At 44.2% G+C, this 137,947-nt stretch overlaps 2 protein-coding genes across 3 annotated transcripts in view; both read right to left on the reverse strand.

Annotated features, from left to right (window-relative positions):
* The window catches only part of si:ch211-45c16.2 (mitogen-activated protein kinase kinase kinase 13), a 161,908-nt gene extending 156,355 nt beyond the window's left edge, over positions 1-5,553 (reverse strand). Inside the window, 1 exon segment of the mRNA XM_065019779.1 lies at positions 5,495-5,553. The gene's annotated coding sequence lies outside the window, so the exon portion shown is untranslated.
* Positions 5,554-39,070: 33,517 nt separating this feature from the next.
* Positions 39,071-117,696, reverse strand: trpm2 (transient receptor potential cation channel, subfamily M, member 2). 2 transcript variants are annotated; one of them, XM_065019785.1, is made up of 33 exons: positions 117,272-117,696; positions 91,525-91,693; positions 90,158-90,338; positions 87,672-87,838; positions 82,159-82,339; positions 81,693-81,754; positions 80,311-80,511; positions 80,087-80,189; positions 79,377-79,498; positions 70,926-71,297; positions 65,937-66,104; positions 65,002-65,134; positions 63,890-64,035; positions 63,030-63,142; positions 62,400-62,504; positions 62,081-62,162; positions 61,813-61,962; positions 61,572-61,690; positions 59,624-59,756; positions 54,815-54,986; positions 48,198-48,378; positions 47,230-47,411; positions 45,908-46,040; positions 45,333-45,420; positions 45,152-45,239; positions 44,860-45,026; positions 43,430-43,491; positions 43,226-43,255; positions 43,048-43,134; positions 41,395-41,473; positions 41,096-41,197; positions 40,489-40,605; positions 39,071-39,753 (listed from the first exon to the last, which is right to left on the reverse strand). In XM_065019785.1, exons 1-33 carry the CDS (start codon positions 117,436-117,438, stop codon positions 39,628-39,630), a joined length of 4,488 nt encoding a protein of 1,495 aa, XP_064875857.1. In that variant the 5' UTR covers positions 117,439-117,696; the 3' UTR covers positions 39,071-39,627. The 2 variants fall into 2 exon arrangements, with proteins under 2 accessions (XP_064875857.1, XP_064875856.1); XM_065019784.1 differs by lacking the exons at positions 81,693-81,754; positions 82,159-82,339; positions 87,672-87,838; ... (1 more) ...; positions 91,525-91,693; positions 117,272-117,696 and having other exon boundaries at positions 41,105-41,197; positions 80,311-81,147.
* Positions 117,697-137,947: the final 20,251 nt, after the last annotated feature.

Consider the following 137,947-nt stretch of genomic DNA (forward strand, 5'->3'; position numbering starts at 1 on the left):
TTCAAAACAAAATGATTTATCACATAATATATAATATGAATTTGTCCATATTCATACTTTCTATACTTAGACTACTGTTCTGTGACCTACAGTATATATAGCCTACTCAGACTGCTGTTCTGGGACCTACAGTATATATAGCCTACTCAGACTGCTGTTCTGGGACCTACAGTATATATAGCCTACTCAGACTGCTGTTCTATGACCTACAGTATATATAGCCTACTCAGACTGCTGTTCTATGACCTACAGTATATATAGCCTACTCAGACTGCTGTTCTGGGACCATATAGTATATATAGCCTACTCAGACTGCTGTTCTATGACCTACAGTATATATAGCCTACTCAGACTGCTGTTCTGGGACCTACAGTATATATAGCCTACTCAGACTGCTGTTCTATGACCTACAGTATATATAGCCTACTCAGACTGCTGTTCTATGACATACAGTATATATAGCCTACTCAGACTGCTGTTCTATGACCTACAGTATATATAGCCTACTCAGACTGCTGTTCTATGACCTACAGTATATATAGCCTACTCAGACTGCTGTTCTATGACCTACAGTATATATAGCCTACTCAGACTGCTGTTCTGGGACCTACAGTATATATAGCCTACTCAGACTGCTGTTCTATGACCTACAGTATATATAGCCTACTCAGACTGCTGTTCTGGGACCTACAGTATATATAGCCTACTCAGACTGCTGTTCTATGACCTACAGTATATATAGCCTACTCAGACTGCTGTTCTATGACCGACAGTATATATAGCCTACTCAGACTGCTGTTCTGGGACCATATAGTATATATAGCCTACTCAGACTGCTGTTCTATGACCTACAGTATATATAGCCTACTCAGACTGCTGTTCTATGACCTACAGTATATATAGCCTACTCAGACTGCTGTTCTGGGACCATATAGTATATATAGCCTACTCAGACTGCTGTTCTATGACCTACAGTATATATAGCCTACTCAGACTGCTGTTCTATGACCTACAGTATATATAGCCTACTCAGACTACTGTTCTATGACCTACAGTATATATAGCCTACTCAGACTGCTGTTCTATGACCTACAGTATATATAGCCTACTCAGACTGCTGTTCTATGACCTACAGTATATATAGCCTACTCAGACTGCTGTTCTATGACCTACAGTATATATAGCCTACTCAGACTGCTGTTCTATGACCTACAGTATATATAGCCTACTCAGACTGCTGTTCTGGGACCATATAGTATATATAGCCTACTCAGACTGCTGTTCTATGACCTACAGTATATATAGCCTACTCAGACTGCTGTTCTATGACCTACAGTATATATAGCCTACTCAGACTGCTGTTCTGGGACCATATAGTATATATAGCCTACTCAGACTGCTGTTCTATGACCTACAGTATATATAGCCTACTCAGACTGCTGTTCTATGACCTACAGTATATATAGCCTACTCAGACTGCTGTTCTATGACCTACAGTATATATAGCCTACTCAGACTACTGTTCTATGACCTACAGTATATATAGCCTACTCAGACTGCTGTTCTATGACCTACAGTATATATAGCCTACTCAGACTGCTGTTCTATGACCTACAGTATATATAGCCTACTCAGACTGCTGTTCTATGACCTACAGTATATATAGCCTACTCAGACTGCTGTTCTATGACCTACAGTATATATAGCCTACTCAGACTACTGTTCTATGACCTACAGTATATATAGCCTACTCAGACTGCTGTTCTATGACCGACAGTATATATAGCCTACTCAGACTGCTGTTCTATGACCTACAGTATATATAGCCTACTCAGACTGCTGTTCTATGACCTACAGTATATATAGCCTACTCAGACTGCTGTTCTATGACCTACAGTATATATAGCCTACTCAGACTGCTGTTCTATGACCTACAGTATATATAGCCTACTCAGACTGCTGTTCTATGACCTACAGTATATATAGCCTACTCAGACTGCTGTTCTGGGACCTACAGTATATATAGCCTACTCAGACTGCTGTTCTGGGACCTACAGTATATATAGCCTACTCAGACTGCTGTTCTATGACCTACAGTATATATAGCCTACTCAGACTGCTGTTCTGGGACCTACAGTATATATAGCCTACTCAGACTGCTGTTCTATGACCTACAGTATGTATAGCCTACTCAGACTGCTGTTCTATGACCTACAGTATATATAGCCTACTCAGACCGCTGTTCTATGACCTACAGTATATATAGCCTACTCAGACTGCTGTTCTATGACCTACAGTATATATAGCCTACTCAGACTGCTGTTCTGGGACCTACAGTATATATAGCCTACTCAGACTGCTGTTCTGGGACCTACAGTATATATAGCCTACTCAGACTGCTGTTCTATGACCTACAGTATATATAGCCTACTCAGACTGCTGTTCTGGGACCTACAGTATATATAGCCTACTCAGACTGCTGTTCTATGACCTACAGTATGTATAGCCTACTCAGACTGCTGTTCTATGACCTACAGTATATATAGCCTACTCAGACCGCTGTTCTATGACCTACAGTATATATAGCCTACTCAGACTGCTGTTCTATGACCTACAGTATATATAGCCTACTCAGACTGCTGTTCTGGGACCTACAGTATATATAGCCTACTCAGACTGCTGTTCTATGACCTACAGTATATATAGCCTACTCAGACTGCTGTTCTATGACCTACAGTATATATAGCCTACTCAGACTGCTGTTCTGGGACCTACAGTATATATAGCCTACTCAGACTGCTGTTCTATGACCTACAGTATATATAGCCTACTCAGACTGCTGTTCTATGACCTACAGTATATATAGCCTACTCAGACTGCTGTTCTATGACCTACAGTATATATAGCCTACTCAGACTGCTGTTCTGGGACCAACAGTATATATAGCCTACTCAGACTGCTGTTCTATGACCTACAGTATATATAGCCTACTCAGACTGCTGTTCTATGACCTACAGTATATATAGCCTACTCAGACTGCTGTTCTGGGACCTACAGTATATATAGCCTACTCAGACTGCTGTTCTGGGACCTACAGTATATATAGCCTACTCAGACTGCTGTTCTATGACCAACAGTATATATAGCCTACTCAGACTGCTGTTCTGGGACCTACAGTATATATAGCCTACCCAGACTGCTGTTCTATGACCTACAGTATGTATAGCCTACTCAGACTGCTGTTCTATGACCTACAGTATATATAGCCTACTCAGACCGCTGTTCTATGACCTACAGTATATATAGCCTACTCAGACTGCTGTTCTATGACCTACAGTATATATAGCCTACTCAGACTGCTGTTCTGGGACCTACAGTATATATAGCCTACTCAGACTGCTGTTCTATGACCTACAGTATATATAGCCTACTCAGACTGCTGTTCTGGGACCTACAGTATATATAGCCTACTCAGACTGCTGTTCTATGACCTACAGTATATATAGCCTACTCAGACTGCTGTTCTATGACCTACAGTATATATAGCCTACTCAGACTGCTGTTCTGGGACCTACAGTATATATAGCCTACTCAGACTGCTGTTCTATGACCTACAGTATATATAGCCTACTCAGACTGCTGTTCTATGACCTACAGTATATATAGCCTACTCAGACTGCTGTTCTATGACCTACAGTATATATAGCCTACTCAGACTGCTGTTCTGGGACCTACAGTATATATAGCCTACTCAGACTGCTGTTCTATGACCTACAGTATATATAGCCTACTCAGACTGCTGTTCTATGACCTACAGTATATATAGCCTACTCAGACTGCTGTTCTGGGACCTACAGTATATATAGCCTACTCAGACTGCTGTTCTATGACCTACAGTATATATAGCCTACTCAGACTGCTGTTCTGGGACCTACAGTATATATAGCCTACTCAGACTGCTGTTCTGGGACCTACAGTATATATAGCCTACTCAGACTTCTGTTCTATGACCTACAGTATATATAGCCTACTCAGACTGCTGTTCTGGGACCTACAGTATATATAGCCTACTCAGACTGCTGTTCTATGACCTACAGTATGTATAGCCTACTCAGACTGCTGTTCTATGACCTACAGTATATATAGCCTACTCAGACCGCTGTTCTATGACCTACAGTATATATAGCCTACTCAGACTGCTGTTCTGGGACCATATAGTATATATAGCCTACTCAGACTGCTGTTCTATGACCTACAGTATATATAGCCTACTCAGACTGCTGTTCTGGGACCTACAGTATATATAGCCTACTCGGACTGCTGTTCTATGACCTACAGTATATATAGCCTACTCAGACTGCTGTTCTATGACCTACAGTATATATAGCCTACTCAGACTGCTGTTCTATGACCTACAGTATATATAGCCTACTCAGACTGCTGTTCTGGGACCTACAGTATATATAGCCTACTCAGACTGCTGTTCTGGGACCATATAGTATATATAGCCTACTCAGACTGCTGTTCTATGACCTACAGTATATATAGCCTACTCAGACTGCTGTTCTGGGACCTACAGTATATATAGCCTACTCGGACTGCTGTTCTATGACCTACAGTATATATAGCCTACTCAGACTGCTGTTCTATGACCTACAGTATATATAGCCTACTCAGACTGCTGTTCTATGACCTACAGTATATATAGCCTACTCAGACTGCTGTTCTGGGACCTACAGTATATATAGCCTACTCAGACTGCTGTTCTGGGACCATATAGTATATATAGCCTACTCAGACTGCTGTTCTATGACCTACAGTATATATAGCCTACTCAGACTGCTGTTCTGGGACCTACAGTATATATAGCCTACTCGGACTGCTGTTCTATGACCTACAGTATATATAGCCTACTCAGACTGCTGTTCTATGACCTACAGTATATATAGCCTACTCAGACTGCTGTTCTGGGACCATATAGTAAAACAAATGTACAGTGGATGTGTACCTATAACGAATAGGACACAGAATACATGTTTTCCCAGTAACGTGCATCGTAATGTCCAGTTCGTTACATAACAAGCCGTTGAGCAGCATAGCAGCCACCCCTCTCTCTGAGGATGACTGACCGGCGTCTACAGAGTGGGACGTAAAAACAAAGCCAGGACAGTACAGCTCCAGTGCGTATATGCGTAATAACAACGTTGTAACACAATGCAAATCAACGATTCATTATATTTTCTGAAATAATATGTCAAATAAAATGCTCAAATAAAATCTCGTCTATTTTGTTCCCATAACTCACAGCTCGCCTGCGGTTTGATGCCAGGCGTCAGCAGCACCGGATAGATAAGACTACACAGAAAGAAAGACACGTCTTGCCACTAATAACACCCGGACAAAATGTTGCCTCAAACAACATGCATAACTTTACAGGGTATACGTCTACATTCACATATTCAATTATTTTTGTAAAAACTGCAAGGAACCGTACCGTTTTTAATTCGATCTGACAGCCCTCCTGTTCTTCGCTCCGTCCGACTATTTACTGTAATCCAATGGTTTAATCCAAATCTGGTGAGCTGGAACGTCACATCCGTGTTTTCTGACTCGTAGAGACCCCCTCTCCGGGGTGGGCGGTAACTGCTGACGTGGAGTGTCTCAATGTGGGCGTGTCAACAGAAGTGGCCGTGTCAACAGAAGTGGGTGTATTTCAAGCGAATAAGCTTATTGGGCAGGTTTGTTGTCACTCAAGACCGTTTCGGGTGGCCGTTTGTTATGCTTTGTTCGAAATGTTCAGTGAGCCTTCTTCGTGGTCTTGTACAGCATGGTCTTGTATTTACATATATGAAAATGTATTTTTCCATTAGCACAATTAGATTTATCAGGTAAAATTATTTTTCTTTATCTTTAGTATGGTTAAGGAAACCGAGCAGCACATTCTCCCATAACAAACAAAAGTCATCAAGAATATTAACAATGATAAAACTGTGAATATCTTTCCATAATTGTTTAACATGTAGATAATGCCAAAATAAATGTGAAACTGTTTCTGGATGGTCAACACAAAAAGTACAATCAATGTTAATGTCTTTTTAAGTTTCTTCAGGTAATTTTTATTTTATTTATTAATTTCACCAGGTAGGCAAGTTGAGAACAAGTTCTCATTTACAATTGCGACCTGGCCAAGATGAAGCAAAGCAGTTCGACAGATACAACGACACAGAGTTACAATGATTCGCAGGGTAATGATTCGCAGGGTAATTTTTATTTTACCTTTATTTAACTAGGCAAGTCAGTTAAGAACAAATTATTATTTTCAATGACGGCCTAGGAACAGTGGGTTAACTGCCTGTTCAGGGGTAGAATGACAGATTTGTACCTTGTCAGCTCGGGGGTTTGAACTCGCAACCTTGCAACCCGTTACTAGTCCAACGCTCCAACCACTAGGCTACCCTGCCGCCCCTAATACTTATGAATCATTCTGAAAGAGACCTCTTGGACCTTGTTAACAAGCAAGTATTTGTGTGGTAATAACCAGACTTTTTTCCAACAGATATTAGTGACCAATGTATTCCAGTAAGTTGTGACATAAGGAATGAATACAATCTCCCTTTGAAATAAAACATGTAAGATCTGTTGTTCTGAGGGAGCAAGGAGAGAAACATATTTTCCCTATTGGAGAGTCAACTGGATTAAGGAGGGAAGGTCAACAAGGTGACGTCTGGCTACACCTCTAAATAACATGAGAGTTCCAGATGGAATAGCATCAAAGACTATGGAGAACTCTCTAGGTGTTACAGCATCAAAGACTATGGAGAACTCTCTAGGTGTTACAGCATCAAAGACTATGGAGAACTCTCTAGGTGTTACAGCATCAAAGACTATGGAGAACTCTCTGGGTGTTACAGCATCAAAGACTATGGAGAACTCTCTAGGTGTTACAGCATCAGACTATGGAGAACTCTCTAGGTGTTACAGCATCAAAGACTATGGAGAACTCTCTAGGTGTTACAGCATCAGACTATGGAGAACTCTCTAGGTGTTACAGCATCAAAGACAATGGAGAACTCTCTAGGTGTTACAGCATCAAAGACTATGGAGAACTCTCTAGGTGTTACAGCATCAAAGACAATGGAGAACTCTCTAGGTGTTACAGCATCAAAGACTATGGAGAACTCTCTAGGTGTTACAGCATCAGACTATGGAGAACTCTCTAGGTGTTACAGCATCAGACTATGGAGAACTCTCTAGGTGTTACAGCATCAAAGACTATGGAGAACTCTCTAGGTGTTACAGCATCAGACTATGGAGAACTCTCTGAGTGTTACAGCATCAGACTATGGAGAACTCTCTAGGTGTTACAGCATCAAAGACTATGGAGAACTCTCTAGGTGTTACAGCATCAAATACTATGGAGAACTCTCTAGGTGTTACAGCATCAAAGACTATGGAGAACTCTCTAGGTGTTACAGCATCAAAGACAATGGAGAACTCTCTGGGTGTTACAGCATCAGACTATGGAGAACTCTCTAGGTGTTACAGCATCAGACTATGGATAACTCTCTAGGTGTTACAGCATCAAAGACTATGGAGAACTCTCTAGGTGTTACAGCATCAGACTATGGAGAACTCTCTAGGTGTTACAGCATCAAAGACTATGGAGAACTCTCTAGGTGTTACAGCATCAGACTATGGAGAACTCTCTGGGTGTTACAGCATCAGACTATGGAGAACTCTCTAGGCGTTACAGCATCAAAGACTATGGAGAACTCTCTAGGTGTTACAGCATCAGACTATGGAGAACTCTCTAGGTGTTACAGCATCAGACTATGGAGAACTCTCTAGGTGTTACAGCATCAGACTATGGAGAACTATCTAGGTGTTACAGCATAAAAGACAATGGAGAACTCTCTAGGTGTTACAGCATCAGACTATGGAGAACCCTCTAGGTGTTACAGCATCAGACTATGGAGAACTCTCTAGGTGTTACAGCATCAGACTATGGAGAACTATCTAGGTGTTACAGCATCAGACTATGGAGAACCCTCTAGGTGTTACAGCATCAAAGACAATGGAGAACTCTCTAGGTGTTACAGCATCAGACTATGGAGAACCCTCTAGGTGTTACAGCATCAAAGACTATGGAGAACTCTCTAGGTGTTACAGCATCAGACTATGGAGAACCCTCTAGGTGTTACAGCATCAGACTATGGAGAACTCTCTAGGTGTTACAGCATCAGACTATGGAGAACTATCTAGGTGTTACAGCATCAAAGACTATGGAGAACTCTCTAGGTGTTACAGCATCAGACTATGGAGAACTCTCTAGGTGTTACAGCATCAGACTATGGAGAACTCTCTAGGTGTTACAGCATCAGACTATGGAGAACTCTCTGGGTGTAACAGCATCAGACTATGGAGAACTCTCTAGGTGTTACAGCTTCAGACTATGGAGAACTCTCTAGGTGTTACAGCATCAGACTATGGAGAACTATCTAGGTGTTACAGCATCAGACTATGGAGAACTCTCTAGGTGTTACAGCATCAGACTATGGAGAACTCTCTAGGTGATACAGCACCAGACTATGGAGAACTCTCTGGGTGTTACAGCATCAGACTATGGAGAACTCTCTGGGTGTTATGAATACTTGTCTATGAAAAGCAGATAACTTATCAATGTTATAGTTACAAAGTAACATAAAACTGAGGCCACCAAAATGGGAGAAGATATAATGAGGGATGAAAGTTGGATTCTTTAAAAAATGTGTAGCACAATTTATCTTAAAAGTATTATTCAAAGTAGAAAAATCTAAAATAAATTGAGACCACCATATTCATATGAGTTCATAACGACAGATTTCCTAATATAATGTGTACGATTTTTCCAGAAGAAGTTGAAAAGCATCTGGTCAACCACTTTACCTATTTTGTTGTCAAGATGGAGGGACTGGGCTGCGTAAGTAAGTCTGGAGACACCTTCAGCTTTGGAAAGCAATACTCAACCTTTCAAGGATAAATCCCTCTGCAACCAATGGTTCAACTTCTTTCTGTTTTTTTCAATAATAGGTGTAACATTTTATAAGCATCTTTCCGGTTGATCCTTAGATATGGTAATCCCAAGGTATGTTACTTTTTCCTTGACTGGAATATTGCATATAGAGGGTATCACACAGTCTTTAACAGCAAACAATTCACACCTATTAAGGTTTAGACAAAGACCAGATGCTTTGGAAAATATATTTATCACATCGCTCTAGGAATCTGGTCAGCAAGTTGTGTCATCTGCAAGTTGATTTATGATAATATCTCTGTCACGGCCGTTGTTAAAGGAAGACCAAGGTGCAGCGTGGTGAGTGTACATTTTGCTTTTATTTAGAACGTCGCCAACAAATCAACAAATGACCGTGAAGCTTACAGAGCTAAAGTGCCACTAACAAAAGTCAACTACTCACCCTGACAGGATGGAAAAGGGCTACCTAAGTATGATTCCCAATCAGAGACAACGATAGACAGCTGTCCTTGATTGAGAACCATACCCGGCCGCAACATAGAAATAAAGAAACATAGAAAACAAAACATAGAATTCCCACCCCACATCACACCCTGACCTAACCAAATAGAGACATAACATGGTTCTCTAAGGTCAGGGCGTGACAATCTCTGTCAGCAATAGAGATCCCTTTTATATTGCTGGATTTAACAGAACTTGTAAGAAGTTGGATTACATGCAGGAAGAGGTAAGGTGAAATTGGGCAACCTTGCCTAATTCCTCTTGTATTTACAATGTAATCAGACCTTGAGTCAAACTGGGAGGGAGAGCATTATTTACAATGCTTTCAGAAAAGACCTCCAACAGAAAAGGGGTGTCACGCCCTGGTCTAAGTATTTTGTGTTTTTCTTCATGTATTGGGTCAGGCCAGGGTGTGGCATGGAGTTTTTGTATTGTGGTGTGTTTTGTCTTGGGGTTTTGGTGTGTATGTATTTGGGATTGTAGCTAGTGGGGTTATCTAGCAAAGTCTATGGCTGTCTGGAGTGGTTCTCAATCAGAGGCAGGTGCTTATCGTTGTCTCTGATTGGGAACCATATTTAGGCAGCCATGTTCTTTGAGTTTGTCGTGGGTGATTGTCCTGAGTGTCTTGATGTCCTTGTTTGATGTTAATTGACACAAGTATAGGCTGTTTTCGGGTTTCGTTTATTGTTTTGTAGTGTTCGTGTTTAGTCGTGTTTACGTTTGTTTAATAAACATGGATCGAAATCTACATGCTGTGTTTTGGTCCGACTCTCCTTCACCACACCTAGAAAAACGTTACAGAATCACCCACCACACACGGACCGAGTGGCGTGGTAACAGGCAGCGACAGCAGGAGCAGCGAAAGGAGGATGAATTGTTCGGAGAAGGACCCTGGGATCAGCCGGGAGAATATCGGGACTATACGACGTGGGAAGAAGTAGACAGGTGGGCGGTCGACCCAGAGAGAGTACCGGAGCCCGCTGGAGCAGTGCGAAGAGGGTTATAGGAGAATGGAGTTGGAGAAACAATCACGACGGCGCAGAGGGAAGCCCGAAAAGCAGCCCCAAAAATGTATTGGGGGGAGGGCTCAGAGGTGGAGTGGCTGAGTCAGGAGTCAGACCTGAGCCAACTCTCCTTGTTAATCGTGAGGAGCCAAGGAGGAGACCAGAACCAGAGCCGGTGTTAGAGGTGAGCGAAGCAGAGACTGTGAAGGAGTTAATGGGGAAAGTGGAGTGGAGAGTAATGAGGGAGTTGCTAGCTTGGTGCTATAGGTACAAAATTCGTCCGACGGAGCGAGTCGGGGATTTGATGGCACCTGGGGCAGCGCTCCATACTCGTCCTGAGGTGCGTGTTAGTCGGCTGGTGAGAATTGTGCTAGCCTCACGCACTAGGCCTCCTGTGTACCTACCTAGCCTTGCACGTCCTGTGCCAGTCCTGCTCTCAGGCTCTCCAGTACACCTTCACGGTCCAGTCCATCCTGTGCCACCTTCACATACCAGTCCTCCGGTGGCAGCTCCCCACACCAGGCTTCCTGTGCGTGTCCTCGATCCAGTACCACCAGTTCCAGCACCACGCACCAGGCCTTCAGTGCGCCTCGCCTGTTCAGCGCAGCCAGCGCTTTCCTCCTCTCCTGCGCTGCTGGAGTCTCCCGCCTGTTTAGCGCAGCCAGAGAGCCTTTCTCCTCTACAGCGCTGCTGGAGCCTCCCGCCTGTTCAGCGCAGCCAGAGCCTTCCTCCTCTACAGCGCTGCCGGAGCCTCCCGCCTGTTTAGCGCAGCCAGAGCCTTTCTCCTCTCCTGCGCTGCCGGAGTCTCCCGCCTGTTCAGCGCAGCCAGAGCTGCCAGCCTGCATGGAGAAGCCAGAGCTGTCAGTCTGCATGGAGCAGCCAGAGTTGTCAGTCTGCATGGAGCAGCCAGAGCTGCCAGTCTGCATGAAGCAACCAGTCTGCATGGAGCAGCCAGAGATGTCAGTCTACATGGAGCAGCCAGAGCTGCCAGTCTGCAAGGAGCTGCCAGTCTGCAAGGAGCTGCCAGTCTGCATGGAGCTGCCAGTCTGCAAGGAGCTGTCAGTCTGCAAGGAGCTGTCAGTCTGCAAGGAGCTGCCAGTCTGCAAGGAGCTGCCAGTCTGCAAGGAGCTGCCAGTCTGCAAGGAGATGTCAGTCTGCAAGGAGCTGTCAGTCTGCAAGGAGCTGTCAGTCTGCAAGGAGCCGCCAGTCTGCCAAGCGCCGCCAGTGCCGCCAGTATTCCCAGCATCGCCGGTCTGCCCAGCGTCGCCGGTCTGCCCAGCGCCGCCAGTCTGCCCAGCGTCGCCAGTCTGCCCAGCATCGCCAGTCTGTCAGGATCAGTTAGATCCACCAGTCAGCCAGAATCCACCAGTCTGCCAGGATCCGCCAGAAGTGCCAGTCAGCCAGGATCCGCCAGAAGTGCCAGTCAGCCAGGATCCGCCAGAAGCGCCAGTCGGCCAGGATCTGCCAGTAGTGCCAGTCGGCCAGGATCTGCCAGTCGGCCAGGATCTGCCAGTCGGCCAGGATCCGCCAGTCAGCCAGGATCTGCCAGTCAGCCAGGATTCACCAGTCAGCCAGGATCCACCAGTCAGCCAGGATCCGCCAGTCAGCCAGGATCTGGTAGATCCATCAACCTGCCTGAGCTTCCTCTCACTCCTGAGCTTTCTCTCACTCCTGAGCTTTCTCTCACTCCCGAGCTTTCTCACTCCCGAGCTTTCTCTCACTCCCGAGCTTCCCCTCAGTCCCGAGCTGCCTCAGTCCCGAGTTGTCCTTCAGTCCTGATCTGCTCCTCAGTCCAGTGGGGTTCTGGGTGAGGACTACTAGGCCATGGTCGGCGGCGAGGGTGGTCTATCCAGGGACGCGAGGAGAGGGGACTAAGACATTGACTGAGTGGGTTCCACGTCCCGCGCCGGAGCCGCCACCATGGACAGACGCCCACCCGGACCCTCCCTATTGTTTTGAGGTGCGTTCGGGAGTCCGCACCTTAGGGGGGGGGGGGGTTCTGTCACGCCCTGGTCGAAGTATTTTGTGTTTTTCTTCATGTATTGGGTCAGGCCAGGGTATGGCATGGAGTTTTTGTATTGTGGTGTGTTTTGTCTTGGGGTTTTGGTGTGTATGTATTTGGGATTGTAGCTAGTGGGGTTATCTAGCAAAGTCTATGGCTGTCTGGAGTGGTTCTCAATCAGAGGCAGGTGCTTATCGTTGTCTCTGATTGGGAACCATATTTAGGCAGCCATGTTCTTTGAGTTTGTCGTGGGTGATTGTCCTGAGTGTCTTGATGTCCTTGTTTGATGTTAGTTGACACAAGTATAGGCTGTTTTCGGTTTTCGGTTTTCGTTTCGTTTATTGTTTTGTGGTGTTCGTGTTTAGTCGTGTTTACGTTTGTTTAATAAACATGGATCGAAATCTACACGCTGCGTTTTGGTCCGACTCTCCTTCACCACACCTAGAAAACCGTTACAAGGGGCCAACTGTTGAGAAACAGTTTTGTAAAACTCAGCAGATATACCATCAGTCCCAGGAGACGTATTCTTTTTAAGGTGTTCAATAGAATAAATGATCTCTTCAACTATAATAGTGTCATCACACTGTTCCCTCTCAGGCTCCTCAATTGATTTCACATCCCTCGGAGAGTTTAAAAACAAGAGTTGAGGAAACCGCACAATACTTAGAACTATATAAATTCCTGTAGAAGTCGCAACTAAAGTTAGACATTAATTCGGGATCATCTGTGATGAGACGATTAATACTTAATTGTTGAATTGTACTATGTTTGAAGGGGTATTTTTCTAACCTGAAGAAATCTGATGAATTTTGTTCACCCTCCTCTAGCCACTTCTTCCAAGATCTGACAAAGGCTCCCTCTGCTTTCTGTTTTTTTTTCAATAATAGGTGTAACATATCATCCAACTTCTTTTGTAGCTCAAACAGAACAGAGAGAGCAGAGTCCTTATTTGGGAACACACACACCAAAACACGCAACAGTCTGACCAATACAAGGGTTGACAAATTGGTGGCCATCCGGGCAAGTTTGAGGCTTTTTGAGCAAGACAACGAGCCCTCCTCAACAAGGTTGTAAAGTGAAAATGAAGATGAGGCTTCAGAGTCTGATGTTCAAGATGTGGACATTGAGGAAGTCCAGGGAGAAGACATGGACGCCTGAGAGGAAGACTAACAAAGCTTTAGTTTCTATACTATCATTTTACAGGAGATGTGATGAATGATTGGGGATCATTCAATTCCCTTTTTTTGTTGTTCAGGGAAATCATCCCATGTTTATATTTTTAACATGTGACCAGAACTGGGGCCCCACAGGACATTCCCAAAACATGATCAGAACTGGGACACCACAGGACATTCCCAAACCATGATCAGAACTGGGACACCACAGGACATTCCCAAACCATGTGACCATAACTGGGACACCACAGGACATTCCCAAACCATGTGACCATAACTGGGACATCACAGGACATTCCCAAACCATGTGACCATAACTGGGAACCCACAGGACATTCCCAAAACATGTGACCAGAACTGGGACACCACAGGACATTCACAAAACATGTTACCAGAACTGGGACACCACAGGACATTCCCAAACCATGTGACCAGAACTGGGACACCACAGGACATTCCCAAAATGTGACCAGAACTGGGACCCCACAGGACATTCCCAAACCATGTTACCAGAACTGGGACACCACAGGACATTCCCAAAACATGTGACCAGAACTGGGACACCACAGGACATTCCCAAAACATGTTACCAGAACTGGGACACCACAGGACATTCCCAAAACATGTGACCAGAACTGGGACACCACAGGACATTCCCAAAATGTGACCAGAACTGGGACACCACAGGACATTCCCAAAATGTTACCAGAACTGGGACCACACAGGACATTCCCAAAATGTGACCATAACTGGGACACCACAGGACATTCCCAAAATGTGACCATAACTGGGACACCACAGGACATTCCCAAAATGTGACCAGAACTGGGACACCACAGGACATTCCCAAAACATGTTACCAGAACTGGGACACCACAGGACATTCCCAAAATGTGACCAGAACTGGGACACCACAGGACATTCCCAAAACATGTTACTAGAAATGGGACACCACAGGACATTCCCAAAACATGTGACCAGAACTGGGACACCACAGGACATTCCCAAAATGTGACCAGAACTGGGACACCACAGGACATTCCCAAAACATGTTACCAGAACTGGGACACCACAGGACATTCCCAAAACATGTGACCAGAACTGGGACACCACAGGACATTCCCAAACCATGTGACCATAACTGGGAACCCACAGGACATTCCCAAAACATGTTACCAGAACTGGGAACCCACAGGACATTCCCAAAACATGTTACCAGAACTGGGAACCCACAGGACATTCCCAAACCATGTTACCATAACTGGGACACCACAGGACATTCCCAAAACATGTGACCATAACTGGGACACCACAGGACATTCCCAAAACATGTGACCAGAACTGGGACACCACAGGACATTCCCAAAATGTGACCATTAGTGTTCCAACTGCATATCACATATTGGAGTAGGAATCAGCTTCAGCTTAAAACATCTAAATGGAGTTGCATAACTTCTATGTATCAGCTTATAATGTATAAGCCACAGGACATATAATGTATAAGCTGACTTGCTGGGTTACTAGACGAAACAAATACATTTTCCCAGATGGTATCCCGGTTCAGCTCGTGCCCCAATCCCTGCATATCACGGTTCCATACTAGAGTGACACCCAATGTAGAGCATTTAACAGACAGCAGCCAATTATAAGCGGCAGAGAACATTTTAGAAGTTAATGAAGGGTCTATCCATGTAAGCATTATGTGGGATGTTAACGGGGCATCCCATGGTGCACCACAAGCTTTTAACAAAGACCTTACCTGTAGGTAAAGGAACCAGGAAGTGAATACATTTGTTTGAGGTCCTAGAAAGGTATTAGCCCCTTATCATTATACAGTTGAAGTCGGAAGTTTACATGCACTAAGGTTGGAGTCATTAAAACTACTTTTTCAACAACTCCACAAATGTTTGCAAGTCGGTTAGGACATCTACTTTGTGCATGACACAAGTTATTTTTTCAACAATTGTTTACAGACAGATTATTTCACTTGTAATTCACTGTATCACAATTCCAGTGGGTCAGAAGTTTACATACACTAAGTTGACTGTGCCTTTAAACAGCTTGGAAAATTCCAGAAAATGATGTCATGGCTTTAGAAGCTTCTGATAGGCTAATTGACATAATTTGAGTCAATTGGAGGTGTACCTGTGGATGTACTTCAAGGCCTACCTTCAAACTCAGTACCTCTTTGCTTGACATCATGGGAAAATCAAAATAAATCAGCCAAAAATGTAGACTTCCACAAGCTGGTTCTACCTTGGGAGCAATTTCGAAATGCCTGAAGGTACCATGTTCATCTGTACAAACAATAGTACACAAGTATAAACACCATGGGACCACGCAGCTGTCAAACCGCTCAGGAAGGAGACGCGTTCTGTCTCCTAGAGATGAATGTACTTTGGTGCGAAAGTGCAAATCAATCCCAGAACAACAAGAAAGGACCTTGTGAAGATGCTGGAGGAAACAGGTACAAAAGTATCTACATCCACAGTAAAACGAGTTCTATTTCGACATAACCTGAAAGGCCGCTCAGCAAGGAAGAAGCCACTGCTCCAAAACCGCCATAAAAAAGCCAGACTACGGTTTGCAACTGCACAAGGGGACAAAGATCGTACTTTTTGGAGCAATGTCCTCTGGTCTGATGAAACAAAAATAGAACTGTTTGGCCAAAGTGACCTTCGTTATGTTTGGAAGAAAAATGGGGAGGCTTGCAAGCTGAAGATCACCATCCCAACCGTGAAGCACGGGCAAGGCAGCATTATGTTGTGGGGGTGCATTGCTGCAGGAGGGACTGGTGCACTTCACAAAATAGATGGCGTCATGAGGTAGGAAAATTATTTGGATATATTGAAGCAACATCTCAAGACATCAGTCAGGAAGTTAAAGCTTGGTCGCAAATGGGTCTTCCAAATGGACAATGACCCCAAGCATACTTCCAAAGTTGTGGCAAAATGGCTTAAGGACAACAAAGTCAAGGTATTGGAGTGGCCATCACAAAGCCCTGACCTCAATCCCATAGAAAATGTGTAGACCGAACTGAAAAAGCGTCTGCTGGCAAGGAGGCCTACAAACCTGACTCAGTTACACCAGCTCTGTCAGGAGGAATGGGCCAAAATTCACCCAACTTATTGTGGGAAGCTTGTGGAAGGCTACCTGAAACGTTTGACCCAAGTTAAACAATTTAAAGGCAATGCTACCAAATACTAATTGAGTGCATGTAAACTTCTGACCCACTGGGAATGTGATGAAAGAAATAAAAGCTCAAATAAATAATTCTCTCTACTATTATTCTGACATTTCACATTCTTAAAATAAAGTGGTGATCCTAACTGACCTAAAACAGGGTATTTTTTCCTGGGATTAAATGTCAGGAATTGTGAAAAACTGAGTTTAAATGTATTTGGCTAAGGTGTATGTAAACTTCCGACTTCAACTGTACAGTACATATCTCGCAAGGTATGCACACCCTTATCCACCCACAGTGAGTACACAAAAGGATTCTTGTTTATCAGCACCGGTTATCCGCGTCCAGAATGAACTCAGCCCTGTGTGCTGTGCTATCTTTATTTATTATTATATATCTTTATTTATTATTATATATCTTTATTTATTATTATATATCTTTATTTTATATCTTTATTTAGTGAAAACCAGTTTGACTGGTAATGGCTCGCTTGACGAGTGTGCATGTAGCAGTGATGAACGCCACCTGATTTCCTTGGCGTTCACCATTTCCCATGTGCTATCATCTATACTGAACAAAAATATAAACGCAACATGTAAAGTGTTGTTCCATGGGCTGAAATAAAATATCCCAGAAATGTTCCAAATTTACAAATAGCCTATTTCTCTCAAATTTGTTTACATCCCTGTTAGTGAGCATTTCTCCTTTGCCAATATAATCCATCTACCTGACAGGTGTGGCATATCAAGAAGCTGATTAAACAGCATGATCATTACACAGGTGTACTTTGCGCCAGGGGACAATAAAAGGACATTCTAAAATGTGCAGTTTTGTCACACAACACAATGCCACAGATGTCTCAAGTTTTAAGGGACTGTGAAATTGGCATGCTGACTGCAGGAATGTCCACCAGAGCTGTTGCCAGAGAAGTTAATGTTCATTTCTCTTCCATAAATCGCCTCCAACTTCGATTTAGAGAATTTGGCAGTATTCCCAACTGCTGGACAAGCAGGGTCTTTTTGCAAAATGGTCTGCATGTCCACAACAATAGCACACCTCTTATTTGTCCTTCTCCACTCTGTCTCTTCCCCTTTTTGTAATGTTTCCCCTCTTTTTTGAAAACAGGAGGTCTCATTATCCTCAGTATCTGTACTCACTGCATGGTGGCCATTTGCACTTCAGTTCTTTCACATTGCACGGCTAGCTCGAGGGACCACGCTAATGTTAGCTAAGGGCCCTCCTCCAATAGTTTTCAGCGCACATATTCAGTATTACAGTTGCTAAGTATGGCATCTCTAATCTGATTGCCCTTATCTCCAGTATGGCATCTCTAATCTGATAGCCCTTATCTCCAGTATGGCATCTCTAATCTGATTGCCTTTATCTCCAGTATGGCATCTTTAATCTGATTGCCCTTATCTCCAGTATGGCATCTCTAATCTGATAGCCCTTATCTCCAGAATGGCATCTCTAATCTGATTGCCCTTATCTCCAGTATGGCATCTCTAATCTGATTGCCCTTATCTCCAGTATGGCATCTCTAATCTGATTGCCCTTATCTCCAGTATGGCATCTCTAATCTGATAGCCCTTATCTCCAGAATGGCATCTCTAATCTGATTGCCCTTATCTCCAGTATGGCATCTCTAATCTGATTGCCCTTATCTCCAGTATGGCATCTTTAATCTGATTGCCCTTATCTCCAGTATGGCATCTCTAATCTGATTGCCCTTATCTCCAGTATGGCATCTCTAATCTGATTGCCCTTATCTCCAGTATGGCATCTCTAATCTGATTGTTTTTATCTCCAGTATGGCATCTCTAATCTGATTGTTCTTATCTCCAGTATGGCATCTCTAATCTGATTGCCCTTATCTCCAGTATGGCATCTCTAATCTGATAGCCCTTATCTCCAGTATGGCATCTCTAATCTGATAGCCTTTATCTCCAGTATGGCATCTCTAATCTGATTGTTTTTATCTCCAGTATGGCATCTTTAATCTGATAGCCCTTATCTCCAGTATGGCATCTCTAATCTGATAGCCCTTATCTCCAGCAAAATCACAGTCTTTAGCTGCTTGTCTAAGATGAGCAACACATTTCTGTCTCAGCAGTTTTCTGTGTTGATAAAATGTCTGTCTGTGTTCACCTGTGGTACGACGCATTTAATGCAGCCACAGCCCCGACGTAGTCCGTTGGTTCTCCGGTGTCTGCGAGAAAATGTCCTGCACATCTGTCCCAGCACGATGTAGAAGCAAAGCTCTCTGTCGTGTAATCAAACTTGTCTGTACGTGAGTAAAATAACTACTAAAAGTGTATCTTTATGAAGGCACATGTACTGCTAACTTGATGTTGCTTCACATTACAAGACACCTGAGAGAGAGATGCTTTCCTCGTGAACTCCTACATTCCCACAGGCCCTCATTAGCATATGGCCAATCAGGATGCTATATGCAAATAACACCACACTCTCCTCAGTTGTTTTGTAACCCGCATCAACGTCACCGGATAGTATTAATCCATCAGTGAATAGCTCCAACGTCATCAACCACCTGTTCCAGCGTGGACCTATAGAGTAACAGGCTCACTGTAGCAGTCACACTTTGTCACAGTGTTTTCCATCTTGACGACACTCAATCAATCAATCAATCAATCAATCAATCGTATTTATGAAGCCCGTTTTTATATCAGCTGATGTCACAAAGTGCTGTACAGAAACCCAGCCTAAGACTCCAAACAGCAAGCAATGCAGGTGTAGAAGCACGACGGCTAGGAAAAACTCCCTAGAAAGGCCAAAACCTAGGAAGAAACCTAGAGAGGAACCAGGCTATGAGGGGTGGCTAGGAAAAACTCCCTAGAAAGGCCAGAACCTAGGAAGAAACCTAGAGAGGAACCAGGCTATGTGGGGTGGCCAGTCCTCTTCTGGCTGTGCCAGGTGGAGATTATAACAGAACATGGCCAAGATGTTCAAATGTTCATAAATGACCAGCAGGGTCAAATAATAATAATCACAATAATCAGTGGTTGTCGAGGGAACAACAGGTCATGACCTCAGGAATAAATGTCAGTTGGTTTTTCACGGCCGATCATTGAGAGTTAGAGACAGCAGGTGCGGTAGAGAGAGAGTCCAAAACAGCAGGTCTAGGACAGGTAGCATGTCCAGTGAACAGCTCAGGGTTCCATAGCCTCAGCAGACCACTTTTCAGATTTAACTATTGTTTTCTAACATTATCCTCATCAACATTGTTCAAACCTATACTTACAACTTGTGCTAAGTTAGGATATTATATTGAATTGAATCAACCAGACTCGGAGGTAAACGTCAACTTGTGCTAAGTTAGGATATTATATTGAATTGAATCAACCAGACTCGGAGGTAAACGTCAACTTGTGCTAAGTTAGGATATTATATTGAATTGAATCAACCAGACTCGGAGGTAAACGTCAACTTGTCTTTATTCCATCACTGTCCGTGTAATAAGCTCCACATTCCTTTACAGGCGTTGGGACGTCATTCGTCAGTACGTCACATCAATCCACGGCATCCCCCTTTCCTTGGATATAAACTTTAACATCAACCAGACATACACAACAACACTCATTCTTTACCTGTATAGCAACCTTTGTATTACCAATAAACAACTGAAATCTGTTCAATGCCGTGGAATTGTCGTGGGCACCGTAGAACAGGTGTGGCCAAACTAGGGCCTGTAGGCAGTGGTAGTTCTAGCTTGAAAGGATCCCTGGGCGAACCCCCCCTTTAGTGTTGAGCAGGTGATTTGTCCCAAAAATTATGCTTTTAGTTTATTTTTTTATATTTAGCATCAGTCTATTTCTAGTTACCCATTCTAAAACTGACTGGAGCTCTATGTTAAGGCTGATGGTTATTTTACTGTCGTAGAGGTGAATACTGTTCTAGTTACCCATTCTAAAACTGACTGAAGCTCTATGTTAAGGCTGATGGTTATTTTACTGTCGTAGAGGTGAATACTGTTCTAGTTACCCATTCTAAAACTGACTGGAGCTCTATGTTAAGGCTGATGGTTATTTTACTGTCGTAGAGGTGAATACTGTTCTAGTTACCCATTCTAAAACTGACTGAAGCTCTATGTTAAGGCTGATGGTTATTTTACTGTCGTAGAGGTGAATACTGTTCTAGTTACCCATTCTAAAACTGACTGGAGATCTATGTTAAGGCTGATGGTTATTTTACTGTCGTAGAGGTGAATACTGTTCTAGTTACCCATTCTAAAACTGACTGGAGATCTATGTTAAGGCTGATGGTTATTTTACTGTCGTAGTCGAGGTGAATACTGTTGAGTCATCTTGAATGAGATGTCCAAACCCTAACCAGGACAACGCTGGGCCAATTGTGAGCCGCCCTATTGGACTCCCAGCCGGTTGTGACACAGCCTGAACAGCCTGAAACTGTCCCGTGACAAACGTGATGGTCAACCTACTAGACTAGACTACAATGTGTTTTATAACATGATGGTCAACCTAACACACAGTCAACCTACTAGACTAGACTACAATGTGTTTTATAACATGAACTTCCTACAGGTCTACCGGTAGCCAGTGATGTAGGGGTAAAGAAAAGGAACAATCCCTTTACTTTCAATCTACTTTCAATTCATTTTTCTGAAAAAGGTGGGCCAACTGCGTTTAGTTGAGTTGACCCTCCACTATGCCTACACTCAGGGTTGGCTAGGTTACTTTATACATGTAATCAGTTACTAGTTACCAGTCCAAAATGTTAATCAGTAACTAAACCTTTGGATTACCCAAACTCAGTAACGCAATCTGATTACATTCAGTTACTTTTAGATTACTTTCCCCTTAAGAGGCGTTAGAAGAAAACAAAAGGTATGTTACCAATTGAACCACATCTATTGCAGGATAAATTAATGTTAAGGTTTACATAGCTGGTCATATATGGATGTAACATGGTACTTTATGTGTTGGTTATGTCGGCGTCTTCTAACACATCGCTTTCTACTACATTATTATAATAATACAATTCAATTATATCTTTACATTAAAAACCAAAGCCTATCAGAATTCCACTCATTCCAATAAATGTTATACTTCTTGATCTTCAAGAATAGGACTTGGAAATATGGAAGTATAGATTAGCCAAATTGTTTGACCTGAGCATGCCCCCAAAACTAAGGACGTATTAGCCAGCCCTACTCTGTTGTTTATGATTTTGTTGTCATGGAGGACTGATTGTGCTCATGGAACAACTATACAGCTGTTATTCTATAGGCTGGAATCCACAATATACAGCTGTTATTCCATAGGCTGGGATCCACACTATGCAGCTGTTATTCTATAGGCTGGAATCCACACTATACAGCTGTTATTCTATAGGCTGGGATCCACACTATACAGCTGTTATTCTATAGGCTGGGATCCACACTATACAGCTGTTATTCTATAGGCTGGGATCCACACCATGCAGCTGTTATTCCATAGGCTGGGATCCACACTATACAGCTGTTATTCTATAGGCTGGGATCCACACCATACAGCTGTTATTCTATAGGCTGGGATCCACACTATGCAGCTGTTATTCTATAGGCTGGGATCCTCACTATGCAGCTGTTATTCTATAGGCTGGGATCCACACTATGCAGCTGTTATTCTATAGGCTGGGATCCATACTGTTATTCTATAGGCTGGGATCTGCACTATACAGCTGTTATTCTATAGGCTGGGATCCACACTATGCAGCTGTTATTCTATAGGCTGGGATCTGCAACTGTTATTCTATAGGCTGGGATCCACACTATACAGCTGTTATTCTATAGGCTGGGATCTACAGCTGTTATTCTATAGGCTGGGATCCACACTATATAGCTGTTATTCCATAGGCTGGGATCCACACTGTGCAGCTGTTATTCTATAGGCTGGGATATGCAGCTGTTATTCTATAGGCTGGGATCCACACTATATAGCTGTTATTCTATAGGCTGGGATCCACACTATGCAGCTGTTATTCTATAGGCTGGAATCCTCACTATGCAGCTGTTATTCCATAGGCTGGAATCCACAATATACAGCTGTTATTCTATAGGCTGGGATCCACACTATGCAGCTGTTATTCTATAGGCTGGGATCTGCAACTGTTATTCTATAGGCTGGGATCCACACTATGCAGCTGTTATTCTATAGGCTGGGATCCACACTATACAGCTGTTATTCTATTGTCTAGGATCCACACTATACAGCTGTTATTCTATAGGCTGGAATCCACACTGTTATTCTATAGGCTGGGAACCACACTGTTATTCCATAGGCTGGGATCCATACTGTTATTCTATAGGCTGGGATCCACACTATACAGCTGTTATTCTATAGGCTGGGATCCACACTGTTATTCTATAGGCTGGGATCCATACTGTTATTCCATAGGCTGGGATCCACACTATGTAGCTGTTATTCTATAGGCTGGGATCCACACTATACAGCTGTTATTCTATAGGCTGGGATCCACACTATGCAGCTGTTATTCTATTGTCTAGGATCCACACTATGCAGCTGTTATTCTATAGGCTGGGATCCACACTATACAGCTGTTATTCTATAGGCTGGGATCCACACTGTTATTCTATAGGCTGGGATCCACACTGTTATTCTATAGGCTGGGATCCACACTATACAGCTGTTATTCTATAGGCTGGGATCCACACTGTTATTCTATATGCTGGGATCCACACTATGCAGCTGTTATTCTATAGGCTGGAATCCACACTATACAGCTGTTATTCTATAGGCTGGGATCCACACTGTTATTCTATAGGCTGGGAACCACACTGTTATTCCATAGGCTGGGATCCATACTGTTATTCTATAGGCTGGGATCCACACTATACAGCTGTTATTCTATAGGCTGGGATCCACACTGTTATTCTATAGGCTGGGATCCACACTATGCAGCTGTTATTCTATAGGCTGGGATCCACACTATGTAGCTGTTATTCTATAGGCTGGGATCCACACTATGTAGCTGTTATTCTATAGGCTGGGATCTGCACTATACAGCTGTTATTCCATAGGCTGGGATCCACACTATGTAGCTGTTATTCTATAGGCTGGGATCTGCACTATACAGCTTTTATTCTATAGGCTGGGATCCACACTATACAGCTGTTATTCTATAGGCTGGGATCCACACTATGCAGCTGTTATTCCATAGGCTGGGATCCACACCATGCAGCTGTTATTCCATAGGCTGGGATCCACAAAATACAGCTGTTATTCTATAGGCTGGGATCCACACTATACAGCTGTTATTCTATAGGCTGGGATCCACACTATGCAGCTGTTATTCTATTGTCTAGGATCCACACTATGCAGCTGTTATTCTATAGGCTGGGATCCACACTATACAGCTGTTATTCTATAGGCTGGGATCCACACTGTTATTCTATAGGCTGGGATCCACACTGTTATTCTATAGGCTGGGATCCACACTATACAGCTGTTATTCTATAGGCTGGGATCCACACTGTTATTCTATATGCTGGGATCCACACTATGCAGCTGTTATTCTATAGGCTGGAATCCACACTATACAGCTGTTATTCTATAGGCTGGGATCCACACTGTTATTCTATAGGCTGGGAACCACACTGTTATTCCATAGGCTGGGATCCATACTGTTATTCTATAGGCTGGGATCCACACTATACAGCTGTTATTCTATAGGCTGGGATCCACACTGTTATTCTATAGGCTGGGATCCATACTGTTATTCTATAGGCTGGGATCCACACTATGTAGCTGTTATTCTATAGGCTGGGATCTGCACTATACAGCTGTTATTCTATAGGCTGGGATCCACACTATACAGCTGTTATTCTATAGGCTGGGATCCACACTATGCAGCTGTTATTCCATAGGCTGGGATCCACACCATGCAGCTGTTATTCCATAGGCTGGGATCCACAAAATACAGCTGTTATTCTATAGGCTGGGATCCACACTGTTATTCTATAGGCTGGGATCCATACTGTTATTCTATAGGCTGGGATCCACACTATGTAGCTGTTATTCTATAGGCTGGGATCCACACTATACAGCTGTTATTCTATAGGCTGGGATCCACACTATACAGCTGTTATTCCATATGCTGGGATCCACACTATGCAGCTGTTATTCTATAGGCTGGAATCCACACTATACAGCTGTTATTCTATAGGCTGGGATCCACACTGTTATTCTATAGGCTGGGAACCACACTGTTATTCCATAGGCTGGGATCCATACTGTTATTCTATAGGCTGGGATCCACACTATACAGCTGTTATTCTATAGGCTGGGATCCACACTATGCAGCTGTTATTCTATAGGCTGGAATCCTCACTATGCAGCTGTTATTCCATAGGCTAGAATCCACAATATACAGCTGTTATTCTATAGGCTGGGATCCACACTATGCAGCTGTTATTCTATAGGCTGGGATCTGCAACTGTTATTCTATAGGCTGGGATCCACACTATGCAGCTGTTATTCTATAGGCTGGGATCCACACTATACAGCTGTTATTCTATTGTCTAGGATCCACACTATACAGCTGTTATTCTATAGGCTGGAATCCACACTGTTATTCTATAGGCTGGGAACCACACTGTTATTCCATAGGCTGGGATCCATACTGTTATTCTATAGGCTGGGATCCACACTATACAGCTGTTATTCTATAGGCTGGGATCCACACTGTTATTCTATAGGCTGGGATCCATACTGTTATTCTATAGGCTGGGATCCACACTATGTAGCTGTTATTCTATAGGCTGGGATCCACACTATACAGCTGTTATTCTATAGGCTGGGATCCACACTATGCAGCTGTTATTCTATTGTCTAGGATCCACACTATGCAGCTGTTATTCTATAGGCTGGGATCCACACTATACAGCTGTTATTCTATAGGCTGGGATCCAGACTGTTATTCTATAGGCTGGGATCCACACTGTTATTCTATAGGCTGGGATCCACACTATACAGCTGTTATTCTATAGGCTGGGATCCACACTGTTATTCTATATGCTGGGATCCACACTATGCAGCTGTTATTCTATAGGCTGGAATCCACACTATACAGCTGTTATTCTATAGGCTGGGATCCACACTGTTATTCTATAGGCTGGGAACCACACTGTTATTCCATAGGCTGGGATCCATACTGTTATTCTATAGGCTGGGATCCACACTATACAGCTGTTATTCTATAGGCTGGGATCCACACTGTTATTCTATAGGCTGGGATCCACACTATGCAGCTGTTATTCTATAGGCTGGGATCCACACTATGTAGCTGTTATTCTATAGGCTGGGATCCACACTATGTAGCTGTTATTCTATAGGCTGGGATCTGCACTATACAGCTGTTATTCCATAGGCTGGGATCCACACTATGTAGCTGTTATTCTATAGGCTGGGATCTGCACTATACAGCTTTTATTCTATAGGCTGGGATCCACACTATACAGCTGTTATTCTATAGGCTGGGATCCACACTATGCAGCTGTTATTCCATAGGCTGGGATCCACACCATGCAGCTGTTATTCCATAGGCTGGGATCCACAAAATACAGCTGTTATTCTATAGGCTGGGATCCACACTATACAGCTGTTATTCTATAGGCTGGGATCCACACTATGCAGCTGTTATTCTATTGTCTAGGATCCACACTATGCAGCTGTTATTCTATAGGCTGGGATCCACACTATACAGCTGTTATTCTATAGGCTGGGATCCACACTGTTATTCTATAGGCTGGGATCCACACTGTTATTCTATAGGCTGGGATCCACACTATACAGCTGTTATTCTATAGGCTGGGATCCACACTGTTATTCTATATGCTGGGATCCACACTATGCAGCTGTTATTCTATAGGCTGGAATCCACACTATACAGCTGTTATTCTATAGGCTGGGATCCACACTGTTATTCTATAGGCTGGGAACCACACTGTTATTCCATAGGCTGGGATCCATACTGTTATTCTATAGGCTGGGATCCACACTATACAGCTGTTATTCTATAGGCTGGGATCCACACTGTTATTCTATAGGCTGGGATCCATACTGTTATTCTATAAGCTGGGATCCACACTATGTAGCTGTTATTCTATAGGCTGGGATCTGCACTATACAGCTGTTATTCTATAGGCTGGGATCCACACTATACAGCTGTTATTCTATAGGCTGGGATCCACACTATGCAGCTGTTATTCCATAGGCTGGGATCCACACCATGCAGCTGTTATTCCATAGGCAGGGATCCACAAAATACAGCTGTTATTCTATAGGCTGGGATCCACACTGTTATTCTATAGGCTGGGATCCATACTGTTATTCTATAGGCTGGGATCCACACTATGTAGCTGTTATTCTATAGGCTGGGATCCACACTATACAGCTGTTATTCTATAGGCTGGGATCCACACTATACAGCTGTTATTCCATATGCTGGGATCCACACTATGCAGCTGTTATTCTATAGGCTGGAATCCACAATATACAGCTGTTATTCTATAGGCTGGGATCCACACTGTTATTCTATAGGCTGGGAACCACACTGTTATTCCATAGGCTGGGATCCATACTGTTATTCTATAGGCTGGGATCCACACTATACAGCTGTTATTCTATAGGCTGGGATCCAGACTGTTATTCTATAGGCTGGGATCCATACTGTTATTCTATAGGCTGGGATCCACACTATGTAGCTGTTATTCTATAGGCTGGGATCTGCACTATACAGCTGTTATTCTATAGGCTGGGATCCACACTATACAGCTGTTATTCTATAGGCTGGGATCCACACTATGCAGCTGTTATTCCATAGGCTGGGATCCACACCATGCAGCTGTTATTCCATAGGCTGGGATCCACAAAATACAGCTGTTATTCTATAGGCTGGGATCCACACTGTTATTCTATAGGCTGGGATCCATACTGTTATTCTATAGGCTGGGATCCACACTATGTAGCTGTTATTCTATAGGCTGGGATCCACACTATACAGCTGTTATTCTATAGGCTGGGATCCACACTATACAGCTGTTATTCCATAGGCTGGGATCCACACTATACAGCTGTTATTCTATAGGCTGGGATCCACACTATACAGCTGTTATTCTATAGGCTGGGATCCACACTATACAGCTGTTATTCCATAGGCTGGGATCCACACTATGCAGCTGTTATTCTATAGGCTGGGATCTGCACTATACAGCTGTTATTCTATAGGCTGGGATCCACACTATACAGCTGTTATTCTATAGGCTGGGATCCACACTATGCAGCTGTTATTCTACAGGCTGGGATCCACGCTATACAGCTGTTATTCTATAGGCTGGGAACCACACTGTTATTCTATAGGCTGGGATCCACACTATGCAGCTGTTATTCTATAGGCTGGGATCCACACCATGCAGCTGTTATTCTATAGGCTGGGATCCACACCATGCAGCTGTTATTCTATAGGCTGGGATCCACACCATGCAGCTGTTATTCTATAGGCTGGGATCCACACTATACAGCTGTTATTCTATAGGCTGGGATCCACACTATACAGCTGTTATTCTATAGGCTGGGATCCGCACTGTGCAGCTGTGGCTATCCACTGGTTTCAAAAACAATGATTTATAGGCAGCTAAAGCTTCTTAAATTCAACCATTATTGGGTTCAAATGCACATTTAGATTTGTGTTCAGCCATCCACAACAACCACAATCCGCAAGGCGCATAATGAGAAAGCAGCAGTGTGATTCACATCAATGTAGATATCAATAAGAAGTGATATCCGTATAACCGTAGACTACGGTCTACCACTGAGGAAGTACAGTTCCCGCTCAGCCCAGTCAAAACTGTTCGCTGCTCTGGCCCCCCAATGGTGGAACAAACTCCCTCACGACGCCAGGACAGCGGAGTCAATCACCACCCTCCGGAGACACCTGAAACCCCACCTCTTTAAGGAATACCTAGGATAGGATAAAGTAATCCTTCTCACCCCCCTTAAAAGACTTAGATGCACTATTGTAAAGTGGCTGTTCCACTGGATGTCATAAGGTGAAAGCACCAATTTGTAAGTCGCTCTGGATAAGAGCGTCTGCTAAATGACTTAAATGTAAATGTAAATGTAATGTAAATGTAAATGTAAATGTAATGTAAATGTACACCACCACTGGTTGGATAATCTTTGGATGCCGACTGCACCATTGAAAGAAATAGATTGGACTGTAACCTACAAAAGCCAATTCCTGCTCTTTTCCCACAAGCCATCATAGTGGTCAGTGGCACTCAGGTGGAACAAACTTAAACTTTGCACCTTTTTTTCATTCCTGATTTGAATGTCATTGAGAAAACAGAAATGTCAAAGATTTTTCTCGCAAACATCCTATCTGAATTTAAAAGTAATCCTCGAAAGTAGTCACCTAGTTTTTCAAAAGTATCAGTCATCTGATTACAATATTTTAGCTGGTAATGTAACTGATTACAGTTACCGTTTTATGTAATTCCTTATATGTAATCTATTACTCCCCAACCCTGCCTACAACACTGCTGGTAGTCTACCCTCCACTACAGTACTGCTGGTAGTCTACCCTCCACTACAGTACTGCTGGTAGTCTACCCTCCACTACAGTACTGCTGGTAGTCTACCCTCCACTACAGTACTGCTGGTAGTCTACCCTCCACTACAGTACTGCTGGTAGTCTACCCTCCACTACAGTACTGCTGGTCGTCTACCCTCCACTAGGACTACAGTACTGCTGGTAGTCTACCCTCCACTAGGACTACAACACTGCTGGTAGTCTACCCTCCACTAGGACTACAGTACTGCTGGTAGTCTACCCTCCACTAGGACTACAGTACTGCTGGTAGTCTACCCTCCACTACAGTACAGCTGGTAGTCTACCCTCCACTAGGACTACAGTACTGCTGGTAGTCTACCCTCCACTAGGACTACAGTACTGCTGGTAGTCTACCCTCCACTAGGACTACAGTACTGCTGGTAGTCTACCCTCCACTAGGACTACAACACTGCTGGTAGTCTACCCTCCACTAGGACTACAGTACTGCTGGTAGTCTACCCTCCACTAGGACTACAGTACTGCTGGTAGTCTACCCTCCACTACAGTACAGCTGGTAGTCTACCCTCCACTAGGACTACAGTACTGCTGGTAGTCTACCCTCCACTAGGACTACAGTACTGCTGGTAGTCTACCCTCCACTAGGACTACAGTACTGCTGGTAGTCTACCCTCCACTAGGACTACAACACTGCTGGTAGTCTACCCTCCACTAGGACTACAGTACTGCTGGTAGTCTACCCTGCACTAGGACTACAGTACTGCTGGTAGTCTACCCTCCACTAGGACTACAACACTGCTGGTAGTCTACCCTCCACTAGGACTACAACACTGCTGGTAGTCTACCCTCCACTAGGACTACAGTACTGCTGGTAGTCTACCCTCCACTAGGACTACAGTACTGCTGGTAGTCTACCCTCCACTACAGTACTGCTGGTAGTCTACCCTCCACTACAGTACTGCTGGTAGTGTACCCTCCACTAGGACTACAGTACTGCTGGTAGTCTACCCTCCACTAGGACTACAGTACTGCTGGTAGTCTACCCTCCACTACAGTACTGCTGGTAGTCTACCCTCCACTAGGACTACAGTACTGCTGGTAGTCTACCCTCCACTACAGTACTGCTGGTAGTCTACCCTCCACTACAGTACTGCTGGTAGTCTACCCTCCACTACAGTACTGCTAGTAGTCTACCCTCCACTAGGACTACAGTACTGCTGGTAGTCTACCCTCCACTACAGTACTGCTGGTAGTCTACCCTCCACTACAGTACTGCTGGTAGTCTACCCTCCACTACAGTACTGCTGGTAGTCTACCCTCCACTAGGACTACAGTACTGCTGGTAGTGTACCCTCCACTACAGTACTGCTGGTAGTCTACCCTTCACTAGGACTACAGTACTGCTGGTAGTCTACCCTCCACTAGGACTACAGTACTGCTGGTAGTCTACCCTCCACTAGGACTACAGTACTGCTGGTAGTCTACCCTCCACTAGGACTACACCACTGCTGGTAGTCTACCCTCCACTGGGACTACACCACTGCTGGTAGTCTACCCTCCACTAGGACTACAGTACTGCTGGTCGTCTACCCTTCACTATGACTACAGTACTGCTGGTGGTCTACCCTCCACTACAGTACTGCTGGTAGTCTACCCTCCACTACAGTACTGCTGGTAGTCTACCCTCCACTACAGTACAGCTGGTAGTCTACCCTCCACTAGGACTACAGTACTGCTGGTAGTCTACCCTCCACTAGGACTACAGTACTGCTGGTAGTCTACCCTCCACTAGGACTACAACACTGCTGGTAGTCTACCCTCCACTAGGACTACAGTACTGCTGGTAGTCTACCCTCCACTAGGACTACAGTACTGCTGGTAGTCTACCCTCCACTACAGTACTGCTGGTAGTCTACCCTCCACTACAGTACTGCTGGTAGTCTACTTTCCACTAGGACTACAGTACTGCTGGTAGTCTACCCTCCACTAGGACTACAGTACTGCTGGTAGTCTACCCTCCACTACAGTACTGCTGGTAGTCTACCCTCCACTAGGACTACAGTACTGCTGGTAGTCTACCCTCCACTACAGTACTGCTGGTAGTCTACCCTCCACTACAGTACTGCTGGTAGTCTACCCTCCACTACAGTACTGCTGGTAGTCTACCCTCCACTACAGTACTGCTAGTAGTCTACCCTCCACTAGGACTACAGTACTGCTGGTAGTCTACCCTCCACTACAGTACTGCTGGTAGTCTACCCTCCACTACAGTACTGCTGGTAGTCTACCCTCCACTAGGACTACAGTACTGCTGGTAGTGTACCCTCCACTACAGTACTGCTGGTAGTCTACCCTTCACTAGGACTACAGTACTGCTGGTAGTCTACCCTCCACTAGGACTACAGTACTGCTGGTAGTCTACCCTCCACTAGGACTACAGTACTGCTGGTAGTCTACCCTCCACTAGGACTACAGTACTGCTGGTAGTCTACCCTCCACTAGGACTACACCACTGCTGGTAGTCTACCCTCCACTGGGACTACACCACTGCTGGTAGTCTATCCTCCACTAGGACTACAGTACTGCTGGTAGTCTACCCTCCACTAGGACTACAGTACTGCTGGTAGTCTACCCTTCACTATGACTACAGTACTGCTGGTGGTCTACCCTCCACTACAGTACTGCTGGTAGTCTACCCTCCACTACAGTACTGCTGGTAGTCTACCCTCCACTACAGTACAGCTGGTAGTCTACCCTCCACTAGGACTACAGTACTGCTGGTAGTCTACCCTCCACTAGGACTACAGTACTGCTGGTAGTCTACCCTCCACTAGGACTACAGTACTGCTGGTAGTCTACCCTCCACTAGGACTACAGTACTGCTGGTAGTCTACCCTCCACTAGGACTACACCACTGCTGGTAGTAGTCTACCCTCCATTAGGACTACAGTACTGCTGGTAGTCTACCCTCCACTAGGACTACACCACTGCTGGTAGTCTACCCTCCATTAGGACTACAGTACAGCTGGTAGTCTACCCTCCACTACAGTACTGCTGGTAGTCTACCCTCCACTAGCACTACAGTACTGCTGGTAGTCTACCCTTGACTAGGACTACAGTACTGCTGGTAGTCTACCCTCCACTACAGTGCTGCTGGTGGTCTACCCTCCACTAGGACCACAGTGCTGCTGGTAGTCTACCCTCCACTGCAGTACTGCTGGTAGTCTACCCTCCACTAGGACTACAGTACTGCTGGTAGTCTACCCTCCACTACAGTACTGCTGGTAGTCTACCCTCCACTAGGACTAAAGTACTGCTGGTAGTCTACCCTCCACTAGGACTACAGTGCTGCTGGTAGTCTACCCTCCACTACGACTACAGTACTGCTGGTAGTCTACCCTCCACTACAGCACTGCTGGTAGTCTACCATCCACTACAGTACTGCTGGTAGTCTACCCTCCACTAGGACTACAGTACTGCTGGTAGTCTACCCTCCACTACGACTACAGTACTGCTGGTAGTCTACCCTCCACTAGTACTACAGTACTGCTGGTAGTCTACCATCCACTACAGTACTGCTGGTAGTCTACCCTCCACTAGGACTACAGTACTGCTGGTAGTCTACCCTCCACTAGGACTACAGTACTGCTGGTAGTCTACCCTCCACTAGGACTACACCACTGCTTTTAGTCTACCCTCCACTAGGACTACCCCACTGCTGGTAGTCTACCCTCCACTACAGTACTGCTGGTAGTCTACCCTCCACTAGCACTACAGTACTGCTGGTAGTCTACCCTCCACTAAGACTACAGTACTGCTGGTAGTCTACCCTCCACTAGGACTACAGTACTGCTGGTAGTCTACCCTCCACTAGGACTACAGTACTGCTGGTAGTCTACCATCCACGAGGACTACAGTACTGCTGGTAGTCTACCCTCCACTAAGACTACAGTACTGCTGGTATTCTACCCTCCACTAGGACTACACCACTGCTGGTAGTCTACCCTCCACTACAGTACTGCTGGTAGTCTACCCTCCACTAGCACTACAGTACTGCTGGTAGTCTACCCTCCACTAAGACTACAGTACTGCTGGTAGTCTACCCTCCACTAGGACTACAGTACCGCTGGTAGTCTACCCTCCACTACAGTGCTGCTGGTGGTCTACCCTCCACTAGGACTACAGTACTGCTGGTAGTCTACCCTCCACTAGCACTACAGTACTGCTGGTAGTCTACCCTCCACTAGGACTACAGTACTGCTGGTAGTCTACCCTCCACTAAGACTACAGTACTGCTGGTAGTCTACCCTCCACTAGGACTACAGTATTGCTGGTAGTCTACCCTCCACGAGGACTACAGTACTGCTGGTAGTCTACCCTCCACTACAGTACTGCTGGTAGTCTACCCTCCACTACAGTCCTGCTGGTAGTCTACCCTCCACTAGGCCTACAGTACTGCTGGTAGTCTACCCTCCACTACAGCACTGCTGGTAGTCTACCCTCCACTAGGACTACAGTCCTGCTGGTAGTCTACCCTTCACTATGACTACAGTACTGCTGGTAGTCTACCCTCCACTAGGACTACAGTACTGCTGGTAGTCTACCCTCCACTACATTACTGCTGGTAGTCTACCCTGCACTAGTACTACAGTACAGCTGGTAGTCTACCCTCCACTACAGTACTGCTGGTAGTCTACCCTCCACTAGTACTACAGTACTGCTGGTAGTCTACCCTCCACTAGGACTACAGTACTGCTGGTAGTCTCCACTTCACTAGGACTACAGTACTGCTGGTAGTCTACCCTCCACTAGGACTACCCTTCTGTAGACTAGCTAGTGATATTGGTGTCTAGTGAAATCGGTGTCTAGTGATATTGGTGTCTACTGATATTGGTGTCTAGCTGTCTAGTTATATTGCTGTCTAGCTGTAGGCTAGTGATATTGGTGTCTAGCTGTCGGCTAGTTGACTAGTGAGTATGGTGTCTAGCTGTAGGCTAGTTGTCTTGTAATATTGGTTTCTAACTGTAGGCTAGTTGTCTAGTGATGTTGATGTTTAGCTGTAGGCTAGTTGTCTAGTGATATTGGTGTCTAGCTGTCGGCTAGTTGCCAGGTGATTTTGGTGTCTAACTGTAGACTAGTTGTCTAGTGATGTTGGTGTCTAGCTGTAGACTAGTTGTCTAGTGATATTGGTGACTAGCTGTGGGCTAGTTGACTAGTGATATTGGTGTCTAGCTGTGGGCTAGTTGTCTAGTGATACTGGTGTCAAGTTGTGGGCTAGTTGTCTAGTGATATTGGTGTCTAGCTGTTGGCTAGTTGACTAGTGAGTACGGTGTCTAGCTGTAGGCTAGTTGTCTTGTAATATTGGTTTCTAACTGTAGGCTAGTTGTCTAGTGATATTGGTGTCTAGCTGTGGGTAGTTGTCTAGTGATATTGGTGTCTAGTTGTGGGCTAGTTGACTAGTGATATTGGTGTCTAGCTGTGGGCTAGTTGTCTAGTGATACTGGTGTCAAGTTGTGGGCTAGTTGTCTAGTGATATTGGTGTCTAGCTATAGGCTAGTTGACTAGTGATATTGGTGTCTAGTTGTCTAGCGATTTTGGTGTCTAGTGATATTGGTGTCTAGCTGCAGGCGAGTTGTCTAGTGATACTGGTGTCTAGCTGTCTAGTGATATTGGTGTCTAGCTGTAGGCTAGTGGGCTAGTGATTTTGGTTTCTAGCTGCAGGCTAGTTGTCTAGTGATTTTGGTGTCTAGTTGTCTAGTGATTTTGGTGTCTAGCTGTAGGCTAGATGTCTAGTGATTTTGGTGTCTAGCTGTAGGCTAGTCGTCTAGTGATATTGGTATCTAGCTGTTGGGTTGTTGTCTAGAGATATTGGTGTCTAGCTGTGGGCTAGTTGTCTAGAGATATTGGTGTCAAGCTGTAGGCTAGTTGTCTAGTGATATTGGTGTCTAGCTGTCGGCTAGATGTCTAGTGATATTGGTGTCTAGCTGTCGGCTAGATGTCTAGTGATATTGGTGTCTAGCTATAGGCTAGTTGACTAGTGATATTGGTGTCTAGCTGTCTGCTAGTTGTCTAGTGATATTGGTGTCTAGTGATGTTGGTGTCTATCTTTAGGCTAGTTGTCTAGTGATATTGGTGTCTAGTGATATTGGTGTCTAGCTGTCTGCTAGTTGTCTAGTGATATTGGTGTCTATCTGTATGCTAGTTGTCTAGTGATGTTGGTGTCTATCTTTAGGCTAGTTGTCTAGTGATGTTGGTGTCTAGCTGTGGGTAGTTGTCTAGTGATATTGGTGTCTAGTTGTGGGCTAGTTGACTAGTGATATTGGTGTCTAGCTGTGGGCTAGTTGTCTAGTGATACTGGTGTCAAGTTGTGGGCTAGTTGTCTAGTGATATTGGTGTCTAGTTGTCTAGCGATTTTGGTGTCTAGTGATATTGGTGTCTAGCTGCAGGCGAGTTGTCTAGTGATACTGGTGTCTAGCTGTCTAGTGATATTGGTGTCTAGCTGTAGGCTAATGGGCTAGTGATTTTGGTTTCTAGCTGCAGGCTAGTTGTCTAGTGATTTTGGTGTCTAGTTGTCTAGTGATTTTGGTGTCTAGCTGTAGGCTAGTTGTCTAGTGATTTTGGTGTCTAGCTGTAGGCTAGTCGTCTAGTGATATTGGTATCTAGCTGTTGGGTTGTTGTCTAGAGATATTGGTGTCTAGCTGTGGGCTAGTTGTCTAGAGATATTGGTATCAAGCTGTAGGCTAGTTGTCTAGTGATATTGGTGTCTAGCTGTCGGCTAGATGTCTAGTGATATTGGTGTCTAGCTGTCGGCTAGATGTCTAGTGATATTGGTGTCTAGCTATAGGCTAGTTGACTAGTGATATTGGTGTCTAGCTGTCTGCTAGTTGTCTAGTGATATTGGTGTCTAGTGATGTTGGTGTCTATCTTTAGGCTAGTGGTCTAGTGATATTGGTGTCTAGTGATATTGGTGTCTAGCTGTCTGCTAGTTGTCTAGTGATATTGGTGTCTATCTGTATGCTAGTTGTCTAGTGATGTTGGTGTCTATCTTTAGGCTAGTTGTCTAGTGATATTGGTGTCTAGTGATATTGGTGTCAAGCTGTCGGCTAGTTGTCTCGTGATATTGGTGTCTAGCTGTAGGCTAGTTGACTAGTGGTATTGGTGTCTAGCTGTATGCTAGTTGTCTCGTAATATTGGTTTCTAGCTGTAGGCTAGTTGTCTAGTTATATTGGTGTCTAGTTGTATAGTGATATTGGTGTCAAGCTGTAGGCTTGTTGTCTAGTGATATTGGTGTCTAGCTGTCGGCTAAATGTCTAGTGATATTGGTGTCTAGCTGTGGGCTAGTTGTCTAGTGATATTGGTGTCTAGCTGTCGGCTAGATGTCTAGTGATATTGGTGTCTAGCTGTAGGCTAGTTGGCTAGTGATTTTGGTTTCTAGCTGCAGGCTAGTTGTCTAGTGATTTTGGTGTCTAGTTGTCAAGTGATTTTGGTGTCTAGCTGTAGGCTAGTTGTCTAGTGATATTGGTGTCTAGCTGTTGGCTTGTTGTCTAGAGATATTGGTGTCTAGCTGTGGGCTAGTTGTCTAGAGATATTGGTGTCAAGCTGTAGACTAGTTGTCTAGTGATATTGGTGTCTAGCTGTCGGCTAGATGTCTAGTGATATTGGTGTCTAGCTGTGGGCTAGTTGTCTAGTGATATTGGTGTCAAGCTGTAGACTAGTTGTCTAGTGATATTGGTGTCTAGCTGTCGGCTAGATGTCTAGTGATATTGGTGTCTAGCTGTGGGCTAGTTGTCTAGTGATATTGGTGTCTAGTTGTGGGCTAGTTGTCTAGTGATATTGGTGTCGAGCTGTAAGCTAGTTGGCTAGTGATATTGGCGTCTAGCTGTAGGCTAGTTGGCTAGTGATTTTGGTTTCTAGCTGCAGGCTAGTTGTCTAGTGATTTTGGTGTCTAGTTGTCTAGTGATTTTTGGTGTCTAGCTGTAGGCTAGTTGTCTAGTGATTTTGGTGTCTAGCTGTAGGCTAGTCGTCTAGTGATATTGGTATCTAGCTGTTGGCTTGTTGTCTAGAGATATTGGTGTCTAGCTGTGGGCTAGTTGTCTAGAGATATTGGTGTCAAGCTGTAGGCTAGTGGTCTAGTGATATTGGTGTCTAGCTGTCGGCTAGTTGTCTAGTGATATTGTTGTCTAGTGATATTGGTGTCTAGCTGTCGGCTAGATGTCTAGTGATATTGGTGTCTAGCTGTTGGCTTGTTGTCTAGAGATATTGGTGTCTAGCTGTGGGCTAGTTGTCTAGAGATATTGGTGTCAAGCTGTAGGCTAGTTGTCTAGTGATATTGGTGTCTAGCTGTAGGCTAGTTTTATAGTGATATTGCTATCTAGCTGTAGTCTAGTTGACTAGTGATATTGGGGTCAAGCTTAAATGATTCAACACTACTGAGTGGATAGTGCTGCCACAGAAATAGGGGGTGTTTGTGTCGTTTGGAAGCTTTTATTTTCATATTTACCACTGTAAAACATATTTACCACTACATTTGAAAGAAATAGGAGAATATTGAATTAGCATTATTTAGAGACCCCCCCCAAAGTTTGACATTTGCTGAATTTAGGGGAGCTAACATCTCTGAGCTCCCCATAATTCCCACCTTGACTATGATCATGGTCTTATCCAGTTTGCTTGCTTATATCTGATACGTCAGTACATTGTGGTGGATGAATGAGAATTAGTTGGGTAACATAAATAACATGTTTTATTTACATAATATGCTTATTCGAGATACTTGTCATTAGAATGTTTCCCTTTGGACTATAGGGTTGGCAGTTGCACTTCTCAGCTAGGGCTCAGTCACTTGGGGCCCAGAGAGGTGAGAGATCAGGCTTGTCTTCATATGTGAATGTATCTGTTAAACCATCTGGTTCTATGCAGAATATCAGAAAGGGATGAGGACAGAATGGAACATTGTCTTCTTCTTCTTAAACCATGTGAAGGGATGGCGTGATTAATGGGGAACCAATTAATTGTCTCCACAATGTCTGTGCGCCAGTTGCTCCCTCCTTTTCCCATTGGGGGGAGGAGTAATGGCAGTGTCTGGATGTTGCCCTTATCTTGACCTAGTATATGACCTAGAGGCTCACTCCCCTCAGTGAGCTTGTCCAGGAGTGGGGGATTCTTGAGATGGGAGTATCTAGAGTTGACATTTGATATATGCCATTGGATGAGTTGGTGTTTTTGTACTATGAAGTAGCAGGAACGAGATTAGAACCTCGTCTTAGAGAACAAACTGAACAATAATTTATAGCTAATGCTATCTGGCTATGGGATACTCCTTTCTAAAGTAAAAAGCCCTTTGTGAAGAGTTCCTGAGATCTGTGGTTTGTCATGTAAGTTGAGAGGGGTGGATCTTTGCTATAAAAGATCTCAGTTGCCATTATGTTGACACTCTCAACTTTTCATTAGAGAATCGTTGAAAGTCAAATGCTATTGCAAAAGCTTAATAAGTATTATTAAAGATGTAGTTTAAGTATAACTCTGACTGGTGTGTGGTTTGTAACTCTCCTCATTTGGTAATACAGGAAATTAATCTACCACAACATTCTGTCCTCTTTTAATCTGAACTTCCATTAAACAGTATACACTACATTACGGTATATGTACTATTAAGGCCTATCAAATATATACATATAGTATCTCACAGTGAAGGAAGACATATTTACAAACAGTTCGCTACATCCGCAGTAACATCTGCTAAACACGTGTATGTGACCAATAAAATGTGATTTATATATAGTCCTCCTACATGTCTCATACATTATTATAACTCAACAGTACTCTAAACAGTACAGTATATCTCAACAGTGCTCTAACCAGTACAGTGCATCTCAACAGTGCTCTAACCAGTACAGTGCATCTCAACAGTACCCTAAGCAGTACATTGTGGGTCCTCTTTCTAGCTAAAAGGTCCTCTGGTGCAGCTAGAAGGTCCTCTGGTGCAGCTAGAAGGTCCTCTGGTGAAGCTAGAAGGAGGTCCTCTGGTGAAGCTAGAAGGTCCTCTGGTGCAGCTAGAAGGTCCTCTGGTGCAGCTAGAAGGTCCTCTGGTGCAGCTAGAAGGTCCTCTGGTGAAGCTAGAAGGAGGTCCTCTTGTGAAATTAGAAGGTCCTCTGGTGCAGCTCGGCCACCCGTCTCAGAGCATCTCTCTGGTAAGAACACATCCTGGTCCTGCTGCTCACCTCCGTCCACCGGACCAGCTCCACACAGCCCACGGTATTCTCAGCCTGGAGGGGAGAAAACATATAGTATTCATACTACTATAGTACTAACCCACTGGACCGGCTCCACAAAGCCCAGACTACTAACTCTAACCCACTGGACCAGCACCACAGCCCAGACTACTAACTCTAAACCACTGGACCAGCACCACAGCCCAGACTACTAACTCTAACCCACTGGACCAGCACCACAGCCCAGACTACTAACTCTCACCCACTGGACCAGCACCACAGCCCAGACTACAAACTCTAACCCACTGGACCAGCACCACAGCCCAGACTACTAACTCTAACACAACACCAGGGGAAGTAAGGATAGGATATAGCATGTTATAGGGTGAAGTGTTGTGGAGTATGGTGTTCTGGAAGGATAGGATATAGCATGTTATAGGGGAAGTGGTGCCGTGTGTGTGTTCTGTAAGGATAGGATATAGCATGTTATAGGGTAAGTGTTGTGGAGTATGGTGTTCTGGAAGGATAGGATATAGCATGTTATAGGGGAAGTGTTGTTGAATATGGTGTTCTATCAGGATAGGATATAGCATGTTATAGGGGAAGTGTTGTGGAGTATGGTGTTCTGTAAGGATAGGATATAGCATGTTATAGGGGAAGTGGTGCCGTGTGTGTGTTCTGTAAGGATAGGATATAGCATGTTATAGGGGAAGTGGTGCCGTGTGTGTGTTCTGTAAGGATAGGATATAGCATGTTATAGGGGAAGTGGTGCCGTGTGTGTGTTCTCACCATGCGGTTGATATCAGCCATCAGTAGACTTCTCCTGTCTAGATGGATGTTCAGGACTGTAGTTTCTACCCAGGCATCGTCTGTGTTCCTGACGTCGTCTACGTAGCCCTCATGGACCTGCAGGACACAGGTACAGCAACTGACCTCAGCTATCACCAGTATCCCTGCACTGGTATTGACCAGTATATAGTGTTTTCGCTGTTTTCTGACTTAGGCCAGGATTCAATCAGATCGCTGGTTATAGTCATCACAGCTTTTAAAGGCATTATTCCCACGTTAGCGGAGACTGCATTCACGGTGAACGCTGCATTTGTCAGCTCATTCTGAAATGACCTTTTCATTTCTAAGGCGGAATCTGTTACGCTTCAGCAATACAGATTGAATAGAGCCCTCAGTGTTAGTGCTGTAATAGATTGACTGAATAGAGCCCTCAGTGTTAGTGCTGTAATAGATTGACTGAATAGAGCCCTCAGTGTTAGTGCTGTAATAGATTGACTGAATAGAGCCCTCAGTGTTAGTGCTGTAATAGATTGACTGAATAGAGCCCTCAGTGTTAGTGCTGTAATAGATTGACTGAATAGAGCCCTCAGGAGCCAGTCAGGTGTACCTTGGTTACCTCTACCACCTTAGTTTTGATCCTGTCATAGATCTTCTGTCCCATAATCCTCAGTAATCTGTCTGGCAGGGGCTCGTCTGATTGGACAGGACCCTTGAAGGAAACAGAAGAGTTTGTCAGTAGGATTCAACACTCTCGGATTTAAGTTCATGTCATAGATCCTCGATCTCCAAGCTTCCTCAAATAGAGCATAAAGATGATTATTTCATTATTTGTCGACTATGTAAAAGGATATTTATCAATGCACACAAGAGTCCACAGACTGTACATTCTGTCCATTCTGTACTCACACCAGGTAGTGTCCAGAGCCCATCCTCCTGGTCCCAGACTGCCAGGAACTCCAGAGCAGATCTCTCACTGTCTCTCCACCTGTACATCATCAACAACAGGTTATTATAATATTATAAACTATTAGAGCAGAGCTCTCAGTAGATAAACAACAACAGGTAATTATAATATTATAAACTATTAAAGCAGAGCTCTCAGTAGATAAACAACAACAGGTTATTATAATATTATAAACTATTAGAGCAGAGCTCTCAGTAGATAAACAACAACAGGTTATTATAATATTATAAACTATTAGAGCAGAGCTCTCAGTAGATAAACAACAACAGGTTATTATAATATTATAAACTATTAGAGCAGAGCTCTCAGTAGATAAACAACAACAGGTTATTATAATATTATAAACTATTAGAGCAGAGCTCTCAGTAGATAAACAACAACAGGTTATTATAATATTATAAACTATTAGAGCAGAGCTCTCAGTAGATAAACAACAACAGGTTATTATAATATTATAAACTATTAAAGCAGAGCTCTCAGTAGATAAACAACAACAGGTTATTATAATATTATAAACTATTAAAGCAGAGCTCTCAGTAGATAAACAACAACAGGTTATTATAATATTATAAACTATTAGAGCAGAGCTCTCAGTAGATAAACAACAACAGGTTATTATAATATTATAAACTATTAGAGCAGAGCTCTCAATAGATAAACAACAACAGGTTATTATAATATTATAAACTATTAGAGCAGAGCTCTCAGTAGATAAACAACAACAGGTTATTATAATATTATTTACATTACATTTTACATTTAAGTAATTTAGCAGACGCTCTTATCCAGAGCGACTTACAAATTGGTGCTTTCACCTTATGACATCCAGTGGAACAGCCACTTTACAATAGTGCATCTAGGTCTTTTAAGGGGGGGGGGGGAGGGGGAGAAGGATTACTTTATCCTATCCTAGGTATTCCTTAAAGAGGAAAAACTATTAGAGCAGAGCTCTCAGTAGATAAACAACAACAGGTTATTATAATATTATAAACTATTAGAGCAGAGCTCTCAGTAGATAAACAACAACAGGTAATTATAATATTATAAACTATTAAAGCAGAGCTCTCAGTAGATAAACAACAACAGGTTATTATAATATTATAAACTATTAGAGCAGAGCTCTCAGTAGATAAACAACAACAGGTTATTATAATATTATAAACTATTAGAGCAGAGCTCTCAGTAGATAAACAACAACAGGTTATTATAATATTATAAACTATTAAAGCAGAGCTCTCAGTAGATAAACAACAACAGGTTATTATAATATTATAAACTATTAGAGCAGAGCTCTCAGTAGATCAACAACAACAGAGTACACTGAAACAACACACTATCCATCAACTACACATGGTTTATTCTCCTCAGAGAGTTTTATCCTCTAGCTAACTAAACTACGACTCTTTCCCAAATGGCACCCTATTCCCTATGCAGTGCACTACTATTGACCAGGGCCCATAGGGCTCTAGTTAAATGTAGTGCACTACTACTGACCAGGGCCCATAGGGCTCTAGTTAAATGTAGTGCACCATATAGGGAAAAGGGTGCCATTTGGAATGCATAATAAGCTGTTATCTATCTGTGGAGCCTCGTACCGTGTGAGGACAGGGTCCAGGATCAGGTTTGGACCCAGACAGGTCAGTGCTCCTCTTCCTTTCATGCCTGTCCTGCCTCCTGGGTTTCTACACACGTTAGAGATGACTGATATTAGGCAACAAAACACATTGATTAAAAGATGGTTATAAGCTGTTTCTATGTGTTATGTCTTCATACCTGTAACGCTTTACAGAATCAGGTTCTGATCTGAGGGCGGAAAGCAGAGATACAACAGACACAAATAATGTCATGTGGTCCCAGAGGAAGAATTACACTGTGGATTCCTCATCTATCTGCTCCTGACCCAAACAACTCACCCATCTGTCTGATCCTGGCCCAAACAACTCACCCATCTGTCTGATCCTGGCCCAAACAACTCACCCATCTGTCTGATCCTGGCTGTCTCCATTCAGAACAGGAGGATTGTAAAGGATGAAGTCAACCTGGAACAGAGGAGATGTATTTACTGAAACCAGTAACTCAGCTGTGTCTGAAATAGCTCATATTCCTGTAGAGTGCCATATGTGCTCTGGTCAAAAGAAGTGAACTATAGGAACAGGGTGCGATTTCAAACACAGCCTTAGTAACTCTACTGTGTGGTAAAATAATACGTATGGGGTAATATTAGTCAGGCACCTCCCAGGGCACCTTCGCCTCTAGGAGTTATAATATTAGTCAGGCACCTCCCAGGGCACCTTCGCCTCTAGGAGTTATAATATTAGTCAGGCACCTTCCAGAGCACCTTCTGCTCTAGGAGTTATAATATTAGTCAGGCACCTCCCAGGGCACCTTCTCCTCTAGGAGTTATAATATTAGTCAGGCACCTCCCAGGGCACCTTCTCTTCTAGGAGTTATAATATTAGTCAGGCACCTCCCAGGGCACCTTCTCCTCTAGGAGTTATAATATTAGTCAGGCACCTTCCAGGGCACCTTCTCCTCTAGGAGTTATAATATTAGTCAGGCACCTTCCAGGGCACCTTCTCCTCTAGGAGTTATAATATTAGTCAGGCACCTCCCAGGGCACCTTCTCCTCTAGGAGTTATAATATTAGTCAGGCACCTCCCAGGGCACCTTCTCCTCTAGGAGTAATAATATTAGTCAGGCACCTTCCAGGGCACCTTCTGCTCTAGGAGTTATAATATTAGTCAGGCACCTCCCAGGGCACCTTCTCCTCTAGGAGTAATAATATTAGTCAGGCACCTTCCAGGGCACCTTCTCCTCTAGGAGTTATAATATTAGTCAGGCACCTCCCAGGGCACCGTCTGCTCTAGGAGTTATAATATTAGTCAGGCACCTCCCAGGGCACCTTCTGCTCTAGGAGTTATAATATTAGTCAGGCACCTCCCAGGGCACCTTCTCCTCTAGGAGTTATAATATTAGTCAGGCACCTCCCAGGGCACCTTCTGCTCTAGGAGTTATAATATTAGTCAGGCACCTTCCAGGGCACCTTCTCCTCTAGGAGTTATAATATTAGTCAGGCACCTCCCAGGGCACCTTCTCCTCTAGGAGTAATAATATTAGTCAGGCACCTTCCAGGGCACCTTCTGCTCTAGGAGTTATAATATTAGTCAGGCACCTCACAGGGCACCTTCTGCTCTAGGAGTTATAATATTAGTCAGGCACCTCCCAGGGCACCTTCTCCTCTAGGAGTTATAATATTAGTCAGGCACCTTCCAGAGCACCTTCTGCTCTAGGAGTTATAATATTAGTCAGGCACCTCCCAGAGCACCTTCTGCTCTAGGAGTTATAATATTAGTCAGGCACCTCCCAGGGCACCTTCTCCTCTAGGAGTAATAATATTAGTCAGGCACCTCCCAGGGCACCTTCTCCTCAAGAACAGGGAAGCGAGGGATGGTACTGTCAGGGTAGTCCAGACGCCGGGCGTTGACATGGTAAAACGTCTTCTCTCTCTCTGTCTTCTCTTGTCTATGGGGTTCATTGGGTTCACTTTCAGACCTCTTCAGCTTACCAGGTGAGGCTAGATAGATTACACATAGGACAACATGTAAATACAGCTATCTATCTACAGTATTTACTGTATCTACGGAAACAGAGTCCAGTGAGAGGGGGAATAATGTTCTACTCCAGAAATCAGGACCTCACCCAGCTGTGGAGCCTCCTCTTTAGAGTGTAGACCCTGAGCTTTGAGGGTGTCCATGATCCACTGGAGAGCTCTGGCTGACTGAGAGACCTGGAGAAGTGATAACAATAGTCCTGAATGTGTTTAAAACGTTATAAACACAGTAAGTCAGAGTGATGGGTAAAGTGATGTGGGGGTCAATACCTGCTCCTCCAGTCTGGTCAATCTCTTCACTAAAGCAACCGACCCTGTGGCCTCCTCCCTCTGTAGCAGCTCTGTTATGGTGCAAACCCTGGGGACGAAGACACTGAATCACACAGATCCTAACCCTGGGGACGAAGACACTGAATCACACAGATCCTAACCCTGGGGGAGACACTGAATCACACAGATCCTAACCCTGGGGACGAAGACACTGAATCACACAGATCCTAACCCTGGGGGGTGGGGGACGACGACACTGAATCACATAGATCCTAACCCTGGGGGGGACACTGAATCACACAGATCCTAACCCTGGGGACGAAGACACTGATTCACACAGATCCTAACCCTGGGGGGTGGGGGACGACGACACTGAATCACATAGATCCTAACCCTGGGGGGGGGGGGGACACAGAATCACTGGAGAAGTCCTCATTTTCAACCCTATGTGTCAGGCTGTTTGCGCATTCAACAGGCCAGACAAGTCCAGTTGGGCTGCAGTTGGAACAGAGTAGTACCCAGGTTGGTCATGTATTGCAGAAAAGACACTTCATAAAAACAGAGCAATAAGTTACTTGTTAGCGGTGTCTGCGGTACGTTGCTCCATGCTCTGGCTCTGCTGCTGTCTGCAGGAGAGAAGGTAGTTATCCTTCATAAAGGATTCCCACGACAATAACTCTTCCTCCTCCACCTCAGGCAGCCTCTCCTCTGGAAAAGAGAGGAGGAGAGTGGAGAGGAGAGAAGAAAGGAAAGGAAGAGAGTGGAGAGGAGGAGAGTGGAGAAGGTTAGAGGAGAGGAAGAGTGTGGAGAGGAGGAGAGTGGAGAAGACAGGAGAAGAGTGGAGATGAGGAGAGAGGAGAGTCAAGAGGAGAGAAGGTGTGTGGAGAGGAGAGTCGCGAAGAGGAGAGTGGAGAGGAGTGAGGAGAGGAGGAGAGTGGAGAGAGGATAGGAGGAGAGTGGAGAGGAGTAGAAAAGAGAGGAGAGGAGGAGAGTGGAGAAGATAGTGGAGAGGAGTGAGAAGAGGAGGAGAGTGGATAGGAGAGGAAAGGAGAATGGTGGAGAGGATAGGAGGAGAGTGGAGAGGAGGTGTGTGGAGAGGAGAGACGAGAGGAGGAGAGTGATGATGAGAGTGGAGAGTAGGAGAGTGGAGAGGAGTGAGGAGAGGAGGAAAGTGGTGATGAGAGAGGAGAGTGGGAAGAACAGAGGAGAGGAGGAGAGAAGGAGAGTGGAGAGGAGAGAGTGGAGAGGAGAAGAGAGGAGAGGAGGAGAAAAGGAGAGAGGAGAGGAGAGATGAGAGGATGAGAGAAGGAGAGGAGAGAGTGGAGAGGAGGAGAGTGGAGAGGAGGAGAGTAGAGAGGAGAGTAGAGGGGAGATGAGAGTGGAGGAGAGGAGGAGATGAGAGAGGAGAGGAGGAGATGAGAGAGGAAAGGAGGAGAGTGGAGAGGGGGAGACAAGGAGAGTGGAGAGTGGAGAGGGGGAGAGTGAAGAGGAGAGTGGAAAGAACAGTGGAGAGGAGGAGAGACGAGAGGAGATGAGTATAGTGGAGAGGAGGTGAGTGAATAGGAGAGTGGAGAGGAGAGGGTGGAGAAGAGAGTGGAGAGGAGAGGGGGTGTGTGGAGAGGAGAGGAGAGAGGAGGAGAGTGATAATGAGAGGAGGAGAATGAAGAGGAGAGTGAAGTGGAGAGATGAGGGGAGTGAAAAGGAGAGAGGAGGATAGGAGAGAGGAGAACCCATATGAAATAGAATAGACTGTATAATATATTTAGGACAGAAGAAAGAGCTAACCAGGTTAACAGTTTGAAGGCAGGTTTCCTGGACACAGACGAAGCCTTGTCTTGAAAGTGACTTTTAGTCCAGGACTAGGCTTCATTTGGATTTTATATATTTCAGGACTCACTGAAGGCTCTGTAACTATTGGGGGGTCTCTGCAGCACTATGCGTCTGATGAAGAGGAAGATGTGGGATAGGAGGATGAGTGGAGGGGGGGCAGCGGGTCGGCTGTGGTACTCCTTGATCAGTTCATACCGCTGGAATTTCCAGATGGTGTCTGTGTTATCCTGAACCTCTTGGAAAGTATAGCTGGAGGGTGGAGAGGAAGGGGAAGAGGAAGAAGAGAAGAAGAGTGAAACACGGACAATATGATAGAAAGATGATAGAAAGTGCAGAGATTGATGAATGAAAGGATGGATGGATGGATGGATGGTGGATGGATGGATGGAGGAATGGATGGATGGAGAAATGGAGGAATGGATGGATGGAGAAATGGATGGGTGGGTGGCTGGGTGGATGGATGGATGGATGGATGGATGGATGGATGGATGGATGGATGGATGGATGGATGGATGGATGGATGGATGGATGGATGGATGGATGGTTGGATGGATGGATGGATGGATGGATGGATGGATACATGGACGGATGGATGGATTGATGGCTGGATGGATACATGGATGGATGGATGGTTGGATGGATGGATGGATGGATGGTTGGATGGATGGATGGATGGATACATGGATGGATGGTTGGATGGATGGATGGATGGATGGATGGATACATGGACGGATGGATGGATTGATGGCTGGATGGATACATGGATGGATGGATGGATGGATACATGGACGGATGGATGGATTGATGGCTGGATGGATACATGGATGGATACATGGATGGATGGATGGATTGATGGCTAGATGGATACATGGATGGATTGATGGCTGGATGGATACATGGATGGATGGATGGATGGATGGATAGATGGATGGATACATGGATGGATGGATGGCTGGCTGGCTGGGTGGGTGGATGAGTAGCTGGATGGATGGATTGATTGATCGTTTGATTGATTGATTGATGATTGGAACCTACTTGAAGATTGCTATGAGCAGGTTGAGCAGCAGTATGTTGGCAAACAGCAGGTAGACACACAGTAGGATTATAGTCAGCCACTCAGGGAAGGCAGGCATCTTGTCCTCGTTAAGAATAGGACATTTAGGCTTTTGAGACTCTGTACCATTTACACTGCAGGCCTTGATGTCAAACAGGGCATCTGAAGCAGATAGAGGACCCAACATGGATCAATTACATCGATCAACATCAAGTGTGCCAGTCTGTTTCACCTCTCCTCAAATCAAATCAACTTTTATTTGTCACCAGAAAGTTACAAGCGTACAAATATCAAACCCCGAAGGCATGCTAACCTCTCACCATTACAATAACAGGGGAGGTTAGCATTTTATATCATACCCCCAAGACATGCTAACCTCTCACCATTACAATAACAGGGGAGGTTAGCATTTTATATCATACCCCCAAGACATGCTAACCTCTCACCATTACAATAACAGGGAGGTTAGCATTTTATATCATACCCCAAGACATGCTAACCTCTCACCATTACAATAACAGGGGAGGTTAGCATTTTATATCATACCCCAAGACATGCTAACCTCTCACCATTACAATAACAGGGAGGTTAGCATTTTATATCATACCCCAAGACATGCTAACCTCTCACCATTACAATAACAGGGAGGTTAGCATTTTATATCATACCCCCAAGACATGCTAACCTCTCACCATTACAATAACAGGGGAGGTTAGCATTTTATATCATACCCCCAAGACATGCTAACCTCTCACCATTACAATAACAGGGGAGGTTAGCATTTTATATCATACCCCCAAGACATGCTAACCTCTCACCATTACAATAACAGGGGAGGTTAGCATTTTATATCATACCCCCAAGACATGCTAAACTCTCACCATTTCTGCCCATATCAGATATGTCTATGTCCTAGGAAATGTTCTGGTTACTTGAGTAGCCTGGTCCACATTAGCCTATATTAGCTCAACCGTCCCGCGGGGAGAAAACCTATCCCGTAAAGGATAATCATGGTAGCGTCCGCATTAATGTAGAAGTGTTATTTACCAGTGGTTTCTATTGGGCACAAAATAATCTGAGACCAAAACAAACAGCAAATGCATCCAACAAAGTTTTGAGATGGAGATCATTTTTAAATTTATTTAACCAGGCAAGTCAGTTAAGAACAAATTCTTATTTTCAATGACGGGCCTAGGAACAGTGGGTTAACTGCCTGTTCAGGGGCGGAACAACAGATTTGTACCTTGTCAGCTCGGAGGATATGAACTTGCAACCTTCCGGTTACTAGTCCAACGCTCTAACCACTAGGCTACCCTGCCGCACCATCATACAGCCCTATGGAAAAAACAGGGGCTTTCACACAAGGCACAGTGTTATATTCCATGAAGCGAGCATAAAAGGCACTTGGCTCGTTTGGGAGTTCTGCATCGCTGGGCAACTCACGGCTGCGTTTCCCTTCGTAATCCAATATCATCTACAAGCGTCGAAGCCGGTGTAATTGGATTCCACCTTCCTCCTGTATTATCCTTCTGCATGTTTGATGTCTCAGCTTTCTTGCATGTGTCCATGTCCATGTTTCCGTCCTTGTAAGCGGTAGCCTTTGGTCCAGTGTGATATTGCCTGTAATCTATGGTTTTTGGTATGGATACGTTGTTATAGTCACTGTGGGGACAACATCATCTATGCACTTATTGATGAAGCCTGTGACTGATGTTGTAAACACCTCAATGCTATCAGACCAATCCCAGAACATATTCCAGTCTGTACTAGCAAAACAGTCGTGTAGACTCGCGTCTGCTTCATCGGATTGAGCTGATTCCTCCTGTTTGAGCTTGGTAAACAGGAAGCAGGAGAATGGAATCATGGTCAGATTTGCCAAAGGGAGGAGGGAAGGCCTTGTATGCAATTCTGTGGGTAGAATAAAAGTGGTCTAGTGTTGCAGGAGACGTTAGTAAAAATGAGGTAGAATGGTTTTAAGTCTCCGCCCACCAGAAATGCTGCCTGTTGGGTGAGAGGTTTTTTGTTTGTTTATGGCCCCACACAGTTTGTTGAAGCCAAAGTGGTGTTGGCTTGTGGAGAGATGCAGACAGCCGTGATAATTACGGATGAGAACATTCTTGGTAGATAAAAGAGTCTACAGGCAAAAGCTCCAGATTTCTTTCACACTGGAAGCAGGGCACCAGATGTTGTTTATGAAGAGGCACACCCCTCCCCCTTTGGACTTGCCCGAGGCCTCCTTTGTCCAATCGCGCCGCTGCATGGAGAAACCACTGAGTTCTACGTCCATAGAGTCATCCAGTCACTCCACGCCTGCCAACTTCTTATGGAATTGTCATGTTTGGCAATGGAGTTGGCAAGAGCACAAACATCTGGACCAGGCTACTCAAACAGGAGCACACACACACCTGGACCAGGCTACTCAAACAGGAGCACAAACACACCTGGACCAGGCTACTCAAACAGGAGCAGAAACACACCTGGACCAGGCTACTCAAACAGGAGCACAAACACACCTGGACCAGGCTACTCAAACAAGAGCACAAATACACCTGGACCAGGCTACTCAAACAAGAGCACAAATACACCTGGACCAGGCTACTCAAACAGGAGCACAAACATCTGGACCAGGCTACTCAAACAGGAGCACACACCAACAGTCTGTGTGCTAGTGATTTCCGGCGCCGACAGAGATGGCCGCCTCGCTTCGCGTTCCTAGGAAACTATGCAGTTTTTTGTTTTTTTACGTGTTATTTCTTACATTAGTACCCCAGGTCATCTTAGGTTTCATTACATACAGTCGAGAAGAACTACTGAATATAAGATCAGCGTCAACTCACCATCAGTACGACCAAGAATATGTTTTCCGCGACGCGGATCCTGTGTTCTGCCTTACAAACAGGACAACGGAATGGATCGCATGCAGCGACCCAAGAAAACGACTCCGAAAAAGAGGGAAACGTAGCGGTCTTCTGGTCAGACTCCGGACAAGGGCACATCGCGCACCACTCCCCAGCATTCTTCTTGCCAATGTCCAGTCTCTTGACAACAAGGTTGATGAAATCCGAGCAAGGGTAGCATTCCAGAGGGACATCAGAGACTGCAATGTTCTCTGCTTCACGGAAACATGGCTTACTGGGAAGACGCTATCCGATGCGGTGCAGCCAACGGGTTTCTCCACGCATCGCGCCGACAGAAACAAACATCTTTCTGGTAAGAAGAGCGGCGGGGGCGTATGCCTCATGACTAACGAGACATGGTGTGATGAAGGAAACATACAGGAACTCAAATCCTTCTGTTCACCTGATTTAGAATTCCTCACAATCAAATGTAGACCGCATTATCTTCCAAGAGAATTCTCTTCGATTATAATCACAGCCGTATATATCCCCCCCAAGCAGACACATCGATGGCTCTGAACGAACTTTATTTAACTCTTTGCAAACTGGAAACCATTTATCCGGAGGCTGCATTCATTGTAGCTGGGGATTTTAACAAAGCTAATCTGAAAACAAGACTCCTAAATTTTATCAGCATATCGATTGCGCAACCAGGGGTGGTAAAACCTTGGATCATTGTTACTCTAACTTCCGCGACGCATATAAGGCCCTGCCCCCCCCCTTTCGGAAAAGCTGACCACGACTCCATTTTGTTGATCCCTGCCTACAGGCAGAAACTTAAACAAGAGGCTCCCACGCTGAGGTCTGTCCAACGCTGGTCAGACCAAGCTGACTCCACACTCCAAGACTGCTTCCATCACGTGGACTGGGACATGTTTCGTATTGCGTCAGATGAAAATATTGACGAATATGCTGATTCGGTGTGCGAGTTCATTAGAACGTGCGTCGAAGATGTCGTTCCCATAGCAACGATAAAAACATTCCCAAACCAGAAACCGTGGATTGATGGCAGCATTCGCGTGAAACTGAAAGCGCGAACCACTGCTTTTAATCAGGGCAAGGTGTCTGGTAACATGTCCGAATATAAACAATGCAGCTATTCCCTCCGCAAGGCTATTAAACAAGCTAAGCGTCAGTACAGAGACAAAGTGGAATCTCAATTCAATGGCTCAGACACAAGAGGCATGTGGCAGGGTCTACAGTCAATCACGGACTACAAGAAGAAACCCAGCCCAGTCACGGACCAGGATGTCTTGCTCCCAGGCAGACTAAATAACTTTTTGCCCGCTTTGAGGACAATACAGTGCCACTGACACGGCCTGCAACGAAAACATGCGGTCTCTCCTTCACTGCAGCCGAGGTGAGTAAGACATTTAAACGTGTTAACCCCTCGCAAGGCTGCAGGCCCAGACGGCATCCCCAGCCGCGCCCTCAGAGCATGCGCAGACCAGCTGGCCGGTGTGTTTACGGACATATTCAATCAATCCCTATACCAGTCTGCTGTTCCCACATGCTTCAAGAGGGCCACCATTGTTCCTGTTCCCAAGAAAGCTAAGGTAACTGAGCTAAACGACTACCGCGCCGTAGCACTCACTTCCGTCATCATGAAGTGCTTTGAGAGACTAGTCAAGGACCATATCACCTCCACCCTACCTGACACCCTAGACCCACTCCAATTTGCTTACCGCCCAAATAGGTCCACAGACGATGCAATCTCAACCACACTGCACACTGCCCTAACCCACCTGGACAAGAGGAATACCTATGTGAGAATGCTGTTCATCGACTACAGCTCGGCATTCAACACCATAGTACCCTCCAAGCTCGTCATCAAGCTCGAGACCCTGGGTCTCGACCCCGCCCTGTGCAACTGGGTACTGGACTTCCTGACGGGCCGCCCCAGGTGGTGAGGGTAGGCAACAACATCTCCTCCCCGCTGATCCTCAACACGGGGGCCCCACAAGGGTGCGTTCTGAGCCCTCTCCTGTACTCCCTGTTCACCCACGACTGCGTGGCCACGCACGCTCCAACTCAATCATCAAGTTTGCGGACGACACAACAGTGGTAGGCTTGATTACCAACAACGACGAGACGGCCTACAGGGAGGAGGTGAGGGCCCTCGGAGTGTGGTGTCAGGAAAATAACCTCACACTCAACGTCAACAAAACTAAGGAGATGATTGTGGACTTCAGGAAACAGCAGAGGGAACACCCCCTATCCACATCGATGGAACAGTAGTGGAGAGGGTAGCAAGTTTTAAGTTCCTCGGCATACACATCACAGACAAACTGAATTGGTCCACTCACACTGACAGCGTCGTGAAGAAGGCGCAGCAGCGCCTCTTCAACCTCAGGAGGCTGAAGAAATTCGGCTTGTCACCAAAAGCACTCACAAACTTCTACAGATGCACAATCGAGAGCATCCTGGCGGGCTGTATCACCGCCTGGTACGGCAACTGCTCCGCCCTCAACCGTAAGGCTCTCCAGAGGGTAGTGAGGTCTGCACAACGCATCACCGGGGGCAAACTACCTGCCCTCCAGGACACCTACACCACCCGATGTTACAGGAAGGCCATAAAGATCATCAAGGACATCAACCACCGAACCACTGCCTGTTCACCCCGCTATCATCCAGAAGGCGAGGTCAGTACAGGTGCATCAAAGCTGGGACTGAGAGACTGAAAACAGCTTCTATCTCAAGGCTATCAGACTGTTAAACAGCCACCATTGAGTGGCTGCTGCCAACACACTGTCATTGACACTGACCCAACTCCAGCCACTTTAATAATGGGAATTGATGGGAAATGATGTAAATATATCACTAGCCACTTTAAACAATGCTACCTTATATAATGTTACTTACCCTACATTATTCATCTCATATGCATACGTATATACTGTACTCTACATCATCGACTGCATCCTTATGTAATACATGTATCACTAGCCACTTTAACTATGCCACTTTGTTTACTTTGTCTACATACTCATCTCATATGTATATACTGTACTCGATACCATCTACTGTATGCTGCTCTGTACCATCACTCACTCATATATCCTTATGTACATATTCTTTATCCCCTTACACTGTGTATAAGACAGTAGTTTTAGAATTGTTAGTTAGATTACTTGTTGGTTATCACTGCATTGTCGGAACTAGAAGCACAAGCATTTCGCTACACTCGCATTAACATCTGCTAACCATGTGTATGTGACAAATAAAATTTGATTTGATTTGATTTGATTTGACACACACACCTGGACCAGGCTACTCAAACAGGAGCACAAACACACCTGGACCAGGCTACTCAAACAGGAGCACAAACACATCTGGACCAGGCTACTCAAACAAGAGCACAAATACACCTGGACCAGGCTACTCAAACAGGAGCACAAACACACCTGGACCAGGCTACTCAAACAGGAGCACAAACACACCTGGACCAGGCTACTCAAACAGGAGCACAAATAGAAAGACATAAAAAATAGAAAGACATAAAAAATAGAAATACATAGCTGCATAGGCGATAGGACGGTTCCTATTCATCTGCACATCATTTGATCATGCTTCTACATTTGCATTGCTTGCTGTTTGGGGTTTTAGGCTGGGTTTCTGTACTGCACTTTGTGACATCAGCTGATGTAAGAAGGGCTATATAAATATATTTGATTGATTAATTGATTGATCAGTTGACTTACTGTCGATGTTAGAGGGCATATTCCCGAAGATGATAAGGTATGGTTCGTAGATGACGCCCCGGACGATCCAGTCCAGTCTGTCCTCGTTGTGGATGAGGATGCCCTGCTTAGCAACGCCGTATGCTACCACCCAGATACTCAGCAGGAACATGAAGAAGAACATGTCCAACATCTGGAGGAGAGGAGAGAGATAACAAGTAGTTTAATACCCCATGATGGTCGATAGCAGTCAATTTTAAGAGGGGTAAAATGAGCCATAAATGTTGTTTTTAAGGGATGCATTCAGTATGTTTTTACATACTGGAATGTTCAATTGAACGCAAACATACATGAGAAGGTTTTGTGTTTAGTGATTCTGCCAGATCATGGCCAGTGGAGATAACCAGGAATGTTCAATTGATAAGTGTGTGAATTTGACCAGTTTCCTTTCCTGCTAAGCATTCAAAATGTAACGAGAACTTTTGGTGTCAGTGAAAATTTATGTCGTAAAAAGTACATTATTTTCTTTAGGAATGTAGTTAAGTAAAAGTTGTGAAAAATATAAATAGTCAAGTAAAGTACAGATATCCCAAAATACGACTTAAGTAGTATTTTAAAGTACTTTTACACCACTGGACATATATATCTCAAAGGTTTATCCATGTTTATCCGTCCAGGCCGATATCAAGAACTTTGAACATTTCTTCCGCAAAAACAATCAAGCGCTATGTTGAAACTAGCTCTCATGAGGACCGCTACAGGAAAGGAAGACCCAGAGTTACCTCTGCTGCAGAGGATAAATTCATTAGAGTTACCAGCCTCAGAAATAGAAGCCCAAATAAATGCTTCACAGAGTTCGAGAAACAGACACATCTCAACACCAGCTGTTGAGGAGACTCAGGCCTTCATGGTCACATTGATGCAAAGAAACCACGACTAAAGGACACCAATAAGAAGAAGAGACTTGCTTGGGCCAAGAAACCTGAGCAATGGACATTAGACAGGTGGAAATCTGCCCGTTGGTCTGATGAGTCCAAATGTGAGATTTTTGGTTCCAAGCGCTGTGTCTTTGTAAGACGCAGAATAGGTGAATGGATGATCTCCGCATGTGTGGTTCCCACAGTGAAGCATGGAGGAGGAGATGTGATGGTGTGGGGGTGATTTGCTGGAGACACTGTCTGTGATTTATTTAGAATTCAAGGCATACTTCAAGCCATCCCACCTGGTTTGCGCTTAGTGGGACTATCATTTGTTTTTCCAACAGGACAATGACCCCACACACCTCCAGGCTGTGTAAGGGATATTTTACCAAGAAGGAGAGTGATGTAAGTGGCCTCCCCAATCACCTGACCTCAACCCAATTGAAATGGTTTGGGATGAGTTGGACCACAGAGTGAAGGAAAAGCAGCCAATAAGTGCTCAGCACATGTGGGAACTCCTTCAAGACTGTTGGAAATTCATTCCAGGTGAAGCTGGTTGAGAGAATGCGAAGAGTGTGCAAAGATGTCATCAGGGCAAAGGGAAGAATGTCAAATATAAAATATATTTGATTTGTTTAACACTCTTTTGGGAACTAGTTAAAAAAGCAAAATCAGATTATTATGTTAATACAGTATCTGAATGTACAGGAAATCCAGCTAAATTCTGGAAAGCTGTTAAATCACCGAAGTGTTGTGTCTCCTCTTCTCTCCCATAATAAATTAATTTAGATTCTGTCCCAATTACTGACAAAATGTATATCATTAATCATCATTTTATCTCTACAGGCTTTATATTTGAATGTATTTCAAAGCCAGCTCTTGAAAAGAGTAGTTTGGATGTAGATGGTGAAAATTCACTGATAAAGAAGTCCTGGATGCTTTGTTAACATTAGACATGGGCTGATCATTTGGAGCATCCCTTATTACTGGATCAGTAGCCAACATTTTTTATTTAACATTGTTATCAGGAAGGCATTCGACACTGTTGATCATTATCAAGAGTAGGCCTGGGATATACAGCCTATTTATGGTTTCAGAATTACCTTAGTGACAGAACTCAGGCCATCTTGATAGATGGGGTTAAATCGGAATTATTTTAGCAACAGAACTCAGGCCATCTTGATAGATGGGGTTTAATCTGAATTATCTTTGCGACAGAACTCAGGCCATCTTGATAGATGGGGTTTAATCTGAATTATTTTAGCAACAGAACTCAGGCCATCTTGATAGATGGGGTTTAATCTGAATTATTTTAGCAACAGAACTCAGGCCATCTTGATAGATGGGGTTAAATCTGAATTTCTTGAGATTCAAAAGGTGTTCCTCAGGGTTCGATAATGGGTCCATTATTGTTCACGTTGTATATTAATGACATAGGAAACACTGTTAAAACTTGTAACATTCATCTCTATGCAGATGACAGAGTTATGTATTCCTGTGCCACCTCGGTGCAGCAAGCCATTTGTGAACGTCAGCATGACTTTGATTCAATTCAGAAATCACTTACAGATCTTAAATTAGTGTTAAATATAAGTAAAACCAAGCTCATGTTGTTCTCTAGGTCACGGAATGTTGACACTGAGGTCCTGCATATCTGTTCTATAAATGGAGCCCACATTGAGCTTGTTTCTCAATATAAGTACCTGGGTGTCTGGATTGATGACAAGTTGTCCTTTGTAATGCATATAAAACATCTGACTAAGAAGCTAAGATTGTTTTTTTATATCGAAATATGCCTAATACCCTGACTACACCGCTTGCGTCGCTTGCGCGAGAGTTGCAAAATAAATTTAGAAATCTATGTTAGTCAATTATTGCACTCACACTGCTCGCACGTGTCAACAAGTGTCTGCATTGCCAAAAGATAAAATAGAAGTCCTTTCTATTTCTGACGCAGATCGCACTTATAGAAGCACGTACCCACGTGTCATCTCCTCATTGGTTATACCCACGTGGGTGATTGAAAGACGAACTATGTTGCCGGTCGTCGTAGTAATACTATGAAAGTTTAGATGCCGATCACCATGTAAGTACAAAGATGAAAAAGCCTGGACGGAGGAGAGATGACTATAAAGAATTCGGTTGACCGTTTTATGTGTGGATTAATTGCCGGAGTAGAGGACCTTGTGCATTTCAGGTAAAATAACAACTCAATGTTTATATCCCAGGATAAATTACCTTGCAACAGCAAGCTAGCTAAATAGGACAAATTAGCTAGCAAGTGCCATAAATGTTTAATGCTTTTCGACCTGTCCCCAAATTTAATGTAATTGGTTCAGAGTTGATTTTGATATTTAACCTGCGTGTCGTGGTCGCGTTTGGTGTAGGGGGATAAAATAATTGTATGCACGATGGTGCACGCGCGCAGCCGGTTTGGGTTCCGTGTTAGTATTAAATATAGGAGAAAGATTGTTCAAACCACGCTTCTCCCTGTATCGGATTTTGGTGGTATTGTTTACATGCTGCACAACCTAAAACCCTTGGTTGCAATCTACCATTCAGTATTATGTTTTATCACAGGGGAATATTTTAGGACTCATCATTGTAGTCTGTATAAAATGTAGGATGTACCTCTCTGTCTGTAAGAAGAGAACACAATAACATGAAGTTAAAACCTGTTAGAGCTACTAGTTCCCCTTTGGGAACTCCCCCCACCCCCCCTGAGCTGTAATGTGGCGCAGGGAACGCAAGAAATAATCCTAAAAATATTTAACCTCCACAGAATCGCTTGAAAAATGGCTCAAATGAAAGATAAAGAAGTTATTTATCTACCCAGCAAGTCAGATTTCTAAAATGTTTTACGGCGAAAACATAGCACATATTTATGTCCAACCACCACTGCATACATACCTCATTAGCATAGCCAAGTAGGAAAAAATATGCAGATAACGTCAGCTAACAAGGAATACACATCATAAACTTTGACTAAATATGCATGTTTTACATATGTATGGCAAGATAAACTTCTTCTAAATGCAATCGCTATTTTACAATTATTTTTAACGTTACATTTGGCCTTCACTAGGCTATAATAGGGAGTCGGCGCTCCCATTTAGCATACTGACTCCTCTATCTTGGAGTCGACAGAAACCCAAAATGAAGACATAAATATTCCCTTACCATGGCTGTTCTTCCTTCAGAAGACCTGGAAGGGTTAATACTCACCAAGTTAGCGTTCAGTTTTCAAGTCTGTGTCTTTCCGTTTTCAAACTAGACACTTTTCGGTCGAAATGTATGCAAATTTCAAGTGGATGCGCACCAAAACGTCGAAAGTATACATTATATTTCGAGTAAACTTGTCAAACTATGTTTATAATTAAGCCTTAACATGTTATAAAGGTCTACAGCAATCGTGAGGGCGAACAGAGAAACACACGTTGTTCAATTCATCCTGAGGGAAAGAGAGAGAAATTTCCCAGCTGGCATTGGTGAAACTTTTTTTTTGCGTCACCGGGACGTTTGGGCACGCTGAACGTCTCGTGAGCGCGCAATTCTCACAGTTACACGCCTCATCGAAAGCAGGCTTCACGCTGAAGACGTAGAAACTGTTTCCATGGTTATAACTGCTTGGGAAGTGTGTATACGATGACGTTGAAGTGGTGGCAACTTTTTTCATTACAAGAGAGACTTTGGGAGAATGCATGCCCTGAGACTTCTGCTTTACATAGAGACAAAATTTAAACGGTTTTATAAGCTTTAGAGTGTTTCCTATTCGATAATAATTTTTATATGCATATATTAGCAACTTTTGACAAAAATTTATCATGTTTTATATGGGTGCCGAATTCCTCCAGAAGGGGCAGTAATTCAGGGCTAGCCCCAATTAATGTGTATCAATCCATCCTCTCACCATTCTCCTGACGATGATGATCTTGGGGCCCAGAGTTTTACTGATGATGAATATGGCCATGAGACGAAGACAGAAGATGATGAAGTCGATACACAGGATGACCTTCCCTGCATAGAACAACCTGGTGGTCAGTCTGCAAGTGAAATATACAGTAGATCAGTTGTATGAGATCATCTCTTGATAGACATTAACCTCTTCAGTCGACCCTCTACTTTTTTGAAAATTTTGTTAAAAATCGCGCAACATTTCAGCGCCCTGCTACTCATGCCAGGAATATAGTACGTTCATATGGTTAGAATGTGTGGATAGGAAACCCTCGGACGTTTTTAAAACTGGTTAAATCACGACTGTGGCTATTACATAACGTGCGTTACATCGGAAAGCGCAGGAAAACCTGATCACAGAAAATGGAAATAAATATCCTTGCGCCACTTCCAGCAATTGTTAACAGTGAGCCGAATTAGATAAGACCGAGCATTCAACTCCCACAGCATCCCCATGTTGTCGAGTATCTTGTGAATTTAATCATCTTTGATTCTTGGTTGAACCGAAAGAGGGGCACCGCTTACCTCCGGTCTCCGCCCAGATCATTCCGGAAGAGCTCTCTCCTGAAATTTTTTCCAAGACGACAGCTAATGATATTTACATCGCCTACGGATGATTTTTATCGCTTATTAACGTTTACTAATACCTAAAGTAGCATTACAAACGTATTTCGAAGTGTTTTGTGAAAGTTTATCGTCTACTTTTGAATTTTAAAAATGACGTTACGTTGTGAAATCGCTGTTTTTTTCGTTTATCACACAGTCTACATATAACGATATCTTGGCTTTATATGGCCCGATTTAATCGAAATAAAGACCCAATAGTGTTTATGGGACATCTAGGAGTGCCAACAAAGAAGATGGTGAAAGGTAATGACTGTTTTCTATTTTATTGTGCGGTTTGTGTAACGCCGAAATGCTAATTATTTTGTTTACGTCCCCTGCTGTGCTTTTCTGTTGTAGTGTATTGGTGCATGCTATCAGATAATAGCTTCTCATGCTGTCGCCGAAAAGCATTTTAAAAATCGGACTTGTTGCCTGGATTCACAACGAGTGTAGCTTTAATTTGATACCCTGCATGTGTATTTTAATGAACTTTTGAGTTTTAACTAATACTATTAGCATTTAGCGTAGCGCATTTGCATTTCCAGAGCTCTAGTTGGGACGCAAGCGTCCCAAGTAGAGGCAACAGGTTAACGCTGGAATCATTAATGGTGAAACTGCTACGGCCATTTGCTGTATTACATTGCTACTGCACATGGAGCTGTTTCCCCACAGCGGAGTCCATCTTTAACGCTAGCTAGCGTTTCCTACAGTGGAGTCCATCTTTAACTCTATCTAGCGTTCCCTACAGCGGAATCCATCTTTAACGCTAGCTAGCTTTTCCTACAGTGGAGTCCATCTTTAACGCTAGCTAGCGTAACCCTACAGTGGATTCCACCTTTAACGCTACCTAGTGTTTCCTACAGCGGAGTCCATCTTTAACGCTAGCTAGTGTTTCTTACAGTGGAGTCCATCTTTAACGCTAGCTAGCGTTTCTTACAGTGGAGTCCATCTTTAACGCTAGCTAGCGTTTCCTACAGTGGAGTCCATCTTTAACGCTAGCTAGCGTTCCCTACAGCGGACTCCATATTTAACGCTAGCTAGCGTTCCCTACAGCGGAGTCCATCTTTAATGCTAGCTACCATTCTCTACAGTGGAGTCTAACTAGCGTTCCTTACAGCGGAGTCCACCTTTAACGCTAGCTAGCGTTTCCTACAGTGGAGTCCATATTTAACGCTAGCCAGCGTTCCCTACAGCGCGGTCCATCTTAAATGTTAGCTACCATTCCCTACAGTGGAGTTCATCTTTAACGCTAGCGAGCGTTAGAGGAAGAAGAACATGAGGAAGAGGAGGCAGCTCACCTGAAGGCCAGGCCGATGATGAAGAGCAGTATGGACAGAAAGTCTAGAATGTTCCACATGTCATTAATGTACATATCAGCCTTCTTACGGAACCCAAACCCATCTGGGTCATGGAACAGCTGAAGGCACAAACAAGACATAGTTAATACTGTAGACACATCCATCTTCTAACGTCATACTCGTTTGGCCAATTTATTTTGGCTAGGATGTGTGTGTGCGTGCACAGGACAATGTGTCTCACCTGTCGGACCTCCTCACAGATCAATGAGATGAGCCAGACATAGAGAAGCCCCTCCCTCCAGGAGGGCGTGGTCTGGAAGTCGATCATCAGCACCACAGAAAACAGCAGCAGGAAGCTGAAGTAGGACAAGATGTTCCAGTAGAACTTCACCTGTATGGGGAGAAGTCAACAGAGGTCAGGGGTCAGGTAAGGGTTAACAGCAACCGTTGAACTTCACCTGGAGAGAGATCAACAGAGGTTAGTGGTGAGGGGTTGGGTAAGGGTTTACCTGAGGAGAGGTGAAGAGGCTGACCAGCCGGGTGGAGACTGTCAACGGCTTCAGACCCAGAGGGTTCCTGGCAGGGAGGTCACTGAGGGGGCAGACGGCAAAGGTGAGAGGTCAGGAGGGAGAGGTCAGGGGTGAGGTGTCAGGTAAGTGTTTATAGCTGCAGAATGTAACTCAATATGCAACAGAAATGTCACCCTTTGTCCTTCTAGTGCACTACTTTAATAGGGAATAGGGGGCCATCTCGGAAAGATCCCCAGTCTACTTTTATAGGGAAGAGGGGGCCATCTGGGACAGACTCTCAGTGTATAATCAGACTCACTGTACAGGATACTTCCTCCTGGTGCAGGCCTGGCTTCCTGTTAATGACTCCATGGTGAGCAGCTCAGCACTCCTCTCTGCCTCTCTCTGGATGGACTCATCACGCCTGGGGGATTAGAGAGGATTTTACTCATCCAGACCCAGAACATGTTCAGCGTTTAGTCATTTATACATCCAGTTAGATTCACTTCCCTGAGTGAGCAAGATGGCAGTTCAGTCTTCTACCATTGGTGTTGCTGCAGCCATGTGGTGTGCCTGAGGTTTTACGACATTCTCTCTCCTCACCCAGACTCTGTCCTCCTATCTCTGGTAAACCACTACATTGTTACAGAGCTGTGGCCAGCAGTACCTACCTGAATCCCAGGAAGCCAGTGTAGATGAGCCGGAAGAACAGCACAGAGTAGCACCCTCCACAGAGGGGTTAGTGGACAGAGGTTAGTTACCTGAATCACAGGAAGCCAGTGTAGATGAGCAGGAAGAACAGCACAGAGTAGCACCCTTCACAGAAGGGTTAGGGGACATGGTTAGGGGTTAGGGGCCGGGGTTAGGGGACAGGGTTAGGGGCCACGGTTAGGGGCCAGTGATAGAGGTTAGGGCTTAGGGGCAAGGTTAGGGATCAGAGATTAGTTACCTGAATCCCAGGAAGCCAGTGTAAATGAGAGGGAAGAACAGCATACATAGCAGCACCCTCCACAGAGGATTGTCCGCCGCCAGCTCCCCACACCAGATCTGGGTCAGGAGAGCCTGGGGGAAACAGAACGGAAGACTCAGGACCAGATCTGGGTCAGGAGTGACTGGGGGAGACAGAACAGACGACTCAGGACCAGTTCTGGATCAGGAGAGCCTGATTCTGGATCAGTTCTGGATCAGGAGAGCCTGAGGTTTTGGGGGAGACAGAACAGACAACTCAGGACCAGTTCTGGATCAGGAGAGCCTGAGATTTTGGGGGAGACAGAACAGACGACTCAGGACCAGTTCTGGATCAGGAGAGCCTGGGGGAGACAGAACAGACGGCTCCGGACCAGTTCTGGATCAGGAGAGCCTGGGGGAGACAGAACAGACGACTCAGGACCAGTTCTGGATCAGGAGAGCCTGAGATTTTGGGGGAGACAGAACAGACGACTCAGGACCAGTTCTGGATCAGGAGAGCCTGGGGGAGACAGAACAGACGACTCAGGACCAGTTCTGGATCAGGAGAGCCTGAGATTTTGGGGGAGACAGAACAGACGACTCAGGACCAGTTCTGGATCAGGAGAGCCTGGAGGAGACAGAACAGACAACTCAGTCACGACCCAATCACAGAAACAGTGCTACACAACACAACACCTGCTTTAGAAACCGTTTAATCCACTACTACTCCACTAGATCTCACAAGACCAAAGGAAGTGTAAGGAAAATATTTGCGAGAAGTGTGATTAATTAAATACAATTCAAAAGGCTAGTGATAATATAACTGGAGTTACCTGAACCCCAGAATGACATTTGACCTACCTGAACCCCAGAGTGAGCAACAAAGCTCTTGTCATCAGCCTCCAGAGCCAGCCTCAGACAAGTGGTTTGACCCCAGGATGAAGAGATCCGGATTAGCAGCCTCTGGGCACGCTCCTCATCACAGCAGTGGCACTTATTGAACACACCTGAGACAACACACACGCACACAGGACATACAATGAACACACCTGATAGACAGGACAAGACAACTCACGGAACACACCTAAGAGAGACAGGACTTGGTCACTCAGTCTCACCACAAGATAACAGGACTGACAGACGGGAGAATAATTTGTCAAATAACAAAGTCTGCTCATTAATTTACAGTGCTTGACTTGGACTGAAATAGATGTCAGTACTCATTTTTGGTGTCGGTACAATTTATATTTAGGTGCAGGGCCCAGTTGCATAAAACCCTTCAGAGTTTACCTTAAGGAATTACCTTAATAACTACATGAATGGAACAATTAATGTATTATGGATTGATTGTTTTGATAGTTGTTATGCTAATGGTGACATGGGTAAAGAATTTGTGTACCAAAGACATTGACACTTTTCTCAGCATGTCCTGGTGAATGAAGAGGGCGAACTCTGATCCTGAGAGTGAAACTGACCTATATCCAAATTGCAATTTTTGATGATAATGATAATACTCAGGAACTGTAGCAAGTTTATGTTAATGGAACATAGAGTCCATGGGCATTGCCTTATAAATAGTGAGATCATGATGCTTGTCCTGGGTCATGTTCATTAGGCACTAAACGGAATAAATCTTATTAAACCTGGAATCACTACCTGGATTTATCCAACAAGATATGCTAATATTAGTTTCGACAGATGGTGCTATAGGGATGGAAATGGCTGCGTCCACCATGCTAACCAACGGGAGTATGCTCAGTTTCAACATGATTTGTTTCGTACTGATGAAAAATGTACTCTGACTTAGATTGCTGAGAATTTCTTAACAATATTTTAATGTCTTATTAAAGCTTGTAGAGAGCTCAGGACCTCAGACTGGGGCAAATGTTAATATGGACAGTATGTCTTAGTGTGACGGCTACTGTAGCGATGGTTAATAAGGACAGTATATATTATTGTGTCGGCTACTGTACCGATGGCGTGTCTCTCATAGTGTTTGGCCAGTTCTCTCATCTCCTCCGCCTCATCCTCCTCTTCCGCTCCTTCCTCAGCCAGCTTCTTCAGGATCTTACTAGCGGCCAGAGCTGCTGACGTACAGTCCCGGGACTGCACACAACGAACAAACATGTTAAGAGTAATAATATTGATTTCTCTAATCATATATTCTTATTTAGTCTGTTTCAAGCATTTTGCTTTAACTGCAGAATGAATACTTTGGGACAACTAGATAACTAGATAACTGGATAACTAGATAGCTAGATAACTGGATAACTGGATAACTAGATAACTAGATAACTGTATAACTAGATAACTGGATAACTGGATAACTAGATAACTAGATAACTGTATAACTAGATAACTGGATAACTGGATAACTAGATAACTAGATAACTGGATAACTGGATAACTAGATAACTGGATAACTGGATAACTGGATAACTAGACAACTAGATAACTGTATAACTAGATAACTGGATAACTGGATAACTAGATAACTAGATAACTAGATAACTGGATAACTAGATAACTAGATAACTAGATAACTGGATAACTAGATAGCTAGATAACTGGATAACTGGATAACTAGATAACTAGATAACTGTATAACTAGATAACTGGATAACTGGATAACTAGATAACTAGATAACTGTATAACTAGATAACTGGATAACTGGATAACTAGATAACTAGATAACTGGATAACTGGATAACTAGATAACTGGATAACTGGATAACTGGATAACTAGACAACTAGATAACTGTATAACTAGATAACTGGATAACTGGATAACTAGATAACTAGATAACTAGATAACTAGATAACTGGATAACTAGATAACTAGATAACTACACCAGACAGTCAGTTCGATATTTAGACTGCCCTGCACTGGTTCCTAACCTACTCTACCTGCTCCCAGGCGATCTCAGCCAGCTCTTTCTGGTTCTGCAGGATGGCCCAGAGGAAAAGGTCTCTGCCTGGGTCTCTGAAAGTCTCCTCTCCCCTTTCTGAATCTCTCCCTGGTCCTCTGTCTGGGTCTGGCGAGGCCTGGAGCTCCAGCTGCTCTTTAGGTGGCAGCTAGCACAGAACAGATAGGTGGGTCAGTAGACAGCACAGAACAGATAGGTGGGTCAGTAGACAGCACAGAACAGATAGGTGGGTCAGTAGACAGCACAGAACAGTTAGGTGGGTCAGTAGACAGCACAGAACAGATAGGTGGGTCAGTAGACAGCACAGAACAGATAGGTGGGTCAGTAGACAGCTAGCACAGAACAGATAGGTGGATCAGTAGACAGCACAGAACAGTTAGGTGGGTCAGTAGACAGCACAGAACAGATAGGTGGGTCAGTAGACAGCACAGAACAGATAGGTGGGTCAGTAGACAGCACAGAACAGATAGGTGGGTCAGTAGACAGCACAGCACAGATAGGTGGGTCAGTAGACAGCACAGCACAGATAGGTGGGTCAGTAGACAGCACAGAACAGATAGGTGGGTCAGTAGACAGCACAGAACAGATAGGTGGGTCAGTAGACAGCACAGAACAGATAGGTGGGTCAGTAGACAACTAGCACAGAACAGATAGGTGGGTCAGTAGACAACTAGCACAGAACAGATAGGTGGGTCAGTAGACAGCACAGCACAGATAGGTGGGTCAGTAGACAGCACAGAACAGATAGGTGGGTCAGTAGACAGCACAGAACAGATAGGTGGGTCAGTAGACAACTAGCACAGAACAGATAGGTGGGTCAGTAGACAGCACAGAACAGATAGGTGGGTTAGTTAGTTAGGTTAGTTAGTTGGGTTAGTTAGGTGGGTTAGTTAGTTGGGTTAGTTAGTTGGGTTAGTTAGTTAGTTAGGTTAGTTAGATATGTTAGTTAGTTAGGTTAGTTAGATAGATAAGTTGCTTTATCTTGGACAGGTCGCAATTGTAAATGAGAACTTGTTCTCAACTTGCCTACCTGGTTAAATAAAGGTGAAATAAAAAAAATAAAAAAATAAAAATGTTAGGTTAGTAACATACTCTGTTTCACGGAATCATGGCTCTCTCCATATATACTGTCCCCGTCCATATATCCAGCTAGGTTCTATGTACATCGCGTGGACAGGAAGAAAGAACTCTCCGGGAAAAAGATAAGTGGAGATGTATGTTTTATGATTAACTACTCATGGTGTGGTTGTGGTAATGTACAGGAACTCAAGTCCTTTAGTTCACCTGACCTGGAATACCTCACCATCAAATGCTGACCGCACCTTCCGAAAGAATTCTCTTCAGTCAACGCCACAGCCGTGTATATTCCTCCTCAAGCCGATACCACGACATCTCTCAAGGAACTACATTGGGCTTTGTGCAAACTGGAAACCGTATATCCAGAGGACGTATTTATTGTAGCTGGGGACTTTAACAAAGCAGATCTGAGTAAATGCTACAGAAGTTTTATCAAAACATCGCCTGCGCTACTGGTGCCTCAAAAACTCTCAACCATTCCTACTCATGCAAAACACCAGTCTCAATGTCAACAGTGAAGAGGCGACTCTGGGATGCAGGCCTTCTAGGCAGAGTTCATCAATTAGCCTTTTAAAATGATAACCTTGGATTAGCTAACACAACGTGGAGTGATTGTTGCTGTTAATGGGCCTCTAGATATTCCATAAACAATCTGCCGTTTCCAGCTACAATAGTAATTTACAACATTAACAATGTCTACACTGTATTTCTGATCAATTTGATGTTATTTTAATGGACAATTTTTTTTGTTTTTCTTTCAAAAACAAGGACATTTGTAAGTGACCCTAAACTTTTGAACAGTAGTGTGTGTATGTACATAAAAATATATCACTCCTGTCTCCTGTCTCCGACAGGGTCTCTATTTTTTAATTCCATTCTTTTACATTTCAGATTATTTTACTGAACTGTTGGAGCTGGGAACACAAGCTTTACGCTACACCCGCAATAACATCTGTTAAATATGTGTATGGACCAATCACATCTGTTAAATATGTGTATGGACCAATCACATCTGTTAAATATGTGTATGGACCAATCACATCTGTTAAATATGTGTATGGACCAATCACATCTGATAAATATGTGTATGGACCAATCACATCTGTTAAATATGTGTATGGACCAATCACATCTGTTAAATATGTGTATGGACCAATCACATCTGTTAAATATGTGTATGGACCAATCACATCTGTTAAATATGTGTATGGACCAATCACATCTGTTAAATATGTGTATGGACCAATCACATCTGTTAAATATGTGTATGGACCAATCACATCTGTTAAATATGTGTATGGACCAATCACATCTGTTAAATATGTGTATGGACCAATCACATTTGTTAAATATGTGTATGGACCAATCACATCTGTTAAATATGTGTATGGACCAATCACATCTGTTAAATATGTGTATGGACCAATAAAAGCTGTTAAATATGTGTATGGACCAATAAAAGCTGTTAAATATGTGTATGGACCAATAACATCTGTTAAATATGTGTATGGACCAATAACATCTGTTAAATATGTGTATGGACCAATCACATCTGTTAAATATGTGTATGTGGTCAATACAATTTAATTTGGTTTTGATTTGATTTGATTAGGTGGACAGCTATAGAAACCAGACACATATAGTCTCTATAAAGTATATCTAGCCGGCAGCTACAGAAATCGGAGACATGTGACTCACCAGCTGGATTCGGTCTTTGAAATTGTGTTTTTTTTTACATTGGATAAAAGTAGAGACTCAGAGCTACAAAATGGTATACCATACACTGCGTTTGATGAACAATGGGAAAGTAATTCTGCTTTGAAAGTTGATTAACTTGTAAACACACTTTTGAGAAAATGGCCTTTGAATGTTTTGATACCTAGTGAAGAGCTCTTCTTTGTCTACACCCATTCAGCATTGTTCACACCCCCTTAAGCTTTAGCCCCACCCATCTTGTTTCGCTCTCGAAGGGCACACTCGACGCTCTGGCCGATGATTTGTTTACCTCTGGATAACAGGAAAACAGCCTAACCAGCTCTGCTGGCAACAATTTCATTACTCTTTTTTGCCGACGTTTACTGACATATTCAACGGGTGTTGTACACTTTAGCTTAAGACGTGTAGCTACCTAGCTAGGTAAACAATGAACCTAGCTAGGCAAACAATGCGTGAGATCACACACGTCACGTAACATTAGCTAACGAGCCAGCCAGCTAACGTTATCTAGTTAAACAATAATGAACATAGTGCCAAATCACGTATTGACTACACTCCATGAATCTGCTGGGAGCTAACCAACCAGGTTCAATGTCAGCTAGCTAACATTAGGCTCTAACTAGCAAAGCAAAAGGCTCCAGGATACAAATAATAACATCATACACAACGTTAGCTAGGGAGCCATCCAGCTAACGTTAGCTAGCTAGCTAACAATACACTTTAGCTTAAAACATGTTGCTAGCTAGCTAGGTAAACAATAAGCCTAACTAGGTAAATAACGTGTAAGATCACACACGTCACCTAACGTTAGCTAATGAGCCAGCCAGTTAACGTTAGCTAGTTAAACAACAATGAACATAGTGCCAAATCATGTCGTTACTATCTTACATGAATCTGCTGAGAACTAAACAACCAGGTTCAATGTTAGCTAGCTAACATTAGGCTCTAACTAGCAAAGCAACCGGTTCTGGGATACGAATAATAACATCATACACAACGTTAGCTAGGGAGCCAGCCAGCTAACATCAGCTAGCTAGCTAACAGCACACTTTAGCTTGAAATGAAACCACTTTGTCAAAATGATAAACGTGTAATATCTGAAAAATGTAACTAGCTAACGCTAGACTATCTTACCTTTATACATCATCGCGCATGATGGATGCGTCTCCCTGTCATGGATGCCATGCCATGGTGGCCCTTAGTTTGAAGATGTAATCCAGAGACAGGTGTTTCCTCCATGTCTTTAGCTATCATAATCTAATTCCACTGATTTAAAAACTTGATCCTCCAGAAAGTGGAGAACAACACTTATACAGCTCCACTAGACAATATTTTATTTTTAAAGCCACGTTTGACAGGATTACCAATACAGACTGACTAGCTCAAATAGACAGAAGCCTTCTGTATGGCAGATCAATCCGAACTTCTCTCGGCATGTCCAGCATACTCATAATCTCAGCCAATCATGGCTAGTGAGAACGTTGTTGTCTTTTTCTGTGGCTTAACCAACAAGGCTCGTAGTTTAACAATGTTATTCGTATTTACAGATGGCATACAACTTTGATATTAAGACACATGAAATTTCACATGTTCCAGAAGGCATTTCTGCCAAAAACCGCATTTTGATAAAATATACATTTAAAAAACATTCAAATGGCTCTCTTGTGAAGTCATTACTTGCGACATACGCCTACTTTTCTGAAACGGGTCACATATAGTCTCTATAAGGTATATCTAGCTAGCTGCTACAGAAACCATAGACATATAGTCTCTATAAGGTATATCTAGCTAGCTGCTACAGAAACCATAGACATATAGTCTCTATAAGGTATATCTAGCTAGCTGCTACAGAAACCATAGGCATAGCTAGCTGCTACAGAAACCATAGACATATAGTCTCTATAAGGTATATCTAGCTAGCTGCTACAGAAACCATAGACATATAGTCTCTATAAGGTATATCTAGCTAGCTGCTACAGAAACCATAGACACATAGTCTCTATAAGGTATATCTAGCTAGCTGCTACAGAAACCATAGACATATAGTCTTTATAAGGTCTATCTAGCTGGCAGCTACACGAGACATCCAAATAACTGGCCACGATATTATGACCCCACACCAGATCCACTGCTTCTGTCACCATGGCGATGCTGTCTGACACAGTTTGATACTCACTGTGACAGCGACATCCTCCTTGGGTTCCTTTGGGTACCTGGTGGAGTGCAGGCCAGGCAGGGGGTAGAGGGGCTGGGTGAAACTGCCCAGTAGGTGGCGTATCTCATCCGAGACGTGACTGAGAGAGATGGTCCTCCCTGCAGCACCCCGAGGACTCAGAGTCTGACTACGTCGACTCTTCTCGGTCTGGATGCGCTTGGCTAGGCGGCGTGGGAAGAAGCAGGAAGTGGGCAGCTGGGTGTAGAGGTCACACAGAGTGGTCTGGTCCCCCAGGAACTCTCTCAGACACACTCCGTTCTCCAGGAGCAGCCGGACAAATTGCGGCTTGTGGCCCAGCAGGGCTGAGAACATGGCCTGATGCAGGTCACTGGACTGGACAGGAGAAGAGTGATTTCTTCAACATGATAACAATACTGTAATCTTGGAATTACCTTTTAAAATATTAAATTTAGTCTATTACCATTGACTCTGTACCGGTACCCCCTGTATATAGCCTCCACATTGACTCTGTACCGGTACCCCCTGTATATAGCCTCCACATTGACTCTGTACCGGTACCCCCTGTATATAGCCTCCACATTGACTCTGTACCGCTACCCCCTGTATATAGCCTCCACATTGACTCTGTACCGGTACCCCCTGTATATAGCCTCCACATTGACTCTGTACCGTAATACCCTGTATATTCCAAATTCAACACCTGCGATTACTGTTTGCCTCGCTGTATGTCTCTCTCAGATGTCAATATGCCTTGTATACTGTTGTTCAGGTTAGTTATCATTGTTTTAGTTCACAATGGAGCCCCTAGACCCACTCTGCATACCCCTGTTACCTCCTTTGTCCCACCTCCCACACATGCGGTGACCTCACCCATTACAACCAGCATGTCCAGAGATACAACCTCTCTCATCATCACCCAGTGCCTGGGCCTACCTCTGCTGTACCCGCACCCCACCATACCCCTGTCTGCGCATTATGCCCTGAATATATTCTACCATGCCCAGAAACCTGCTCCTCTTATCCTCTGCCCCCAACGCTCTAGGCGACCAGTTTTGATAGCCTTTAGCCGCACCCTCATACTACTCCTTCTCTGTTCCGCGGGTGATGTGGAGGTAAACCCAGGCCCTGCATGTCCCCAGGTACCCTCATTTGTTGACTTCTGTGATCGAAAAAGCCTTGGTTTTATGCATGTCAACATCAGAAGCCTCCTCCCCAAGTTTGTTTTACTCACTGCTTTAGCACACTCTGCTAACCCTGATGTCCTTGCCGTGTCTGAATCCTGGCTCAGGAAGGCCACCAAAAATTCAGAGATTTCCATACCCAACTATAACATCTTCCGTCAAGATAGAACTGCCAAAGGGGGCGGAGTTGCAGTCTACTGCAGAGATAGCCTGCAAAGTAATGTCATACTTTCCAGGTCCATACCCAAACAGTTCGAACTACTAATTTTGAAAATTACCCTCTCCAGAAATAAGTCTCTCACTGTTGTCGCCTGCTACCGACCACCCTCAGCTCCCAGCTGTGCCCTGGACACCATTTGTGAATTGATCGCCCCCCATCTAGCTTCAGAGTTTGTTCTGTTAGGTGACCTAAACTGGGATATGCTTAACACCCCGGCAGTCCTACAATGTAAGCTAGATGCCCTCAATTTCACTCAAATCATCAAGGAACCCACCAGGTACAACCCTAACTCTGTAAACAAGGGCACCCTCATAGACGTCATCCTGACCAACTGGCCCTCCAAATACACCTCCGCTGTCTTCAACCAGGAACTCAGCGATCACTGCCTCATTGCCTGTATCCGCCACGGAGCCGCAGTCAAACGACCACCCCTCATCACTGTCAAACGCTCCCTAAAACACTTCTGTGAGCAGGCCTTTCTAATCGACCTGGCCCGGGTATCCTGGAAGGACATTGACCGTATCCGATCAGTTGAGGATGCCTGGTCATTCTTTAAAAGTAACTTCCTCACCATTTTAGATAAGCATGCTCCGTTCAAAAAATGCAGAACCAAGAACAGATACAGCCCTTGGTTCACTCCAGACCTGACTGCCCTCGACCAGCACAAAAACATCCTGTGGCGGACTGCAATAGCATCGAATAGCCCCCGTGATATGCAACTGTTCAGGGGAAGTCAGGAACCAATACACGCAGTCAGTCAGGAAAGCTAAGGCCAGCTTCTTCAGGCAGAAGTTTGCATCCTGTAGCTCCAACTCCAAAAAGTTCTGGGACACTGTGAAGTCCATGGAGAACAAGAGCACCTCCTCCCAGCTGCCCACTGCACTGAGGCTAGGTAACACGGTCTCCACCGATAAATCCACGATTATCGAAAGCTTCAATAAGCACTCAACGGCTGGCCATGCCTTCCGCCTGGCTACTCCAACCTCGGCCAACAGCTCCGCCCCCGTAGCTCCTCGCCCAAGCCTCTCCAGGTTCTCCTTTACCCAAATCCAGATAGCAGATGTTCTGAAAGAGCTGCAAAACCTAGACCCGTACAAATCAGCTGGGCTTGACAATCTGGACCCTCTATTTCTGAAACTATCTGCCGCCATTGTCGCAACCCCTATTACCAGCCTGTTCAACCTCTCTTTCATATCGTCTGAGATCCCCAAGGATTGAAAGCTGCCGCAGTCATCCCCCTCTTCAAAGGGGAGACACCCTGGACCCAAACTGCTACAGACCTATATCCATCCTGCCCTGCCTATCTAAGGTCTTCGAAAGCCAAGTCAACAAACAGGTCACTGACCATCTCGAATCCCACCGTACCTTCTCCGCTGTGCAATCTGGTTTCCGAGCCGGTCACGGGTGCACCTCAGCCACGCTCAAGGTACTAAACGATATCATAACCGCCATCGATAAAAGACAGTACTGTGCAGCCGTCTTCATCGACCTCGCCAAGGCTTTCGACTCTGTCAATCACCATATTCTTATCGGCAGACTCAATAGCCTCGGTTTCTCGGATGACTGCCTTGCCTGGTTCACCAATTACTTTGCAGACAGAGTTCAGTGTGTCAAATCGGAGGGCATGCTGTCCGGTCCTCTGGCAGTCTCTATGGGGTGCCACAGGGTTCAATTCTCGGGCCGACTCTTTTCTCTGTATATATCAATGATGTTGCTCTTGCTGCGGGCGATTCCCTGATCCACCTCTACGCAGACGACACCATTCTATATACTTTCGGCCCGTCATTGGACACTGTGCTATCTAACCTCCAAACGAGCTTCAATGCCATACAGCACTCCTTCCGTGGCCTCCAACTGCTCTTAAACGCGAGTAAAACCAAATGCATGCTTTTCAACCGATCGCTGCCTGCACCCGCATGCCCGACTAGCATCACCACCCTGGATGGTTCCGACCTTGAATATGTGGACATCTATAAGTACCTAGGTGTCTGGCTAGACTGCAACCTCTCCTTCCAGACTCACATCAAACATCTCCAATCGAAAATCAAATCAAGAATCGGCTTTCTATTCCGCAACAAAGCCTCCTTCACCCACGCCGCCAAGCTTACCCTAGTAAAACTGACTATCCTACCGATCCTCGACTTCGGTGATGTCATCTACAAAATGGCTTCCAACACTCTACTCAGCAAACTGGATGCAGTCTATCACAGTGCCATCCGTTTTGTCACCAAAGCACCTTATACCACCCACCACTGCGACTTGTATGCTCTAGTCGGCTGGCCCTCGCTACATATTCGTCGCCAGACCCACTGGCTCCAGGTCATCTACAAGTCCATGCTAGGTAAAGCTCCGCCTTATCTCAGTTCACTGGTCACGATGGCAACACCCATCCGTAGCACGCGCTCCAGCAGGTGTATCTCACTGATCATCCCTAAAGCCAACACCTCATTTGGCCGCCTTTCGTTCCAGTACTCTGCTGCCTGTGACTGGAACGAACTGCAAAAATCGCTGAAGTTGGAGACTTTTATCTCCCTCACCAACTTCAAACATCAGCTATCCGAGCAGCTAACCGATCGCTGCAGCTGTACATAGTCTATTGGTAAATAGCCCACCCATTTTCACCTACCTCATTCCCATACTGTTTTTATACTGTTTAAAAAAAAAAAAATTTTTTATTTACTTTTCTGCTCTTTTGCACACCAATATCTCTACCTGTACATGACCATCTGATCATTTATCACTCCAGTGTTAATCTGCAAAATTGTATTATTCGCCTACCTCCTCATGCCTTTTGCACACATTGTATATAGACTGACCATTTTTTTTTCTACTGTGTTATTGACTTGTTAATTGTTTACTCCATGTGTAACTCTGTGTTGTCTGTTCACACTGCTATGCTTTATCTTGGCCAGGTCGCAGTTGCAAATGAGAACTTGTTCTCAACTAGCCTACCTGGTTAAATAAAGGTGAAATAAAAAAATAAAATAAAAAAATATATAGCCTCCACATTGACTCTGTACTGTAATACCCTGTATATAGCCTCCACATTGACTCTGTATCGGTACCCCCTGTATATAGCCTCCACATTGACTCTGTACCGGTACCCCCTGTATATAGCCTCCACATTGACTCTGTACCGGTACCCCCTGTATATAGCCTCCACATTGACTCTGTACCGTAATACCCTGTATATAGCCTCCACATTGACTCTGTATCGGTACCCCCTGTATATAGCCTCCACATTGACTCTGTACCGGTACCCCCTGTATATAGCCTCCACATTGACTCTGTACCGGTACCCCCTGTATATAGTCTCCACATTGACTCTGTACCGGTACCCGTGTATATAGTCTCCACATTGACTCTGTACCGGTACCCCCTGTATATAGCCTCCACATTGACTCTGTACCAGTACCCCCTGTATATAGCCTCCACATTGACTCTGTACCGGTACCCCCTGTATATAGTCTCCACATTGACTCTGTACCGGTACCCCCTGTATATAGTCTCCACATTGACTCTGTACCAGTACCCCTGTATATAGCCTCCACATTGACTCTGTACCGGTACCCCCTGTATATAGTCTCCACATTGACTCTGTACCGCCCCTGTATATAGTCTCCACATTGACTCTGTACCGGTACCCCCTGTATATAGCCTCCACATTGACTCTGTACCGGTACCCCCTGTATATAGTCTCCACATTGACTCTGTACCGGTACCCCCTGTATATAGTCTCCACACTGACTCTGTACCGGTACCCCCTGTATATAGCCTCCACATTGACTCTGTAAAGGTACACCCTGTATATAGCCTCCACATTGACTCTGTACCGGTACCCCCTGTATATAGCCTCCACATTGACTCTGTACCGGTACCCCCTGTATATAGTCTCCACATTGACTCTGTACCAGTACCCCCTGTATATAGCCTCCACATTAACTCTGTACCGGTACCCCCTGTATATAGTCTCCACCTTGACTCTGTACCGGTACCCCCTGTATATAGTCTCCACATTGACTCTGTACCGGTACCCCCTGTATATAGCCTCCACATTGACTCTGTACCGGTACCCCCTGTATATAGTCTCCACATTGACTCTGTACCGGTACCCCCTGTATATAGTCTCCACACTGACTCTGTACCGGTACCCCCTGTATATAGCCTCCACATTGACTCTGTATCGGTACCCCCTGTATATAGCCTCCACATTGACTCTGTACCGGTACCCCCTGTATATAGCCTCCACATTGACTCTGTACCGGTACCCCCTGTATATAGTCTCCACATTGACTCTGTACCGGTACCCGTGTATATAGTCTCCACATTGACTCTGTACCGGTACCCCCTGTATATAGCCTCCACATTGACTCTGTACCAGTACCCCCTGTATATAGCCTCCACATTGACTCTGTACCGGTACCCCCTGTATATAGTCTCCACATTGACTCTGTACCGGTACCCCCTGTATATAGTCTCCACATTGACTCTGTACCAGTACCCCCTGTATATAGCCTCCACATTGACTCTGTACCGGTACCCCCTGTATATAGTCTCCACATTGACTCTGTACCGGTACCCCCTGTATATAGTCTCCACATTGACTCTGTACCGGTACCCCCTGTATATAGCCTCCACATTGACTCTGTACCGGTACCCCCTGTATATAGTCTCCACATTGACTCTGTACCGGTACCCCCTGTATATAGTCTCCACACTGACTCTGTACCGGTACCCCCTGTATATAGCCTCCACATTGACTCTGTAAAGGTACACCCTGTATATAGCCTCCACATTGACTCTGTACCGGTACCCCCTGTATATAGCCTCCACATTGACTCTGTACCGGTACCCCCTGTATATAGTCTCCACATTGACTCTGTACCAGTACCCCCTGTATATAGCCTCCACATTAACTCTGTACCGGTACCCCTGTATATAGTCTCCACCTTGACTCTGTACCGGTACCCCCTGTATATAGTCTCCACATTGACTCTGTACCGGTACCCCTGTATATAGCCTCCACATTGACTCTGTACCGGTACCCCCTGTATATAGTCTCCACATTGACTCTGTACCGGTACCCCCTGTATATAGTCTCCACACTGACTCTGTACCGGTACCCCCTGTATATAGCCTCCACATTGACTCTGTAAAGGTACACCCTGTATATAGCCTCCACATTGACTCTGTACCGGTACCCCCTGTATATAGCCTCCACATTGACTCTGTACCGGTACCCCCTGTATATAGTCTCCACATTGACTCTGTACCAGTACCCCCTGTATATAGCCTCCACATTAACTCTGTACCGGTACCCCCTGTATATAGCCTCCACATTGACTCTGTACCGGTACCCCCTGTATATAGCCTCCACATTGACTCTGTACCGGTACCCCCTGTATATAGTCTCCACATTGACTCTGTACCGGTACCCCCTGTATATATTGTTATTATGTTGTTAGACTGTGCTGGTAGACTATGCAGGTAGACTATGCAGGTAGACTGTGCTGGTAGACAATGCAGGTAGACTGTGCAGGTAGACTGTGCAGGTAGACTGTGCAGGTAGACTATGCAGGTAGACAATGCAGGTAGACTATGCTGGTAGACTATGCAGGTAGACTATGCAGGTAGACTATGCTGGTAGACTGTGCTGGTAGACTGTGCTGGTAGACTGTGCTGGTAGACTATGCAGGTAGAACATGCAGGTAGACTGTGCAGGTAGACCATGCAGGTAGACTGTGCAGGTAGACTATGCAGGTAGACTGTGCTGGTAGCCTTTGCAGGTAGACTATGCAGGTAGACCATGCAGGTAGACTGTGCAGGTAGACTATGCAGGTAGGCTGTGCTGGTAGACTGTGCTGGTAGACCATGCAGGTAGACCATGTAGGTAGACTATGCAGGTAGACTGTGCAGGTAGCCTGTGCTGGTAAACTGTGCTGGTAGACTATGCAGGTAGGCTGTGCTGGTAAACTGTGCTGGTAGACTGTGCTGGTAGACTATGCAGGTAGACTATGCAGGTAGCCTGTGCTGGTAGGCTGTGCTGGTAAACTGTGCTGGTAGACTATGCAGGTAGGCTGTGCAGGTAGACTATGCAGGTACTCTGTGCTCTATCACCACCCTGTGAAGTTCATCAAGCCCATCACCGTGCTCTATCACCACCCTGTGAAGTTCATCAAGCTCATCACTGTGCTCTATCACCACCCTATGAAGTTCATCAAGCTCATCACTGTGCTCTATCACCACCCTGTGAAGTTCATCAAGCCCATCACTGTGCTCTATCACCACCCTGTGAAGTTCATCAAGCTCATCACTGTGCTCTATCACCACCCTGTGAAGTTCATCAAGCCCATCACTGTGCTCTATCACCACCCTGTGAAGTTCATCAAGCCCATCACTGTGCTCTATCACCATCCTGTGAAGTTCATCAAGCTCATCACTGTGCTCTATCACCACCCTGTGAAGTTCATCAAGCCCATCACTGTGCTCTATCACCACCCTGTGAAGTTCATCAAGCCCATCACTGTGCTCTATCACCACCCTGTGAAGTTCATCATTTATTTAATCTGTAGCCTAATAAACTGCATGGTTTCCCAAGTCGTAGTGGAAGGACCACACAACATATCATCGCGTGACTTTACTTCCCTATGCTGGTTATTATATTATGATATATATAATATATATATTATTATTATTATATATATTATTATATCAACACTTGCACATATAAAGGATTTCCATTTCTCACATTATTAATTTTACTGACACAAAAAGATCCCAACATGTCAAATTAACATATTTATACAATTGTACCGAAACTTCCTGTTTTCATCACATCGTGATTTTGTTTTTATACAGTATGACTTCACTCGCATAAAAACTGTGTATCTAATGTTTAAAAAAAAAAATTTGATCAAATTATACCCCACTTTCGTGGTATCCAATTCTATAGTTATGACCTTCTCTCATTGCAGTAACTCCCGAAAGGGCTTGGAAGAGCCTCAGTGCTTCTTTTACACACGGCTCTGATTGAAAGTTAGCCGAACCTACCTTCCACTGGCTATCCTCAGTGAAGATGTCAGTCTTAGCGATGTCCACTCTGTTCCAGGCTACGGCTAGCTCCAGTTGTCTCTCCCAGCGCTCCATCCCAACAGACTCACTGCTCCTGTTGGCTGGGAGGGGAAGAGGAGAAGAGAGAGAGATAAACCTGGATTAGAACTAAGGCTGCGGTGTTTCCCGGAAGTCTAGACCTTATAACCAAGGCAACCAGGTGCTGATCAGGTTGCGTGTGCAGTTCAAAACTGATATGGAAACTGATATACATTCTTCCAATGTGGAATTTAGAAAGTGACTTACTCTGCATAATTTAGCCGTAATGCGAATGCTTAGAGCTTAATATGAGACAGCCTGCATTAGTCTGGTAATATGTGACACCGTGATGCATCAGAATGTCCAGATGAGGCACTCAGATTCTTCTAGATGGCGACGAATGAGACTAATTACAGAACGTCTCAGTCTGAGAGACATCCTAAACTCAATCATCTACTTCAGGAAGTGTCAAGAAGAGTCTAAGGTTTCAACATTAACACACTGTCTGGAAACCAAGCGGACAAAGTGCTGCTCATGTACTCAGCATGAGTAATGTAACTCTGACTCAGCAAAAGAGCCTGTTATTCTGAGGTACTCAGCATTAGTAATGTTTCTCTGTGACTCAGCAGAAGAACCTGTTATTCTGAGAAGCTACAAGGCCTGGTTGTTACCTTTGAGCAGCGCCTGGAGAATGGCCACATCAACATCACCGTGGTTGTCTTCACTCATACGGAACACTGTCAGTAGCTGAGGCATCCTGATGATGTCCTGAATCTGGAATAAAGGACTGAAACTCAGCTACAATATAAAGTATTCACTTTAAGAAGGAGCTCCATGTATTTACTAACCGTGTGAAACCAGAATGACCGGCTGGTTTAACAAGGCTATGTATTACCTTCTTGGTCCATTCTATGATCTTGAGCTCTGTGAAGGATTCATACTCCAGACCGAAGAACCGTTTCATTAGCTGGTGGACGACAGACAGGGTAACCTTGGTAACGGGGAGACCAGCCACATGGGCGAGGACGTCCGCAAGTCTCCCTGACCCTTCCAGGACGACACAGGGGGTCCTGTTCAGCATGGCACCGTAGATGGTCTGAGGTGGGGTGATGCGTGAGAAGAGAGGTCAGGGGTCTAAGGTCACAGTGCACGAGACCATCCAGTCAGAAGAATACGATGAAGAAATTCAACTACTGATTCAACTACTGACCTGGTCCCCCATTCAGCACCACACACATGATATTCACACTGAGAGTGCCTGGTCCCCCATTCAGCACCACACACATGATATTCACACTGAGAGTGCCTGGTCCCCCATTCAGCACCACACACATGATACTCACACTGAGAGTGCCTGGTCCCCCATTCAGCACCACAGACTGATGATACTCACACTGAGAGTGCCTGGTCCCCCATTCAGCATCACACACATGATACTCACACTGAGAGTGCCTGGTCCCCCATTCAGCATCACAGACTGATGATACTCACACTGAGAGTGCCTGGTCCCCCATTCAGCATCACACACATGATACTCACACTGAGAGTGCCTGGTCCCCCATTCAGCATCACAGACTGATGATACTCACACTGAGAGTGCCTGGTCCTCCATTCAGCATCACACACATGATACTCACACTGAGAGTGCCTGGTCCTCCATTCAGCATCACAGACTGATGATACTCACACTGAGAGTGCCTGGTCCCCCATTCAGCACCACACACATGATACTCACACTGAGAGTGCCTGGTCCCCCATTCAGCACCACACACATGATACTCACACTGAGAGTGCCTGGTCCCCCATTCAGCACCACACACATGATACTCACACTGAGAGTGCCTGGTCCTCCATTCAGCATCACAGACTGATGATACTCACACTGAGAGTGCCTGGTCCTCCATTCAGCATCACAGACTGATGATACTCACACTGAGAGTGCCTGGTCCCCCATTCAGCATCACACACATGATACTCACATTGAGAGTGCCTGGTCCCCCATTCAGCATCACACACTGATGATACTCACACTGAGAGTGCCTGGTCCCCCATTCAGCATCACAGACTGATGATACTCACACTGAGAGTGCCTGGTCCCCCATTCAGTATCACAGACTGATGATACTCACACTGAGAGTGCCTGGTCCTCCATTCAGCATCACAGACTGATGATACTCACACTGAGAGTGCCTGGTCCTCCATTCAGCATCACACACATGATACTCACACTGAGAGTGCCTGGTCCCCCATTCAGCATCACAGACTGATGATACTCACACTGAGAGTGCCTGGTCCCCCATTCAGCACCACACACACTACTGGGATCCTCACTCCACTCTCTGGAGGAGACAGACAGACAGACAGACAGACAGACAGACAGACAGACAGACAGACAGACAGACAGACAGACAGACAGACAGACAGACAGACAGACAGACAGACAGACAGACAGACAGACAGACAGACAGACAGACAGGTACTCGGCTTAACTCTGTTTCTTGAACTGTATTGTTGGTTAAGGGCTTGTAAGTAAAGCATTTCATGGTATTCGGCGCATGTGGAAATTTTGATTTGATTTGATAGACAGAGTCACACAAACACAGACACAGATGGGGGACTGACAGCAGACAGCACTGTGAATTACTGACAAACGGTTGCTGTGATTCTCATGTTTCTCTAACAAGGACACAAGCACAGAAAGATTAGAGAGAGAAAGAGAGAGAGATATCGATCACAATCCTACCTCTGTTTCCCAGAGGCTGCTGGGAGATTAGTCTCTCTAGTCGGGAGCATAGTTCTATCTCGACTCCGTAGCATCCGTGTGTTCCATCATCCACCAGCAGGAAGTGGGAGTGGTTGTTGTCTAGACAGGAGAGGTGACCCTGAGACTGCATGTCCAGAGAGTAGTGGGCTGGGAACCGGCCCTGGAGAGTACATTAGAGGTTTGGGGTGAGGGAGGGTTAAGGGTAGAACAGCCCCTGGAGAGTACAGTAGAGGTTTGGGGTTAGGGAGGGTTAAGGGTAGAACAGCCCCTGGAGAGTACAGTAGAGGTTTGGGTTAGGGAGGGTTAAGGGTAGAACAGCCCCTGGAGAGTACAGTAGAGGTTTAGGGTTAGGGAGGGTTAAGGGTAGAACAGCCCCTGGAGAGTACAGTAGAGGTTTGGGGTTAGGGAGGGTTAAGGGTAGAACAGCCCCTGGAGAGTACAGTAGAGGTTTGGGTTAGGGAGGGTTAAGGGTAGAACAGCCCCTGGAGAGTACAGTAGAGGTTTAGGGTTAGGGAGGGTTAAGGGTAGAACAGCCCCTGGAGAGTACAGTAGAGGTTTGGGGTTAGGGAGGGTTAAGGGTAGAACAGCCCCTGGAGAGTACAGTAGAGGTTTGGGTTAGGGAGGGTTAAGGGTAGAACAGCTCCTGGAGAGTACAGTAGAGGTTTAGGGTTAGGGAGGGTTAAGGGTAGAACAGCCCCTGGAGAGTACAGTAGAGGTTTAGGGTTAGGGAGGGTTAAGGGTAGAACAGCCCCTGGAGAGTACAGTAGAGGTTTGGGGTTTGGGTTAGGGAGGGTTAAGGGTAGAACAGCCCCTGGAGAGTACAGTAGAGGGATTGGGGTTAGGGAGGGTTAAGGGTAGAACAGCCCCTGGAGAGTACAGTAGAGGTTTGGGGTTTGGGTTAGGGAGGGTTAAGGGTAGAACAGCCCCTGGAGAGTACAGTAGAGGTTTGGGGTTTGGGTTAGGGAGGGTTAAGGGTAGAACAGCCCCTGGAGAATACAGTAGAGGTTTGGGGTTTGGGTTAGGGAGGGTTAAGGGTAGAACAGCCCCTGGAGAGTACAGTAGAGGTTTGGGGTTTGGGTTAGGGAGGGTTAAGGGTAGAACAGGCCCTGGAGAGTACAGTAGAGGTTTGGGGTTAGGGAGGGTTAAGGGTAGAACAGCCCCTGGAGAGTACAGTAGAGGTTTGGGGTTTGGGTTAGGGAGGGTTAAGGGTAGAACAGCCCCTGGAGAGTACAGTAGAGGTTTGGGGTTTGGGTTAGGGAGGGTTAAGGGTAGAACAGCCCCTGGAGAGTACAGTAGAGGTTTGGGGTTAGGGAGGGTTAAGGGTAGAACAGCCCCTGGAGAGTACAGTAGAGGTTTGGGGTTTGGGTTAGGGAGGGTTAAGGGTAGAACAGCCCCTGGAGAGTACAGTAGAGGTTTGGGTTAGGGAGGGTTAAGGGTAGAACAGCCCCTGGAGAGTACAGTAGAGGGCTTGGGGTTTGGGTTAGGGAGGGTTAAGGGTAGAACAGCCCCTGGAGAGTACAGTAGAGGTTTGGGGTTTGGGTTAGGGAGGGTTAAGGGTAGAACAGCCCCTGGAGAGTACAGTAGAGGTTTGGGGTTAGGGATGGTTAAGGGTATAACAGCCCCTGGAGAGTACAGTAGAGGTTTGGGGTTTGGGTTAGGGAGGGTTAAGGGTAGAACAGCCCCTGGAGAGTATAGTAGAGGTTTGGGGTTAGGGAGGGTTAAGGGTAGAACAGCCCCTGGAGAGTACAGTAGAGGTTTGGGGTTTGGGTTAGGGAGGGTTAAGGGTAGAACAGCCCCTGGAGAGTACAGTAGAGGGATTGGGGTGAGGGAGGGTTAAGGGTAGAACAGCCCCTGGAGAGTACAGTAGAGGTTTGGGGTTTGGGTTAGGGAGGGTTAAGGGTAGAACAGCCCCTGGAGAGTACAGTAGAGGTTTGGGGATAGGGAGGGTTAAGGGTAGAACAGCCCCTGGAGAGTACAGTAGAGGTTTGGGGTTAGGGAGGGTTAAGGGTAGAACAGCCCCTGGAGAGTACAGTAGAGGGCTTGGGGTTTGGGATGGTTAAGGTTAGAACAGCCCCTGGAGAGTACAGTAGAGGTTTAGGGTTAGGGAGGGTTAAGGGTAGAACAGCCCCTGGAGAGTACAGTAGAGGTTTGGGGATAGGGTAGAACAGCCCCTGGAGAGTACAGTAGAGGTTTGGGGATAGGGAGGGTTAAGGGTAGAACAGCCCCTGGAGAGTACAGTAGAGTTTTGGGGTTTGGGTTAGGGAGGGTTAAGGGTAGAACAGCCCCTGGAGAGTACAGTAGAGGGCTTGGGGTTTGGGATGGTTAAGGGTAGAACAGCCCCTGGAGAGTACAGTAGAGGTTTGGGTTAGGGAGGGTTAAGGGTAGAACAGCCCCTGGAGAGTACAGTAGAGGGCTTGGGGTTTGGGTTAGGGAGGGTTAAGGGTAGAACAGCCCCTGGAGAGTACAGTAGAGGTTTGGGGTTTGGGTTAGGGAGGGTTAAGGGTAGAACAGCCCCTGGAGAGTACAGTAGAGGTTTGGGGTTAGGGATGGTTAAGGGTATAACAGCCCCTGGAGAGTACAGTAGAGGTTTGGGGTTAGGGGGGGTTAAGGGTAGAACAGCCCCTGGAGAGTACAGTAGAGGTTTGGGGTTTGGGTTAGGGAGTGTTAAGGGTAGAACAGCCCCTGGAGAGTACAGTAGAGGTTTGGGGATAGGGAGGGTTAAGGGTAGAACAGCCCCTGGAGAGTACAGTAGAGGTTTGGGGATAGGGAGGGTTAAGGGTAGAACAGCCCCTGGAGAGTACAGTAGAGGTTTGGGGTTAGGGAGGGTTAAGGATAGAACAGCCCTTGGAGAGTACAGTAGAGGTTTGGGGATAGGGAGGGTTAAGGGTAGAACAGCCCCTGGAGAGTACAGTAGAGGTTTGGGGTTTGGGTTAGGGAGGGTTAAGGGTAGAACAGCCCCTGGAGAGTACAGTAGAGGTTTGGGGTTAGGGAGGGTTAAGGGTAGAACAGCCCCTGGAGAGTACAGTAGAGGTTTGGGGTTAGGGAGGGTTAAGGGTAGAACAGCCCCTGGAGAGTACAGTAGAGGTTTGGGGTTTGGGAGGGTTAAGGGTAGAACAGCCCCTGGAGAGTACAGTAGAGGTTTGGGGATAGGGAGGGTTAAGGGTAGAACAGCCCCTGGAGAGTACAGTAGAGGTTTGGGGTTAGGGAGGGTTAAGGGTAGAACAGCCCCTGGAGAGTACAGTAGAGGTTTGGGGTTTGGGTTAGGGAGGGTTAAGGGTAGAACAGCCCCTGGAGAGTACAGTAGAGGGCTTGGGGTTTGGGATGGTTAAGGGTAGAACAGCCCCTGGAGAGTACAGTAGAGGTTTGGGTTAGGGAGGGTTAAGGGTAGAACAGCCCCTGGAGAGTACAGTAGAGGTTTAGAGTTAGGGAGGGTTAAGGGTAGAACAGCCCCTGGAGAGTACAGTAGAGGTTTAGGGTTAGGGAGGGTTAAGGGTAGAACAGCCCCTGGAGAGTACAGTAGAGGTTTGGGGTTAGGGAGGGTTAAGGGTAGAACAGCCCCTGGAGAGTACAGTAGAGGTTTGGGGTTTGGGTTAGGGAGGGTTAAGGGTAGAACAGCCCCTGGAGAGTACAGTAGAGGTTTGGGGTTAGGGAGGGTTAAGGGTAGAACAGCCCCTGGAGAGTACAGTAGAGGGCTTGGGGTTTGGGGTTAGGGAGGGTTAAGGGTAGAACAGCCCCTGGAGAGTACAGTAGAGGTTTGGGGTTAGGGAGGGTTAAGGGTAGAACAGCCCCTGGAGAATACAGTAGAGGGATTGGGGTGAGGGAGGGTTAAGGGTATAACAGCCCCTGGAGAGTACAGTAGAGGTTTGGGGTTTGGGTTAGGGAGGGTTAAGGGTAGAACAGCCCCTGGAGAGTACAGTAGAGGTTTGGGGTGAGGGAGGGTTAAGGGTATAACAGCCCCTGGAGAGTACAGTAGAGGTTTGGGGTTAGGGAGGGTTAAGGGTAGAACAGCCCCTGGAGAGTACAGTAGAGGTTTGGGGTTTGGGTTAGGGAGGGTTAAGGGTAGAACAGCCCCTGGAGAGTACAGTAGAGGTTTGGGGTGAGGGAGGGTTAAGGGTAGAACAGCCCCTGGAGAGTACAGTAGAGGTTTGGGGTTAGGGAGGGTTAAGGGTAGAACAGCCCCTGGAGAGTACAGTAGAGGTTTGGGGTTAGGGAGGGTTAAGGGTAGAACAGCCCCTGGAGAGTACAGTAGAGGTTTGGGTTAGGGAGGGTTAAGGGTAGAACAGCCCCTGGAGAGTACAGTAGAGGTTTGGGGTTAGGGAGGGTTAAGGGTAGAACAGCCCCTGGAGAGTACAGTAGAGGTTTGGGTTAGGGAGGGTTAAGGGTAGAACAGCCCCTGGAGAGTACAGTAGATGTTTGGGGTTTGGGTTAGGGAGGGTTAAGGGTAGAACAGCCCCTGGAGAGTACAGTAGAGGTTTGGGGTTAGGGAGGGTTAAGGGTAGAACAGCCCCTGGAGAGTACAGTAGAGGTTTGGGTTAGGGAGGGTTAAGGGTAGAACAGCCCCTGGAGAGTACAGTAGAGGTTTGGGGTTTGGGGTTAGGGAGAGTTAAGGGTAGAACAGCCCCTGGAGAGTACAGTAGAGGTTTGTCTGCGTGGCTCTAACCATCGAAGGGTTAGGACCTAAAGGAAGGTTAGAGAGTGATTTGGGAGCATCTCTACAACTCTCTCGCTCTCTCGTCAACTCATATCTCAGCTGTTTAACTCAATTCAATTTCAATTAAATTTAAGGGCTTTATTGGCATGGGAAACATATGTTTAACATTACCAAAGAAAGTGAGGTAGATAATAGACAAAAGTGAAATAAACAATAAAAAATTTACAGTAAACATTACATTCACAAAAGTTACAAAATAATAAAGACATTACAAATGTCATATTATGAACAAATAGTTAAAGTACAAAAGGAAAAATAAATAAACATAAATATGGGTGGATTTGCAATGGTGTTTGTTCTTCACTGGTTGCCCTTTTCTTGTGGCAACAGGTCACAAATATTGCTGCTGTGATTGCACACTGTGGTATTTCCCACTAGACATGATTGGCTGATATTATGAGTGTGCAGGACATGCCGAGAGAAGAGTTCGGATTGGTCTGCCATACAGAAGGCTTCTGTCTGAGCTCGTCAGTCTTTGTTGGTAATCTTGTCGATCCCGGCCTTCTTTAAATGTGTAGTTGAGCTGCATAAGTGTTGCCCTCCACTTTCTGGAGGATCAAGTTTTTAAATCAGTGGAATTAGATTATGATAGCTAAAGACATGGAGGAAACAATAGTCTCTGGATTACATCTTCAAACTAAGGGCAACCATGGCATGGCATCCATGACAGGGAGAAGGCGACCATCATAAAAAGAGCTCTCTCTCTCACTCTCTCCAGTTAATAATTATCTCAGGGCCACATCCTTGTCTTATACAAAATAACTCTTTCTCCAGTCCTTACCTCAAGGTGTACCAGGGGTCTCCTGTTGTGTATGGCTCCCCAGGTCGCAACTCCAATGGCCACGATTTGCCCTTCCATAGAGCCACTACTGAGGACGTGTTCCCTCACCGCCTGGCCTACATGCTTCATCACACCTGCATGGGTGCCACCTGTAATGATCCAGGCACCTATAACGAACACAGGTTAACAAGTTACAGATGAACTATGCTCCTGCACAGACCACAGACCACAGGCCATGACAACAGGCCATGACAACAGGCAACAGGCATGACAACAGATCACAGGCCATGACAACAGGCCACAGATCATGACAACAGACCACAGGCCATGACAACAGACCAAATACTACAGGCCACAGGCCATGACAACAGACCACAGGCCATGACAACAGACCACAGACCATAACAACAGACCACAGGCCATGACAACAGACCGTGACAACAATCCACAGACAATGACAACAGACTATAGGCCACAGGAAATGACAACTGACTACAAGCCATGAAAACAGACCACAGGCCACAGGCCATGACAACAAACCACAGGCCATTGACAACAGGCCATGACAACAGACTACAAGGCCATGAAAATAGACCACAGACCATGACAACAGACAATAGGCCATGACAACAGACTACAGACCATGACAACAGACCACACGCCATGCCAATAGACGACAGACCACAGGACATGACAGCAGACCACATACCATGACAACAGACCATAGAACATGGCAAAAGGCCATGACAACAGAACACAGGCCACAGGCCATGACAACAGAACACAGGCCACAGGCCATGACAACAGAACACAGGCCACAGGCCATGACAACAGAACACAGGCCACAGGCCATAACAACAGACCACAGGCCACAACAACAGACCACAGGCCATGCCAATAGACAAGAGACCATGACAGCAGACCACAGGCCATGACAGCAGACCACAGGCCATGACAACGGACCGTGACAACAATCCACAGACCATGACACAGGAATGTCTGTGGTAAGGAATGTCATGACACATACACATACAATGCAAATCCACACACTGCTGAAACGACTACTAGACCTGAACGTCAACGGAGGCCTGGCAGGTTGGATCAAGTACTTTATAATTGACAGCCCACAGAGGGTGTGTCCTCTCTCTGATGAGCTGACCCTGAACACAGGGGCCCCCAGGGACGTGTCCTCTCTCTGATGAACTGACCTGAGCACAGGGGCCCCCCAGGGACGTGTCCTCTCTCTGATGAACTGACCTGAACACAGGGACGTGTCCTCTCTCTGATGAACTGACCTGAACACAGGGGTCCCACAGGGACGTGTCCTCTCTCTGATGAACTGACCTGAACACAGGGGCCCCCCAGGGACGTGTCCTCTCTCTGATGAGCTGACCTTGAACACAGGGGCCCCCCAGGGACGTGTCCTCTCTCTGATGAACTGACCTGAGCACAGGGGCCCCCCAGGGACGTGTCCTCTCTCTGATGAACTGACCTGAGCACAGGGGCCCCCCAGGGACGTGTCCTCTCTCTGATGAACTGACCTGAGCACAGGGGCCCCCCAGGGACGTGTCCTCTCTCTGATGAACTGACCTGAGCACAGGGGCCCCCGGGGGTGTGTCCTCTCTCTGATGAACTGACCTGAACACAGGGACGTGTCCTCTCTCTGATGAACTGACCTGAACACAGGGACGTGTCCTCTCTCTGATGAACTGACCTGAGCACAGGGGCCCCCCAGGGACGTGTCCTCTCTCTGATGAACTGACCTGAGCACAGGGGCCCCCAGGGGTGTGTCCTCTCTCTGATGAACTGACCTGAGCACAGGGGCCCCCCAGGGACGTGTCCTCTCTCTGATGAACTGACCTGAACACAGGGACGTGTCCTCTCTCTGATGAACTGACCCTGAAAACAGGGACGTGTTTCCTATCTCTGGGGCCCCCGGGGGTGTGTCCTTTCACTGTTGTTCTCTATCTACACTAATGAGATTAATATCCGAAGAAACAATGTGAGCCTTTTTAAGTACGTGGATGACATGGCTCTGGTAGGACTCTTTATTAAAGATGCTACGTCAGATGGGGACAGCGATTTTTAAAAGAGGCCATAACAACAGACCATAACAACAGGCCACAGGTCATGACAACAGCTACTGACAAAAAACTACAGCTTCTGTCTAGGTGTGCCCAGAGCAGGGCTCGAACCAGGGACATTCTACACACAACAGCACTCGCCACCCAAAACCAACAGAAGACAGAACCAAAAGTCTGCTACCGGGAAGATAATACGTTCAGGCTTACTGCACCTATAAGGCCAAGAGGTCAACATGTAAGTGATACTTGCAAGAGCGGTGTGAAGTTTTTGATTTTCTTTGAGGCTTACTGTGGCCTAAATACAATTCTGATCATATATTGCAGGACCTATCTTGTACCTGTAGTTTAGAGTCAGGCAGTCAGGCGAGTCTGTTGTTACCTGTAGTCAGGTCAGTACTGTACCTGTAGTCTGTGCCACTTTAATGAGGCCCCTGCGGAACAGTGCTGTGAGGTGAGGTTTCATGTAGAAGTTCTTGGCCCCTCCGGTGACAGAGATGAGCAGGTTGGGAGGAGGGAGCTTCCACTGTTCTGTCAGCAGCTGGTACAGAAGGTCTGGAGAAGTGTCTGAGGAGACGCGCACGTACTGGAGGACACACAGAACGGCACAGACGACAGACAGACACACAGACAGACCGACAGAGAGACAGACAGACACAGAACGGCACAGACAGCAGACAGACATACAGACACAGACAGACAGGCAGCAGACCGACACAGACAGCAGACAGACAGTAGACAGACACAGACAGACAGACAGACAGACAGACAGACACACAGACACAGACAGACAGACAGGCAGCAGACCGACACAGACGGACACAGACAGACACACAGACAGACAGACACAGACAGACACAGACAGCAGACAGACAGTAGACAGACACAGACAGACAGGCAGCAGACCGACACAGACAGCAGACAGACAGTAGACAGACACAGACAGACAGACAGACAGACACACAGACACAGACAGACAGACAGGCAGCAGACCGACACAGACAGACACAGACAGACACACAGACAGACAGACACAGACAGACACAGACAGACACACAGACAGACAGACACAGACAGACACAGACAGCAGACAGACAGTAGACAGACACAGACAGACACACAGACAGACACAGACAGACACACAGACAGACACAGACAGACACACAGACAGACACAGACAGACACACAGACAGACACAGACAGACACAGACAGACACACAGACAGACAGACACAGACAGACACAGACAGCAGACAGACAGTAGACAGACACAGACAGTAGACAGACAGACACACAGACACAGACAGACAGACAGGCAGCAGACCGACACAGACAGACACAGACAGACACACAGACAGACACAGACAGACACACAGACAGACAGACACAGACAGACACACAGACAGACAGACACAGACAGACACAGACAGTAGACAGACAGACACACAGACACAGACAGACAGACAGGCAGCAGACCAACACAGACAGACACAGACAGACACACAGACAGACAGACACAGACAGACACACAGACAGACACAGACAGACACACAGACAGACAGACACAGACAGACACACAGACAGACAGACACAGACAGACACAGACAGACAGACACAGACAGACAGACACACAGACAGACAGACACACAGACAGACAGACACACAGACAGACAGACACAGACAGACACAGACAGACATATCCATGTATTAACACACAAAATAACACAATGAATAAATCTTAACAAGGATTGACAGAAATTCAGATATTTATACCTTGCCAATCTTCTGTCCAAGGCCACCGAACCAGATGTCTCCATAAGCGTCAGTAGGGACCTCGTGTACGTGTCTGTGTCTGTCCCATGTCTCTCCCAGGTAGTTCTCAGGTTTGATAGAGTCATCAACATGGTGGATCCTCTGGTAACCACACTTACAGATCCCCTTACTGTGGCAGGCAAACAGTACAACAAAAAATCATTTGACAACAAGTCATGAGATAAACAGTCATTAAAAAACAGGTCATTATAGAACATTTCATTAGAGAACATTTCATTAGAGAACCAGTCATTATTGAACCAGTCATTAGAGAACATATCCTTAGATAACCAGTCATTATAGCTAGTCAATACAGAAACCGTCACTACCGAACCAATAATTAGAGAACCACTAATTTGAGAACCAGTCATTTGAAAACCAGTCAATATAGAACCAGTCATTATAGAACCAGTCAACGTAGAAACTGTCATTAGAGAACTAGTCATTAGAGAAGTGGTCATTACATAACCATTCATTAGAGAACAGGTCATTAGAGAACAAGTCAAAAGAGAACAAGTCATTAGAGAACAAGTCATTATAGAACCAGTCATTATAGAACACGTCACTATAGAACCAGTCAGTAGAGAACACGTCACTATAGAACCAGTCAGTAGAGAAACAGTCATTAGAGAACCAGTCATTATACAACCACTCATTAAAAACCAGTCATTATAGAACACGTCATGATAGAACCAGTCATTCTAGAAGCAGTCATTAGAGAACCATTCATTTGAGAACTAGTCAGTAGAGAAACAGTCATCAGAGAACCAGTCATTAGAGAACCAGTCATTAGAGAACCAGTCATTATAGAACATGTCATGATAGAACCAGTCATTATAGAACTTGTCATTATAGAATCAGTCATTAAAGAACCAGTCACTATAGAAATAGTCAATATAGAAACCATAATTCGCAAACCATTAATTAGAGAACCAGTCATTATAGAACCAGTCATTATAGAACCAGTCAATATAGAACTAGTCAGTAGAGAAACAGTCATCATTATAGAACTAGTCATTATAGAACCAGTCATTAAGCAGTGAGTAAAACAAACTTAGGGAGGAGGCTTCTGATGTTGACATGTATGAAACCAAGGCTTTTTCCATTACAGAAGTCAACAAATGAGAGCACCTGGGGACACACAGGGCCTGGATTTACCTCCACATCACCCGAGGAACAGAGGAGGAGTAGGATGAGGGTACGGCTAAAGGCTATCAAAACTGGTCGTCTCGTGTGTTGGGGACAGAGAATAAAAGGAGCAGATTTCTGGACGTGGTAGAATAGATTCAGGGCATAATGTGCAGACAGGGGTATGGTGGGGTGCGGGTATAGTGGAGGTAAGCCCAGGCACTGAGTGATGACAAGAGAGGTTGCATCTCTGAACGTGCTGGTTATACTGGGTGAGGTCACCGCATGTGTGGGGTGGGACAAAGGAGGAATCTGAAGCATGTAGAGTGGGACTAGGGGCTCCGCAGTAAACTAAAACAATGATAACTATCCTAAACAACAGTATACAAGGCATATTGACATTTGAGAGAGACATAAAGCGAGGCATAAAGCAATCACAGGTGTTGATTGGGAGAGCTAGCTAAGACAACAACGGGTAAGACAACAACATCTAAATCAGCTAAGACAACAACGGGTAAGACAACAACAGCTAAATCAGCTAAGACAACAACGGGTAAGACAACAACAGCTAAATCAGCTAAGACAACAACAGGTAAGACAACAACAGCTAAATCAGCTAAGACAACAACAGGTAAGACAACAACAGCTAAATCAGCTAAGACAACAACAGGTAAGACAACAACAGCTAAATCAGCTAAGACAACAACATCTAAATCAGCTAAGACAACAACAGGTAAGACAACATCAGCTAAATCAGCTAAGACAACAACAGTTAAGACAACAACAGCTAAATCAGCTAAGACAACAACAGCTAATCAGCTAAGACAACAACAGCTAATCAGCTAAGACAACAACAGGTAAAATGGCAGTGAATGGGCAAAGAGGATCGGTTAACTACACACAGGGCCTGAGTTCGCGGCTGGGGCCGACAGATAAACAAGGAATAAACAGAAAGGAGTACCGTGATTAATGAACAGTCCAGTAGGCATCAGCTATGTAGCCAAGTGATCATAGGGTCCAGTGAACAGCAATAGATGGAGCAGGGAAGCCACTGCGTAGTCGTTACTACTCTAGCATGCGGGAGACACAGCGTTTAAAGTTAGCAGGCCGGGGTAATTAGTCCGACGTCTGGCAATGGCCGGTTGAGGGCACAATGGATGGACTTACGTCTGCGGACCAGTCGTGGTGGTACGGCGGGGCGTTGTGTTGACAGAGGGGCCGGGCCAGATGACGAAAGAGGTATTGTAGTTGTAGTAATGTAGTTTACTAGATGCGCCTGGCTCACGGCTAACTGGTGCTAGCTTCGGGGCAGGAGCATTAGCCACTATAGCCACTCGGTAGCAGCTAGCTAGCAGCGATGAGCCGCTGCAAAGGTCCAGAGCTTACGGCAAGTATCCGGTGGAGTAGCCGTGTTCGGGAGGCATCGGCTGGGTAGCTGGGTGATCACAGAGTTGGCTGGGCGGTGGGCCTGGCTCAGGGCTAGCTTAGGGGCTGGGTCACTCGGTGGAAGCTAGCTAGCTGTGATGATCAGGAGTAATGGTCCAGGGTTTACGGCAGGAATCCGGCATTAGAGTGGAGAAAAACAGTCCGAGGCTGTGTACCCAGTGTACAGTATAATCAACTAACCCAGTATACAGTATAATCCACTAACCCAGTATACAGTATAATCCACTAACCCAGTCTACAGTATAATCCACTAACCCAGTGTACAGTATAATCCTCTAACCCAGTATACAGTATAATCCTCTAACCCAGTATACAGCATAATCCTCTAACCCAGTGTACAGTATAATCCTCTAACCCAGTATACAGTATAATCCACTAACCCAGTATACAGTATAATCCTCTAACCCAGTGTACAGTATAATCCTCTAACCCAGTATACAGTATAATCCTCTAACCCAGTGTACAGTATAATCCTCTAACCCAGTATACAGTGTACAGTATAACCCTCTAACCCAGTGTACAGTATAATCCTCTAACCCAGTGTACAGTATAATCCTCTAACCCAGTATACAGTATAATCCTCTAACCCAGTGTACAGTATAATCCTCTAACCCAGTATACAGTGTACAGTATAACCCTCTAACCCAGTGTACAGTATAATCCTCTAACCCAGTATACAGTATAATCCTCTAACCCAGTGTACAGTATAATCCTCTAACCCAGTATACAGCATAATCCTCTAACCCAGTGTACAGTATAATCCTCTAACCCAGTGTGCAGTGTACAGTATAATCCTCTAACCCAGTATACAGCATAATCCTCTAACCCAGTGTACAGTATAATCCTCTAACCCAGTGTACAGTGTACAGTATAATCCTCTAACCCAGTATACAGCATAATCCTCTAACCCAGTGTACAGTATAATCCTCTAACCCAGTGTACAGTATAATCCTCTAACCCAGTATACAGTATAATCCTCTAACCCAGTGTACAGTATAATCCTCTAACCCAGTGTACAGTATAATCCTCTAACCCAGTATACAGTATAATCCTCTAACCCAGTATACAGTATAATCCTCTAACCCAGTATACAGTATAATCCTCTAACCCAGTGTACAGTATAATACTCTAACCCAGTGTACAGTATAACCCTCTAACCCAGTATACAGTATAATCCTCTAACCCAGTATACAGTATAATCCTCTAACCCAGTATACAGTATAATCCTCTAACCCAGTGTACAGTATAATACTCTAACCCAGTGTACAGTATAATACTCTAACCCAGTGTACAGTATAATCCTCTAACCCAGTATACAGCATAATCCTCTAACCCAGTATACAGCATAATCCTCTAACCCAGTGTACAGTATAATCCACTAACCCAGTATACAGTATAATCCTCTAACCCAGTATACAGTATAATCCTCTAACCCAGTGTACAGTATAATCCTCTAACCCAGTCTACAGTATAATCCACTAACCCAGTCTACAGTATAATCCACTAACCCAGTGTACAGTATAATCCTCTAACCCAGTGTACAGTATAATCCTCTAACCCAGTATACAGTATAATCCTCTAACCCAGTATACAGTATAATCCTCTAACCCAGTGTACAGTATAATCCTCTAACCCAGTCTACAGTATAATCCTCTAACCCAGTCTACAGTATAATCCTCTAACCCAGTGTACAGTACAATCCTCTAACCCAGTTTACAGTGTACAGTATAATCCTCTAACCCAGTGTACAGTATAATCCTCTAACCCAGTATACAGCATAATCCTCTAACCCAGTATACAGCATAATCCTCTAACCCAGTGTACAGTATAATCCTCTAACCCAGTGTACAGTATAATCCTCTAACCCAGTATACAGTATAATCCTCCGTCCCAGTGTACAGTATAATCCTCTAACCCAGTGTACAGTATAATCCTCTAACCCAGTGTACAGTATAATCCACTAACCCAGTGTACAGTATAATCCTCTAACCCAGTGTACAGTATAATCCTCTAACCCAGTGTACAGTATAATCCACTAACCCAGTATACAGTATAATCCTCTAACCCAGTATACAGTATAATCCTCTAACCCAGTATACAGTATAATCCTCTAACCCAGTATACAGCATAATCCTCTAACCCAGTATACAGTATAATCCTCTAACCCAGTGTACAGTCTAATCCACTAACCCAGTGTACAGTATAATCCTCTAACCCAGTGTACAGTACAGTATAATCCTCTAACCCAGTATACAGTGTACAGCATAATCCACTAACCCAGTATACAGTGTACAGTATAATCCTCTAACACAGTCTACAGTATAATCCTCTAACCCAGTCTACAGTATAATCCTCTAACCCAGTATACAGCATAATCCTCTAACCCAGTGTACAGTACAGTATAATCCTCTAACCCAGTATACAGTGTACAGCATAATCCACTAACCCAGTATACAGTGTACAGTATAATCCTCTAACCCAGTCTACAGTATAATCCTCTAACCCAGTCTACAGTATAATCCTCTAACCCAGTCTACAGTATAATCCTCTAACCCAGTGTACAGTATAATCCACTAACCCAGTGTACAGTATAATCCTCCATCCCAGTGTACAGTATAATCCTCTAACCCAGTCTACAGTATAATCCTCTAACCCAGTGTACAGTATAATCCTCTAACCCAGTCTACAGTATAATCCTCTAACCCAGTATACAGCATAATCCACTAACCCAGTATACAGTATAATCCACTAACCCAGTATACAGTGTACAGTATAATCCACTAACCCAGTGTACAGTATAACCCTCTAACCCAGTATACAGTATAATCCACTAACCCAGTATACAGTATAATCCTCTAACCCAGTATACAGTATAATCCTCTAACCCAGTATACAGTATAATCCTCTAACCCAGTGTACAGTATAATACTCTAACCCAGTGTACAGTATAATCCTCTAACCCAGTATACAGCATAATCCTCTAACCCAGTATACAGCATAATCCTCTAACCCAGTGTACAGTATAATCCTCTAACCCAGTGTACAGTATAATCCACTAACCCAGTATACAGTATAATCCTCTAACCCAGTATACAGTATAATCCTCTAACCCAGTGTACAGTATAATCCTCTAACCCAGTCTACAGTATAATCCACTAACCCAGTCTACAGTATAATCCACTAACCCAGTGTACAGTATAATCCTCTAACCCAGTGTACAGTATAATCCTCTAACCCAGTATACAGTATAATCCTCTAACCCAGTGTACAGTATAATCCTCTAATCCAGTTTACAGTATAATCCTCTAATCCAGTGTACAGTATAATCCTCTAACCCAGTCTACAGTATAATCCTCTAACCCAGTCTACAGTATAATCCTCTAACCCAGTCTACAGTATAATCCTCTAACCCAGTCTACAGTATAATCCTCTAACCCAGTATACAGTATAATCCTCTAACCCAGTGTACAGTATAATCCACTAACCCAGTGTACAGTATAATCCTCCATCCCAGTGTACAGTATAATCCTCTAACCCAGTCTACAGTATAATCCACTAACCCAGTGTACAGTATAATCCTCTAACCCAGTCTACAGTATAATCCTCTAACCCAGTATACAGCATAATCCACTAACCCAGTATACAGTATAATCCTCTAACCCAGTATACAGTGTACAGTATAATCCTCTAACCCAGTGTACAGTATAATCCTCTAACCCAGTATACAGTGTACAGTATAATCCTCTAACCCAGTGTACAGTATAATCCTCTAACCCAGTGTACAGTATAATCCTCTAACCCAGTCTACAGTATAATCCTCTAACCCAGTGTACAGTACAATACTCTAACCCAGTTTACAGTGTACAGTATAATCCTCTAACCCAGTGTACAGTATATTCCACTAACCCAGTGTACAGTATATTCCACTAACCCAGTGTACAGTATAATCCACTAACCCAGTGTACAGTATAATCCACTAACCCAGTATACATTATAATCCTCTAACCCAGTGTACAGTATAATCCTCTAACCCAGTGTACAGTATAATCCTCTAACCCAGTGTACAGTATAATCCTCTAACCCAGTGTACAGTATAATCCTCTAACCCAGTATACAGTATAATCCACTAACCCAGTATACAGCATAATCCTCTAACCCAGTATACAGCATAATCCACTAACCCAGTGTACAGTATAATCCTCTAACCCAGTATACAGCATAATCCTCTAACCCAGTCTACAGTATAATCCTCTAACCCAGTATACAGTATAATCCTCTAACCCAGTCTACAGTATAATCCTCTAACCCAGTATACAGTGTACAGCATAATCCACTAACCCAGTATACAGTGTACAGTATAACCCTCTAACCCAGTATACAGTATAATCCACTAACCCAGTGTACAGTATAATCCACTAACCCAGTGTACAGTATAATCCTCTAACCCAGTGTACAGTATAATCCTCTAACCCAGTATACAGTATAATCCTCTAACCCAGTATACAGCATAATCCTCTAACCCAGTATACAGCATAATCCACTAACCCAGTGTACAGTATAATCCTCTAACCCAGTGTACAGCATAATCCTCTAACCCAGTCTACAGTATAATCCTCTAACCCAGTATACAGTATAATCCACTAACCCAGTGTACAGTATAATCCTCTAACCCAGTGTACAGTACAGTATAATCCTCTAACCCAGTATACAGTGTACAGTATAATCCTCTAACCCAGTCTACAGTATAATCCTCTAACCCAGTCTACAGTATAATCCTCTAACCCAGTATACAGCATAATCCTCTAACCCAGTGTACAGTATAATCCTCTAACCCAGTCTACAGTATAATCCTCTAACCCAGTATACAGCATAATCCTCTAACCCAGTGTACAGTATAATCCTCTAACCCAGTCTACAGTATAATCCTCTAACCCAGTATACAGCATAATCCTCTAACCCAGTGTACAGTATAATCCACTAACCCAGTCTACAGTATAATCCTCTAACCCAGTGTACAGTACAGTATAATCCTCTAACCCAGTATACAGTGTACAGCATAATCCACTAACCCAGTATACAGTGTACAGTATAATCCACTAACCCAGTGTACAGTATAACCCTCTAACCCAGTATACAGTATAATCCACTAACCCAGTGTACAGTATAATCCACTAACCCAGTATACAGTATAATCCTCTAACCCAGTGTACAGTATAATCCTCTAACCCAGTCTACAGTATAATCCTCTAACCCAGTATACAGCATAATCCTCTAACCCAGTATACAGCATAATCCACTAACCCAGTGTACAGTATAATCCTCTAACCCAGTATACAGCATAATCCTCTAACCCAGTCTACAGTATAATCCTCTAACCCAGTCTACAGTATAATCCTCTAACCCAGTATACAGTATAATCCACTAACCCAGTGTACAGTATAATCCACTAACCCAGTGTACAGTATAATCCTCTAACCCAATATACAGCATAATCCTCTAACCCAGTATACAGTATAACCCTCTAACCCAGTATACAGTATAATCCACTAACCCAGTGTACAGTATAATCCACTAACCCAGTGTACAGTATAATCCACTAACCCAGTGTACAGTATAATCCTCTAACCCAGTATACAGCATAATCCTCTAACCCAGTATACAGCGTAATCCACTAACCCAGTATACAGCATAATCCTCTAACCCAGTCTACAGTATAATCCTCTAACCCAGTATACAGCATAATCCTCTAACCCAGTGTACAGTACAGTATAATCCTCTAACCCAGTATACAGTGTACAGCATAATCCACTAACCCAGTATACAGTGTACAGTATAATCCTCTAACCCAGTCTACAGTATAATCCTCTAACCCAGTCTACAGTATAATCCTCTAACCCAGTCTACAGTATAATCCTCTAACCCAGTGTACAGTATAATCCACTAACCCAGTGTACAGTATAATCCTCCATCCCAGTGTACAGTATAATCCTCTAACCCAGTCTACAGTATAATCCTCTAACCCAGTGTACAGTATAATCCTCTAACCCAGTCTACAGTATAATCCTCTAACCCAGTATACAGCATAATCCACTAACCCAGTATACAGTATAATCCACTAACCCAGTATACAGTGTACAGTATAATCCACTAACCCAGTGTACAGTATAACCCTCTAACCCAGTATACAGTATAATCCACTAACCCAGTATACAGTATAATCCTCTAACCCAGTATACAGTATAATCCTCTAACCCAGTATACAGTATAATCCTCTAACCCAGTGTACAGTATAATACTCTAACCCAGTGTACAGTATAATCCTCTAACCCAGTATACAGCATAATCCTCTAACCCAGTATACAGCATAATCCTCTAACCCAGTGTACAGTATAATCCTCTAACCCAGTGTACAGTATAATCCACTAACCCAGTATACAGTATAATCCTCTAACCCAGTATACAGTATAATCCTCTAACCCAGTGTACAGTATAATCCTCTAACCCAGTCTACAGTATAATCCACTAACCCAGTCTACAGTATAATCCACTAACCCAGTGTACAGTATAATCCTCTAACCCAGTGTACAGTATAATCCTCTAACCCAGTATACAGTATAATCCTCTAACCCAGTGTACAGTATAATCCTCTAACCCAGTCTACAGTATAATCCTCTAACCCAGTCTACAGTATAATCCTCTAACCCAGTCTACAGTATAATCCTCTAACCCAGTCTACAGTATAATCCTCTAACCCAGTATACAGTATAATCCTCTAACCCAGTGTACAGTATAATCCACTAACCCAGTGTACAGTATAATCCTCCATCCCAGTGTACAGTATAATCCTCTAACCCAGTCTACAGTATAATCCACTAACCCAGTGTACAGTATAATCCTCTAACCCAGTCTACAGTATAATCCTCTAACCCAGTATACAGCATAATCCACTAACCCAGTATACAGTATAATCCTCTAACCCAGTATACAGTGTACAGTATAATCCTCTAACCCAGTGTACAGTATAATCCTCTAACCCAGTATACAGTGTACAGTATAATCCTCTAACCCAGTGTACAGTATAATCCTCTAACCCAGTGTACAGTATAATCCTCTAACCCAGTCTACAGTATAATCCTCTAACCCAGTGTACAGTACAATACTCTAACCCAGTTTACAGTGTACAGTATAATCCTCTAACCCAGTGTACAGTATATTCCACTAACCCAGTGTACAGTATATTCCACTAACCCAGTGTACAGTATAATCCACTAACCCAGTGTACAGTATAATCCACTAACCCAGTATACATTATAATCCTCTAACCCAGTGTACAGTATAATCCTCTAACCCAGTGTACAGTATAATCCTCTAACCCAGTGTACAGTATAATCCTCTAACCCAGTGTACAGTATAATCCTCTAACCCAGTATACAGTATAATCCTCTAACCCAGTCTACAGTATAATCCTCTAACCCAGTATACAGTGTACAGCATAATCCACTAACCCAGTATACAGTGTACAGTATAACCCTCTAACCCAGTATACAGTATAATCCACTAACCCAGTGTACAGTATAATCCACTAACCCAGTGTACAGTATAATCCTCTAACCCAGTGTACAGTATAATCCTCTAACCCAGTATACAGTATAATCCTCTAACCCAGTATACAGCATAATCCTCTAACCCAGTATACAGCATAATCCACTAACCCAGTGTACAGTATAATCCTCTAACCCAGTATACAGCATAATCCTCTAACCCAGTCTACAGTATAATCCTCTAACCCAGTATACAGTATAATCCTCTAACCCAGTCTACAGTATAATCCTCTAACCCAGTATACAGTGTACAGCATAATCCACTAACCCAGTATACAGTGTACAGTATAACCCTCTAACCCAGTATACAGTATAATCCACTAACCCAGTGTACAGTATAATCCACTAACCCAGTGTACAGTATAATCCTCTAACCCAGTGTACAGTATAATCCTCTAACCCAGAATACAGTATAATCCTCTAACCCAGTATACAGCATAATCCTCTAACCCAGTATACAGCATAATCCACTAACCCAGTGTACAGTATAATCCTCTAACCCAGTGTACAGCATAATCCTCTAACCCAGTCTACAGTATAATCCTCTAACCCAGTATACAGTATAATCCACTAACCCAGTGTACAGTATAATCCTCTAACCCAGTGTACAGTACAGTATAATCCTCTAACCCAGTATACAGTGTACAGTATAATCCTCTAACCCAGTCTACAGTATAATCCTCTAACCCAGTCTACAGTATAATCCTCTAACCCAGTATACAGCATAATCCTCTAACCCAGTGTACAGTATAATCCTCTAACCCAGTCTACAGTATAATCCTCTAACCCAGTATACAGCATAATCCTCTAACCCAGTGTACAGTATAATCCTCTAACCCAGTCTACAGTATAATCCTCTAACCCAGTATACAGCATAATCCTCTAACCCAGTGTACAGTATAATCCACTAACCCAGTCTACAGTATAATCCTCTAACCCAGTGTACAGTACAGTATAATCCTCTAACCCAGTATACAGTGTACAGCATAATCCACTAACCCAGTATACAGTGTACAGTATAATCCACTAACCCAGTGTACAGTATAACCCTCTAACCCAGTATACAGTATAATCCACTAACCCAGTGTACAGTATAATCCACTAACCCAGTATACAGTATAATCCTCTAACCCAGTGTACAGTATAATCCTCTAACCCAGTCTACAGTATAATCCTCTAACCCAGTATACAGCATAATCCTCTAACCCAGTATACAGCATAATCCACTAACCCAGTGTACAGTATAATCCTCTAACCCAGTATACAGCATAATCCTCTAACCCAGTCTACAGTATAATCCTCTAACCCAGTCTACAGTATAATCCTCTAACCCAGTATACAGTATAATCCACTAACCCAGTGTACAGTATAATCCACTAACCCAGTGTACAGTATAATCCTCTAACCCAATATACAGCATAATCCTCTAACCCAGTATACAGTATAACCCTCTAACCCAGTATACAGTATAATCCACTAACCCAGTGTACAGTATAATCCACTAACCCAGTGTACAGTATAATCCACTAACCCAGTGTACAGTATAATCCTCTAACCCAGTATACAGCATAATCCTCTAACCCAGTATACAGCGTAATCCACTAACCCAGTATACAGCATAATCCTCTAACCCAGTATACAGCATAATCCTCTAACCCAGTATACAGTATAATCCACTAACCCAGTGTACAGTGTAATCCTCTAACCCAGTATACAGCATAATCCACTAACGCAGTATACAGCATAATCCACTAACCCAGTGTACAGTATAATCCTCTAACCCAGTATACAGCATAATCCTCTAACCCAGTATACAGCATAATCCTCTAACCCAGTATACAGCGTAATCCACTAACCCAGTGTACAGTATAATCCTCTAACCCAGTATACAGCATAATCCTCTAACCCAGTCTACAGTATAATCCTCTAACCCAGTCTACAGTATAATCCTCTAACCCAGTATACAGTATAATCCACTAACCCAGTGTACAGTATAATCCACTAACCCAGTGTACAGTATAATCCTCTAACCCAATATACAGCATAATCCTCTAACCCAGTATACAGTATAACCCTCTAACCCAGTATACAGTATAATCCACTAACCCAGTGTACAGTATAATCCACTAACCCAGTGTACAGTATAATCCACTAACCCAGTGTACAGTATAATCCTCTAACCCAGTATACAGCATAATCCTCTAACCCAGTATACAGCGTAATCCACTAACCCAGTATACAGCATAATCCTCTAACCCAGTATACAGCATAATCCTCTAACCCAGTATACAGTATAATCCACTAACCCAGTGTACAGTATAATCCTCTAACCCAGTATACAGCATAATCCACTAATGCAGTATACAGCATAATCCACTAACCCAGTGTACAGTATAAGCCTCTAACCCAGTATACAGCATAATCCTCTAACCCAGTATACAGCATAATCCTCTAACCCAGTATACAGCGTAATCCACTAACCCAGTATACAGCATAATCCTCTAACCCAGTATACAGCATAATCCTCTAACCCAGTATACAGTATAATCCACTAACCCAGTGTACAGTATAATCCTCTAACCCAGTATACAGCATAATCCACTAACGCAGTATACAGCATAATCCACTAACCCAGTGTACAGTATAATCCTCTAACCCAGTATACAGCATAATCCTCTAACCCAGTCTACAGTATAATCCACTAACCCAGTATACAGTGTACAGTATAATCCACTAACCCAGTGTACAGTATAACCCTCTAACCCAGTATACAGTATAATCCACTAACCCAGTGTACAGTATAATCCACTAACCCAGTATACAGTATAATCCTCTAACCCAGTGTACAGTATAATCCTCTAACCCAGTCTACAGTATAATCCTCTAACCCAGTATACAGCATAATCCTCTAACCCAGTATACAGCATAATCCACTAACCCAGTGTACTGTATAATCCTCTAACCCAGTATACAGCATAATCCTCTAACCCAGTCTACAGTATAATCCTCTAACCCAGTCTACAGTATAATCCTCTAACCCAGTATACAGTATAATCCACTAACCCAGTGTACAGTATAATCCACTAACCCAGTGTACAGTATAATCCTCTAACCCAATATACAGCATAATCCTCTAACCCAGTATACAGTATAACCCTCTAACCCAGTATACAGTATAATCCACTAACCCAGTGTACAGTATAATCCACTAACCCAGTGTACAGTATAATCCACTAACCCAGTGTACAGTATAATCCTCTAACCCAGTATACAGCATAATCCTCTAACCCAGTATACAGCGTAATCCACTAACCCAGTATACAGCATAATCCTCTAACCCAGTATACAGCATAATCCTCTAACCCAGTATACAGTATAATCCACTAACCCAGTGTACAGTATAATCCTCTAACCCAGTATACAGCATAATCCACTAAAGCAGTATACAGCATAATCCACTAACCCAGTGTACAGTATAATCCTCTAACCCAGTATACAGCATAATCCTCTAACCCAGTATACAGCATAATCCTCTAACCCAGTATACAGCGTAATCCACTAACCCAGTGTACAGTATAATCCTCTAACCCAGTATACAGCATAATCCTCTAACCCAGTCTACAGTATAATCCTCTAACCCAGTCTACAGTATAATCCTCTAACCCAGTATACAGTATAATCCACTAACCCAGTGTACAGTATAATCCACTAACCCAGTGTACAGTATAATCCTCTAACCCAATATACAGCATAATGCTCTAACCCAGTATACAGTATAACCCTCTAACCCAGTATACAGTATAATCCACTAACCCAGTGTACAGTATAATCCACTAACCCAGTGTACAGTATAATCCACTAACCCAGTGTACAGTATAATCCTCTAACCCAGTATACAGCATAATCCTCTAACCCAGTATACAGCGTAATCCACTAACCCAGTATACAGCATAATCCTCTAACCCAGTATACAGCATAATCCTCTAACCCAGTATACAGTATAATCCACTAACCCAGTGTACAGTATAATCCTCTAACCCAGTATACAGCATAATCCACTAACGCAGTATACAGCATAATCCACTAACCCAGTGTACAGTATAATCCTCTAACCCAGTATACAGCATAATCCTCTAACCAAGTATACAGCATAATCCTCTAACCCAGTATACAGCGTAATCCACTAACCCAGTATACAGCATAATCCTCTAACCCAGTATACAGCATAATCCTCTAACCCAGTATACAGTATAATCCACTAACCCAGTGTACAGTATAATCCTCTAACCCAGTATACAGCATAATCCACTAACGCAGTATACAGCATAATCCACTAACCCAGTGTACAGTATAATCCTCTAACCCAGTATACAGCATAATCCTCTAACCCAGTCTACAGTATAATCCTCTAACCCAGTATACAGCATAATCCACTAACGCAGTATACAGCATAATCCACTAACCCAGTGTACAGTATAATCCTCTAACCCAGTATACAGCATAATCCTCTAACCCAGTATACAGCATAATCCTCTAACCCAGTATACAGTATAATCCTCTAACCCAGTATACAGCATAATCCTCTAACCCAGTATACAGCATAATCCTCTAACCCAGTATACAGCGTAATCCACTAACCCAGTATACAGCATAATCCTCTAACCCAGTATACAGCATAATCCTCTAACCCAGTATACAGTATAATCCACTAACCCAGTGTACAGTATAATCCTCTAACCCAGTATACAGCATAATCCACTAACGCAGTATACAGCATAATCCACTAACCCAGTGTACAGTATAATCCTCTAACCCAGTATACAGCATAATCCTCTAACCCAGTATACAGCATAATCCTCTAACCCAGTATACAGCGTAATCCACTAACCCAGTATACAGCATAATCCTCTAACCCAGTATACAGCATAATCCTCTAACCCAGTATACAGTATAATCCACTAACCCAGTGTACAGTATAATCCTCTAACCCAGTATACAGCATAATCCACTAACGCAGTATACAGCATAATCCACTAACCCAGTGTACAGTATAATCCTCTAACCCAGTATACAGCATAATCCTCTAACCCAGTCTACAGTATAATCCTCTAACCCAGTATACAGTATAATCCTCTAACCCAGTATACAGTATACAGTATAATAATCTGACCCAGTATACAGTATAATCCTCTAACCCAGTATACAGTATAATAATCTGACCCAGTATACATTATAATCCTCTAACCCAGTATACAGTATAATAATCTGACCCAGTATACAGTATAATCCTCTAACCCAGTATACAGTATACAGTATAATAATCTGACCCAGTATACAGTATAATCCTCTAACCCAGTCTACAGTATAATCCTCTAACCCAGTGTACAGTATAATCCACTAACCCAGTGTACAGTATAATCCTCCATCCCAGTGTACAGTATAATCCTCTAACCCAGTCTACAGTATAATCCACTAACCCAGTGTACAGTATAATCCTCTAACCCAGTCTACAGTATAATCCTCTAACCCAGTATACAGCATATACCACTAACCCAGTATACAGTATAATCCTCTAACCCAGTATACAGTGTACAGTATAATCCTCTAACCCAGTGTACAGTATAATCCTCTAACCCAGTATACAGTATAATCCTCTAACCCAGTGTACAGTCTAATCCACTAACCCAGTGTACAGTATAATCCTCTAACCCAGTATACAGTGTACAGTATAATCCTCTAACCCAGTGTACAGTATAATCCTCTAACCCAGTGTACAGTATAATCCTCTAACCCAGTCTACAGTATAATCCTCTAACCCAGTGTACAGTATAATCCTCTAACCCAGTGTACAGTATAATCCTCTAACCCAGTGTACAGTATAATCCTCTAACCCAGTGTACAGTACAATACTCTAACCCAGTTTACAGTGTACAGTATAATCCTCTAACCCAGTGTACAGTATATTCCACTAACCCAGTGTACAGTATATTCCACTAACCCAGTGTACAGTATAATCCACTAACCCAGTGTACAGTATAATCCACTAACCCAGTATACAGTATAATCCTCTAACCCAGTGTACAGTATAATCCTCTAACCCAGTGTACAGTATAATCCTCTAACCCAGTGTACAGTATAATCCTCTAACCCAGTGTACAGTATAATCCTCTAACCCAGTATACAGTATAATCCTCTAACCCAGTCTACAGTATAATCCTCTAACCCAGTATAGAGTGTACAGCATAATCCACTAACCCAGTATACAGTGTACAGTATAACCCTCTAACCCAGTATACAGTATAACCCACTAACCCAGTGTACAGTATAATCCACTAACCCAGTGTACAGTATAATCCTCTAACCCAGTGTACAGTATAATCCTCTAACCCAGTATACAGTATAATCCTCTAACCCAGTATACAGCATAATCCTCTAACCCAGTATACAGCATAATCCATTAACCCAGTGTACAGTATAATCCTCTAACCCAGTATACAGCATAATCCTGTAACCCAGTCTACAGTATAATCCTCTAACCCAGTATACAGTATAATCCACTAACCCAGTGTACAGTATAATCCTCTAACCCAGTGTACAGTACAGTATAATCCTCTAACCCAGTGTACAGTACAGTATAACTCTCTAACCCAGTATACAGTGTACAGTATAATCCTCTAACCCAGTCTACAGTATAATCCTCTAACCCAGTCTACAGTATAATCCTCTAACCCAGTATACAGCATAATCCTCTAACCCAGTGTACAGTATAATCCTCTAACCCAGTCTACAGTATAATCCTCTAACCCAGTATACAGCATAATCCTCTAACCCAGTGTACAGTATAATCCACTAACCCAGTCTACAGTATAATCCTCTAACCCAGTGTACAGTACAGTATAATCCTCTAACCCAGTATACAGTGTACAGCATAATCCACTAACCCAGTATACAGTGTACAGTATAATCCACTAACCCAGTGTACAGTATAACCCTCTAACCCAGTATACAGTATAATCCACTAACCCAGTGTACAGTATAATCCACTAACCCAGTATACAGTATAATCCTCTAACCCAGTGTACAGTATAATCCTCTAACCCAGTCTACAGTATAATCCTCTAACCCAGTATACAGCATAATCCTCTAACCCAGTATACAGTATAATCCACTAACCCAGTGTACAGTATAATCCTCTAACCCAGTATACAGCATAATCCACTAACGCAGTATACAGCATAATCCACTAACCCAGTGTACAGTATAATCCTCTAACCCAGTATACAGCATAATCCTCTAACCCAGTATACAGCATAATCCACTAACCCAGTATACAGCATAATCCTCTAACCCAGTATACAGCATAATCCTCTAACCCAGTATACAGTATAATCCACTAACCCAGTGTACAGTATAATCCTCTAACCCAGTATACAGCATAATCCACTAATGCAGTATACAGCATAATCCACTAACCCAGTGTACAGTATAATCCTCTAACCCAGTATACAGCATCATCCTCTAACCCAGTCTACAGTATAATCCTCTAACCCAGTATACAGTATAATCCTCTAACCCAGTATACAGTATAATAATCTGACCCAGTATACAGTATAATCCTCTAACCCAGTATACAGTATAATAATCTGACCCAGTATACAGTATAATCCTCTAACCCAGTATACAGTATACAGTATAATAATCTGACCCAGTATACAGTATAATCCTCTAACCCAGTATACAGTATAATAATCTGACCCAGTATACAGTATAATAATCTGACCCAGTATACAGTATAATCCTCTAACCCAGTATACAGTATAATCCTCTAACCCAGTATACAGTATAATCCTCTAACCCAGTATACAGTATAATCCTCTAACCCAGTATACAGTATAATAATCTGACCCAGTATACAGTATAATAATCTGACCCAGTATACAGTATAATAATCTGACCCAGTATACAGTATAATAATCTGACCCAGTATACAGTATAATCCTCTAACCCAGTATACAGTATAATAATCTGACCCAGTATACAGTATAATCCTCTGACCCAGTATACAGTATAATCCTCTAACCCAGTATACAGTATAATAATCTGACCCAGTATACAGTATAATAATCTGACCCAGTATACAGTATAATCCTCTAACCCAGTATACAGTATAATAATCTGACCCAGTATACAGTATAATAATTTGACCCAGTATACAGTATAATAATCTGACCCAGTATACAGTATAATAATCTGACCCAGTATACAGTATAATAATCTGACCCAGTATACAGTATAATAATCTGACCCAGTATACAGTATAATAATCTGACCCAGTATAATAATCTGACCCATTATACAGTATAATAATCTGACCCAGTATACAGTATAATAATCTGACCCAGTATACAGTATAATAATCTGACCCAGTATACAGTATAATAATCTGACCTAGTATAATAATCTGACCCAGTATACAGTATAATAATCTGCCCCAGTGTACAGTATAATAATCTGACCCAGTATACAGCATAATAATCTGACCCAGTATACAGTATAATAATCTGACCCAGTACATTAGTTTATGTGTCGGGGGGCTAGGGTCAGTTTGTTATATCTGGAGTACTTCTCCTGTCCTATTCGGTGTCCTGTGTGAATCTAAGTGTGCGTTCTCTAATTCTCTCCTTCTCTCTTTCTTTCTCTCTCTCGGAGGACCTGAGCCCTAGGACCATGCCCCAGGACTACCTGACATGATGACTCCTTGCTGTCCCCAGTCCACCTGGCCATGCTGCTGCTCCAGTTTCAACTGGCCTGGGCCCTAGGACCATGTCCCAGGACTACCTGACATGATGACTCCTTGCTGTCCCCAGTCCACCTGGCCATGCTGCTGCTCCAGTTTCAACTGTTCTGCCTTACTATTATTCAACCATGCTGGTCATTTATGAACATTTGAACATCTTGGCCACGTTCTGTTATAATCTCCACCCGGCACAGCCAGAAGAGGACTGGCCACCCCACATATGCTCTCTCTAATTCTCTCTTTCTTTCTCTCTCTCTCGGAGGACCTGAGCCCTAGGACCGTGCCCCAGGACTACCTGACATGATGACTCCTTGCTGTCCCCAGTCCACCTGACTGTGCTGCTGCTCCAGTTTCAACTGTTCTGCCTTATTATTATTCGACCATGCTGGTCATTTATGAACATTTGAACATCTTGGTCATGTTCTGTTATAATCTCTACCCGGCACAGCCAGAAGAGGACTGGCCACCCCACATAGCCTGGTTCCTCTCTAGGTTTCTTCCTAGGTTTTGGCCTTTCTAGGGAGTTTTTCCTAGCCACCGTGCTTTTACACCTGCATTGTTTGCTGTTTGGGGTTTTAGGCTGGGTTTCTGTACAGCACTTTGAGATATCAGCTGATGTACGAAGGGCTATATAAATAAATTTGATTTGATTTGATTTGATTTAATAATCTGACCCAGTATAATAATCTGACCCAGTATAATAATCTGACCCAGTATAATAATCTGACCCAGTATACAGTATAATAATCTGACCCAGTATAATAATCTGACCCAGTATAATAATCTGACCCAGTATACAGTATAATAATCTGACCCAGTATAATAATCTCTGCCTTCAGAAAGTATTCACATCCATTGACGTTTTCCAAAAAGTATTTGTTTTGTTACAAAGTGGGATAAAAATGTATTTACTTCTATATTTTTGTTAACAATTTACAAAAAAGACTAATGTCAAAGTGAAAGAACATTTTTAACATTTGTAAAACATTTATTAAAAATAAACACTATTTTCTTTTAAGTATTCAACCTATTCAATTTATGTTACAATCACAGTGATTGGCCGTGATTTATAGCTGTGTCTTTCTGGGTAAGTTTTTATTTTCTAAATTCTTCAAGCTCTGTGAAATTGTTTGTTGATCATTGCTAAGCAACCATTTTCAGGTCTTGTCATAGATTTTTAGGCAGATTTAAGTCAAAAGTGAAGAGTGGTATTCAGTAATGTGTTGAATTGAATTTGCCCCAAACATAACACTTTGAATTCAGGACAAAAAGTTAATCGCTTTGCCACATAGTTTGCAGTTTTACTTTAGTGACATTATTCTGTACAGGCGTCTTTCTTTTCGCTCTGTCATTTCAAATCAAATCAAATCAAATTTTATTTGTCACATACACATGGTTAGCAGATGTTAATGCGAGTGTAGCGAAATACTTGTGCTTCTAGTTCCGACAATGCAGTGATAACCAACAAGTAATCTAACTAACAATTCCAAAACTACTGTCTTATAAACAGTGTAAGGGGATAAAGAATATGTACATAAGGATATATGAATGAGTGATGGTACAGAGCAGCATACAGTAGATGGTATCGAGTACAGTATATACATATGAGATGAGTATGTAAACAAAGTGGCATAGTTAAAGTGGCTAGTGATACATGTATTACATAAGGATGCAGTCGATGATATAGAGTACAGTATATACGTATGCATATGAGATGAATAATGTAGGGTAAGTAACATTATATAAGGTAGCATTGTTTAAAGTGGCTAGTGATATATTTACATCATTTCCCATCAATTCCCATTATTAAAGTGGCTGGAGTTGAGTCAGTGTCAGTGTCAGTGTGTTGGCAGCAGCCACTCAATGTTAGTGGTGGCTGTTTAACAGTCTGATGGCCTTGAGATAGAAGCTGTTTTTCAGTCTCTCGGTCCCAGCTTTGATGCACCTGTACTGACCTCGCCTTCTGGATGATAGCGGGGTGAACAGGCAGTGGCTCGGGTGGTTGATGTCCTTGATGATCTTTATGGCCTTCCTGTAACATCGGGTGGTGTAGGTGTCCTGGAGGGCAGGTAGTTTGGCCCCGGTGATGCGTTGTGCAGACCTCACTACCCTCTGGAGAGCCTTACGGTTGAGGGCGGAGCAGTTGCCGTACCAGGCGGTGATACAGCCCGACAGGATGCTCTCGATTGTGCATCTGTAGAAGTTTGTGAGTGCTTTTGGTGACAAGCCAAATTTCTTCAGCCTCCTGAGGTTGAAGAGGCGCTGCTGCGCCTTCTTCACGATGCTGTCTGTGTGAGTGGACCAATTCAGTTTGTCTGTGATGTGTATGCCGAGGAACTTAAAACTTGCTACCCTCTCCACTACTGTTCCATCGATGTGGATAGGGGGGTGTTCCCTCTGCTGTTTCCTGAAGTCCACAATCATCTCCTTAGTTTTGTTGACGTTGAGTGTGAGGTTATTTTCCTGACACCACACTCCGAGGGCCCTCACCTCCTCCCTGTAGGCCGTCTCGTCGTTGTTGGTAATCAAGCCTACCACTGTTGTGTCGTCCGCAAACTTGATGATTGAGTTGGAGGCGTGCATGGCCACGCAGTCGTGGTTGAACAGGGAGTACAGGAGAGGGCTCAGAACACACCCTTGTGGGGCCCCAGTGTTGAGGATCAGCGGGGAGGAGATGTTGTTGCCTACCCTCACCATCTGGGGGCAGCCCGTCAGGAAGTCCAGTACCCAGTTGCACAGGGCGGGGTCGAGACCCAGGGTCTCGAGCTTGATGACGAGCTTGGAGGGCACTATGGTGTTGAATGCCGAGCTGTAGTCAATGAACAGCATTCTCACATAGGTATTCCTCTTGTCCAGATGGGTTAGGGCAGTGTGCAGTGTGGTTGAGATTGCATCGTCTGTGGACCTATTTGGGCGGTAAGCAAATTGGAGTGGGTCTAGGGTGTCAGGTAGGGTGGAGGTGATATGGTCCTTGACTAGTCTCTCAAAGCACTTCATGATGACGGAAGTGAGTGCTACGGGGTGGTAGTCGTTTAGCTCAGTTACCTTAGCTTTCTTGGGAACAGGAACAATGGTGGCCCTATTGAAGCATGTGGGAACAGCAGACTGGTATAGGGATTGATTGAATATGTCCGTAAACACACCGGCCAGCTGGTCTGCGCATGCTCTGAGGGCGCGGCTGGGGATGCCGTCTGGGCCTGCAGCCTTGCGAGGGTTAACACGTTTAAATGTCTTACTCACCTCGGCTGCAGTGAAGGAGAGACCGCATGTTTTCGTTGCAGGCCGTGTCAGTGGCACTGTATTGTCCTCAAAGCGGGCAAAAAAGTTATTTAGTCTGCCTGGGAGCAAGACATCCTGGTCCGTGACTGGGCTGGATTTCTTCTTGTAGTCCGTGATTGAATGTAGACCCTGCCACATGCCTCTTGTGTCTGAGCCGTTGAATTGAGATTCTACTTTGTCTCTGTACTGACGCTTAGCTTGTTTGATAGCCTTGCGGAGGGAATAGCTGCACTGTTTGTATTCGGTCATGTTACCAGACACCTTGCCCTGATTAAAAGCAGTGGTTCGCGCTTTCAGTTTCACGCGAATGCTGCCATCAATCCACGGTTTCTGGTTAGGGAATGTTTTAATCGTTGCTATGGGAACGACATCTTCAACGCACGTTCTAATGAACTCGCACACCGAATCAGCGTATTCGTCAATATTGTTATCTGACGCAATACGAAACATATCCCAGTCCACGTGATGGAAGCAGTCTTGGAGTGTGGAGTCAGCTTGGTCGGATCAGCGTTGGACAGACCTCAGCGTGGGAGCCTCTTGTTTTAGTTTCTGTCTGTAGGCAGGGATCAACAAAATGGAGTCGTGGTCAGCTTTTCCGAAAGGGGGGCGGGGCAGGGCCTTATATGCGTCGCGGAAGTTAGAGTAACAATGATCCAAGGTTTTTCCTCCCCTGGTTGCGCAATCGATATGCTGATAAAATTTAGGGAGTCTTGTTTTCAGATTAGCCTTGTTAAAATCCCCAGCTACAATGAATGCAGTCTCCGGATAAATGGTTTCCAGTTTGCAAATAAAGTTCAGAGCCATCCATGTGTCTGCTTGGGGGGGATATATACGGCTGTGATTATAATCGAAGAGAATTCTCTTGGTAGATAATGCGGTCTACATTTGATTGTGAGAAATTCTAAATCAGGTGAACAGAAGGATTTGAGTTCCTGTATGTTTCTTTCATCACACCATGTCTCGTTAGCCATAAGGCATACGCCCCCACCCCTCTTCTTACCAGAAAGATGTTTGTTTCTGTCGCCGCGATGCGTGGAGAAACCCACGCCTCGGATAGCGTCTCTCCAGTGAGCCATGTTTCCGTGAAGCAAAGAACGTTACAGTCTCTGATGTCCCTCTGGAATGCTACCCTTGCTCGGATTTCATCAACCTTGTTGTCAAGAGACTGGACATTGGCGAGAAGAATGCTAGGGAGTGGTGCACGGTGTGCCCGTTCCCGGAGTCTGACCAGAAGACCGCCTCGTTTCCCTCTTTTTCGGAGTTGTTTTTTTGGGTCGCTGCATGGGATCCATTCCGTTGTCCTGTTTGAAAGGCAGAACACAGGACCCGCGTCGCGAAAAACATATTCTTGGTCGTACTGATGGTGAGTTGACGCTGATCTTATATTCAGTAGTTCTTCTCGACTGTATGTAATGAAACCTAAGATGACCTGGGGTACTAATGTAAGAAATAACACGTAAAAAAAAAAAAAAACTGCATAGTTTCCTAGGAACGCGAAGCGAGGCGGCCATCTCTGTCATCTCTGTCGGCCCCATTTAGGTTGTGGAGTAACTACCATGTTTTCACTCTGTCATTTAGGTTGTGGAGTAACTACCTTGTTGTTGATCCATCCTCAGTTTCCTCCTATCACAGCCATTAAACTCTGTCATTTAGGTTGTGGAGTAACTACAATGTTTTCACTCTGTCATTTAGATTGTGGAGTAACTACCTTGTTGTTGATCCATCCTCAGTTTCGTCCTATCACAGCCATTAAACTCTGTAATTTAGGTTGTGGAGTAACTACCATGTTTTCACTCTGTCATTTAGGTTGTGGAGTAACTACCTTGTTGTTGATCCATCCTCAGTTTCCTCCTATCACAGCCATTAAACTCTGTCATTTAGGTTGTGGAGTAACTACCATGTTGTTGATCCATCCTCAGTTTCCTCCCATCACAGCCATTAAACTCTGTCATTTAGGTTGATATTGTGGAGTAACTACCATGTTGTTGATCCATCCTCAGTTTCCTCGCATCACAGCCATTAATCTCTGTCATTTAGGTTGTGGAGTAACTACCATGTTGTTGATCCATCCTCAGTTTCCTCCCATCACAGCCATTAAACTCTGTCATTTAGGTTAGTATTGTGGAGTAACTACCATGTTTTCACTCTGTCATTTAGGTTGTGGAGTAACTACCATGTTGTTGATCCATCCTCAGTTTCCTCCCATCACAGCCATTAATCTCTGTCATTTAGGTTGTGGAGTAACTACCATGTTGTTGATCCATCCTCAGTTTCCTCCCATCACAGCCATTAATCTCTGTCATTTAGGTTGTGGATTAACTACCATGTTGTTGATCCATCCTCAGTTTCCTCCCATCACAGCCATTAAACTCTGTCATTTAGGTTGTGGAGTAACTACCATGTTGTTGATCCATCCTCAGTTTTCTCCTATCACAGAAATTAAACTCTGTACCTTTTTTTAAAGTCACCATTGGCCTCATGCTGAAATCCCTGAGTGGTTTCCTTCCTCTCTGGCAACTGAGTTAGGAAGAACGCCAGTATATTTGTAGTGACTGGGTGTATTGATACACCATCCAAAGAGTAATTAATAACTGCACCATGCTCAAAGGGATATTCAATGTCTGCTTTTTATTTTACCCATCTACCAATAGGGGCCCTTCTTTGTGAGGCATTGGAAAACTTCTGTTGTCTTTGTGGTTGAATCTGTGTTTGAAATTCCCTGCTTGCCTGATGGACCTTACATATAATTGTATGTTTGGGGTACAGAGATGAGGTAGTCATTTAAAAAATAATGCTAAACACTATTATTACACACACAGTGAGTCCATGCAATTATGTGACTTGTTAAACAAATCTTTACAATTAATTTTGGCTGTAACAAAGGGCTTGAAAACTGATTGACTCAAGACATTTAAACTTTACATTTTTTATTAATTTGTAAATATTTCTAAAAACATAATTCCACTTCGACATTTTGGTGTATTGTGTGTAGGCCAGTGACAAAACATCTAAATGTAATCCATTTAAATACAGGCTTCAACAACTGAATGTGGATAAGGTCAAAGGGTGTGAAGACCTTCCACTGTACATACAACCCCTGTATATGTATTGTGACTCGATACTGTGATTTTATCGCGATTTGGAGTTCCAAACATATTGCTCACCACATGTCTGCTGCAGAGGGACAAGCGAGCCATGAGCACATTAGTTTTCATCAGTCATTGGAAATAACATTGTAAAAAAAAAAGTCTCCCTTTTTAAAAATAAGATGGAGAACAAGCTATGAAGGAAAAATACTGGAGATTTGGTGCAGCTACAGCCAGCCAGTTCAAAACTAATATTATTCTCAAACAATACGATACCATATATTGTCAGCAATAATATCCTGATACGTAACTGTTTAGATTGATCACCCAGTGCATAGTACAGTACAGTATTTTCCTCTAACCCATTGTACCTGTCACCGTCGACGTAGAAGCAACACTCCTTCTTCCTGATGTTGTCTTTGATCCAGGCGGCAAGGGAGTGCTGGGTGGATGCAGAAAGAGAGAGCTTCGAGGTTTTAGCTGCGCTGACGGCCAGAGTCTGAGCCAAGCTGGGCTCCAGCAGCAGAGACTCCCCCATCCTGAGAGAGAGGACAGCGAGGCAGGGAAACAGCTCACTGTCGGCTTGGGCTGGGAGAGAGGAGAGAGCTTCCGCAGTCTGCTACTGTGCCTCCAGCCTAGCTCTCAGCACTGCATTAGTGATGTCACTACAGCTAGACTATAGTGGTGGTGATGCTGCGTAAAGCTGGAATCACACCGAGCAGCTACAGTACTGTACAGGATAATGCTGGATTCACACCAAGCAGCTACAGTACTGTACAGGATAATGCTGGATTCACACCAAGCAGCTACAGTACTGTACAGGATAATGCTGGAATCACACCAAGCAGCTACAGTACTGTACAGGATAATGCTGGAAATCACACCAAGCAGCTACAGTACTGTACAGGATGATGCTGGAATCACACCGAACAGCTACAGTACTGTACAGGATAATGCTGGAATCACACCAAGCAGCTACAGTACTGTACAGGATAATGCTGGAATCACACCAAGCAGCTACAGTACTGTACAGGATAATGCTGAAATCACACCAAGCAGCTACAGTAAAATACAGGATGATGCTGGAATCACCCCAAGCAGCTACAGTACAATACAGGATAATGCTGGAATCACACCAAGCAGCTACAGTACTGTACAGGATAATGCTGGAATCACACCAAGCAGCTACAGTACTGTACATGATAATGCTGTATTTCACACCAAGCAGCTACAGTACTGTACAGGATAATGCTGGAATCACACCAAGCAGCTACAGTACAATACAGGATAATGCTGTATTTCACACCAAGCAGCTACAGTACAATACAGGATAATGCTGGAATCACCCCAAGCAGCTACAGTACTATACAGGATAATTCTGGAATCACACCAAGAAGCTACAGTACTATACAGGATAATGCTGGAATCACACCAATCAGCTATAGTACTATACGAGATCATGCTGGATTTCACACCAAGCAGCTACAGTACCATACAGGATAATGCTGGATTTCACACCAAGCAGCTACAGTACTATACAGGATAATGCTGGAATCACACCAAGAAGCTACAGTACTATACAGGAGAATCCTGGAATCACACCAAGCAGCCACAGTACTATAGAGGATAATGCTAAAATCACAACAAGCAGCTACAGTACTATACAGGATAATGCTGAAATCACACCAAGCAGCTAAAGTACAATATGCTACTATACAGGATAGGAGGCAGTTACAGTAGATCACTATACAGGACAGGAGGCAGATATAGTATGCTACTATAGAATAGTTTTATTATATTTATTTTAGTACATTTATAGCTAACCCTACCCCTAACCCTTACCCCCTATCCCTAACACTACCCCTAACCCTTACCCCCTACCCCTATCCCCAACCCTAACACCTATCCCTAACCCTTACCCCTAAACCTTACCCCTATCCCTAACCTTAGCCCTACCCCTAATCCTTCCCCTAACCCCAACCCTAACCCTACCATAACCCTAACTCTAACCCTTATCCCTATCCCTAACCTTATCCCTAACCCTACCCCTTATCCCTATCCCTAACCTTATACCTACTCCTACTCCTAACCCCAACCCTACCCCTACCCCTAACCCTAGCCCCAAAAACAAGGGCTTAGTAAGCCCCAGCTGTGGGCCAATATGGGACTAATTGGACAGGGAAGGAGAATTTGACCATAAACCTCACCTCGTTGCCTCTTTGTTCGTCAATGGGTAGCGCACGTGCCTTACAATCGGCCGGTCAGTGTTCGAGACCCACCTGGGTTAATCAATTTTTTTTCACAGGGCCTGCTAACCCAAAAAAGGCCCATAGGCCCATAGGCCAAAAAGCCACTGCCCTGCCCTGGCCTGGCCTGGGACAAAAGCCACTGCCCTGGCCTGGTACCTCCATATATGCATATAGGGCTTGAGAGGACACATACAGGCCGAAAGGTCATCACTCAATATCCAGGGACAGGCCTCTATCTGGGCATGACTTTACACACACAAGCCTATTGGCCCACACACACTACCCGGGTTACAGGCCTCTCTCCGGGCATGAGAGGACACATACAGGCCTAAAGGTCATCACTCAATATCCAGGAACAGGCCTCTCTCTCATGGGATGAGAGGACACATACAGGCCTAAAGGCCTTAACTCCCTATCCGGGTTACAGGCCTCTCTCTGGGCATGAGAGGACACATACAGGCCTAAAGTTCTTAACTCCCTATCCGGGTTACAGGCCTCTCTCTGGGCATGAGAGGACACATACAGGCATAAAGGCCTTAACTCCCTATCCGGGAACAGGCCTCTCTCTCAGGGAATGAGAGGACACATAAAGGACTATAGGACCTCACCCATCACCCGGGTAACACCCCTCTATTTCCGGGGATGATTCCAGCAGGGGACACCCCCCAGCTCCACAACCTTGCACACCAGGTGAACCAGGGCACCCACACTTAAGCACCCTTCCCCGGACTATAAATTATATAGCTGCGCTGTTACGACTGCGTGCACCTGGTGACCCAAACCGGATGTCGTGCACCTGGTCACCCTGCCGCTTTCCGCGCAGGGCCTGAGGGGGCACTAATGGGTTAACAGGTGCCGGTGGTACTTTTCCGCCGGGCACTCACCTTTTTAGTCCATTTGCCCACTCTCTCTCTCTCTCGGCCTCCGGACTCTGGACTCTGGACTCTGGGTTACCAGGTGCCGGTGGTACTTTCCAGCCGGGCACCCACCTTTCTTAGTCCGCTTGCCCACTCTCTCTCTGAGCCTCTGGACTCTGGCTCCTGGCCATGGCCCCTGGCACTTTTCTGTATACCTCGTTACCCATTTGTATTGAAGGGTGAAGGTGGAGGAAGACGCCTTCTGTCCCGAAAGAAGATTGGGCGCTCGATCCCGATACAAGCTTTAAGATACGCTATTGGAGCTGGAATTACCGCTGCTGCTGGCACCATACTTGGCCTCCAATGGATCCTCGTTAAAGGATTTAAAGTGTACTCATTCCAAATACAGGGCCTCGAAAGAGTCCTGTATTGTTATTTTTCATCACTACCTCACCGAGTCTGGAGTGGGTAATTTGCGCGCCTACTGCCTTCCTTGGATGTGGTAGCCATTTATCAGGCTCCCTCTCCGGAATTGAACCGTGATTCCCCGTTACCCGTGGTAACCATGGTAGGCACGGAAAGTACCATCGAAAGTTGATAGGGCAGACATTCAAATGAGACGTCTCCGTCACAAAGGCTGCGCGATCGGCTCAAAGTTATCGAGAATCACCAAAGCGGCCGGGGCAACCGAGATTGGCCCGCATGGGTTTTGGGTCTGATAAATGCACGCATCCCCGGAGGTCAGCGCTCGTTGGCATGTATTAGCTCTAGAATTGCCACAGTTATCCAAGTAACGTAGGAGGAACCAGAACTGATTTAATGAGCCATTCGCAGTTTCACTGTACCGGCCGTGTGCACTTAGACTTGCATGGCTTCATATTTTAGACAAGCATATACTACTGGCAGGATCAACCAGGTAGCCACTCACAACATAGAGGTTGTACCTGGTCGCACTAAGCAAAGAACAGCCAGGGACCGGTCCTATCCCGTCAGGGGAGGAGGCCCTGGTGCAATCCACCGTGCGCCCAGCGGGAGGCCCTGAACTGCCCATGACCGAGGCCACAGGTGCCGGGGCGCCGCTCGAGATGTCTCTTGTCTAGCTGGAGGGTACATTCGGAACGCCATCAACTGGGCAAAAACAGAACCACAACCTCGGTCAGACCGCTTGGGTCAGCCGGATAGGTCCACTTTAAAGACAGGGTTTGAGAATATGTGTCTCTGGCGCCGATGCGTTACGGGATGACCATCACCACATGCTTCGCAGCCTGGGTGTGACACTCCCCGCACCGGAACACCAATGAAGGGCCACTGGGTCAGACAGTTCGGCTGGATCTCGCACGAATGGTGCGCGGCTGGAGTATGTCGAAATAGGGGGTCAATCGTCTCCGAAATGGGCTCCCCCGATAGAGGCCAATCCACGTGGGGCGGGAGGAACAATCCATCAGAACACCAGCCAAAGGCCGGCCGATAGAGGCCCTCCCAAGTGGAAAACGGATGCAAATCGGTCAGAGGAAATTACACTGGCTGGACCACAGAGGAGAACCATGGAGACGCAACGTGAACCAAGAGTGGGACTGGACTGGAGAGCTAGCCCTCACTGGGGCTAAACAACCACCAATCGGTCGCCGAAGGGACGGGCACCTTCATTGGACCAGAACCATGGTCATTGATGAACCAAACCCACAAGGTAATAGCTGGGATTGAGTACCTGCCCAGGACAGAGCTCAATATCCTCCCACCACTAAGCTGGGAAACATGGATCAAAAGTTAGGACAAATCGGGCGCCGAAGGGGCTGGTCAAACCACCAAATCGGTCTCGGGCGGAAAAGGTCCAAAGTACCATGGTTCCGAGGGGCTCACATCCCTCAAAAGTGTCAATTTCTCATTTTCTATCCGGGCTGAGCAGTTTGGTACCACCCCCGTCTCTCTAGGACATGGAAGTCTTGTTGTCAAAAACCAGGTTTCTGATTTCGCGCCGGTACCTGTCTGGTCCACCCGCCACTGAGAGTGTCATTAACGGGCAGGCCAAATTATCGACTTAAGCCCTGAACCTCACAGGGCTTCTGTGTGCCCCGCCATTGGGGGTCAAATTCAGGTACAGCCAAAACATGAATAAATGAAAAAGTACACCTCCAATCTGGATGGGGTTTTTTTTCGCACAAAAGGACACACATAGACAAGCATTTCCATTGAATTAAAACCGTTTTTGTATAAAACATTTGAATAGGAAATCGTGTTTTAGGTTTTGGGAAAAAAGTGCATGTTACAGGGCGCATAGGTCCCTGTGGATTTGGGACCTCTAGCCCTTCGGGAAGTATTTTTTATCATTTTTTGAAACTTACAGAAATTGGTCTAAAAAATGACAGAGTCCCAAATTGTCACAGCTGTGCACCGGGCGATTGAAAATCGGCACCTGGTAACCCAAAATGAAACACGGTTCTATATGCATTTACCAGTGTTCCAGATATCCATGCCCACTATGGGAATACCCAACTACGGCCCTCTATCAATGGGGGCCGTCCTGAGTGCTTTATGGACGGTTTAAAATAATTTTGTGAATGCGGATTAGTATTGGCATATATGCACCTGGTAACCCAAAAGTTAAAATACGGTTCTAAATGCATTTACCGGGCATTCTAATATTAATGCCCGCTATGGGAGTACCCTACTATGGTCCTCTATCAATGGTGGCCTGGTATAACATATATTTGTGGATGCGGATTAGGCTATACCTCTGTGCACCTGGTGATTGAAAATAGGCACCTGTTAACCCAAAATGAAAAATATGGTTCTAAATTCATTTACCGGGACTCCTAATATTCATGCCCCCTATGGGAGTACCGTACTACTGGGGAAAATTCACTGGAGGGCGCCAAAGGTACATTTATGGAGTTTTCAAAAATAGTTGTGAAAAATGACTAAGTACAAACTTTTCGTGTTTTATTTGCAACTGGTGATTGAAAATAGACACCTGGTAACCCAAAATGAAACACATTTTTAATAATTTTAATGCATAATGACACAAATACAAGGGTGAATTTCAAACAAATATACTTCATTTAATCAGTTAATCATGGATTGATTTGTCCCTCAATCAGTGTCCGGGCCCAGCTGGCATTTATGGGCAAATTATGGTTCCGGTGGTGCCGTGCCTGAGTTTCCAGAGAGTGACACATATGGTCAGCCACAGTTCCCCGGTCTGTAACCGACCCTTGGTTAAAGTTCAATGTGGCAACACTTTGTCGAATTGTACCGAAGGTCACTTTACTTCCAATGCCAAACTCTGCAAATATTTGGCCCACATACTCACACTGATTACCGTACGGTTGACCGCGGGATGTGAAAAAGAAGAGTTCTGTGTCTGAGGTCATTCCACTCAGATGAGGCCTGATCTGGTGGAATCGTTTAAGCCAAGTGTATTCCTCCTCACATATAACAATTCTGCACTCCCCGAAGCTATAGTTTGTTTTGTGGCTCGCAACGCACATCTGATAACCCCCACCTTCCGGGGTTACTTCAGTAAAATCACTCTCACTGAACATGGTGACTGGGGATTGTCGAGTGCCATTAAATATGGCCAACCGGCTGGACATGAGAGCTGCAAACCTACGCCTGTCAGAGCAGGTGACTCAGACATCCAGCCTACTGAGAACTGAAATAATTGCTTACTTAGCTCAACAAAGCGTTTTAACTCCGCAGCGCTGAGCACCTCGTCCCTGCAGCATTTGCGAAATTTTGCCCTGTGCGTTGCCTGGCTCTGCCGCGAGTCCCTGTCCATCTTCGCCAAGCAGAGTAACATCTTTCGAATTCCACTGACCTTAGCTTGCATACCATTTGGCCGGAACTGAATAAAATAATTCAGGAAACCTCGAACATCGGCTCGGTACATTTTTAACGTGGATGGTGCCAAACCACGGTCGTCACATTGGCCATACCACTCAGACACACGTCTGTAGTTATCCAGAAAACACAGTCCTTCATCGGCCTTGCCCTCCGACATAATGCGGAGGAATTCCCGTACTCGGGATAAACTGGTGCGACTATTGTCAATTCGTTTAACTGAAGGGTGTATACCCGTAATATAGTGTTCATACTGAGTCAAAATTGCATTACTCCAAACCTCAATTCTGGACGGCACGCCGCCGTCTTCATCACTCTCGCTCTCAGTGGAAGTTGCCACAACGCAGCCTTGCTCCCTCGGTTCCGAGCACGGTTCACTACCGACCTGACTGGTTGGCTGCACCGCCGCCGACGCACCCGCCGCCTGCTCACTCTCGTCCCCCAGCTGCTGATCCACCATGGCTGACTGATCACCCTCGTCCATCGGCTGCTGCTCCATGGACAACTCACTTTCAAAACACTACAAAATCACAGGGTTCTCCGGCCGCGGTTCAACACCGTTGTCAGGCTGCATGTACTGCCCTGATTCGGGCTGCTGTCTCTCAGTCGAAATTAGATAGATTGCATAGCATTTGTCCATTCCATAGTACCGGACTTAATTGCATGTACAGACTTGAAATGTCCGTCAAGCCGCACGATATTCTGCTTTGAACAAAGCCCACAGACTTGGTCTGCTGCTCATGCTTCTCTCTCCTGCCTTCCTCCGTGTCACTTTGTTTGCTCCACCAAACAACCTAACCCTAACCCTTCCACTTCCTCTCCCCAACACACAACTATACAGACCAACACAATAGGAGACCAACCACATACACTTCCAGCAATAGAACACACCCCACTACAAATTTCCCGACCAACGATACTTCTCTCCCTAGCAGAGGAATTTTCACCTCTATCAAAACCTCGCCCCTGCCAAAAAGACAACCATCATACCTACGGACACTATGACTGGGAAAACAACCGACCCTGAGTGAAACTTCCGGCGCCGACAGAGATGCCCGCCTCGCTTCGCGTTCCTGTTTTTTTACGTGTTATTTCTTAAATTAACACCCCAGGTCATCTTAGGTTTCATTACATACAGTCGAGAAGAACTACTGAACATAAGAGCAGCGTCAACTCACCATCAGTACGACCAAGAATATGACTTTCGCAAAGAAGATCCTGTGTTCTGCCTTTCACCCAGGACAACAGAATGGATCCCAGCCGGCGACCCAAAAAAATGACTTCGTAAAAGGGGGAAACGGAGCGGTCTTCTGTTCAGACTCCGGAGACGGGCACATCGTGCACCACTCCCTAGCATTCTTCTCGCCAATGTCCAGTCTATTGACAACAAGGTTGATGAAATCCGAGCAAGGGTAGCATTCCAGAGGGACATCAGAGACTGTAACGTTCTTTGCTTCACGGAAACATGGCTCACTGGAGAGACGCTATCGGAATCGGTGCAGCCAGCTGGTTTCTCCACGCATCGCACCGACAGAAACAAACATCTTTCTGGTAAGAAGAGGGGCGGGGGCGTATGCTTCATGGTTAACGTGACATGGTGTGATCATAACAACATACAGGTACTCAAGTCCTTCTGTTCACCTGATTTAGAATTCCTCACAATCAAATGTCGACCGCATTATCTTCCAAGGGAATTCTCTTCGATTATATATATATATTCCCCCCCAAGCAGACACATCGATGGCTCTGAACAAACTTTATTTGACTCTTTGCAAACTGGAATCCATTTATCCGGAGGCTGCATTCATTGTAGCTGGGGATTTTAACAAGGCTAATCTGAAAACAAGACTCCCTAAATTTTATCAGCATATTGATTGCGCAACCAGGGCTGGAAAAACCTTGGATCACTGCTATTCTAACTTCCGCGACGCATATAAGGCCCTGCCCCGCCCTCCTTTCGGAAAAGCTGACCACGACTCCATTTTGTTGATCCCTGCCTACAGACAGAAACTAAAACAAGAAGCTCCCGCGCTGAGGTCTGTTCAACGCTGGTCCGAACAATCTGATTCCCCACTCCAAGCTTGCTTCCATCACGTGGACTGGGATATGTTTCGTATTGCGTCAGACAACAACATTGACGAATACGCTGATTCGGTGAGCGAGTTCATTAGAACGTGCGTTGAAGATGTCGTTCCCATAGCAACGATTAAAACATTCCCAAACCAGAAACCGTGGATTGATGGCAGCATTCGCATGAAACTGAAAGCCCGAACCACTGCTTTTAACCAGGGCAAGGTGTCTGGTAACATGTCCGAATACAAACAGTGTAACTATTCCCTCCGCAAGGCAATCAAACAAGCTAAGCATCAGTATAGAGATAAAATAGAATCTCAATTCAACGGCTCAGACACAAGAGGTATGTGGCAGGGTCTACAGTCAATCACGGATTACAAAACGAAAACCAGCCCAGTCACGGACCAGGATGTCTTGCTCCCAGGTAGACTAAATAACTTTTTTTGCCCGCTTTGAGGACAATACAGTGCCACTGACACGGGCCCGCAACTAAAACATGCGGATTCTCCTTCACTGCAGCCGACGTGAGGAAAACATTTAAACGTGTCAACCCTCGCAAGGCTGCAGGCCCAGACGGCATCCCCAGCCGCGCCCTCTGAGCATGCGCAGCTGGCTGGTGTGTTTACGGACATATTCAATCAATCCCTATCCCAATCTGTTGTTCCCACATGCTTCAAGAGGGCCACCATTGTTCCTGTTCCCAAGAAAGCTAAGGTAACTGAGCTAAACAACTACCGCCCTGTAGCACTCACTTCCGTCATCATGAAGTACTTTGAGAGACTAGTCAAGGACCATATCACCTCCACCCTACCTGACACCCTAGACCCACTCCAATTTGCTTAACGCCCAAATAGGTCCACAGACGATGCAATCTCAACCACACTGCACACTGCCCTAACCCATCTGGACAAGAGGAATATCTATGTGAGAATGCTGTTCATCGACTACAGCTCGGCATTTAACACCATAGTGCCCTCCAAGCTCGTCATCAAGCTTGAGACCCTGTGCAACTGGGTACTGGACATCCTGACGGGCTGCCCCCAGATGGTGAGGGTAGGCAACAACATTTCCACCCCGCTGATCCTCAACACTGGGGCCCCACAAGGGTGCGTTCTGAGCCCTCTCCTGTACTCCCTGTTCACCCACGACTGCGTGGCCACGCACGCCTCCAACTCAATCATCAAGATTGCGGACGACACAACAGTGGTAGGCTTGATTACCAACAACGACGAGACGGCCTACAGGGAGGAGGTGAGGGCCCTCGGAGTGTGGTATCAGGAAAATAACCTCACACTCAACGTCAACACAACTAAGGAGATGATTGTGGACTTCAGGAAACAGCAGAGGGAACACCCCCCTATCCACATTGATGGAACAGTAGTGGAGAGGGTAGTAAGTTTTAAGTTCCTCGGCGTACACATCACAGACAAACTGAATTGGTCCACCCACACAGACAGCATCGTGAAGAAGGCGCTGCAGCGCCTCTTCGACCTCAGGAGGCTGAAGAAATTCGGCTTGTCACCAAAAGCACTCACAAACTTCTACAGATGCACAATCGATAGCATCCTGTCGGGCTGTATCACCGCCTGGTACGGCAACTGCTCCGCCCACAACCGTAAGGCTCTCCAGAGGGTAGTGAGGTCTGCACAACGCATCACCGGGGGCAAACTACCTGCCCTCCAGGACACCTACACCACCCGATGTCACAGGAAGGCCATAAAGATCATCAAGGACAACAACCACCCGAGCCACTGCCTGTTCACCCCGCTATCATCCAGAAGGCGAGGTCAGTACAGGTGCATCAAAGCTGGGCCCGAGAGACTGAAAAACAGCTTCTATCTCAACGCCAGACTGTTAAACAGCCACCACTAGTGGCTGCTGCCAACACACTGACTCAACTCCAGCCACTTTAATAATGGGAATTGATGGGAAATGATGTAAAATATATCACTAGCCACTTTAAACAATGCTACCTAATATAATGTTACTTACCCTACATTATTCATCTCATATGTATATGTATATACTGTACTCTATATCATCTACTGCATCTTTATGTAATACATGTATCACTAGCCACTTTAACTATGCCACTTTGTTTACATACTCATCTCATATGTATATACTGCACTCAATATCATCTACTGTATCTTGCCTATGCCGCTCTGTACCATCACTCACTCATATATCTTTATGTACATATTCTTATCCCCTTACACTTGTGTCTATAAGGTAGTAGTTTTGGAATTGTTAGCTAGATTACTTGTTGGTTATTACTGCATTGTCGGAACTAGAAGCACAAGCATTTCGCTACACTCGCATTAACATCTGTTAACCATGTGTATGTGACAAATACAATTTGATTTGATTTGATTAACCTTCACATACAGACTCTTTCCAAAACACATCTTCACTCCCTACCCTCAACATCCACTTTCACTGATTCTTCCTTTTCCAATCAAAATGGAGAGGCAAAAATAGCAACCCCTACAACTGGAAAAGAGAAATGGAAAAGTCCAGTGGGCCCCCCTACTCCTAAAGCAGTCACCCCTATCATAGCCCAAGTTCACCACACAGTCAACAGTCAAACAGAAACTTGTACACCTACAGCTACACCCATTAAACAAAACACTAACTGCAAAGGAGCACAGAGTAATGTATCAATATTACTAAGAGACATAATTACATCTGCTCCTCTTTCACCCACAGGAGGCGCCAGGCAAGGGGTACAGACAAGGACAGGGCAATTCAAGGTGCACATGACGATGACTAAAGGGCAAGACAATGGGCAACACCCAAAAGCTCCCAAATCCGAACCCCCACAAAAAAACGAATATAGCTGTGCCTCTGCCTGTCCAGGGTCCCTGTACAACTGGCACCTCAAAATAACCACCATCATCCCCATCTTCAACCCCAACCACAGCCTAAACCCACACACCCTCCCCAAAAACCCTTCTATCACAAGGCTAGGCCGAATTACAAGGTGGCAGATTGGAACATTGAGGGGGACACACCAACACTCATCATAGGAGACTCAAACCTCAACTGGATCCCACCATTCAATAACCCCAACATCCAGGTAGACAGTTACCCAGGGGAAACATTCTATCACTTCATAAAAGTACTGGAGAAAAACCCCATACACACAGACACAGCGACTGTTGTTATCTCGGTGGGCTTGAACAACAAGGATCATGACCCATTCCAAACATCACTAAAACAGTTGTCAGGTATGCACAAGGAGGCAAAGAAAACATTTCCAAACGCAACAATATACATTCCTGTCATCAGCCATTCACCTCTTCTTACTCCACAGCAGAAGAGAAACCTTAAGCTCATCAACGCTTACATCACCACTAACTTCCCAACCCTATTAGAGATCCCACAAGACACATTTCACACAACAACAGATCTCATACACTGGACATCCACCACAGCAGACCTCATCTTTCAACACTGGTGTAGACAGTTAAATTTACATTAACCACAAGCCACAGTTTGGATAGAAATAACTTTTCTTGCAATCTCTTTCCTTCCCTAATAACCAGTGCAGATCCTCCACCAAGGGGAGCAGCGGACCGGTCAACAACTAATATCATGAATCTTTCCAAATCCTTCATACCCACAGCAGCACAGGTAAAGCTCCTGGAGAGAGGGCTGACATTCATCCCTCGCCCAAACAAATTTGATTGGGAGGAATTTCAAAGGGACACCCACAAATATCATAGAATTGACTACAACACAGATGACAATCACCAACCATTTACTTTACCATCTACCTGGGAACCTAAAACCTCCCAGATAGATGGTAGAATCAGGAGACTAATCAGAATAGACAAAAACACACTTCACAACCATCAGACTCACACAGATAGGGAGGATAACCTCACACACGTAGAAAGACAGGCAATACAACTTAAAAATAACCCACACATCATCATTAAACCAGCAGACAAAGGAAGCAGACATGTATGAAGCCAACAGACAGTTATCAAACACCAAACATTATTTTTTAAAAATTTTTACCTTTATTTAACCAGGCAAGTCAGTTAAGAACAAATTCTTATTTTCAATGACGGCCTAGGAACAGTGGGTTAACTGCCTGTTCAGGGGCAGAACAACAGATTCTGTACCTTGTCAGCTCGGGGATTTGAACTTGCAACCTTCCGGTTACTAGTCCAATGCTCTAACCACTAGGCTACCCTGCCGTCCCATTATAAACAAATAGAAAACAGTATACAACCACAGACACAGCTAAGGACAATAATAAAAAGACTCTACGACCAACACTACATCACAGCAAAACAACGGGACTTTCTCTACGGTACAGACACCCCACGACCTAGACTATTCTACTTACTGTTAAAAGTACACAAGGAGCCGGAGACATGGACAATTCCCTTTGAAGTTCCTCCTGGCAGACCGATTGTCTCAGACTGCAATAGTGAATCCTATAACATTTCACAATATATAGATCATCACATCAACCCTCTCTCCACAAGGCACCAAGCTTCCTCAGGGATACCTACCACTTCATGGAGAGGATTGGACCCATAGTTGTTCCCTCCCATACACACATATTCACGATAGATATTGATATCATATACACCAACATAAATACAGCAACAGGAATACAAGCAATTAGAAATATCTTTAAGAGATACCCAGACAACACTAGACCGGACAAAGAAATATTACAACTATTAGAAAGCAGCCTGACAAGTAATGACTTTTTATTCAATGATCACTATTACCTGCAGGTGGAGGGAACAGTGATGGGCAAAACATTTGCACCTGCTTACGCCAATATATACATGGCTGAATGGGAGAGAGAGGCACTGGCCAAGTGTCCATATCAACCCACTTTTTATTATTTTTAGACGACATAATAGGAGCCTGGCCCCACGACATCCAGTTATTCACAGATTTTATAAACATTCTCAACGGTCATCATCCATCCATTAAGGTTAAATACACAATTCATCCGCAAGAAGTCAACTTCTTAGACACAACAGTTTTTTTCAGTAATAACAATCAATCACAGAAAACACTACACACTAGAGTTGACTTCAAACCAACAGACACACATGCTTTAAATTGAACCAATAGATAACAGAAAGATAGAAACGCCCAATTTGGGCGCAGTGGCTGGGTCTCTCCCTCCTAATTGCGCCCATTTTAAAAGGTACGGGGTTCTCGGTCGAGGAAAAGATCCCTCTGAAGAAGCAGAAAACTCTGCGAAACGTCAGGGTTTTTTGCAAACAGGACTTCACAGTGGATTTTAACATTGCTTGGCTTTTAATCACCTTTTTGACTTTAACCAATATAATTAAAAGATACATTTTAGAGTTAAGATGTGGAGGGGTAAGGGGGAGCTCAGTGCCTAAGGTGGAGGGGTAAGGGGGAGCTCATTGCCTAAGGTGCACAGACACTTGGGGAAACAATCGAGATTTTAACCTGTGGAACCAGATCTTTTAACCTCTTAAGTCGACCCTCTACTTTTTTGAACATTCTGTTAAAAATCGCGCAACATTTCAGCGCCCTGCTACTCATGCCAGGAATATAGTATATGCATTTGCTTAGTCTGTGTGGATAGAAAACACTCAGACGTTTAAAAAACTGGTTAAATCACTGCTGTGGCTTTACCAGAACGGCATTTACATCGAAAAGCACAGGAAAAACTGATCACTGAAAATGGGAAAATATATCCATGCGCTACTTGATCCCATTGATAAAGGTGAACCACAATTAATTGACTGAGGTTGCAGTACCTACAGCTTCCACACGGTGTCTAGAGTCTTGTCATTTCCCTTCGAGTTTTTTCTTAGTCAAACACATGCAGGACACCGTATCTCCTCCGGTCTAGGACCGGATATTTTCGTTGAGTTTCTAGCCGGACATTTTTCCAGACGGACAGCTAATGATCTTTACATCGCCTCCTGATGAATTTTATCGCTTATTAACGTTTACTAATACCTAAAGTTGCATTACAAACGTATTTCGAAGTGTTTTGTGAAAGTTTATCGTCGACTTTTTGAATTTTAAAAAATGACGTTACGTTTTGAAACGATGTTTTTTTCGTTTATCACACAGTCTACATATAACGATATCTAGGCTTTATATGGACCGATTTAATCGAAATAAAGACCCAAATAGTGTTTATGGGACATCTAGGAGTGCCAACAAAGAAGATGGTGAAAGGTAATGAATGTTTTCTATTTTATTGTGCGGTTTGTGTAATGCCGAAATGCTAATTATTTTGTTTACGTCCCCTGTGGGTCTTTTGGGGTGTTGCATGCTATCAGATAATAGCTTCTCATGCTTTCGCCGAAAAGCATTTTAAAAATCTGACTTGTTGCCTGGATTCACAACGAGTGTAGCTTTAATTCGATACCCTGCATGTGTATTTGAATGAACTTTTGAGTTTTAACTAATACTATTAGCATTTAGCGTAGCGCATTTGCATTTCCAGAGCTCTAGTTGGGACGCAAGCGTCCCAAGTAGAGGCAACAGGTTAACGCTGGAATCATTAATGGTGAGACTGCTACGGCCATTTGCTGTATTACATTGCTACTGCACATGGAGCTGTTTCCCCACAGCGGAGTCCATCTTTAACGCTAGCTAGCGTTTCCTACAGTGGAGTCCATCTTTAACTCTATCTACACCTAGCAACAGGTTAATGTATATCATTTATTTGTATTATTTAAATGTTAAGGTTAAACATGTTTAATGTTTTATAGTGACTTGAGGGTTGGAATTGTGACATAAAAAAAACAAGAATCGACAGAAGAAAGTTCATTTGTAGTTCTAAACATATTTATGGTGTTTTTTACTCACTTTTTGTCTCTCCCACAATGTTATTCCTCACTCCTACAGTGTCAATCACAATTACATGCACATGGACAATTATGCAAATTAGGTGATGACATCATTTAGCAACTTCTAGCGACTTTTGGACAGCCAATAGCTACTTTCCTTACTGAGGTGTTGGCAACACTGCTAACTTTAAACATCGGCTATCTGAGCAGCTAACTGATCACTGCAGCTGTACGTAGCCCATCTGTAAATAGCCCACCCGATCTACCTTCCTCATCCCCATATTGTTTTTATTTACTTTCTGCTCTTTGCCTACCAGTATTTCGACTTGCACATCATCATCTATCACTCCAGTGTTAATTTGCTAAATTGAAATTACTTCGCTACTATGGCCTATTTATTAGCTGGTCTGTGATATTATAATAGAGACAGTAGATCTAGCTGGTCTGTCATAATATAATAGAGACAGTAGATCTAGATGTTCTGTCATATTATAATAGAGACAGTAGATCTAGCTGGTCTGTCATAATATAATAGAGACAGTAGATCTAGCTGGTCTGTCATAATATAATAGAGACAGTAGATCTAGCTGGTCTGTCATGAAATAATAGAGACAGTAGATCAAGCTGGTTTGTCATAATATAATAGAGACGGTAGATCTAATTGGTCTCTCATAATATAACAGACACAGTAGATCTAGCTGGTATGTCATAATATAATAGAGACAGTAGATCTAGCTGGTCTGTCAAATAATAATAGAGACAGTAGATCTAGCTGGTCTGTCATAATATAATAGAGACAGAAGATCTACCTGGTCTGTCAAAATATAATAGAGACAGTAGATCTAGCTGGTCTGTCATAATATAATAGAGACATAGAGACAGTAGATTTACCTGGTCTGTCAAAATATAATAGAGACAGTAGATCTAGCTGGTCTGTGATAATATAGAGACATAGAGACAGTATATTTAGCTGGTCTGTCATAATATAATAGAGACAGTAGATCTAGCTGGTCTGTCATAATATAATATAGACATAGAGACAGTAGATTTAGCTGGTCTGTCATCATATAATAGAGACAGTAGATCTAGCTGGTCTGTCATAATATAATAGAGACATAGAGACAGTAGATCTAGCTGGTCTGTCATAACATAATAGAGACAGTATATCTAGCTGGTCTGTCATAATATAATAGAGACAGTAGATCTAGCTGGTCTGTCATAATATAATAGAGACATAGAGACAGTAGATTTAGCTAGTTTGTCATAATATAATAGAGACAGTAGATCTAGCTGGTCTGTCATAATATAATAGAGACAGTAGATCTAGCTGGTCTGTTATAATACAATAGAGACAGTAGATCTAGCTCGTCTGTCATAATATAATAGAGACAGTAGATCAAGCTGGTCTGTCATAATTCAACAGAGACAGTAGATTTAGCTGTTCTGTCATAATATAATAGAGACAGAAGATATACCTGGTCTGTCAAAATATAATAGAGACAGTAGATCTAGCTGGTCTGTCATAATATAATAGAGACATAGAGACAGTAGATTTACCTGGTCTGTCAAAATATAATAGAGACAGTAGATCTAGCTGGTCTGTCATAATATAGAGACATAGAGACAGTAGATCTAGCTGGTCTGTCATAATATAATAGAGACAGTATATGTAGCTGGTATGTCATAATATAATAGAGAAAGTTGATCTAGCTGGTATGTCATAATATAATAGAGACATAGAGACAGTAGATTTAGCTGGTCTGTCATAATATTATAGAGACAGTAGATCTAGCTGGTCTGTCATAATATAATAGAGACATAGAGACAGTAGATTTAGCTGGTCTGTCATAATATAATAGAGACAGTAGATCTAGCTGGTCTGTCATAATATAATAGAGACATAGAGACAGTAGATTTAGCTGGTTTGTGATAATATAATAGAGACAGTAGATCTAGCTGGTCTGTCATAATACAATAGAGACAGTAGATCTAGCTGGTCTGTCATAATATAATAGAGACAGTAGATCTAGCTGGTCTGTCATAATACAATAGAGACAGTAGATCTAGCTTGTCTGTCATAATATAATAGAGACAGTAGATCTAGCTGGTCTGTCATAATTCAATAGAGACAGTAGATCTAGCTTGTCTGTCATAATTCAATAGAGACAGTAGATCTAGCTTGTCTGTCATAATATAATAGAGACAGTATATCTAGCTGGTATGTCATAATATAATAGAGACAGTAGATCTAGCTGGTATGTCATAATATAATAGAGACATAGAGACAGTAGATTTAGCTGGTCTGTCATAATATAATAGAGACAGTAGATCTAGCTGGTCTGTCATAATACAATAGAGACAGTAGATCTAGCTGGTCTGTCATAATATAATAGAGACAGTAGATCTAAATGTAGATCTAGCTGGTATGTCATAGCTGGTATGTCATAATATAATTGAGACAGTAGATCTAGCTGGTATGTCATAATATAATAGAGACAGTAGATCTAGCTGGGCTGTCATAATACAATAGAGACAGTATATCTAGCTGGTATGTCATAATATAATACAGACAGGAGATCTAGCTGGTATGTCATAATATAATAGAGACAGAGACAGTAGATTTAGCTGTTCTGTCATAATATAATAGAGACAGAAGATATACCTGGTCTGTCAAAATATAATAGAGACAGTAGATCTAGCTGGTCTGTCATAATATAATAGAGACATAGAGACAGTAGATTTACCTGGTCTGTCAAAATATAATAGAGACAGTAGATCTAGCTGGTCTGTCATAATATAGAGACATAGAGACAGTAGATTTAGCTGGTCTGTCATAATATAATAAAGACAGTAGATCTAGCTGGTCTGTCATAATATAATAGAGACAGTAGATCTAGCTGGTCTGTCATAATATAATAGAGACATAGAGACAGTAGATCTAGCTGGTCTGTCATAATATAATAGAGACAGTAGATCTAGCTGGTATGTCATAATATAATAGAGACAGTTGATCTAGCTGGTATGTCATAATATAATAGAGACATAGAGACAGTAGATTTAGCTGGTCTGTCATAATATTATAGAGACAGTAGATCTAGCTGGTCTGTCATAATATAATAGAGACATAGAGACAGTAGATTTAGCTGGTCTGTCATAATATAATAGAGACAGTAGATCTAGCTGGTCTGTCATAATATAATAGAGACATAGAGACAGTAGATTTAGCTGGTTTGTCATAATATAATAGAGACAGTAGATCTAGCTGGTCTGTCATAATACAATAGAGACAGTAGATCTAGCTGGTCTGTCATAATATAATAGAGACAGTAGATCTAGCTGGTATGTCATAATATAATTGAGACAGTAGATCTAGCTGGTATGTCATAATATAATAGAGACAGTAGATCTAGCTGGTCTGTCATAATACAATAGAGACAGTAGATCTAGCTTGTCTGTCATAATATAATAGAGACAGTAGATCTAGCTGGTCTGTCATAATTCAATAGAGACAGTAGATCTAGCTGGTCTGTCATAATATAATAGAGACAGTAGATCTAGCTGGTCTGTCATAATATAATAGAGACAGTAGATCTAGCTGGTTTGTCATAATATAATAGAGACACAGAGACAGTAGATCTAGCTGGTATGTCATAATATAAGAGACAGTAGATCTAGCTGGTCTGTCATAATACAATAGAGACAGTAGATCTAGCTGGTCTGTCATAATATAATAGAGACAGTAGATCTAGCTGGTATGTCATAATATAATAGAGACATAGAGACAGTAGATTTAGCTGGTCTGTCTTAATATTATAGAGAGAGTAGATCTAGCTGGTCTGTCATAATATAATAGAGACATAGAGACAGTAGATTTAGCTGGTCTGTCATAATATAATAGAGACAGTAGATCTAGCTGGTCTGTCATAATACAATAGAGACAGTAGATCTAGCTGGTCTGTCATAATATAATAGAGACAGTAGATCTAGCTGGTCTGTCATAATATAATAGAGACAGTAGATCTAGCTGGTCTGTCATAATATAATAGAGACAGTAGATCTAGCTGGTCTGTCATAATATAATAGAGACAGTATATCTAGCTGGTCTGTCATAATATAATAGAGACAGTAGATCTATCTGGTCTGTCATAATATAATTGAGACAGTAGATCTAGCTGGTATGTCATAATATAATAGAGACATAGAGACAGTAGATTTAGCTGGTCTGTCATAATATAATAGAGACAGTAGATCTAGCTGGTCTGTCATAATACAATAGAGACAGTAGATCTAGCTGATCTGTCATAATATAATAGAGACAGTAGATCTAGCTGGTATGTCATAATATAATTGAGACAGTAGATCTAGCTGGTATGTCATAATATAATAGAGACAGGAGATCTAGCTGGGCTGTCATAATACAATAGAGACAGTATATCTAGCTGGTATGTCATAATATAATACAGACAGGAGATCTAGCTGGTCTGTCATAATATAATAGAGACATAGAGACAGTAGATTTACCTGGTCTGTCAAAATATAATAGAGACAGTAGATCTAGCTGGTATGTCATAATATAATAGAGACAGTATATCTAGCTGGTATGTCATAATATAATAGAGACAGTTGATCTAGCTGGTATGTCATAATATAATAGAGACATAGAGACAGTAGATTTAGCTGGTCTGTCATAATATAAGAGACAGTATATCTAGCTGGTCTGTCATAATATAATAGAGACAGTAGATCTAGCTGGTCTGTCATAATATAATAGAGACAGTAGATCTAGCTGGTCTGTCATAATATAATAGAGACAGTAGATCTAGCTGGTCTGTCATAATATAATAGAGACATTAAATCTAGCTGGTCTGTCATAATATAATAGAGACAGAGACAGTAGATTTAGCTGGTCTGTCATAATATAATAGAGACAGAAGATATACCTGGTCTGTCAAAATATAATAGAGACAGTAGATCTAGCTGGTCTGTCATAATATAGAGACATAGAGACAGTAGATTTAGCTGGTCTGTCATAATATAATAAAGACAGTAGATCTAGCAGGTCTGTCATAATATAATAGAGACATAGAGACAGTAGATCTAGCTGGTCTGTCATAATATAATAGAGACAGTAGATCTAGCTGGTATGTCATAATATAATAGAGACATAGAGACAGTAGATTTAGCTGTTCTGTCATAATATTATAGCAATA

This window comes from Oncorhynchus nerka, linkage group LG1 (genome assembly GCF_034236695.1).
Source record: "Oncorhynchus nerka isolate Pitt River linkage group LG1, Oner_Uvic_2.0, whole genome shotgun sequence".
Taxonomy (NCBI): domain Eukaryota; kingdom Metazoa; phylum Chordata; class Actinopteri; order Salmoniformes; family Salmonidae; genus Oncorhynchus; species Oncorhynchus nerka.

Excerpts from the sequence above, each read along its gene's own strand:
- trpm2 (XM_065019785.1), bottom strand. The coding sequence starts at position 117,438 with ATGGGGGAGTCTCTGCTGCTGGAGCCCAGCTTGGCTCAGACTCTGGCC. Across the intron at positions 48,379-54,814 it reads TATGCCCTCTAACATCGACA|ATGCCCTGTTTGACATCAAG; the intron begins GTAAGTCAACTG and ends TATCTGCTTCAG. Across the intron at positions 39,754-40,488 it reads TGGCTGATATCAACCGCATG|GCTGAGAATACCGTGGGCTG; the intron begins GTGAGAACACAC and ends TCTCCCCTCCAG.